Source organism: Pongo abelii, chromosome 13, assembly GCF_028885655.2.
Source record: "Pongo abelii isolate AG06213 chromosome 13, NHGRI_mPonAbe1-v2.0_pri, whole genome shotgun sequence".
Classification (NCBI taxonomy): Eukaryota; Metazoa; Chordata; class Mammalia; order Primates; family Hominidae; genus Pongo; species Pongo abelii.
The window spans coordinates 45394774-45538952 of record NC_071998.2 but is presented as its reverse complement, the minus strand read 5'-3'; the positions used below and the strand labels follow the sequence as shown (position 1 = coordinate 45538952).

General features: G+C 36.3%; 2 protein-coding genes and 1 long non-coding RNA gene across 3 annotated transcripts in view; 2 read left to right on the top strand and 1 right to left on the bottom strand.

Annotated features, from left to right (window-relative positions):
* The window catches only part of TYRP1 (tyrosinase related protein 1), an 18252-nt gene extending 16965 nt beyond the window's left edge, over positions 1 to 1287 (top strand). The window contains exon 8 of the mRNA XM_002819791.5: positions 10 to 1287. Coding sequence (XP_002819837.3) covers positions 10 to 215 — 206 coding nt within the window. The 3' untranslated portion in view covers positions 216 to 1287. The remainder of the gene's footprint in view (positions 1 to 9) is intronic.
* Positions 1288 to 80400: 79113 nt separating this feature from the next.
* LURAP1L (leucine rich adaptor protein 1 like) lies at positions 80401 to 126431 on the top strand. The gene is made up of 2 exons (XM_002819790.5): positions 80401 to 81595; positions 125690 to 126431. Exons 1-2 carry the CDS (start codon positions 81290 to 81292, stop codon positions 126062 to 126064), a joined length of 681 nt encoding a protein of 226 aa, XP_002819836.2. The 5' UTR covers positions 80401 to 81289; the 3' UTR covers positions 126065 to 126431.
* On the bottom strand, positions 84866 to 111676 carry LOC129047842 (uncharacterized). Its single transcript, XR_008509640.2, has 4 exons — positions 111415 to 111676; positions 96199 to 96291; positions 92148 to 92277; positions 84866 to 85918 (listed from the first exon to the last, which is right to left on the bottom strand). It is a non-coding gene; the product is annotated as an uncharacterized LOC129047842 (long non-coding RNA).
* Positions 126432 to 144179: the final 17748 nt, after the last annotated feature.

Here is a 144179-nt window from a genome sequence, read left to right as displayed (position 1 = left end):
TCCAAATAGGTCGGGAGTTTAGTGTACCTGAGATAATTGCCATAGCAGTAGTTGCTGCTTTGTTACTGGTTGCACTCATTTTTGGGACTGCTTTTTATCTGATTCGTGCCAGACACAGTATGGATGAAGCTAACCAGCCTCTCCTCACTGATCAATATCAATGCTATGCTGAAGAATATGAAAAACTCCGGAATCCTAATCAGTCTGTGGTCTAACAAATGCCCTACTTTCTTATGCATTAGTATCACAAAACCACCTGGTTGAATATAATAGATTTAGTAATTAACTGTATTTTCTTTCACTTTGTTACCTTCTTTCTAATACAAGCATATATTAGAATTAAAGATCCAGGCATACTTTTCAAAGCTGGGAAGATCCTTTCAGAATCTTTTCAATGGCTTTTAATTTTCAGTTCTATTTAAAATGGTGAGTGACACTAAACTCCATGATATTTAAGGATAGTGTGAAGATCTTTGGCACGATTTAAAGGTTGAGTATATGAAGATATAAGTAAACTACTATGCTTTGTTTACAAGTAAAGGAAAATAATGTTTGATAGTAAATGTCCACTTAAAATACATGAGTGGGCATTTCTAAAATGTTAAAATATAAACACATTTCCATTCCTGGATATTTGTCAACCGATTTAAAGAAAACCACAGTTATTAATTAAAGCAAATTATGTGTAGTTATAAACAAATGAAATTTTGATTAACCTTTTCAAATTAATGTTCCAATTTGAAGACCAATCAAATATATTATTTAGTCAACATATACTATTTAGCCTCAGGTTCAAGGCGACAACAAAATCACCATCTTTGTCAAACTTTGGAGAGGGAAAATCTTCACTTTCTTAAGCAACAATGGATATTGACTGTGTTTGCCACTGTGTTTCCCTGCCTCTCAATTCACTGAAAAAGCAACTACCTATCCATACATTTCACCTACTAATTTCTCTTCTAACATCTTAGAGGTCCACGGAGAAGGCATATGGAGAACATGTTTTATACTGCTCTATAAATAGTATTCCAATCACTGTGCTTAATTTAAATAGCGTTCTCTTATCATTTATCAGCCTTTTATGTATTTTCCAAGTAAAATATTAACATATTATTTCACTGGTCTTCTTTTATATCTAGTTCTATCTGAATGCTATTTTTTCCTTCTCTTCTAACATGAAATATATTTTATCTTTTTGATCTTATGCTATGAAACAATCTTCCAAAGAACTGTATAAGGTGGTCATAGGTGAACATTTTAATTAAAATTGGTAAAAATAAATAATAACAATGGAAATCATGCACTATAGAAAATGGCTAAACTGAGATTCTAAATTCTACAAACAGAAACAAGTTTAAGTTACGTATCCCTGATTGGTTACTGGGTTTTCCTATATTCAAAAATGTTAAGGCTATATATACACAAGATAAACGAACAAAATATATCAAAGAGCATGCATATAACAATAGGATGTTTTACACTAGCGTTACTCAATTTATTCTCTTGGAATACATTGCGATTTGTTAAAATACAGTATACTTACAGCTTTTCAAAGAAATTACTGTGTAATGTAAGATGCCTTTTTATATAGAACATCAATGAAAAGAAATACCTCACTTTATATTTTTGTAGATTTACTAATTACTCATTTCAGAAACATTTATTAGGCACATACTAGATATCAAAGATTTCAAGTCACTATAGATTTGGAGAGAAGAAAATAAGAATTGTAAAATTGAGAAGGTCATGTTTGACTTGTGCTTCAAGGAATGCCAATGGATTTACCAAATATAAAAGCAGAGAAGGGCATTTTATTCAAAAGTGACAGCATGGACAAGGGCACAGAAGTTTAAAAGAGCATGGAACTTTTGAAAATATAAAATAGGTCAGTGTGGTTAAAGTATAGTTTTTATGGAGGGGAGTAAAAAGATAAATTGGAAATAAAACCAGAGTGTCCTATATGCAATTCTTTTTTTTTAAAATTCTATTAATGTTTTCTTTTTTTAAAATTTTATTATTATTATACTTTAAGTTTTAGAGTACATGTGCACAACGTGCAGGTTTGTTACATATGTATACATGTGCCATGTTGGTGTGCTGCACCCATTAACTCATCATTTAGCATTAGGCATATCTCCTAATGCTATCCCTCCCCTCTCCCCCCACCCCACAACACCCTGGTGTGTGATGTTCCCCGCCCTGCGTTCATGTGTTCTCATTGCTCAATTCCCACCTATGAGTGAGAACATGTGGTGTTTGGTTTTTTGTCCTTGTGATAGTTTGCTGAGAATGATGGCTTCCAGTTTCATCCATGTCCCTACAAAGGACATGAACTCATCATTTTTTATGGCTGCATAGTATTCCGTGGTGTATATGTGCCACGTTTTCTTAATCCAGTCTATCGTTGTTGGACATTTAGGTTGGTTCCAAGTCTTTGCTATTGTGAATAGTGCCACTATAAACATACATGTGCATGTGTCTTTATAGCAGCATGATTTATAATCCTTTGGGTATATACCCAGTAATGGGATGGCTGGGTCAAATGGTATTTCTAGTTCTAGATCCCTGAGGAATCACCACACTGCCTTCTACAATGGTTGAACTAGTTTACAGTCCTACCAACAGTGTAAATTGTTCCTATTTCTCCACATCCTCTCCAGCACCTGTTGTTTCCTGACTTTTTAATGATTGCCATTCTAACTGGTGTGAGATGGTATCTCATTGTGGTTTTGATTTGCATTTCTCTGATGGCCAGTGATGATGAGCATTTTTTCATGTGTTTTTTGGCTGCATAAATGTCTTCTTTTGAGAAGTGTCTTTTCATATCCTTTGCCCACTGTTTGATAGGATTGTTTGTTTTTTTCTTGTAAATTTGTTTGAGTTCATTGTAGATTCTGGATATTAGCCCTTTGTCAGATGAGTAGGTTGCAAAAATTTTCTCCCATTCTGTAGGTAGCCTGTTCACTCTGACGGTAGTTTCTTTTGCTGTGCAGAAGCTCTTGAGTTTAATTAGATCCCATTTGTCAATTTTGGCTTTTGTTGCCATTGCTTTTGGTGTTTTAGACATGAAGTCCTTGCCCATGCCTATGTCCTGAATGGTATTGCCTAGGTTTTCTTCTAGGGATTTTATGGTTTTAGGTCTAACATTTAAGTCTTTAGTCCATCTTGAATTAATTTTTGTATAAGGTGTAAGGAAGGGATCCAGTTTTAGCTTTCTACATATGGCTAGCCAGTTTTCACAGCACCATCTATTAAATAGGGAATCCTTTCCCCATTTCTTGTTTTTGTCAGGTTTGTCAAAGATCAGATAGTTGTAGATATGCGGCATTATTTCTGAGGGCTCTGTGCTGTTCCATTGGTCTATATCTCTGTTTTGGTACCAGTACCATGCTGTTTTGGTAACTGTAGCCTTGTAGTATAGTTTGAAGTCAGGTAGTGTGATGCCTCCAGCTTTGCTCTTTTGGCTTAGGATTGACTTGGCGATGCGGGTTCTTTTTTGGTTCCATATGAACTTTAAAGTAGTTTTTTCCAATTCTATGAAGAAAGTCATTGGTAGCTTGATGGGGATGGCATTGAATCTATCAATGACCTTGGGCAGTACGGCCATTTTCATGATATTGATTATTCCTACCCATGAGCATGGAATGTTCTTCCATTTGTTTGTATCCTCTTTTATTTCATTGAGCAGTGGTTTGTAGTTCTCCTTGAAGAGGTCCTTCACATCCCTTGTAAGTTGGATTCCTAGGTATTTTATTCTCTTTGAAGCAATTGTGAATGGGAGTTCACTCATGATTTGGCTGTTTGTCTGTTATTGGTGTATAAGAATGCTTGTGATTTTTGTACATTGATTTTGTATCCCGAGACTTTGCTGAAGTTGCTTATCAGCTTGAGGAGATTTTGGGCTGAGAAGATGGGGTTTTCTAGATACACAATCATGTCATCTGCAAACAGGGACAATTTGACTTCTTCTTTTCCTAATTGAATACCCTTGATTTCCTTCTCCTGCCTGATTGCCCTGGCCAGAACTTCCAACACTATGTTGAATAGGAGTGGTGAGAGAGGGCATCCCTGTCTTGCGCCAGTTTTCAAAGGGAATGCTTCCAGTTTTTGCCCATTCTGTATGATATTGGCTGTGGGTTTGTCATAGATAGCTCTTATTATTTTGAGATACGTCCCATCAATACCTAATTTATTGAGAGTTTTTAGCAAGAAGTGTTGTTGAATTTTGTCAAAGGCCTTTTCTGCATCTATTGAGATAATCATGTGGCTTTTGTCTTTGGTTCTGTTTATATATTGGATTACATTTATTGATTTGCATATGTTGAACCAGCCTGCATCCCAGGGATGAAGCCCACTTGATCATGGTGGATAAGCTTTTTGATGTGCTGCTGGATTCAGTTTGCCAGTATTTTATTGAGGATTTTTGCATTGATGTTCATCAAGGATATTGGTCTAAAATTCTCTTTTTTTGTTGTGTCTCTGCCAGGCTTTGGTATCAGGATGATGCTGGCCTCATAAAATGAGTTAGGGAGGATTCCCTCTTTTTCTGTTGATTGGAATAGTTTCAGAAGGAATGGTACCAGCTCCTCTTTGTACCTCTGGTAGAATTCGGCTGTGAATCCATCTGGTCCTGGACTCTTTTTGGTTGGTAAGCTATTGATTATTGCCTCAATTTCAGAGCCTGTTATTGGTCTATTCAGAGATTCAACTTCTTCCTGGTTTAGTCTTGGGAGGATGTATGTGTCAAGGAATTTATCCATTTCTTCTAGATTTTCTAGTTTATTTGCATAGAGGTGTTTATAGTATTCTCTGATGGTAGTTTGTATTTCTGTGGGATTGGTGGTGATATCCCCTTTATCGTTTTTTATTGAGTCTATTTGATTCTTCTCTCTTTTCTTCTTTATTAGTCTTGCTAGCAGTCTATCAATTTTGTTGATCTTTTCAAAAAACCAGCTCCTGGATTCATTGATTTTTTGAAGGGTTTTTGTGTCTCTGTTTCCTTCAGTTCTGCTCTGATCTTAGTTATTTCTTGCCTTCTGCTAGCTTTTGAATGTGTTTGCTCTTGCTTTTCTAGTTCTTTTAATTGTGATGTTAGGGTGTCAATTTTGGATCTTTCCTGCTTTCTCTTGTGGGCATTTAGTGCTATAAATTTCCCTCTACACACTGCTTTGAACGTGTCCCAGAGATTCTGGTATGTTGTGTCTTTGTTCTTGTTGGTTTCAAAGAACATCTTTATTTCTGCCCTCATTTCATTATTTACTCTGTAGCATTCAGGAGCATTCAGGAGTTCAGTTTCCATGTAGTTGAGCGGTTTTGAGTGAGTTTCTTAATCCTGAGTTCTAGTTTGATTGCACTGTGGTCTGAGAGACAGTTTGTTATAATTTCTGTTCTCTTACATTTACTGAGGAGAGCTTTACTTCCAACTATGTGGTCAATTTTGGAGTAGCTGTGGTGTGGTGCTGAAAAGAATGTATATTCTGTTGATTTGGGGTGGAGAGTTCTGTAGATGTCTATTAAGTCCACTTGGTGCAGAGCTGAGTTCAATTCCTGGGTATCCTTGTTAACTTTCTGTCTCATTGATCTGTCTAATGTTGACAGTGGGATGTTAAAGTCTCCCGTTATTATTGTGTGGGAGTCTAAGTCTCTTTGTAGGTCACTCAGGACTTGCTTTATGAATCTGGGTGCTCCTGTATTGAGTGCATATATATTTAGGATAGTTAGCTCTTCTTGCTGAATTGATCCCTTTACCATTATGTAATGGCCTTCTTTGTCTCTTTTGATCTTTGTTGGTTTAAAGTCTGTTTTATCAGAGACTAGGATTGCAACCCCTGCCTTTTTTTGTTTTCCATTTGCTTGGTAGTTCTTCCTCCATCCCTTTATTTTGAGCCTATGTGTGTCTCTTCACGTGAGATGGGTTTCCTGAATACAGCACACTGATGGGTCTTGAGTCTTTATCCAATTTGCCAGTCTGTGTCTTTTAATTGGAGCATTTAATCCATTTACATTTAAAGTTAATATTGTTATGTGTGAATTTGATCCTGTCATTATGATGTTAGCTGGTTATTTTGCTTGTTAATTGATGCAGTTTCTTCCTAGCCTTGATGGGCTTTACAATTTGGCATGTTTTTGCAGTGGCTGGTAGCAGTTGTTCCTTTCCATGTTTAGTGCTTCCTTCAGGAGCTCTTTTAGGGCAGGCCTAGTGGTGACAAAATCTCTCAGCATTTGCTTGTCTGTGAAGTATTTTATTTCTCCTTCACTTATGAAGCTTAGTTTGGCTGGATATGAGATTCTGGGTTGAAAATTCTTTTCTTTAAGAATGTTGAATATTGTTCCCCACTCTCTTCTGGCTTGTAGAGTTTCTGCCGAGAGATCTGCTGTTAGTCTGATGGGCTTCCCTTTGTGGGTAACCCGACCTTTCTCTCTGACTGCCCTTAACATTTTTTCCTTCATTTCAACTTTGGTGAATCTGACAGTTATGTGTCTTGGAGTTGCTCTTCTTGAGGAGTATCTTTGTGGCGTTCTCTGTATTTCCTGAATGTGAATGTTGGCCTGCCTTGCTAGATTGGGGAAGTTCTCCTGGATAATATCCTGCAGAGTGTTTTCCAACTTGGTTCCATACTCCTTGTCACTTTCAGGTACACCAATCAGACATAGATTTGGTCTTTTCACATAGTCCCATATTTCTTGGAGGCTTTGTTCATTTCTTTTTATTCTTTTTTCTCTAAACTTCTCTTCTCACTTCATTTCATTCATTTCATTTTCCATCGCTGATACCCTTTTTTCCAGTTGATTGCATCGGCTACTGAGGCTTCTGCATTTGTCACGTAGCTCTCGTGCCTTGGTTTTCAGCTCCATCAAGTCCTTTAGGGACTTCTCTGCATTGGTTATTCTAGTTATTCATTTGTCTAATTTTTTTTCAAAGCTTTTATCTTCTTTGCCATTGATTCAAATTTCCTCCTGTAGCTCAGAGTAGTTTGATTGTCTGAAGCCTTCTTCTCTCAACTCATCAAAGTCATTCTCCGTCCAGCTTTGTTCCGTTGCTAGTGAGGAGCTGTGTTCCTTTGGAGGAGAGGCGCTCTGATTTTTAGAGTTTACAGTTTTTCTGCTCTGTTTTTTCCCCACTTTGTGGTTTTATCTACCTTTGGTCTTTGATGGTGGTGATGTACAGATGGGTTTTTGGTGTGGATGTCCTTTCTGTTTGTTAGTTTTCCTTCTAACAGAGAGGACCCTCAGCTGCAGGTCTGTTGGAGTTTGCTAGAGGTCCACTCCAGACCCTGTTTGCCTGGGTATCAGCAGTGGTGGCTGCAGAACAGCAGATATTGGTGAACCGCAGATGCTGCTGCCTGATTTTTCCTCTGGAAGTTTTGTCTCAGAGGAGTACCCGGCCGTGTGAGGTGTCAGTCCACCCCTACTCAGGGGTGCCTCCCAGTTAGGCTACTCAGGAGTCAGGGACCCACTTGAGGAGGCAGTGTGACCGACCTCAGATCTCAAGCTGCATGCTGGGAGAACCACTACTCTATTCAAAGCTGTCAGAGAGGGACATTTAAGTCTGCAGAGGTTACTGCTGTCTTTTTGTTTGTCTGTGCCCTGCCCCCAGAGGTGGAGCCTACAGAGGCAGGCAGGCCTCCTTGAGCTGTGGTGGGCTCCACCCAGTTCGAGCTTCCCGGTTGCTTTGTTTACCTAATCAAACAACTAACTTGGCAATGGTGGGCACACCTCTCCCAGCCTCGCTGCTGCCTTGCAGTTTGATCTCGGACTGCTGTGCTAGCAATGAGCGGCACTCCATGGGCGTAGGACCCTCCGAGCCAGGTGCGGGATATAATCTCCTGGTGTGCCGTTTTTTAAGCCCATTGGAAAAGTGCAGTATTAGGGTGGGAGTGACCCGATTTTCCAGGTGCCATCTGTCACCCCTTTCTTTGACTAGGAAAGGGAATTCCCTGACCCCTTGCACTTCCCTGGTGAGGCGATGCCTCACCCTGCTTTGGCTCGTGCACGGTGCGCTGCACCCACTGTCCTGCACCTACTGTCTGGCACTCCCCAGTGAGATGAACCTGGTACCTCAGTTGGAAATGCAGAAATCACCTGTCTTCTGCGTCGCTCACGCTGGGAGCTGTAGACCGGAGCTGTTCCTATTCCGCCATCTTGGCTCCTCCCCCACAATTGTTAATAATTGGAATTAATTCCATGGGAAATAGGAAATAGGGAGAGTCATAATCAAGCTGTATATTTATAAATATAGTAGTGATGGTGCTGTTCACAAATAATGTTGATGAGAAATAATTTGGAATGGTTAAAAGCTAAGAAACTCGTTAATATGGAATAGATTGTGGGAGAGAGGAGAAAGTCTTGTTTCAAAACATTAATTCTAAATAATCATAATTATAAGATAAAGTTATACACATTATCTATAAATATAATAAATACAGCATATATTATAAATACTATATAATATTAAAATTATAAGTATAAATATAGCTTTGAGTAAATCATTACAAAAACGTCAATAAACAATGGAAGACTGTGAGAGAGAGGATTAAAACAGGAGCAAAACAAAATTATGAACAAAATGGCAGTTAGTAAGTCCTTAGCAATCAGTGATTATTTTAATGTAAATGGCTTAATATCCCAAATAAGAATGCTTAAAGTAGCTGAATGAATCAAAAAACATGATCCAGTGATTGCTGTATATAAGAGACTCACTTTAGATTTAAAAATACATATAGGCTGGAAGCAAAGAGATGGAAAAGGATATTCTGAAAATGGTAAAAAAAAAAAAAAAGAAAGCAGGGGAGGCTATCCTATCAGACAAAATAGACAAAGTCAAAAACTGCCTCTAGAGGTGAAGTTTGTTATATAATAATAAAAGGGTCAATTTAAAAAGATATAACAATTTTAAATGTATACATATTCAATATCAGAGCACTTAAATATACAAAGCAAATGTTGATGGATCTGAAAGGAGAAATTGATATCAATAAAATACTAGTTGTAGAATCCAATATTCCACTTTCAGTAATGTATAAAACATCCAGGTAGGAGATCTATAAAGAAAGAGAGTACTTGAACAACACTGTACACCAGTTGGACTTTAGGGACATATACATTACGTACCACTCAACAGCAGCAGAATATTCTTATACTTCAGCAACATCTTCTTCTCAAACAGGTGGAACATACTCCAGGATAAATTATGTCAGACCTCAAAACAAGTCCCCCACAATTAAAAAGATGAAAGTCATTTCAAAGATCTTTTAAGATCACAATTGAGTAAAATTATAAATCAATAGTGCAAGAAAGTGGGAAATTCACAATGATGAAAAAACAATATGCTCTTAAATAACCATTGGGTCAATTAGGAAATCATAGGGGAATTTAAATTATATCTCAAGGCAAGTGAAAACAAAAATGCAACATGCCAAAACTTACGAGATCCAGCAAAAGTACTAAAAAGGAATTTTGTAGCAATAAATGCCTACATTGAAATCTAAGGATCTCAAATGAACAACCTACTTTATACCTCAAAGAACTAGAAAAAGAACAACAAACTAAACCCAAAGTTAGCAGAAAGAAATAAATAATGAAAATTAGAGTAGAAATAAGTACAGAATAATAAAACAAGAGAAAATTCAGAAAATTAAGGGGTTTTTTGAAAAAATAAAAAAATGGTCAAACCCTTAGTTAAACTAAGAAGAGGAGAGAAGATTCAAAATCAGAAATGAAAGAGGAAGCATTAAAATGTGTTCCTAAGAAACAAAAGGATCAGAAGAAACTTTTGTAAACAATTATATGCCAACAATTGGATAGCTTATAAGAAATGGATAAATTCCTAGAAACATACAACATACTAAGACTGATTTCAGAAGAAACAGAAAACCTGAACATAACAATAACAAACAAGAAAATTGTTGCATAAGCACCCATTTCTTGTTGCATAAGCACCCATTGCATGTGAGTGCTACAAATTGATCTAAGCTTTATAGTCTAAGTGGAGTCCATTAAAATATCTGACTGTCCTACACATGAAAAATAAAAAGCTATTACTTTTTTGGCCCTCAGTTTTATCTTGTCTTCATGTCCAGAAGCAGATTTCAGACATAGTGCTTACTTACAAGTCCATGTAATTTTAAAACATGAGAAGATAAGTTTGGGGCTATTAAAATACTGTTCCAAGGTTCGTTTATAAGACATTCGTTTGGAGCTCAGTCCATGAATATCCAATAATGCGATGTATTTTTCCTTTGCTATAGCCTGCTCAAAATTTTCACAACCAACTGATCAATGGAAGATCAAGTTGAGCAGAGAGCTAATATGAATGTGAAAACATAGATTTAAAAAATGTATCTATAAACCAAGAACAGAGTCTCATATGAAATAGATAAACTTTAATAAGGAAAAATGCAAAATCTGGTAGTTAAAAAGCATGATGGCAAAATTAAAGGGCAGAAGGAGGGAGGAGTTTTTGCAAAATAACCAGGGAATTTTAATTTCAAATTAAATATAAGCTAATAGTGCAATGCAAGCCATAAAGGGAAAAATCAAATACAACTGATCAAGTTGGAAAACAGTGAGCTATTGGGCTTCATTAATCCACAAAAGGAAATTTGTGGTAAAGTTTGAATCACACCTGACCTATTTATACAACTTTCAGGCCACACATTAAGGGGAACATTGGCAAATTGATCTTCTGCCTGGATGTTTTATCCATTATTAAAAGGGGAATATTGAAGTCTACCACTATTATTGTATTGCTGTCAATTTCTCCATTCAGATAGGTCAATATTTGCTTTATATATTTAGATGCTCTAATATTGAATATGTATATACTTATAATTGTTATATCTTCTTACTGAATTGATCATTTTATCATATAATAACCTTTATCTCTAGAGACAATTTTCAACTTTAAGTCTGTTTTGCCTGACATAAATATAGTCATTTCTGCTTTCTTTTTGTTACCATTTTGGAATATCTTTTTCTATCTTGTCACTTTCAGCCTATGAGTATCTTTACATCTAAAGTGAGTTTCTTGTAGATAGCAAGTCACTGGATCTTGTTTTCTTCATAATTCAGTCTTGGCATACTGTTATATTAGTTCATTTTCACAGTGCTATAAAGAAATACGCAAGACTAGGTAATTTATAAAGGATAGAAGTTTAATTGACTCACAGTTCCGCATGGCTGTGCTGGGGGAGCTCAAGTAACGTACAATCATGGCAGAAAGCAAAGGAGAAGTAAGTACCTTCTTCACAAGTCAGCAGGAAAGATAAAACGAAGGGAGAAGAGCCTCTTATAAAAATCATCAGATCTCCTGAGAACGAACTCACTATCAAGAGAAAAGCCTGGGGAAAATCACCCCTATGATCTAATCACCTCTTACCGAGTCCCTGCCTTGACAAGTATGGATTATAGTCAGAGATGAGATTTGGGTGGGGACACAGAGCCAAACCATACTGCTTGTATGTTTATAAGAATTCATCAATTTCTTCTATATTATCTAATTTTTGGCCCATAATTGTAAATAAAAGTTCCTTATGTTCCTTTATATTTCTGAGGCTTTTATTACAGTTATTTTTGCCCCTATTCATAAAGGACTGAGGCTCCTACAAATCCTCTCAATTCTCCTGCATTTAAGTGAGTGTTCTTAAAGAAACCTTTGTTCCCAAAAGATTTTTAAAAACCATATTTACTGTAGTATTATCAAGATATTACACTAGGAGCCATACTTTACCCATGTTTTCTTTGCTTTGTTGATTCCTAATTTGTAACTATGGGGTAGTAAATGTTGTACAGAATTTTAGCAAAGTAGAAATTAAGCCCAATTCATTTATCCTTCAGCACAGCATATTTCCCAAAAGTTCCCTGTTGAAACTTCCTTATAAAGATGGAATAAATCTGAGTATTGTCCAGTCTGGCTCTTTCATTATTCAGATGAATAAATTGCATTACATGGAGGTGAACAGATTCATACAAGACAATACAGCTAATAAGAACTTACTTTCATATTCCTCCATAAATCATTTCATTTGGTAAGAGGGAATATAGGATAATGCAGAAATTATAGGATATGGCAAGGGTATAACAGCACAAAACACTAAGAAGATGTGGTTGTCTCATAATCATGAAGATCAGAATAACCTAGGCTACTTAACATTGTTTCACCAATTTCTAGTGCAGTGAACAGTAAATATTTACAAGGAGGAAGAATGACAGACCCATTTTACTGAAATATTTCATACGTATACGAAATTGAAAGATAAATGAGACACAGTACAGTTATTAGAAAGATGGGAAGATTAGATTGACAAGTTCCTAGAGAAATAAATATTGTTGACTGAACCTATAGAATTAATACAGGATTAATATCGATTAGAAATTTTTGCAGAGATAACTTAAGCCTCAAAAAAGGTTGGAAATATGTAATTATGTACGTAAGGTATCACACGAAATGCTCTCAAAAAGTAAATAATTTGAATTTTGATTTGAAAAAGATACACATTAATTGTATAATTATTTTCTTAGTACATTTTTAAAGTTTTGAGAAAACAGAGCCAAATCTTTGTATAGTTCTCTATCCTTATCCTATTGGAACGTCTTGCATGTAATAAGCTTTGGATAAATACTTATTAAAAACAATAATAATGGTTTGAAGAGAAGAATGACGTCAATGCAAATAAAGGATAATAATTATGATCTCAGGGCAAAGAGGAGGATTAGAAAATCAAAATTTTTAAAAAACTGATTATCTAGAGAGCAATATTCTGGGAATGCAAATGTTTCTATTGTTGAAAAAATGTACCCTATAATCAAGAAAAGTAGGTCAATAGTTCCTATGGACTTAAAGAATTCTACAATTTTACTATTTTATTCTCTATTATTCCAGGCTTAAATAGGCAAATCTATTGATTTGTCTGCTTTTTATAACAAGAAAAAAGAAAAAAAAAACCACATTCACGAATATTCTGCAAAATAAACACACCATTATCAACTAATAAATTGTCTTTCTCTTATACCTGGGGATACCAGTAATACACACCTTTACTTTAGGACCTGTCTTGTAGCCCTGAATGATTTGTATGTAAAAATTCTAAATTTCACCACTGTTAGAGAAGAAAGATTCAAACCTGAGCTAGCTTAAATAATGTCTGCAACTCACGAAAAAAATTATTATCTATTGGAAATGACCTAACATAAAGTAAGAAATGATCGAACACAAACGACATTTTATGTCAAGTGAAGGAGACAGAAGAATGTAAAAGTCATATCTCCACAGGAGGTGTGTGGAATGTAAAATATCTTGTGTGGGGGCAGTAAATACCTTGGAGGTGTGTGGAATGTAAAATATCTTGTGTGGGGGCAGTAAATACCTTGGAGGTGTGTGGACAGTAAAATACCTTGTTGAAAGGATATATTTAGTTCTATTAGGTTAGAGGAATTCATCCAAAAAGGATTATAAAACACCAAACAAATTAAAAAGTGGGATAATTATTAATTCTAGGGAAACAGCCATTTGTGTCAGGAAAGAAAGTCATTGTAGTGTACTATGTAGTATGCTGTAAACAACAAAAATTCCATCTAAATAGTAAAAGAAATTGATTAAATAATAACAAAAATATGATATAACTAAACTGAAAATTGTTAGCAAGGATGAAGTAAAATATGTTAGTGAGCAAGGCTATGATAAAACCTGAGTCCTCATCATCCAAGGTAGAATATCAAAACTTACTGTCTCTAAATTTTTTAAAAAGATAAAAATACATTTAAAGACGGAGGCAAAACTAGAAGAAATAATTTGAAGAGCTGAAAAAGTTGTATGAAAAAGTATCATCTGTGTATAGGAAAGGCTGGGGCAGGAGACCTTGGTCATTCTTTATCAACCTTGACTTTTTTAAATAAAAATTTTTAAAAAGCAGGTGATGCTTCTGGAAACCTCAGTGAACAATGATTTATTTCAGAATGTATAACACTAAAGCAGAAGTTCATTCTTAATGTGTTCTCCTATTATATAGAAGTATTTAGACTTCTAATCTGGGGAAAAGAGAAAAAAGGACATGGCTTTCAAATAGAAACTTAGCAAAATGAGTAAGAAGAGTCATTAAAGCACTTTGATTAAATAAGTAAATTACACATGGAAATACACTCTGGCATTCTTTTTTATTTATGCTCCAAAATATAGGCTTCTGGCATGTTGTAAAATGTATTTCTCCATTGTTATTTCTTTCTGGTCTTCAGATTTACTCAGACTTTTGCTAATCTATCTGCTAAAAATTGAATAGAACATTACCACAAGATGGCACTTTTGAACATATTTCAAAATGTTGATTATGAACATCAAATGCCTCCAGCTGAAATGAACAGTGAAGACACCTGTTATTCCTTTTCTGGTTTTAAAAAATGTTCACGTCATTCTTGAAAGCAGAAGAAATGAAATTTTCATTTGAGTAGAAATGGGTTTGTGTGATTAATAATCTCCACATGGCTGAAATTTCCAACTAAATAACAATGACAAAAATGTATCTTCTTTATCGACTAAAACTGCCTTGTATACATTATCCCCCTTCATCGTGATCACTGATCATAAAGCCTTTCCGGGCCACAAAATGAAGAGTGAGTGGCATATCACCCAAATGGTTCCACGTACAATAGATGATTATGCCAGGACCAAAGACATTGATAATTTGTGACAAGGGTGAAAGGGCTAGCCAGCTCTGGGAATCAGCTGCATTCAGCTTCTGAGAATACAAATAGTGAAATCATGGTTAACTTTGTACATGTACACTTAAAGATTTCAAAACTAGCCTAAGAGAAGCCTAAAAAAAATTATTTTAACTTACCTTTAAAAAATTATAATTTATAGAAAAATTGCAAGAATAGAATAAATTCCCATGGACATTGCACCTAGATTTAACAATTGTCAATATTTTGCACATTTGCTTTTTTACTGTATCTCCATGCATGCTTACGTGCGTATCATTATTATGAACATTTTTCCTGAACAAAATTGAAAGTAAATAGCAGATATTATGACCTTTTATCCCTGTTTTAGTATGTGCCTCCTGAGAGCAATGGCATTCCCTTACATAATCACAATACAACTGTCAGGAAATTTAAAATGGATGCAATACTATGTTCTAATATATAGTCCATATTCAAATTTTCCAATTGTTTCAGTAGTATCCTTTGGAGTGATTTTTTAAAATAACAAACTCAACATTTTGAAGAAGAAAAAAAAAGGCACATAAAAATATAAACAACATAAGGGAAACTTAAAGAGTAGAAGAAAAGGCCAAGAGAGGACATTCTATCAAATTTCCTTTAGGGGAAAAAAGTCAACATCTGTTTGTGATAGGCAATATAATAAGACTAATTCTATATTCACACAGCCCTAGTTTGGCTTCCTGTCTCCTCCATTTATTAGCAATGTGTCCTTGAGCAAGCTGCATTACTTCTGTAAGCCTCAGTTTTCTTTATCTGTAAAATAAAGGCGGTTCTTACAAAATAGTGATTTTTAGAACATCAGAAGTGATAATGGTAAGTATATCTCCCAATACCTAAAATGTAGTACTTGCTTAACAAATTTTAACTTTTGTTCCTAGAATCATGAAAACTTAACTCTTTCCAGCTACCTCCTTAAAAAAATGATTTGGCAAAAAAGAATTTATCTCTTGGTTCCCAAGTTAAATCTCTTGGTCCGTGATACCATGTTACACACGGGTTTCCAAGTGAACACTCTCATCCCAGTGCCATTGAAGGGCATGTCACAGCTAATTATCTGTCATCACGCCCTGTTGCATAGGCAGTACCTTGCCTGCTGCTGCTGGGACCTCAGTGCTGTCTGTTGATTCATTTGCATTGCCTCCTGAGTGTCTCTGCTGTGTATGGATCACAGAGAATGAAGCCCAGGGGCCAACTGGCAGGCCCATCTGAATTGTGGAACATATCTAAGTCCCCTCCTCATTACTTAGTGAGTAATGTGGGGGATGTTCCCTGGTTCACACACTCTGGCAATGTAAATGGTCATCTGCTGCCTCATCTGCTTCTCCGCGTCTGGGGTGCAGGACCAGATCGGCTGAGGAACTTTGCTAGCACTTATGCAAATAGCTGTGGGAGCTCCTGGGTTTGGCAACATTCCTTTCAGTAGCCTCATTTGTGGCTGCGCCGTCTGCCTCTTTTGTGCTTTCACAGCTTTGTGAGGCAACCTCAAAATAGATCTCTCCCATACTCAAGTTGTATTTATGTCCCTTTACCATGGAAAGACTGAAACCCTTCCCAATACGTTTAGTGCTCCCTGTTCGGTGTCTGAGTGACTGTGATGTTTCAATTTAAACTCTAAAAGAACATGTATTTGAGGCAAAATCAGACTACGCATATCTAGTTCTGATTCCCCAAATTAGACTTAAAATATATAAATAAATTCTTACAGCATGTGTAGACATAGAACAAGTCCCAAACTGTTAGGCATATATGTATAATATCATAATTTTGTTCCAATACAAACTTCATTCTTTCAAATAAACTGCATAATATATACTTGCAAAAAAATAGGCCTTCAATTTATTTTAAAAAATTATCTTCAAACTACTAACTTCAGAAAGTAATTGTGGCATTCAGAACAGGGCATTACTGAGTGACAAGGATACTGTTTAATCTTGGTATGAATTCTTATTTCATTAAAGGATGAGGTTTCTTAATTTTTCCTTCTCTTTCCTTCATATTACTCTATACCTTTTACTATGAGATACTCCTATAGAAACTAAATTTAAAATCTACTTAGAAAAGAAAAAAAAAAAAAAGCATTGTAAATAAGCCCCAACCATGAGAGATTTATCTACCTACAAGCGGCTGTAAGAACCACTGGAAATAAATGATACCTAAAGCTGTTTTCCTCTAGGTGTCAGTATACTCCCAGAACTTTTAAAGCTTATATTTAATGAAAAAAACAGGAGCACAGTAAAATAAATGTTTACTGCTAGTCCATACTATTTATACATTTGAAAGATTTTTTTTGAAAACTGAACTAAATTTGCCACTATGAATGTTCATCTGCAGATGACAGAATAGATTTTGTACTAGAAAGAACAAGATATGGCTAAGATATATTTCTACAAACACGCATTGTTTTTCCATCTTTTTTTGGCATTGGAAAGCCCTGTCATTAATTACTGGCTGTCGTAAGTTACCCTGTCCTGTGGACAGACATTAATTTTCTAAAATTTCAATAAACATTGTAGATAGTTATTGATACCCATTACAACAATTGGGTTCAATTTAAAATGCTCATTGGCAGGAAGTCTTGCATTATACCTTTATCACCAACAGTGTAGATTTGTTTAATTAGACTAACACAGAATTTTTAAAGTGACACAAGATACAAATATGTTAATGAGTGTGTGACTGACATTTATCATAACATGTATTCTATTAAAACACTGTAATCCACATTCCTCCAGTCATAGAGAATCCTTCTTTATTTTCTCTCCAAATTAAGTTTCCCGAGAAGGCTGTGTATCAAATGGATGATTCCCAGTGATCAAACCAGGAAAGTAATAGTGACACTCCTGCACCGATAGTTTCAGTGTATTTAAGAAATTCATTACGCCCTATTTTGTAATTTTTCTCCAAGCTTTATTTTGAAAACTGGCAAAGCCCCAGAAATCTGAAAAAGCAAAGCAAAACAATGAAGACTTGTATAGACTATTTATTTCAACAGTTGTGAATATTTTGTGACATTATATTTCTCTAAATAAATACCTTGACATGTAATTTAAGTAAAACATCTTTCTGAGGAGATCATATAAATTATTGTTAATCAAAATCTCAAGTAATGTAAATAGCTCTGTCAGTTTTCCATGAAGTCCTCAATCTAATTCTTATATGACACACAAGGAGTGTATGGGTAGAAGTATGTGTCTAAATTCCTGCTGGTATGATTGTAGTCCCCAAAAAAGGGTGGAGATCTGGATCAGGTAGATAATCACATACAGAGCAATCAGGAAGCAATGCCAAGTTGATAGGATCTTTGAGATCCTTTTCAGAGCTCATACTTCAAAGCCAGCACAATCTCTACCCTCCGAAGACCCAACCAGTGCACTTTACGCTCATATCTCTACTATTACTCTGTTACCTGAGGAAAGTCTGAAAATCACCACTGGAAAATTCAGAAATATGATTCTAATGACTTCACAGATAAACCTCTCCAATTATGGCAAAATCAGGTACCTCTCTGATCACAGACAGGAACTTTAAAATAACTGAAAACTAAAAAAAAAAAAAAAAAAAAAAAAAAAATTACCATGATGGAAGTGACTCTGTCAACTATAATGGATGAATATTTATTCATTTCTTAGTTTGGAGGGGTGACAAATTATTAGCCTTTCTTAGGCACCAAGTCTTAGTCTACTCAAGTTTCTTCGATAACCTTATGACTAACCTAACTGATCATGTCACTCTCATAGTTCAAGATTAAATTTCATCTATCAGTGTTCTCTAGAGAATAAGGTTGGGACAGTGTCAACTTTTTTTGAGACTTTATTTTGTACTTTGTCAAAACATTAAATAATTTTAATTCTGCTTAATAAAGTTTTTTTTAAGAATATCTTTGAAGATCTCTAGTGAAATTATTTTATAAGTTCAAAGTACTGTTTTAGTTTTATATTTGCTACTGTAACAAATTAAGACAAACCTAGTGGCCTAAAACAAGACAAATTTATTTTTTTCACTTCTGAATGCTGTTTTTACAAAGTCACCGGGCTGACATCCATGCATGGTCAGGCCTGTACTGTCTTGGGAGGTCTTTTTCTTTGCCTTTTCCAGCTTCTAGAGAAAGTGTCATACCTTGCGTTCCTTGATTCATGGCCCTTTCTCTATCTCTATCTCCAAAACCAGTAGGATCACATCTTCTCTGACTCTGCTTGCATGTCCTTATGTCACATGGCCTTCTTTGCCTCTGTCAAATCTCCCTCCATCTTTACTTTATGGGAAAATTTGTGATTGCATTTAGGACCCACCCACCAAATAATCCAGGATAATCTCTCCATTTGAAAATCCCTAATTTAATCACATCTGCAAAGTCCACTTTATCACATAAGGTAACATTCACAGGTTCCAGGGATTAGGACCTGAATATCTTCGGGGGTCATTTTTCAGCTTACCATAAATACTCTCTTTGTGTGCCCATTTTGAGAAATTGGCTCAGTTATTACCAATAGATAAAAATGAGGCCAGTTCCAAATTCTTCATTTTTCTTCATTAAACTGCTGTGAAAAGTTTATTCTTAGACAGTTTTCTGGCAATGATAGAAAACACTGAATCAAGACTGTAAAACTGACTGAAGAATTCTGCTTTTACCTCATAAATCTTCCCCGAAATTTCCTGCTCTCCAATTATTGTTCCTCCTCTCTACATGGAATCTTTTTTTTATGCTATATTTCTACTTAGAATACTTCTATGATAGACATTTTGGTTTCATCAATTAGCAGAGAATTTCAAATTCCTCCTCTAAACCTAGTTTGTTTATTGGTTTGCTTTCCTTTTCTTTACATGTTCATGTAATTAAGATGGCTTTAGTAGTCACAGCTTGCACAAGAAAGGTTGACTCACCTGCCCTTGTGAAAACGTCTTTCAGATTTAAGAAAAGTCCCAAGGGAGCATCCTGAGTTTATTGCTCTTTGCAGGCTATAAGCTCTCCTTAAGAGATCTCAACCATTTTCATGCTTTTAATTACCTTCCCTAGCCTAATAATTCTTGAGTCTCTATATTTAGCCTTAGACACTGCCATGAGCTTCAATTTCACATATTTAATTGCTGGCTAGAGAAATGCATTTGACTAGCTCTCAAGACTTTCAAATTCCATATATCCAAAATGAAACTATTTCTTTTCCCTATAAAACATGCCTCATTCCTCCTTTACCTATGCCTCAGCTAAAAGTGCTACCATCTATGAGACACTTCAGCAGAAACCAGGCAGTCAATCTGGATTCCTCCTTTCTCTTTAATCTGCCAGTTGGCCATCTTTATAATGAATATACAGCATGTATGCTCATCAATCTTCAACAAATATTTTTCAAGTCTCTTCTTTCTCGAATTTTTCACCACTGCCTAGCTAGACCTCTGCAACACTTTAAAAAGGCCTACAACATTTTCATTTCCTGAAACTTTCAGTATGTTAACACACTGAAAAAAATGCTAAATTTGTTATCACTATATATATATTACATATTTAAACTGAATGAACTAATGGTTTCAATGCAAGTAAAATGGTGCTATTCATGAGAAAATTATAGGACTTATAAAAAATTCAGACTGCGTTACAGGAAATACGACTAATATTGAAATACAAGTTTAAAATTGTTTGATAATATATTCTTTCAAAACTGTCAGTGTTTATCTGAGACTGAATGCATAATTTCACTTGAGGATAACATTAGATGTCTATATTTGAGAGTCTCTGAATGTGAGTCCAATACCACACGGCCTTTCTGTAACTTCCTCTGTCCTGCCTCTCCCTCACTGATAGAACTGAAGCCTGATCCACCATAGTTTTATCCCTGCCTTCAAACTATGCTCCTCTCTTCCAAGGCTTGATCTGCTAAATATTAACTATCTCCCTGCCTCACCTAACGAGTAAAGTACTATCTCAGCATGGTATTTTATGCCTTCTGTGACCAGTCTGTGATAGCTTGGCAAGCTCATCTTCTGTCTCTTCCTCTTCCCAAATTTTAAGTTCTAAGCTATGAAATGTTTGCTTCTCTGAAAAACCCATACTTCTTCAGACTTCCAGGCTATTGTTCACGCTGTTCCCACTAGTCTACTGTTTATCTACCTAACTACTTCTCAGGAATCCACCAGGCAAGAGTCATTCACTCCACATAACCTTGCCTCATGACCTTGCTGGGTGCAGTCCTTTGCAATGCAATTTGTCCAAGGCGTATCCTTGGCAGTTTCCACACCTTCATGCTTGTGATATTATGTTCTTGGTGGGCAGAAACCATGTCTTACTTATTTTTGTGACCAGATGCCCTACAGATGATCTAAGACAGGATGGAAGCAAATTGATATTTATCAAGTTGAACAAAACTGAGTGAACTTGGAAGGCACTGACTTCACAACTTCTAACTTCCACCAGGTGGCAATATTTTATTCTCAATAGAGAGCAAATCACAAAAATAGGAACTTAATGCAAGGATGGTGTTCAGTATAGATATATAGATATGTCATTATTTTAGAATATATATATATATCGAATATATATAATAATATATTGAACTCCAGGCACGTGTATGTGCCTGTGTAGAGTGAAGCTATTCTCCCAGCTACCCATTTATACTAGTGTAAACTATCAGCGGACAAGTTGGTATTTCCTTTACAATCTTTACAAAAACATAGTTGAAAAAACATTAAATTAGTGGGCAGTGGTTAGAGTAGATCTTCCTAAATAAAAGGGACCTTGTATCCTTTTCATCCATAGTGTTATCACCCAAAGATTTTCAAAAGTAGACATGACACTGAACTTCAATTCTTGGTATTAGTTGGGTGGGGAGGTAGCAGTAGTCCCAGCTCTTGAAAGGCTGAGGTAGGAAGAACAGCCTGGGTCAGAGTGAGATGCTGTCTCTAAAAAATTTTTTTAATTAAAGAAAAATGTGAATTCTGATGGTTGGGGTAATTCAAGTATATTTCCAACTAGTGAGACAGGAGGATGGAAAAATTTGGGGGGTTTATGAGCAAGGAGTTCTTGCCAAGTACAATTTGAACCCTCTGACATTCACTGCCTAGAGTATGAAAACTTGATAATAATGCTTGTCTTTAAACTATGTTGTGAAGGATTTGACGTTATGCAACTTATAATACATTTAAAGTATCCAGCACAAAGAAGAAACTGAGAATCTGGTGACAATGATAATTATTAGCGACAGTAGGAGGTGTCAAGAAATGGGAATTTCACCTGGTCTTAAAGTTTAAATATTTTAAGTTCCTTTTTTTTTACTTCAATAGACTACTTGGGCTTGGATCTGTTTCCACCACGTTTGATGTATGTCACCTAAGCCTCAGTTTTCTCAGCTATAAAATAAACCTCTAGCAATCCATATTATGTAGCCATAGATGAAACAAGAAACCTGCATGTGTGTGTGGTGTGTATGTGTATTTGTGTGTGTGTGTGTGTATTTAAATAAAAACATGACTACGTAGAAAAGTATCCCTTTTTAATATTCCTTGGTATTCACCTTGCCCAGTTGGTTGCTTGCTAGTCTAGCTAGGAGACTGCCTATCACTTCTATGGTTGGAACACAAAAGCATAGGGAATTGAATATATGAGCAAATAAATATCTCCCCCAGTAAGTAATTAATTCCTAAAATTCCACAGTTAAAGATTCGTTCTTTTGATTTAAAACCTTTCACACCTGGTAAACACATGCTTAGGCAGGTGACTCTTGAAGTCTTATTTGCATCTAAGTATGAGTGATCTTACTAGAATCCGTCCCCTTAAACAGATTTTGAAAAGGGGAGGGTGGAGGAAGTATAAAACCTCCAAAAACCTTGAGGGGTATGGATAGGGGTTTGGGGGCACACTAATTCCATCCTTTTTTTTGAGACGGAGTCTCGCTCTGTCACCCAGGCTGGAATGCAGTGGCATGATCTCGGCTCACTGCAAGCTCCGCCTGCTGGGTTCACGCCATTCTCCTGCCTCAGCCTCCCCAGTAGCTGGGACTACAGGCGCCCACCACCATGACCGGCTAATTTTTTGTATTTTTAGTAGAGACGGGGTTTCACCGTGGTCTCGATCTCCTGACCTCATGATCCGCCCGCCTTGGCCTCCCAAAGTGCTGGGATTACAGGCGTGAGCCACTGCGCCCGGCCTCCATCACTTTATATACACCTCTCAATCATGCTGAAGTTCATTTCTAAGTACATTTATTCTAATGTTATAGATAAGATGGAGCTCAGAGAGGCCAAGTAACATCAAGTAGCAGAGATTTTATTCAGACGGAGATATGTATGCCCAAATTATATAAAGTCAGGCACTACATAAGAACGTTTTGGTCAATGACAGATGGCATATACCATGGTGGCCCCATATGATTATAATAGAACTGAAAAATTCCTATGGCCTAGTGACATCATAGACCTCTTAAGGTCTTAGTACAACACATTATTCACATGTTTGTGGTGATACTTGTGTAAACAAACCTACTGTGCTGCCAGCCATATAAAAATATAGCGCATATAATTATATACAGTATATAGTACTTGGCGATAGTAAACAACTATGTTATTGGTTTATGTATTGATTATACTATACTTTTTGTCATTATTTTAGAATGTACTCCTACTTATATAAAAAAAAAAGTTAACAGCAAAACAGCCTCAGGCATGTCCTTCAGGAGGTATTCCAGAAGAAGGCAGTGTTATCATAGGAGGTGACTAACAGCTCCATATGTGTTATTGCCCTAAAGACCTTCCAGTGGGACAAGATATGGAGGTAGAAGGCAGTGATATTGATGATCCTGACGCTGTGTGCCTGGGGTAATGTGTGTGTTTGTGTCTTAGGTTTTAACACAAAAGCTTAAAAAGTAAAAAAAAAAAAAACTTAAATATTTTAAAAATAGTAAAAGTTTTATAGAATAAGGATAAAAGGAAAAAAGATGTTTGTACGGTTATAAAAATATTTGTGTCTTAAGATAAATATTATTACAAAAGTCTAAATGATTTTTAAAAATTGAAAAATTAATTAAATAATTGAATAAAGTTACAGTAAGCTAAGGTTAATTTACTGTTGAGGAAATAATTTCTTTTAAAATTTAGTGTAGCCTAAGCATGCAATATTTAGAAAGTCTACAGTAGCATACAGTAATATACTAAGACTTCACATTCACTTCACATTCACCAGTTACTCACTCAGAGCAACTTTTAGTCCTGTGAGGCTTCATTCATGCTAAGTGCCTTTACAGGTGTATTGTTTTACAAATATTTTATACTGTATTTTTACTGTGCCTTTTCTATGTTTAAATACACAGCTGCTTACAGTATTCAGTATAGTAACGTGCAATACAGGTCTGTAGCCTAGGAGCACTTGGCTTTATCATGTAGCCTAGGTGTATAGTAGACTATACCCTCTAGATTTGTGTAAGTACAGTCTATTATATTTACTTAATGACAAAATCGCCTAAAGATGCATTTCTCAGAACATATTCTCATCATTAAATGATACATAATGTAGTTCCAAAGTTCAGACTACGAGACCAAGCTAAGACTGACTTTATCAACACAGTTCTGTGTTAGATACTCTGCCACTCCCATTTCACACTTCCACAAGGCTGCCAGGTTATGGATAGTTAAAGGAAAGAAGTTATTTAACTAGGAAATCCTTGTTAAAATGGAAACCCTGGGCTCATGCCTGTAATCCCAGCACTTTACAAGGCCGAGATGGGAGGATCACTTGAGCCCAGGAGTTGATGGCCAGCCTGGGCAACATAGTGAGACCCCATTTCAAAAAAAAATGGCAACCCCAACTTTACAGCTCTTATGCATACATCTGGATTTCTCCACTTTATCATTCCACACATATAAATAAGTTTAATTTAATGTATGTAAGAAACTTGAATGTGTTTTAAATTCTAGCCTATCTTTTGGCAGTTATGAGTGTTCATAGAACATACCACAAGTAGTAGTTACTTTCTGAAGTTTTCTTCACAATCAAAAGTTATTTCACTTGTTTTCCCAGCTGTTTTCTTTCCCCACTAACAGCAACTAAAATTTTAGGTAATGTTGTGGAGAAATCTAAAATGATACTATAGTTTCTTTCTTTACAAAATTAAATATAGAAATTGAAAATGACCTCTGTTAATAGTTTCCAAAATTTCACTGTCCCAGCTTGACATAACTACTAGCATTTTTCAAAAGCGATGGCTCTATCATGAGGTTTTCAGCATTTTTGTCATTGTCTTGACAGATGGTAAAGTGCATTTCTACTAGCAAAAGGGACAGAAGAAAAGACATCAAAATTTTTAGTAAGTAAATAATGTTTCTTAGTGCAATGCCAGGCCAGATCTCATAAATCATCTTTAAAAATCGGCCACTTTGTTGAAATTCTACAATGACGCAGGACCTGTTCAGTCATCATGATCCCTAAAACTCTTTTCCTATTTGTCTACAAATATGGTTTTCTAAAGTGCTTTCTTTAGTCAGCTAATCAAATAGACTGTGAAACCCCTTTCTTAGGTAAAGAATTTATAGAATGTGGCAAGGGTTTTATTTATTTGTTTATTGCTTCAATTCTTTCAACAAATAATATATTACAAGCTTAGTGGGCATAAGGTACTAGGAGTTTACAAATATATGTAAGGCGTGGGTCTTGGTCCCTAAAAATGTATTATATAGGAAACTTTAATATAGAAAACAACTCATGTTTAATAAACAAGTCCCCAAATAACCTTGTTGTGTTGAGCCTCACCAGGTCATATTAAGAGTCAAATGTCCACAGGGAGAAGCAGGTAATAGAAATGAATGAAATGCATCAGGAAACACCCCTTTAAAAGGGCAGCTGCCACTCAACCTAAGCTAATTGTTATTATCCAAACATTTGTATGGGAGAAAAAATATATCTTCCTTCTACCCATCTTAGTTTCATTGCCTGGCGCTCCTGTAACAAAACAAAACAAAAAGAAAAAAAAAACAGATATACAAGATAAAGGCATAATTTACTTAACATAAGTTTTACATGACACAGGAGGCTTCACAAGAAAACAAAGACCTGAAGAAATTATTCAGCCTTTGTGTTTTTATTCTAGATTTGATGAAGAGTGGACAGTTGTGGAGAGAAAGGGTAGGGTGAACGGTATGAGCTCCATTATGTGAAGGAACTGTGGGAAACTTAGCAAGGCCTGCTTATTTGGATCCTTCTAAGTGTTCCATCCTCTTGAGATAAAGATGTTTTTTTTCCCTCCAGGTGTAGGAGGGCATCTTTCACATGAGGGTCTTAAGACGTGCTTTAGGAAAGAAGGGTGTGGAGAAAATCAGAGACCTTCCCGTTTTTGCCATTTTCTCAGACTTCTTCAGGTTAAAATGTTCAATATGTCAAAGTGCCAAATTTTGGGGTAACGTGGCCTGGACCTCATCACATGCAGGTCCAAGATTGTCAGGTTTTCTTATTTTTCAAAAGAAAATTCATATTTTTATGTAGAAACCTCCCAATATTTAATTAGCATCACCTGAAGATATTTGTAAATACAATGTAAGCTTCAAAAAACATACAAAAACAAAAGAACAAGAACAAAAATATCAGCTTGCAAATCTATATAGTCTCAAAAGAGAAAGAAATCATATCTGACCAGCATGACCTAGAAAGCCTGGATGCAAAACACAATATTTTAGTTGTGTCTTAAAAAGGTGAAAAAGTTTTCAAAGGATGGTGAGAAAACTAAGGACTTTAAAAGGAGACAAAATTTGAAGAAAGAGAAGGCAGCTGGAAAATCTATTTAGAATTCAGAGAGGTGTTTTTATTAAAAAAATGCATCTCTAGAAGTCTTTATGTAGAAATACTCTAAGTGACTGTTGATGGACAAATGAATAAAGAAAATGTTTGTGTACATATACATAACGGAACACTATTCAACCATAAAAAGCAGAGCCTACTACTTGTGACAACATGGATGAACCTGGAGGATGTGAGGCTGAGTGAAGCGAGCCAGACACAGAAGGACAAATACTGTATGATCTCCCTTATATGTGGAGTCTAAAAACGTGAAACTAATGGAAGCAGAGAGCACAAGGCTGACTGTCAAGAGCCCGGAGGGAGGAAGAAATAAGGAGATATTGGTCGAAAGGCACAAACTTTCAGTTATGAGACAAATAAGCTCTGGGAATCTAATGTATAGCATAGTGACTACAGTTAATAGTGTTGTATTGTATACAAAGAGAGCAGTTCTCACCACAACACAAAAATGGTAACTATGCGAGATGAGGAATACGTTAATTAACTTCATTATAGTAATCATTTCACTATGTATACATATATCAAATATATACACCTAAATATATGCCATTGTATTTGTCAATTAAATCTCAATAAAGCTGGGGAAAAAAGAATTCTTTATGAGGTAATCATAATGATCTATTGATCCTTTAAAAATTAATGATGAAGATACAATAGTGCATTAAGACAATCATTTTGAAAGAGCTGTTTTTTCTTTTTGTTAAAAAACAAAGTGGGTTTAATTGAGAAAATAAAGCTAAGCCAAGATAAGAAAATGTTATTTATTATCCCATCACCTAAATACAACTGCTAATATTTTGTTAAATAAAAATAATAGCAAAAATGTACTGCATATTTACTATATTCCAGACACTGTACTACTACTCTTCCAGTCTTCACATAATTTTTAAGTGTAAATATATATTGTGAGTAAAAATAGATTATAGTACATATATTGTTTTTTAAATTACTTTGTACACAAAAATAGTATGAATAAAATTCTATGACATTATAGCTTCTTCTACAGTGTCACCCTTATCTCCTTCTTACTATTCCATTGTAGTTGCAATTATATAACCAATTCTCTATTGGTGGGTATCTAGAATGTTTGTAGTATTTCCCTCTATAAAATATCAACTTTGATGGATTCAACCAAAAGAAAAAGAAGAGCCAACTCAAATCACTTAAACAGCATTGAGTGGCTTGTTAAGCTTAACATAACTGATTAAAATCCAGAGGCAGGGCACTGGTTAGCCGTGATTCAGTTAGAGCTCAGGCTCCACTTCTCTGAAATTCTCTTGGCCCTACTCTTCTCAAAGGGTTTCTTAGTCCTTTGGCTGGTGAGAAAAAAAAAAATGATACCATCAGTTCTGAGCCTCACATTCAAACACAGCAACACTCAGAGGAAGAGACACTGCCTCTTTTAGTGCCCCCAGCAAATGCCCTCTTATTCCTCATATATTCATTTCTGAACCATTTCCTGTGATTGGAGAAAAGCTCTCAATGGGTAAGGGTAGGTCATTGTTTCTCAATAAATGGCTGGAAAAAGGGGAATTTCCAAAGGCCAATGAGGCTCAGCTTTAGGACTGGGAGCAGGAAAATGTTAGCCCTGAATCAATACGGGTGACACCAATAAATGAATGCAAATGAAAAATCCTTGGAAAGGAGATAATTGGATAAGCAATCAATGGTTTTCATTACAATAAATAACAATATAACAAACGCTATTAGAAAAAGAAAGATGAAGAGACCATGAGGTTGTATACAGTCATTATTACCTTAGGATTTATTCCTAGAAGAAGAATAAATTGCTGGAGTAAAGGAGATATTTTAAAATGTAAAGTTGTGTGTGTTTTGTTTTATTTTGTTTATGCAGTGCCAAATTGTCAACCAGAATTGCTTCACCGATTTATACTTTTTCCAGCAGTCTGAGTTCCAGGAAAGAAAGGTCTATTTGGCTGACACAAAAGTGTAAGTGGTGTAAGTGGTTGATACTTGATAAGACTAGAAACAATCTTGGACTGAACAGTGGATATCCTTAACTGCCATAATGAGGGATTTTGACTTTAGTAAGAATTTAACTATTTTAACTATTTTTTTACTTGAAATGCTACCTTTCCTAAAAGGGATTTTAAAGGGCTTAGAGTGAAAGAAATATATATATATATATATTTAATTAATCTTATTTTATATATATACAAAATAAGATTAATTAAATATGAATATAGGCAAATGAGAAGCCAGATTGGAAAAAAATATTTGCAAAAGACATATCTGATAAAGAACTGTTATCCAAAATATTTCAAGAACTCCTAAAACTCAACAATAAAAAATGAACAACACTATTGAAAAATAGTCAATAAACCTAAACAGAAACCTCACCAAAGAGGATGTGCAGAAGACAAGTAATCATCATTAGGGAAATGGAAATTAAAACAACAATGAGATGCCATTACACACCTATTAGAATGGCCAAATCCAAAACACTGACAACACCAAATGCTAGTGGGATGTGGAACAACAGATACAATCATTCATTGCAAAATGGTACAGCCACTTTGGAAGAGAGTCTGCTGGTTTTTTACGAAGTTAAACATAATCTTACCATACAATCCTGCATTTTACTCCTAAGTATTTACCCACTAAAATAAAACTGAGGCTCACACAAAACCTACATGTGGATGTGAATGTATATAGCAGATTTTTTCAAAATTGCCAAAACTTGGAAGAATTCCTTTAGTAGGTGAATGGATAAACTGTGGTACACCCAAACAATGGAATATTATTCAGCAATAAAAAGAAATGAGCTATCAAGCCATAAAAAGATATGGAGGATGCCAGGTACAGTGGTGCATGCTGCACTAGGTTAGCATCAATAGGGTGACCTCCCCATGGGGAGCACAGGACTATCAAGTTGTCTAAGGAGGGGTGATCTGGACAAGCTCAGAGGCAGAATGGTTCAAACCTCCTATGTTGATCAGTAGTGGGATTGCATCTATGAATGACAGCTTCACTCTAGCCTTGGCAACATAGCAAGACCCCAACTCTGAAGAAAAGATGGTGGAAATTTAAGTGCTTATTACTAAGTGAAAGAAGGCAATCTAAAACTACTATTTTCTCTATTATTCCAACTATATTACATTCAGGAGAACACAAAATTATAAGGACAGTAAAAAGATCAGTGGTTGCAAAGGATATAGGGAACAGAGAGATAAATAGACAAAGCACAGAGGATTTTTAGGCAGTTAAACTATTCTGTATGATACTATAATGGTTGATACGTGTCATTACATGTTTGTTGAAACCCATGGAATATACAATGCCAAGAGTTAACCTAACGCAAACTGTGAACTTTGGGTGATAATGTTGCTCCAGCGTAGGTTTGTTGATTGTAATACATGTACAGTCTGTGGTGGAGAATGTCAGTAGTAGGGAAGTTTGTGCATGTGTGGGGACAGGGACTATATGGAAACTCTCTACTTTTCTCTCAATGTTGCTGTAAACCTAAACCTAAAACTGCTCTAAGAAATAAAGCATATATATATGTATGTGCGTGTGTGTGTGTGTATATATATACACATATATATGAGGGTTTTTTTGAAAAAGGAGTTTACGTGCTTTAGAAAAAGATTAATCCTATATTATTGTTCAGAAATAACTGAAAGTAAATGAAACTGGCAGAAAGAAATGGGTAGAAAGCTACTGTAATTGTCTAGATAAGGATTCATAAAATTTTAAATTAGGATGTCATCAGTAGACTACAATAGGATACCCGTGGGAAATAGAAGAAACAATCAGATTTGCCTACTGACTAAATGCTTACCTGTTTGGGGCATGGTCCCATTGAATTATCATGAAACTTGAGGAAAACCGGATCCAACTCCATAATTCTCGAGTGATGAAGAGTCACTTTAAGCTCATCTTTGTTTACCTTTTCAGTTTCATCTTCTATAACTTCTCAAGCATCTGTTTTTACTCAAGCATCCCTCTAAACAACACCATATTCTTTCATGCCTCTGTACCCTTGCACAATCTTTTCCCCAAGACTGAACAATCTTGCCCTGACAGAGCAGGTTAAAATATCAGGTTGGCCATTTATTGGCTGAATAACCTTGGACAAGTTAATTGCCATTTTGAGTTTCACTTTTTTATTTATAAAATTGAGGCAACAACATAAAAATACACACCTCACAGGTTTTCCAAGGCTATTAATTGAGATAAAATGAAATACCAATCAGAGGGCCAGGAACATAGTCAATGCACAACAATATTATTTTTGCTTTTCCACTCACCTCTAGTAACCTTGTTTACTCTCTATCCAGCTCCCCTTAAATCCTGTTCTCATGAAAAGACCTGATAAAGTGATTTATACAAATGTGTAAATAAGTGATAACCCATAAAGTGGTTTTTTTGACTTATTTACCAGGTTGCATAGAATTTAAGTCCCCCAAATTCCATAACTATGGAATTTAAGCGTCAGGTGATGACTGCAGAAGGTACTCTCTCGGGCAGGAGATTTCTCTTTCTCCTTGAATTTTCTCTACCCACTGTGTCCTCGTCCTCCCAAACTGACAGAACCAGCAAGCCTCTACTTCCTTACTACCCCCAGGCATCAAACTCTTGCTCTCCTCATGATCATACCATGCATTGTGTATACCTCCTTTATAGCAGGAATCAAACTATATTTCTGTTGTATGTATCTTCTTCCCCACCAGCCTGTGAGCTACTTGAAGAAAGGACCTAGTTTTCCAAATTTGCAACCTAGGACCTTCAAAGAAACATGGAAAACCATAGATAATAAATAAACATTTATCAAATGAATGATACATAAATTAATGATGGCAAAACAGCAGGTATTTTACTAATTTAATACAAAAGAATTCTGGCCCTTTTTTCTGGAGGCCATATCTGTGAACATAAATATTTGGGGACTATATTGAGATTGCCACAGATAAGTTCTGAACTATTTAATGGTTACTTGTCAAGAGAAGGCATGGTCCTTTTTCTTTCCTCACCCATTTTAGACCTCCACTGTGACCTTGAAATGCAAGGATTAGAGGGTGGTGCAGCTTGCAAAGAACCAAGTGACACCTAACTTTCTCTTTTTTATTATTTTCACTTCTAAAGAACCACCCTGATAGTGTCAAGACTCCTTCAGAAAAATGAGCTTTGTTGCACTATGTCACATGAATAGTACAGAAGACTGACAATGGCTCCCAAAGATATGTTCCCCCTAATCCCAGGCATCCGTGAATTGTACCTTATTTGGAAAAAGATTTTCCAGAGGTAATTAAGTCAAGGACGTTGAGATGAGAAGAGTATCCTGCATTATCTGGGTAGGCTTTAAATGACATTAAAAGTGTCCTTATAAGCAAAAGGCAGCAGGAGACTAGACACATATATACAGAGGAGAAGGCAATGTGAACACAGAGGTAAAGATCTGAGTGACGTGGCCAAAAACCAAGGGATGTCTGCAGCCACCACAAGGTGAAAGGCATGGAATGAATTCTGTCCCAGAACCTCCAGAGGGAGCACACCCTGTCAACACCTTCATTTCTGTTGCTGGCCTCCTTAATTGTGAGAGAATAAATTTCTCTTGTTTTAAGCTACCAAGTTTGGGATAATTTGTTATAGCAGCCATAGGAAACTAATCCAAATAGGAAATTATCTGAGTCAGGCAAGCCGTCAATGATCTGAGTGACTTAAGAAATTACCAGCTTCCCAGTATTTCTCTTTTCCTACCCTTTCTCTGTTCAGTTATCCTTTTTCTCAATATTTTTTCTCCTCTACTCCCTATAGTTCTCTATCACATCATTTTCACTTACTCTTAGCTGGTGTTATGTCACACTTTTAGCCTGCCATTATTCCTCACGTAATTGATTCCACATCATGGAATTGCTCTTTTCATTCTTTCTGAATGAAAGCTGCCAGCTAATTTTATTATTTTCCAGTTCAGAATCCTACAGAGATGAAAATAATTGGCCCAGCATACAATAGATTACTTTGGATTTGTTTCTCTTGCATCAGATCTACAGCTCCAGTCCAATGAGCTAGAGTTTGAGACTCTTGGTAGCATTATGGCTGCCTATGTCTGGTCCTTTCATAAGAATCCCATGAATGTGTAATTCTCCTTAAATATGACTGTAGGTGTGGCCCTGCGTGACAGACTCTTTCCATGCTTTTTATGTTCAGAAAGTTACAAACAAACTGAGGGAGAATAAGCCAGCCACTGTCAGCACCATGACTTTACAATACACCGCTGCTAAAGCTAAATGTAAATTTTGTGGACTTATTCTATCATAATGAGGTTTACTTTCCCAGACTTTCGGGCAACAATTTTGCATGTGTGTCACTGCAGCAATTTTGACTGTAAAATATCATTGCTTTGGCTAATCTGTTCTTAACACATTTGAATGTTCAGGAAAAGAAAACCGACATGTCTAGTCAGTTTACAAATAGGCTTAAGTGTGTACACATGAAAGGCTCAAAGTTATTGTGAGACTGGAATGGTTAAACGTCTGTTGCTAGCTACATTCATCATGGCTTTACATTGTTATGATTGCATGAGGTCATTTTATTAGATGGAACAAGCAGCAAACCTATCTGGGTCAGGACAGGATAAGAGATACTAACGGTTTTTCCTTTCTCAAGATATTCTAGGTAAAATTGCATCCACGATGCAGGAAGGTACAAAAATACTTCTAGGGGATTTCCTAAATGTGGTTATTGAGAAAGAATTTTAATTTAAAAAGCAGCAGCATTTGGCGTAGGAGGCGGGGAACAACAGGATATAATGTTGTGCACAAAAGCACATGCACAATTAGTAGTAAATAAGGGCATGAGACAAAGGCCATTGTTCCACCTTCCCAATTCCATCTGCTTGCACTCAGAAGCTTGTATGAAAAGCTTTACATGTAATACCTGTAGGCAAGGAAACAAAGACAATGGAACAAGGATGGAAAATTTAAGATGACTTACAATTTCATTGCCCCAATATCTTGGTCATATTCCCAAACCTGCCCATTTAATCACCAGCTCTTTTGATATTTAGTCACATGTTTTCTTGCGCTGCCTTGTTACTATTTAAATTTTTAATTAAAAAATCATGTTTAAAAAGGACTGCAAGAACTACAGCAAATTATATTTTTTAATCTTTCAGTGTAAGAATGAATGACAAGAAATTACACCATATGACCAGGTTATTTTGGTGAACTATTCATAGATTGCTTTCAGAAAAGTATTAACTTTTCCCTTCTATATTTATTCTTTTAAACTAAGATAATAAATTATTCAAATTCACTTCTTTTGTTTTTCCAATGTGAGTATGATCTGCATTAGCCTTAGGTAGATGGTCTCATTCCCAGGTTGAATGTTTTACGTGCTGCAGCATAGCTGCATCTCCACGTATAGAGACAAGCTCTGTGCAGCCCTGGAACTTCAGAACTTACAGCAACTGATCTGATCTCCCAGCCTCCTTGTTAAGGGAATAAAATTATACACCCACCTCCCAAGGAGCTTTCCTCTAGACAACCTGGCACTTTCAAGGTTAAGACTAAGAATTGGAGATTCCTGTAGAACTTCCATTAAAACTCTCCATCTAACATCTGTTTTCCTGTTTTCTTTCTTTTTTTTTTTTTTTTTTTGAGGCGGGGTCTCACTCTGTCGCCTAGGCTGGAGTGCAGTGGCACAATCACAACTTACTGAAGTCTTGACGTCCCAAGGTCTAGCGATCCTCCTGCCTCAGCATCCAGAATAGCTGAGTGTATAAGTGCCACCACAGCTGGCTAATTTTTGAATTTTTTTTGTAGAGAAAGGGTTTCACCATGTTGCCCAGGCTGGTCTTGAACTCCTGGTCTCAAGTGATTCACTCACTTTGGCCACCCAAAGTGCTGGAATTTCAGACTTGAACCAGGGCACCCGGCCTCACATCTGTTTTCTTATCTAAAAAAATCGCTCCTACCTGGTGACTGGTTCAGCAACTCCCTCACTCAGGTGAGTCCTGATACTTTCATGTATCAAATTATGATTCAGTTACCTTATAATTACAGCTTAGATGAGTACACTAATGGTTTCACTCATCCGGGTGACAAGGCACCTAAAAGTCATAGATATTTTAGCAAATATCCCTGGAAGATTTATGTACGTTTAAATAACAAACACATTGCTTTATTCTAAATAAGTAGTAATCTCCCACTGGCTATGTGGTAACAGATATAAAAACTTTCAAAAAAAACTTACAGAATAAAAATTCAAAGTTAAGGAAAATCTATCCATTTAGTATGTTATTTCCCTGAGAATAAGAAAAGGCTATCATCATGGAATTTTATTTCAGGCATGGAACCCCATATATTGCATCCAAACACAGTTTGTGAGTGACTACAAGCCAATAAATATAGCATCGCACAAGGAGTAACAAGGGCAGAAAGTGTGGCGTCTGTGAGATTAACTGAGAAATTACAGAAGAGAGAGTTGTCCTTTGTCTGTAAGGATACTGACTTTAGGAATACGTGCTATCTTATAAGACAGTTGTTTCTCAGCCTCAAAGTTAGACCAATAATCTATTATCCACCAGGGAGTCTAGTTCTGTTTAGCTTTAGCAAAATGAGGCTTGCAGCCATTACACAATGGTATCAATGCAGAAAACATGTAATTTGAAGTTCACAGAGAATTTTATGTCTAAAAACACAAAGTCCCTTCAGTTAAGCTCATCTTCAGCCTTAGAGCTTGACTGGATTTTGAAGGAAACAAATCAGTTTGATAATTCTGATCATGCATTTCTAGAATTGGCTTCATATTCATGTGATGAAGTGCTTTACTCTCCATTAATGAGCTCACTTCTTAATGAGTCCAGCCTCCCTTTCCCTCAGAGCTCCTTTAGGAATCTTAGCCATGTGGTTAAGCAGTAACATCTGCTACCCATTTTTAGATCCTCTTAATGGGACTTTTTCAGCCCTTAACAATAGAATAAGATCATTTCATATGTAGCCTCAGTTTTCCAAAGATTAAGGGTATTTTTGAACTATTTATTTGTTAAAAAAAAAAAAAAGCTGTAGTTTTTCCTCAAATTTAGATATGGGATGAATGGGGAATGCTGTGAATCAAATTTGGGATAATTTTATCTTCTTGTCAGGGAACAGCTTCATGTTTTATCTTCTCACAAAATCTATAATGAGAGAGCTGTTTAGTTCAAGTCTGGTATAGGTCATTAATTATTACTATCACGGGAAGGATTTTCTCATCCAAGCCCAACTTGTTGGAAAACTGTTTTTTTCACATGTCACTGCCCTGACTCTGGCCTCCCTGGACTCATACACGCCTGGATTTGGAAAGCCTGTGCTCCACGTGATGTCTGCTACTGGGCTTGCGATGTTTCCTCCAAGTATGGTGTGCAGACGTCTGCATCAGAATCACTTGTGGGTGCCTGTTATAAAGTATTGGATTGCAACCCAAATTCTACTGAATTATAGTCTTACAGGTAAGACTGCATTTTAAAAATTCTCCAAGTAAATCTTGTAAGCATTTCTTTGGAAACAAATTGGGAAGAAGCAGAATAATGATATTACAACCCAGAGATAATATCAGTTATCTAAATGTGGTATCTACCTGTCCTTAGGAAACCAACTTGCTCTGAAAATAAATTAAAAGGGAGAAGGTTTTATATTTCTTTCTGTTGATTTAGAAACCCTCTAACTTAAGGAAAACCACTTCTTCATAGTAGATTTAACCATAGCAGATGAATAGTGGTTCATCTGGGTTTTAGGATTTTTATATTCCCACTTAAAATTGACTTCAATTTGACTTTGCAGCAAAAAATCTATGAAAGCATTTAATGTCCAACTATATCATTAAATCTGTTGTGTAACAGAATAGCCAATAGGAACATCTGGGAACCAAACTTTATTACCAGTCAAGCTTTAAGTTTGTTGCCATTGGCACCAAGGAACCAGTTTTATGCTGCTCCAGGAGGCTACAAGAAAAATGTTGAGTAGAAAGGATGCCTTAGTGGTGACATATACATCTGTGCATGTTTTATAGCTCTCAGTACAATTACTTGATTACTTGTGGGGAGTTTCACCACCTTTGCTTAACAATCATTTTTCTTGTGTGGTCATTTTCATGTTAATACGCAGCTGGTTAAATATTTCTTTAAGTACCAGTAAAAAATAAATACTTAATGCAGCCAGATTATAGCCTGGATAAATGCAGAGAGAGAGGGTGGGAGGGAGTGAGAAACAGAATGAATAAACTATACCACTCACTTGACACTAGTCTTAGGAATCTGGTCTCTGATTCCATTTTCAACAGGATAGTAACTGAGGGAAACAAAAAGTGCACTGGACTATAAGTTAATTCTGCTCTCCTACTATCTTTTTTTTTTTATTTTTTTTTATTTATTTTTTTCTTTTATTATTATTATTATACTTTAGGTTTTATGGTACATGTGCACAATGTGCAGGTAAGTTACATATGTATGCTGCACATTGTAATGTGGTGCACTGCACCCACCAACTTATCATCTAGCATTAGGTATATCTCCCAATGCTATCCCTCCCCCCTCCCCCCACCCCACAACAGTCCCCGAAGTGTGATGTTCCCCTTCCTGTGTCCATGTGTTCTCATTCTTCAATTCCCACCTATGAGTGAGAATATGCGGTGTTTGGTTTTTTGTTCTTGCGATAGTTTGCTGAGAATGATGATTTCCAATTTCATCCATGTCCCTACAAAGGACATGAACTCATCATTTTTTATGGCTGCATAGTATTCCATGGTGTATATGTGCCACATTTTCTTAATCCAGTCTATCATTGTTGGACATTTGGGTTGGTTCCAAGTCTTTGCTATTGTGAATAATGCGGCAATAAACATACGTGTGCATGGGTCTTTATAACAGCATGATTTATAGTCCTTTGGGTATATACCCAGTAATGGGATGGCTGGGTCGAATGGAATTTCTAGTTCTAGATCCCTGAGGAATCGCCACACTGACTTCCACAATGGTTGAACTAGTTTACAGTCCCACCAACAGTGTAAAAGTGTTCCTATTTCTCCACATCCTCTCCAGCACCTGTTGTTTCCTGACTTTTTAATGATTGCCATTCTAACTGGTGTGAGATGGTATCTCATTGTGGTTTTGATTTGCATTTCTCTGATGGCCAGTGATGGTGAGCATTTTTTCATGTGTTTTTTGGCTGCATAAATGTCTTCTTTTGAGAAGTGTCTGTTCATGTCCTTCGCCCACTTTTTGATGGGGTTGTTTGCTTTTTTCTTGTAAATTTGTTGGAGTTCATTGTAGATTCTGGATATTAGCCCTTTGTCAGATGAGTAGGTTGCAAAAATGTTCTCCCATTTTGTAGGTTGCCTGTTCACTCTGATGGTAGTTTCCTTTGCTGTGCAGAAGCTCTTTAGTTTAATTAGATCCCATTTGTCAATTTTGGCTTTTGTTGCCATTGCTTTTGGTGTTTTAGACATGAAGTCCTTGCCCATGCCTATGTCCTGAATGGTAATGCCTAGGTTTTCTTCTAGGGTTTTTATGGTTTTAGGTCTAACATTTAAGTCTTTAATCCATCTTGAATTGATTTTTGTATAAGGTGTAAGGAAGGGATCCAGTTTCAGCTTTCTACATATGTCTAGCCAGTTTTCCCAGCACCATTCGTTAAATAGGGAATCCTTTCCCCATTTCTTGTTTTTGTCAGGTTTGTCAAAGATCAGATACTTGTAGATATGTGGCATTATTTCTGACGGCTCTGTTCTGTTCCATTGATCTATATCTCTATTTTGGTACCAGTACCATGCTGTTTTGGTTACTGTAGCCTTGTAGTATAGTTTGAAGTCAGGTAGTGTGATGCCTCCAGCTTTGTTCTTTTGGCTTAGGATGGACTTGGCGATGCGGGCTCTTTTTTGGTTCCATATGAATTTTAAAGTAGTTTTTTCCAATTCTGTGAAGAAAGTCATTGGTAGCTTGATGGGGATGGCATTGAATCTGTAAATTACCTTGGGAAGGATGGCCATTTTCATGATATTGATTCTTCCTACCCATGAGCATGGAATGTTCTTCCATTTGTTTGTATCCTCTTTTATTTCCTTGAGCAGTGGTTTGTAGTCCTCCTTGAAGAGGTCTTTCACATCCCTTGTAAGTTGGATTCCTAGGTATTTTATTCTCTTTGAAGCAATTGTGAATGGGAGTTCACTCATGATTTGGCTCTCTGTTTGTCTGTTATTGATGTATAAGAATGCTTGTGATTTTTGCACATTGATTTTGTATCCTGAGACTTTGCTGAAGTTGCTTATCAGCTTAAGGAGATTTTGGGCTGAGACAATGGGGTTTTCTAGATATACTATCATGTCATCTGCAAACAGGGACAATTTGACTTCCTCTTTTCCTAATTGAATACCCTTGATTTCCTTCTCCTGCCTAATTGCCCTGGCCAGAACTTCCAACACTATGTTGAATAGAAGTGGCGAGAGAGGGCATCCCTGTCTTGTGCCAGTTTTCAAAGGGAATGCTTCCAGTTTTTGCCCATTCAGTATGATATTGGCTGTGGGTTTGTCATAAATAGCTCTTATTATTTTGAGATACGTCCCATCAATTCCTAATTTATTGAGAGTTTTTAGCATGAAGGGTTGTTGAATTTTGTCAAAGGCCTTTTCTGCATCTATTGAGATAATCATGTGGTTTTTGTCTTTGGTTCTGTTTATATGCGGATTACATTTATTGATTTGCGTATATTGAACCAGCCTTGCATCCCAGAGATGAAGCCCACTTGATCATGGTGGATAAGCTTTTTGATGTGCTGCTGGATTCTGTTTGCCAGTATTTTATTGAGGATTTTTGCATCAATGTTCATCAAGGATATTGGTCTAAAATTCTCTTTTTCTGTTGTGTCTCTGCCAGGCTTTGGTATCAGGATGATGCTGGCCTCATAAAATGAGTTAGGGAGGATTCCCTCTTTTTCTATTGATTGGAATAGTTTCAGAAGGAATGGTACCAGCTCCTCCTTGTACCTCTGGTAGAATTCGGCTGTGAACCCATCTGGTCCTGGACTTTTTTTGGTTGGTAAGCTATTGATTATTGCCACAATTTCAGCTCCTGTTATTGGTCTATTCAGAGATTCAACTTCTTCCTGGTTTAGTCTTGGGAGGGTGTATGTGTTGAGGAATTTATCCATTTCTTCTAGATTTTCTAGTTTATTTGCATAGAGGTGTTTGTAATATTCTCTGATGGTAGTTTGTATTTCTGTGGGATCGGTGGTGATATCCCCTTTATCATTTTTTCTTGCATCTATTTGATTCTTCTCTCTTTTTTTCTTTATTAATCTTGCTAGCGGTGTATCAATTTTGTTGATCCTTTCAAAAAACCAGCTCCTGGCTTCATTTATTTTTTGAAGGGTTTTTTGTGTCTCTATTTCCTTCAGTTCTGCTCTGATTTTAGTTATTTCTTGCCTTCTGCTAGCTTTTGAATGTGTTTGCTCTTGCTTTTCTAGTTCTTTTAATTGTGATCTTAAGGTGTCAATTTTGGATCTTTCCTGCTTTCTCTTGTGGGCATTTAGTGCTATAAATTTCCCTCTACACACTGCTTTGAATGCATCCCAGAGATTCTGGTATGTTGTGTCTTGGTTCTCGTTGGTTTCAAAGAACATCTTTATTTCTGCCTTCATTTTGTTATGTACCCAGTAGTCATTCAGGAGCAGGTTGTTCAGTTTCCACGTAGTTGAGCGGTTTTGAGTGAGATTCTTAATCCTGAGTTCTAGCTTGATTGCACTGTGATCTGAGAGACAGTTTGTTACAATTTCTGTTCTTTTACATTTATTGAGGAGAGCTTTACTTCCAAGTATATGGTCAATTTTGGAATAGGTGTGGTGTGGTGCTGAAAAAAATGTATATTCTGTTGATTTGGGGTGGAGAGTTCTGTAGATGTCTATTAGGTCCGCTTGGTGCAGAGCTGAGTTCAATTTCTGGGTATCCTTGTTGACTTTCTGTCTCGTTGATCTGTCTAATGTTGACAGTGGGGTGTTAAAGTCTCCCATTATTAATGTGTGGGAGTCTAAGTCTCTTTGTAGGTCACTCAGGACTTGCTTTATGAATCTGGGTGCTCCTGTATTGAGTGCATATATATTTAGGATAGTTAGCTCTTCTTGTTGAATTAATCCCTTTACCATTATGTAATGGCCTTCTTTGTCTCTTTTGATCTTTGTTGGTTTAAAGTCTGTTTTATCAGAGACTAGGATTGCAACCCCTGCCTTTTTTTGTTTTCCATTTGCTTGGTAGATCTTCCTCCATCCTTTTATTTTGAGCCTATGTGTGTCTCTGCACATGAGATGGGTTTCCTGAATACAGCACACTGATGGGTCTTGAGTCTTTATCCAATTTGCCAGTCTGTGTCTTTTAATTGGAGCATTTAGTCCATTTACATTTAAAGTTAATATTGTTATGTGTGAATCTGATCCTGTCATTATGATGTTAGCTGGTTATTTTGCTCGTTAGTTGATGCAGTCTCTTCTTAGTCTCGATGGTCTTTACATTTCGGTATGATTTTGCAGTGGCTGGTACCGGTTGTGCCTTTCCATGTTTAGCGCTTCCTTCAGGAGCTCTTTTAGGGCAGGCCTGGTGGTGACAAAATCTCTCAGCATTTGCTTGTCTGTAAAGTATTTTATTTCTCCTTCACTTATGAAGCTTAGTTTGGCAGGATATGAAATTCTGGGTTGAAAATTCTTTTCTTTAAGAACGTTGAATATTGGCCCCCACTCTCTTCTGGCTTGTAGGGTTTCTGCCGAGAGATCCGCTGTTAGTCTGATGGGCTTCCCTTTGATGGTAACCCGACCTTTCTCTCTGGCTGCCCTTAACATTTTTTCCTTCATTTCAACTTTGGTGAATCTGACAATTATGTGTCTTGGAGTTACTCTTCTCATCTTTGTGGCGTTCTCTGTATTTCCTGAATGTGAATGTTGGCCTGCCTTGCTAGATTGGGGAAGTTCTCCTGGATAATATCCTGCAGAGTGTTTTCCAACTTGTTTCCATTCTCCCCGTCACTTTCAGGTACACCAATCAGACGTAGATTTGGTCTTTTCACATAGTCCCATATTTCTTGGAGGCTTTGCTCGTTTCTTTTTATTCTTTTTTCTCTAAACTTCCCTTCTCGCTTCATTTCATTCATTTCATCTTCCAGGGCTGATACCCTTTCTTCCATTTGATCGCATCGGCTCCTGAGGCTTCTGCATTCTTCACGTAGTTCTCGAGCCTTGGTTTTCAGCTCCATCAGCTCCTTTAAGCACTTCTCTGTATTGGTTATTCTAGTTATACATTCTTCTAAATTTTTTTCAAAGTTTTCAACTTCTTTGCCTTTGGTTTGAATATCCTCCCGTAGCTCGGAGTAATTTCATCATCTGAAGCCTTCTTCTCTCAGCTCGTCAAAGTCATTCTCCGTCCAGCTTTGTTCCGTTGCTGGTGAGGAACTGCGTTCCTTTGGAGGAGGAGAGGTACTCTGGTTTTTAGAGTTTCCAGTTCTTCTGCTCTGTTTTTTCCCCATCTTTGTGGTTTTATCTACTTTTGGTCTTTGATGATGGTGATGTACAGATGGGTTTTTGGTGTGGATGTCCTTTCTGTTAGTTTTCCTTCTAACAGACAGAACCCTCAGCTGCAGGTCTGTTGGAGTACCTGGCCGGCCGTGTGAGGTGTCTGCCCCTGCTGGGGGGTGCCTCCCAGTTAGGCTGCTCGGGGGTCAGGGGTCAGGAACCCACTTGAGGAGGCAGTCAGCCCGTTCTCAGATCTCCAGCTGCGTGCTGGGAGAACCACTGCTCTCCTCACAGCTGTCAGACAGGGACATTTAAGTCTGCAGAGGTTACTGCTGTCTTTTTGTTTGTCTGTGCCCTGCCCCCAGAGGTGGAGCCTACAGAGGCAGGCAGGCCTCCTTGAGCTGTGGTGGGCTCCACCCAGTTCAAGCTTCCAGGCTGCTTTGTTTACCTAAGCGAGCCTGGGCAATGGCGGGCGCCCCTCCCCCAGCCTCGCTGCCGACTTGCTGTTTGATCTCAGACTGCTGTGCTAGCAATCAGCGAGACTCCGTGGGCGTAGGACCCTCTGAGCCAGGTGCGGGCTATACTCTCCTGGGGCACTGTTTCCTAAGCCCGTCGGAAAAGCACAGTATTCGGGTGGGAGTGGCCCGATTTTCCAGGTGCCGTCTGTCACCCCTGGAAGGGGAACTCCCTGACCCCTTGCGCTTCCCGAGTGAGGCAATGCCTGGCCCCTGCTTCGGCTGGCGCACGGTGCGCTCACCCACTGACCTGCGCCCACTGTCTGGCACTCCCTAGTGAGATGAACACGGTACCTCAGATGGAAATGAAGAAATCACCCGTCTTCTGCGTTGCTCGCGCTGGGAGCTGTAGACCGGAGCTGTTCCTATTCGGCCATCTTGGCTCCTCCCCCTTGCTCTCCTACTATCTATGTGATTGTGTGAATATTTTACATTTCAAACCTCTTCTTTCCTTTTCTATAATATAAAGGAATTAAACTAAAGGAGCCCCCAAATGTATTTAATTTCTTAATACTGGTTTGAAATATAGAAAATGTTATCCAACTTAATTTTAAAGTAAAATATATCATAAGTGAATTAATTTAGTTTAAATTTATTTGCTAAAATATGGAGAAGTGCTTCAGACTTTTATGGATGAGAACATATCTTATTAAATAAAACATGAATCATTTGATAATATTTTAATTTTTATTATCTATTGATTTTTCCAAAAATAAAAATTTATTAGAAATTCAGAAACAGACAAATTTTTATTTTATTAATCATAGCAGTATCTACACTATCTTGAAAAATAGCATCTATGAACATAAAATAGAACTAATTCAATGTAAAAGCAATTCTTAGTTTGTATAAAGATTCTTGGATTCTTTGCAATAACTTCAAAAACAACTCCAAAATATTTGGGAACTACCAAAAATAAAGAATGAAGAGATAAACTTGAGCATCCTCTAAGTGGAAGCTAGATCTTATTCATCTACACGAGATATAAAAAAGCGAGAAACAGCTTAAACCTGACAGTCAAGGAAGTCTTTTTGAGGATGTGATGTTTTATCCTGAGACCTAAAAGAACAGAAAGAACTTGGTATACAAACTGGGGGAAAGAACATTCCAGAGAGACAGTATGTCATGTAAGTCTCTACAAGTAGACTACGCTGTCCTTGTAGCAGCAAGAGTGAGAGGGGATGACTTTAGAGAGACAGACAAGAGCCGTAAGGCAAAGTCTTACAATTTGTCACCAAGAGTGTGGATTAAAACAAAGCACAAGGAGAAAATTGTGAACGATTTTAAACCAGCCATATAATGCAGCTACATTTTGAGAAAATTCACCTTTGCTGCTGTATAGGTAATGGATTGGGATGGGGAAAGGCAGGGTAAATAAAAAGACCAGTAAAGAGACTCCTGCAGTATTCCAAGTAAAACATGATGATGGTCTGAACTAAAGGTGAAGACAACAGAGATAAAAAAGAAATGGAAGAATGTGAGAACTTTTGGAATTAACAAGGCTTGATGATGGTTTGAATTCTTAAACAAATTGGGCAACCAGAAATTACTCTATTTTTCTGGTTTGTTTTCCTGGGTGGCTGATACCTCTTCTGAAATGTGGAAGATTGTGGATGAGGAAATAATTGGGGTGAGGGAAAATACACGAATTATACTGTAAGTTCCTATTAATGTGGGCATGTCAGTCATTTAGTGAAAACCTTATTCTCACAATTTGTCAGCGAAACCTTCAACCTTAACTATTCATACTTGTCTGACTCTTATCCTTCCACTTGCAGCTTATATTTCCAGTGGGGTCTTGTGTCAGCCCTGGCTCTTGAGGCAGTGTGCTGGAATGGGGAGTGGCAAGAGCCTGCTTATTAACTAGTCATGACAATATCCACCCACGCTGTGACTTCATTTCTGCTTCCTTGGAAGGGATGGTGAGTGGGTGGTTATGGCTCTAGGGCTGTCTGCCTAAGAAATGTAAAGCTAAATTATTATTCTAAACCTGAAAAATGCATGAGGTAGTATTTTTCATATTTTTATTATGAAAATGTTCAATATACAACAAAGTTGAATCATCTTCTTCACACCACCTAGATGCTATCACTAATATTTTAGCAAAGTTGTTTTTTCTTTATTTCTTCTTAAAAAAAGAAAACAAAAAATCGGAATACATATGCAGAACGTGCAGATTTGTTACATAGGTATACGTGTGCCATGGTGGTTTGCTGCACCTATTGATGCATCCTCTAAGTTCCTGCCCCTCATCCCCCAACCCTCAACAGGTCCTGGTGCGTGTTGCTCTCCTCTTTGTGTCCATGAGTTCTCAATGCTCAGCTCCCACTTATGAGTGAGAACAGGCAATGTTTGGTTTTCTGTTCCTGTGTTAGTTTGCTGAGGATGATGGCTTCCAGCTTCATTGATGTCCCTACAAAGAGCATGATCTTATTCCTTTTTATGGCTGCATAGTATTCCCGGGTGTATTATGTACCACATCTTCTTTATCCAGTCTATCATTGATGGGCATTTGGGTTGGTTCCATGTATATGCTATTGTAAATAATGTTGCAATAAACATACATGTATATGTGTCTTTATAGTAGAATGATTTCTATTCCTTTGGGTATATACCCAGTAATGGGATTGCTGGGCCAAATAGTATTTCCAGTTCTAGATCCTTGAGGAATTGCCACACTGTCTACCACAATGGTTGAACTAATTTACATTCCCACCAACACTGTAAAAGTGTTCCCTTTTCTCCAGAGCCTCGCCAGCATCTATTGTTTCCTGACTTTTTAATAATCACCATTCTGACTGGTGTGAGATGGTTTCTCATTGTGGTTTTGATTTGCATTTCTCTGATGATCAATGATGTTGAGCTTTTTTTCATATGTTTGTTGGCCGGTAAATGGCTTCATTTGGGAAGTGTCTGTTCATATCCTTTGCCCACTTTTGGTAGGGTTGTTTGTTTTTTTCTTGTAAATATGTTTAAGTTCCTTTTATTAGATATTAGACCTTTGTCAGATGGGTAGATTGCAAAAATTTTCTCCCATTCTGTAGGTTGCCTGTTCACTCTGATGGTAGTTTCTTTTGCTGTGCAGAATCTCCTTAGTTTAATTAGATGTCATTTATCAATTTTGGCTTTTGTTGCAATTGCTTTTGCCATTTTTGTCATGAAGTCTTTGCCCATGCCTATGTCCTGAATGGTATTGCCTAGGTTTTCTTCTAGGGTTTTTATGGTTTTGGGTTTTATATTTAAGTCTTTAATCCATCTTGAGTTAATTTTTGTATAAGATGTAAAGAAGGGATCCAGTGTCAGATTTCTGCATATGGCTAGCCAGTTTTCCCAGCATCATTTACTGAATAGGAGATCATTTCCCCATTGCTTGTTTTTGTCAGGTTTGTCAAAGATGAGATGGTTGTAGATGTGTGGTGTTATTTATGAGGTCTCTGTTCTGCTCTGTTGGTCTATATGTCTGTTTTGGTACCAGTACCATGCTGTTTTGGTTACTGTAGCCTTGTAGTGTAGTTTGAAGTCAGGTAGCATGATGCCTCCAGTTTTCTTCTTTTTGCTTAGGATTGTCTTCTTCTTTGATTCCATATGACATTTAAAATAGTTTTTTTCTAATTCTGTGAAAAATGTCAATGATAGCTTGATGGGAATAGCATTGAATCTATAAATTACTTTGGGTAGTACGGCCATTTTCATGACAATGATTCTTCCTATTCATGAGCATGGGATGTTTTTCCATTTGTTTGTGTCCTCTCTCATTTCCTTGAGAAGTGGTTTATAGTTCTCCTTAAAGACGTCCTTCACATCCCTTCTTAGCTGTATTCCTAGATATTTTATTCACTTTGTAGCAATTGTGAATGGGAGTTCACTCATGATTTGGCTCTCTGCTTGCCTATGGTCAGTGTAAAGGAATGCTTGTGATTTTTGGACATCGATTTTGTATCCCAACACTTTGCTGAAGTTGCTTATCAGTTCAAGAAGATTTTTGGCTGAAATGATGGAATTTTCTAAATATAAAATCATGTCATCTGCAAAAAGAGACAATCTTCCTATTTGAATACTGTTTATTTCTTTCTCTTGCCTGATTACTGTAGCCAGAACTTCCAATACTATGTTGAATAGAAGTGGTGAGAGAGGAGGACATCCTTGTCTTGTACTGGTTTTCAAAGGGAATGCTTCCAACTTTTTTGCCTATTCAATATGATATTGGCTGTGGATTTGTCAGAAATAGCTTATTATTTTGAGTTATGTTCTATCAACATCTAGTTTATTGAGAGTTTTTAACATGAAGAGATGTTGAATTTTATCAAAGGCCTTTTCTGCATCTATTGAGATAATCATGTGGTTTTTGTCTTTGGTTCTGTTTATGCGATTGATTACATTTATTGATTTGCATATGTTGAAACAGCCTTGCATCCCAGAGATGAATCTGATTTGATCATGGTGGATCAGTTTTTTGATGTGCTGCTGGATTCAGTTTGCCAGTATTTTATTGAGGACTTTCACATCAATGTTCATCAGGGATGTTGGCCTAAAGTTTTCTTTTTTTGTTGTGTCTCTTCCCAGTTTTTTGGTACAGGATGATGCTGGCTTCATAAAATGAGTTAGGGAGGAGTCCCTCCTTTTCAGTTGTTTGGAGTAGTTTCAGAAGGAATGGTAGCAGCTCCTCTCTGTATTTCTGGTAGAATTTGGCTGTGAATCCATCTGGTACTGGGCTGTTTTGGGTTGTTAGGCTATTAATTACTGCCTCAATTTCAGAGCTTGTTATTGGTCTATTCAGGGATTTGACTTCTGTCTGGTTTAGTCTTGGTAGGGTGTATGCATCCAGGAATTCATCCATTTCTCTTTGATTTTCTAGTTTATTTACTTAGAGGTGTTTATAGTATTCTCTGATGATAGTTTGTATCTCTGTGGGGTCAGTGGTGGTATCCCTTTTATCACTTTTTATTGTGTCTACTTGATTCTTCTCTTTCTTCTTCTTTAATAGTCTAGCTAACAGTCTATTTTGTTAAGTTTTTCAAACAAACAGCTTCTGGTTTGTTGAGTTTTTTGGAGGGCTTTTCATGTCTCTATCTCCCTCAATTCTTCTCTGATCTTGTCTGTGGATTGCATAAACAGAACCAAAGACAAAAACCACATGATTATCTCAATAGATGTAGAAAAGGCCTTTGACAAAATTCAACATGTTAAAAACTCTCAATAAACTGGTATTGATAGAACATACCTCAAAATAATAAGCTATTTCTGACAAATCTACGGCCAAGCTATTTCTTGTCTTCTGATAGCTTTTGGATTACTTTGCTCTTGCCTCTCTCTATTTTTTTTTTCTTTTTTTTGAAACAGAGTCTCTGTTGACCAGGCTGAAGTGCAGTGGCATGATCTTGGCTCACTGCAACTTCTGCCTCCCAACTTCCACACCCGACTACTTCTGTATTTTTAGTACAGATGGGGTTTCACCAGGTTGGCTATGCTGGTCTCAAACTCCTGACCTCAGGTGATCCACCTGCCTCAGCCTCCCAAAGTGCTTGGATTACAGGCATGAGCCACTGTGCCCGGCCTCTCTAGCTCTTTTAATTGTGATGTTAGGGTGTTGATTTGAGATCTTTCTAGCTTTCTAATGTGGGTATTTAGTGTTATAAATTTCCCTCTTAACACTGTTTCAGCTGTGTCCACAAAATTCTGGTATGTTGTCTGTTATTGGTTTCAAAGGATTTGTTGATTTCTGCCTTAATTTCATTATTTACCCAGGAGTCATTCAGGAGCAAGTTGTTCAATTTCCATGAAATTGTGTGGTTTTGAATGAGCTTCTTAATCTTGAGTTCTAATTTGATTGCACTGTGGTCTGAGACTGTTTGTTATGATTTCAGTTCTTTTGCATTTGCTGAGGAGTGTTTTACTTCCAATTATGTGGTTGATTTTAGAATAAGTGCCATGTAGCACTGAGAAGAATGTATATTCTGTTGATCTGAGGTTGAGAGTTCTGTAGATGTCTACTAGGTCCACTTGATCCAGAACTGAGTTCAATTCCTGAATGTCCTTGTTAATTTTCTGTCTTGTTAATCTGTCTAATACTGACTGTGGGATGCTAAAGTCTCCCACTATTATTGTGTGGGAGTCTAAGTCTCTTTTTAGTTCTCTAAGAACTTTTTTGATGAATCTGGGTGCATATATATTGAATCTGATGTATTGGGTGCATATATATTCAGAATAGTTAGCTCTTCTTGTTGAACTGTTCCTTTTACCAATGTGTAATGCCCTGCTTTGTCTTTTTTGATCTTTGTTGGTTTAAAGTCTGTTTTGTCAAAGACTAGCATTGCAACCCCTGCTTTTTTTTTTTTTTGCTTTCCATTTGCTTGGTAAGTTTTCCTCCATCCCTTTATTTTGAGCCTGTGTGTCTTTGCACGTAAGATGGGTCTCCTGTATACAGCACACAGATGGATCTTGACTCCTTATCCAATTTGCCAGTCTGTGTCTTTTAATTGAGGCATTTAACCCATTTACATATAAGGATAGTATTGTTATATGTGAATTTGATTCTGTCATCATGATGCTATTTTATTATTTTGCACACTACTTGATGAAGTTTCTTCATAGCGTCATTGGTCTTTATATTTTGGTGTGTTTTTGCAGTGGCTAGTACTGATTTTTTCTTTCCATATTTAGTGCTTCTTTCAGCAGCTCTTGTGGGATAGGCCTGGTGGTTACAAAATCCCTCAGCATTTGCTTGTCTGGAAAGGATTTTATTTATCCTTCACTTATGAAGCTTAGTTTGGCTGGATATGAAATTCTGGGTTGAAAATCCTTTTCCTTAAGACTATTGAATATTAGCCCCCTATTTGTTCTGGCTTGTAGAGTTTCTGCTGAGAGGTCTGCTGTTAGTCTGATGGACTTCCCTTTGTATGTGACCTGGCCTTTCTCTATGGCCACCCTTAACAGTTTTTCCTTCATTTCAACCTTGGAGAATCTGATGATTATGTGTCTTGAGGTTGATTTTCTCATGAAGTATCTCAATGGTATTCTCTGTATTTCCTGAATTTGCATGTTAGCCTCTCTTGCTATGTTGGGGAAGTTCTGCTGGATAATATCCTTAAGTATGTTTTCCAGTTTGTTTCCATTTTCCCCCTCTCCTTCTGGTACACCAATCATTCGTAGATTCAGTCTTTTTATGAAGTCCTATATTTCTTGGTGGCTTTGTTTATTCCTTTTCATTCTTTCATCTCTATTTTTGTCTGTATGTCTCATTTCAATAAGGTGGTCTTCAAACTCTGATATGCTTTCTTTGACTTGGTCAATTCAGCTGTCGATACTTATGTATGCTTCATGAAGTTCTTGTGCTGTGTTTTTCAGCTCCATCGGGTCATTTATATTCCTCTCTAAACTGTTTATTCTAGTTAGCAATTCTTCTAACCTTTTATCAAGTTTCTTTGCTTCTTTGCATTGGGGTAGACATGCTCCTTTAGCTCAGTGTAGTTTTTATTACCCATATTCTGAAGCCTACTTCTGTCAATTTGTCCATCTGATCCTCTGTCCAGTTCTGCACCCTTGAAGGAGAGACATTGCAATCATTTGGAGGAGACAAGGCACTCTAGGCCTTTTGGGTTTTCAGCATTTTTTTGATGATTCTTTCTCATCTTCATGAGTTTGTCTAGTTTTGGTCTTTGAGGCTGCTGACCCTTGGATGGGATTTTTGTGGGGGCCTTTTGTTGTTGTGGCTGTTGTTGTCACTTTCTGTTTGTTTTTCTTTCAATAGTCAGGTCTCTCTTTTGTAGGGCTGCTGCAATTTGCTGAGGGTTCACTTCAGGCCCTATTCATCTGATTTTTCTCCTGTGCCCAGAGATGTCACTCAAGGTGGTGCCTCCCTTGGCTGGGGGAAGGCGGTTTCTCTTCCTGGTGTGGCTCTCAGGTGGGCCTTCTCTCCATGAGTCACGCCAGCCTTCTAGTCAATTTTGATGAGAGAACCTGGATACCTTGGTTGCTGGTGAAGGATTCACATGCTTATTACGTTTTTTCGTTTTTTTTTTGTTTGTTTGTTTTGTTTTTTAATGGGAGCCTCCAAACGTCGCTGCTTCTAGTTGGCCCTCTTCGGAAGGTGTTTTATAATGTGTATATCCATTTATTTATTCCTCCGTCCATCCAGTAATTCATCTTCTTTGATGCATTTTAAAGTAAATTGTGGGCTTCAGCATACTTTCTACTAGAGACTTCAGCATGCATAACATTAAATAAAACAAATATCTGTCCATCTTTTTTCCTTTGATGAAAAAATTATTTACATAATATAAAATTCTTATGTGTACATTCACTGAATGCTGACAAATGTATACATCTGTGTAACTCAAATCTCTGTCAAAGTATAGACTATTAACATTACTGCAGAAATATTCCTCATACTCTCTCCCATTCAGTCTCTACTTTCACCTTCCCAGAGGCAACCACCATTCAGATTTTTTCGATTCTAGAACTTCATATAATTGAATTCATACAATTTGTACACTTTTGTGACTGATTTCTTTAGCTCTTTATGGTTATTGCTTTCGATGATACAAGTAATCTTTGATTACCACCAAATCAAAAAAATCCCTCCAAGTTTTCCTCTAAAAGCTCTATAATTTTAGCTATAGAATCATATATATATAGTTCATTTTAAATTAATTTTTGTGTATGAAGCAAAAGTCAAGGTTCTTTTTTGTAATATGAATATCCAGTTATGCAGTATCATTTGTTGAAAAGATTTCTTTTCAAGCGAGCAACTACCTTTCCACTATATATTGCTTACCTTGAATTGTACTACTTAAAAATACCTTTTATTCATTTGCATATTTTATATCCTTATTTATTTTTAAGAGAATTGTAAAATCAGCAGTTTTTTACTTAGTCAGTTCTATAAAACCTGCCTTATCCTCTCCAGCAGAAGCCAGTCATAATTGACCAGTTGAATCTGGCCTATGTTTGTCATTTCCCTATAATGGACAAAGGATGTTTATTACACAGAATACAACAGCATTATACACTCTGATGAGTCAGAGATCCAGGAAAATTATGATTTAGTGTTGATTCACATGATTCTTTCTTTAGTGCTGCCTACTAGCTGTAGTTTATGGCTCAATTCTTACCACTCCCTGAAAGTTACTCTGCCCTCAACAATTCTGAAGAACTTATTCCCAGAAAAGCAGGTTTCTCTCACCTCCAGATATTTGTACATGCTCTTATCTTTGCCCGTAATGCCTCTATCCTGATTTCAGAGCAATTCCTTTTACACCAAAGAAAACCTTTCTGAATCCCCCATCAGTGTTAAATATTCCCTCCTAGCTTCCCCTATGGCTCCTTGGCATTAGGTATATTTATCCATATTCCTCGAATTATTCTTCCTCTGTTTCTCTCTCCTCCCTACACATAGCCTCCTTAACATAAGCCTGAAAAGCATAAATCTATTCTATCTTTCTTTGCACTGTAAATTATGACAACCAGAACAAGAGTAGATTTTCTGGATGAAAGAATTTGAATTTTCTGAGGTAGTTTAAATTTCAAGTCTCTTCTACCTTATCAATTAGTATATTTATATTTACAAGATCACACAGCTTGATCACCTAGTCTGGGAATTTTAGGCATCTTTTTATATCATAAACTGGGGAAAAACATCTCCCTTAAAAGAATTTTAAAAAGACATTTGTAAATGTACCTAGTGCATATTCTCAAGTTTCCTTATACATGGATATCGAACTAATGATTGCAGAAACACATTTCAAGTACATATTCTCAAAGAACTGTGTTAAATGTAGCCTATTGTTTTCCAAATGTTGTTTTCTCCTGGTATGCTATTTGAGATTCTGAAGACAAAACATACAAATAAGTCGATGGAGTCCCAATTTTGCTATTTATTAGCTGTGTGAAAGTATCAGTGAGGACAGTTAGGGTGATGTTGCAATAACAGAGAAGCTGAAAAATCACAGTGGTCTCACTCCCACAACAAGACTAATCATAGGTCAGCTGCAACCCTATTTCTTGTTGCCACCACTCTGGGAATCAGGCTAGTGAAGAAGCCTGTATTTAAAATATTGCCAGTCATCAAGACAAAGGGAAAAGAGACATGGAGAACCATACTGTTACTCTTGAAGCTTTTTCCTGGGAATGCTGCATGTCACTTCTATTCAGATTTCTAATAGCCACCTCTGAGTTCATCAGGGCAGGATACATAATCCTCATGCAGAGAAGGAAGTTGAAATAGTGTGTTTCACAAAAGCAATTTAGTCTACCAAATAAATAATCTTGGGGAAAACATGTATTCTGTGTCAGTTTACTCATTGATAAAATGGCAATAATGCAATGATAATAGTAAGTACTTCGTAGGGTTATGTGGATTAGCAGAGATAATGAATACAAAACACTTAGTATAGTGCCTGGCATATAATTATTACTCAGTAAGTGTTACTTTAAAAAATAAAAGGGGAGGAATCTCAGTTTCTGTATCTGTCAGATAAGTAATAGACTAATCGATACCCATAATATCTGGGACTTCAGCCAGGTGGTTAGAACAACTAGAGATTACTAGAATGGCTCAATTGTGGACATAGGTCTTGAATCTGTATTTTTCTCCATGTGGAGTCTTTTGGGGTTGAAAATATCCAAAACGACTCCCTCACTCACAAGTTCGTTCCCTGAGCTGGGATAGCTGTAACTTCTGGGGGCTGGCCAACATGGCTCTCTAGCCACACATGGTGGGTCCAAGGTAGCCTTACTTCTTATATAGCAGCTGGCTACCCTCAGAACAGACATTTCAAGAGAGAGTATTCTAAAAGGCCCAGAAAGATGTTATAAGGCTTCTTAAGACATAGCCTGAGTTCCAGAACCTCAGTCTCACTGCATTCCATTAGTCAAGCATATCACTAAGGCCGTTAGGGTTCTTACCTCTTTACTGAAGTTGAGTGAAGAGCTTAAGTGGGTGTTGTTAGGGGAATACATATTGTAACTGTGTGGTGGTTTATTTATTTTGTATTCCTTGTGCTTACTTTTCATCTATATATCTTCTTTAGTGAAGTGTCCGTTCAGATTTCTGGCCCATTGTTGAACTGAGCTGTTTGTTTTCTTATTATTTTGAGTTTTGAGACGTTTTAAAATGTATAGTTTAAATAGACGTCCTTTGTCAAGCATATGATTTACAATTATTTTTTCCAGTCTGTAGTTATCTTTTCACTCTCTTTGCAGCACTTTTGTAGATCAAAAGTTTTTACTATTGATGAAGTCCAGTTTGCCAAGATATGTTTTCTTTTTCTGGATCATGGTTTGGCATTATATCTAAGAAAATTACTTAACTCGAGGTCACAAAGATTTTCTGCTATGTTTTCTTCTGAACGTTTTGAAGATACATTTTAAAGTTAGTTCTCTAAACCATTTTGAGTTAATTTTTGTATAAAGTGTGAGACAGAGGTTATGGTTCTTTTTTTTTTTTTTTTTTGTATAGGATGTCCAATTGTTCCAATACTATTCGCTGAGAAGATTATCCATTTTTCCATTGAATTGCCTTCACGCCTTTGTCAAAAATCAATTGCCCATATTGGGCATATTTTTGGACTCTATTCTATTCATTGATTTATATATCTATCTCTTTCCTAATATCACACTATTTTTATTACTGTAGCTTTATAGTAAGTTTTAAAATAATGTAGTTTGGATTCTCTAACTTTGTTTTTCTTTTACAAAATGGTTTTGGCCATTCTAATTCTTTTTGCCTTTCCTTATAAATTTTAGAATCAGTTATTGAAATATGCAAACAATTATGTTGGTATTTTGATTTGAATTGGAATTAATCTATAAATCTACCTGGGAAGAATTGGTAGCTTAACTGTGTTGAGTATTCCAATCCATGAGTCCTGTATATCTCTCCATCTATTCAGGTGTTTTTTGTTTCTTTTTTTAAGTCAGAATTTTATACTTTTTTGTGTACAGATCCTGTACATTCTATTAGATTTATACTTCAGTATTTCACTATTTGGTGCTACCATAAAAGATATTTTATTGCAGCTGTTCTTTGTTTATTGCAAGTAAAAAGAAATATGATTGATTTTTATATACTGACCTTGTATAACAGGAACTTTTTAGACTCACTTATTAGTTCTAGAAGTTTTTGTGTAGATTCCTTTGGATTTTCTAGGGAGACCATCTTGTCATCTGAGAATAGGAATAATTTCATTTTTCCCTTTCTTATGTGTAAATTTCTGATTTTTTCTTGCCATATTGTACTGTCCAAGACTTCTTGTTGAATAAACATGAAGAGAGTGGATATCCTTCCTTGTTCACAGTCTTAGGAGTAAAGAGTTTGGCCTTTCATCATTAAGTATAATGTTGGTTAAAGTAGATGCCATTTATCAGCTTAAGAAAGTCCTCTTCATTTTCCTGGTTTCTTCAGAGATTTTACCATAAATACATAATAAATTTTATTAAATACTATTTCTGCATGAATAGTTGTAATCATCTGGTTTACCTTTTTAATCCATTATGATGACAACTTTTATGAATAGTTTTTTAAGGCTTATTTGTTTAAGTAGAGACAAGGTCTCGCTATGTTCCCCAGGCTGGTGTTGAACTCCTGGGCTCAAGGGAGCCTCCAGCCTCAGCTTCCCAAAGTGCTGGGATTGCAGGCATGAGCCACCATGCCCAGCCTGTTTTTTAAATGCTGAACTATCTTGCATCTCAAGATAAATTTCACTTGGTTGTTATGTATTGTTCTTTTTATATGAGTCTAGATTTGATGTGCTAATATTTTGTTGAGGATTTCTGTGTCTATGTCCATGAGGGAAACTGGTCTCTAGATTTCTTTCCCTGTACTGCCTTTCTACATAAAGGTAATTCTGCCCTCATAAAATAAATTTGGAAGTACTCTTTCTTTAATTTCCTGGAAGACGTTATATAGAATTGGTGTGATTTCTTCTTTTAAAATATTCAATAGAATCCACCAGTGAAATCATTTGGGATTAGAGATCTCTGTTTTGGAAGATTTTAAACTACTAATTCAACTTCTATAATAGGCATAGATCTATAAAGTGAGAGTGAGTTTGGTATCTTGTGGCTTTCAAGAAAATGATCAAATTTATGTTGTTGAATTTATATACTTAGAGTTCTTCTTGGTTTTCCTTTATTAGCCTTTTAATGTCTGTAGTGATACATCATCTTTCACTGTTGATAGTAATAATTTTGTCTTTTCTCTTTTTTTTACCTGGTCATTCCAGCTATGTTTATCAACTTTATTAGTCTCTTCTAGAAAAAAAGCTTTTGATTTCATTGATTTTTTTCTCTATTTTGTTATTTTTTCTGTTTAATTGATTTTGGACCTTATGTTTTTGTCTGACTTTTTTGGGTTAGTGTTGCTTTTCATCTGCTAGTTTCTTAAGTAGATACTTATATTGTTGATTTAAGACTTTTCTTCTTTTCTAATGTAATCATTTAATGCTGTAAATGTCCCTCCCTCTGAATGCTGCTTTAGCTCCATTCCATACAGTTTTATATGTTATATTTACATTTTAGTTCAGGTAAAAATATTTCCTAATTTTCTTTGAGGCTCTCTCTTAGACCTCATGGATTATTTAGAAGAATATTTTAACTTACACTTATTTGAGGATTTTGCAGATATCTTTTTGTTATTGATTTCCAATTTAATTTTATTAGTGTCAGAGACTATATTTCATATGAATTCAATTTTTAAACATTTGTTAGGTTTTATTTTTTGACCCAGACCTGGCCTATCTTGGTTAGAGTTTCACGGTCATTCAACAGGAAAGTAAAATCTACAGTTATTTGGCAGAGTGTCCTATTAATGTCATTACATCCAACTGGCTGCTGGTTTTATTCAGTTCTTTATACTGGCTTTCCTTCTGTCAGCATGTTTCATCAATTACTAAGAGAAAAGTATTGAAGTCTTCACAGCCATAATTGTAGATTTGCTTATTTCTTGTTTCAGTTCTCAATTTTTGCTTCATGTGCTTTGAAGTTTTGTTGTTAAGAACATACACATTCAAAATCATTAGGTGTTTTTTGTGAATTAACTTTTATTGTTATGTAATGCCCTTTTTTATTCTTGAAAATTTTCCTTGCTCTGAAGCCTACCTTTTCTTATATGATTATACTCTTCCAGCTTTCTTTTGATTAGAGTTTGAGTTGCATATCTCTCTTCAACCATTTATTTTATTTGTTTTTTTGAGACAGCTTCTTACTCTGTTACCCAGGCTGGAGTGCAGTGACATGATCTCGGCTCATTCTAGCTTTGCTCTCTCATGTTCAGGTGATCCTGCCACCTCAGCCTCCCAAGTGGTTGGAACTACAGGCACACACCACCATGCCTGACTAATTTTTGTATTTTGTGTGGAGATGGGGTCTCGCCATGTTGCCCAGACTGGTTTCTAATTCCTAGGCTCAAGCGATCCACCCACCTTGGCCTCCCAGAGTGCTGGGATTACAGGCATGAGCTAAGGCGCTCAGCATCCTTTTATATTTTAAACCTATGTAACCTGTTTAAATCTAACAGAGATTATTGATTTGTTGTTGTTGTTTTAGCAGGCTGATTAGATTCTCCACATATTTTTGATTCATATTCTGTGGGCTATGATTCCAACGTTAGTTCACTATCCAAAGTGTTTGCAATGCAATTTACATCTTTCTTGTGTGCCTGCCACCCAGTGACCAGTCTGGGACCTAGACTGTAGTCTATCCCAAAGTTCACTTGTCAAAGCTTTTGATACGCTGTTTAGCATCAGACCCACCCTGGCTCTTGGATGAGCCCAGGAATTCATGCACATTTCATGAGATTGTTTCCTCAAGCTGCTTCTCTTCTGGATCTCTCCAGCACTCCCCAGCACTCAGCGGCCCTCTTTTCTGGCCTTCTGGCTAGACAGCCTAGGCTTTCATTGTTCTGCTCTACTGCACACTTCCCATGACTCAATTGGCCTGCAGGGCCAAATGGCAAGAAGATAAAGAGGGGAAAAAAGTAACGGATTCTCCGCGTTCTTTTTGGATCATAGGTCCTCTGGTCAGAGAGAAGAATCCCCCTCCCTTAGAGCTTTATGCATTTGCTCACAGCTGACACCATCACTGCCCCATACAACCCCAAATGGTGCAAAAATCAGAGCTCAGCAACTGGGGCTTGTTTGGAGGCAGGGGTGGGATAAAAAGAAAAGAACAAAATGAAATGAAACCAAAAACACAATGTTTTATTCCCCAGTCTCTCTGTCCTTAGGAGCTCTTTTTTGCATTTCTTAGACAATAAAAAGAGGTTTCTTTGGAACATTTAGAGCTTTTACCTAGTACACAGTTCCCGATTTGGGCTCTGTTTAAAGTTCAAACAAGAAATATTGAAAAACAAAATTAAGCAAAACAAGACAAAATAAGGAACTAACCATGAGATCATTTACACAGTGTATTATTTTCTTTCCTAATCTGCCTATTACCACCTGGGTCTGAGTTCTCAGAGGCGTTCTGTTTAGGTTTTCAGTTGTATGCAGTGGGAAAGATGAAGTTAAATATGCTTGCTCTATCTTGTCTTGAGCTGCAGAATATCATATCAAAAGCAATTTGAAAGTGTAAAGTTTTGTTGCTCCTTGCAGGTTTTCATTTATTTTGTTTTGACATGACATTAATTCCAAATATGAAACTGCTCGAGTTGCATAAATACAAAATAAATATATATTTTTTATTATTTTGATAAAATTTATCTCAACATTTATTTAACAAATAGGATTCCTAACTCTACTTATTTGAATCTATGTTTAACTATTTGGATTTAACATACATATTTGTATTGGAAGGAGGGGAGAAGACTGAGCTCATTATCAAGATTATGATTACTTTGTGTATTTTAGAGACTAGATTTATGTTTCTGAAAATCATATTCACCTAAATTTTAATAGCATTTAAAGTCAACTCATGTACCTAATATGGATTAGAATACACATATTTACTCAGCTGGATGAGTATAATATCAGCACTGGCAGTTTAGGATTGGGGATAACAGATTAACTTTAGTCTGATTATCACAAAGCACAAGGGTTGTGTATCTAGAGAGTATTCTCTCTTTGTAACAGCTACTTATACACAAGCAAAGACATAATTAATGAATTATGTAGATCATATGAAGCTCAATTCATGATGCTTGAAGTAAAACATTATATACAATTCAGAGTTTATAAAAGAATCTCAAATTTGTTCCAAAAACAGGAGAAAATAGTCAACAAACCCCATAGCAGAATTTTGGGAGAAGTGTTAAACCTCTCTCCCTGTAGGCTCAAATGACTTTTTCAGATTTTGTGGAAACATTTTATTGAATGTTTTTATAGGAAAGTTAAACGTATTACATACAGTCTTTATTGTGTGTCTGAAAGAATACTAGCTAAGCACTCTTCAACAATTAGAAATGAAATCAACAAATTACATTTTCCACGGCATTTGTCTATTCTGAACCTCTTTTTTTTAGCCTGGGTCCTTAAAAAACTAGAGTAGTCACTGATAAGCTTTGGCAGTTATAAATCTTTGAAAATTTTAGGCCCATTTTTGTACAATTTTAAAAAGTTTGATAATGGGTTGATAGGTGCAGCAAATCACCATGGCACGCATATATCTATGTAACAAACCTGCATGTTCTGCACATGTATTCTGGAACTTAAAATTAATTTTTAAAAAAATGTTCATGTTGTACCATTTTTAATTTTTTCGTTAATGAGTGTTTCCTAGAATTATCAAGTTCATATAACAGACATCCAAAGAATATTAAGAACTTCCTGTCCAGAGACAACATAGAATGGAAGCATGAACACAAACAAGGAGTCTTCATTTATTTTCCTGCTTCCATCTATTCATGTAGCTTTGGACAAGTTACTTTCCTAGGTTTTCATTTTTTTTTTTTTGGAATCCCTGAAAATCTCATAATATGGGTTCTGTAACTTTAACTATATTCAGTGTCCTTTTTCCAAACTGGGACCTATAGCCTAGCCTTTCAACCTAACTTTTGGCAATACTTCCAATTTCTTTGTTTATTTTTCTTTTGAATCCTACCAAAGTAGCAAAACGTCAACCTAACCATCCTTGCTCTTCACTTCAACTTCAGTTCTACTGAGGCTGTTAGGAAGTCACCAAACTTTTATATCTGTGCTTCATGATTTCCCACTAAATTCCACTATGGTGGTTAATACCAAGTGTCAACTTGATTGGATTGAAGGATGCAAAGTACTGATCCTGGGTGTGTCTGCCAGGGTGTTGCCAAAGGAGATTAACATTTGAGTCAGTGGGCTGAGAAAGCAAGACCCACCCTCAATCTGGATGGGCACCATCTAATCAGCTGCAGGCGTAGCCAAGATATAAAGCAGGCAGAAAATTGTGAAAAGCCTAGACTGGCATAGCCTCCCAGCTTACATCTTTCTCCCGAGCTGGATGCTTCCTGCCCTTGAACACTGGATTCCAAGTTGTTCACCTTTGGACTCAGACTGGCTTCCTTGGTCCTCAGCTTGCAGACGGCCTGTTGTGGGGCCTTGTGATCACGTGAGTTAATACTTAGTAAACTCCTATATGTATATATATATATATATATATATATATATACCCGCTAATACATCTACCCTCAATGCCTCTTAGGGATGTGTTGAGTGCTTCGCTAGTCAGCTCCCTTTTCCTTTCCTCATGATGAAACTCTCCAACATCTCCAAGAGAACAGACTGGAGACTTCTAGTGACTTTTGCCTGACAATGCCTTATTCTCACTTTCCGAAATCCAGTTCATCAGAGGAAACGTAAGTGGACATCCCATTGGCTAATCTCTTACCTTTTTCATAGCCATGAACTATGTTATTTTTCATGCACACTATACCTAAAAACCCATCATCTGAATATCAGAACTGGTCCTAAATCAGATGCTTCAGTGGGAGATTTGTCTTCAGTTGCCTGCTATACTCACATTCCACTTGCAGTACCTTTTTCTGTCCTCTCAGCACTTTGCTCAAACTATTTAACAAGCCAGAATCCCTAGGCTTTCCAGTTCTCTTTTATAAGACAAGAAATTAATTTAGGACAAATGAAAGCATACTCAACTGCTAAAGTCATCCTCTTCAGGGAGCATTTGCATTTTGAAATAAGCTTGCCAAAACAGGTTTCTTCTTTGTTAGAGAATGAGTCCTCTATTTGGATTTTCTAGTAAACTGACTTACAAAAAGAGGGATAAGTATGAGGCAGAGGCACCCCTAAAATGAAAAAGCACCTCTTCTGCTAATGTAAAGGATCGAAAGTGAGAATATATTGTTTCGTTTGATTTTGTGGGGGGTTAGATTTTGTGTGATAGTATGAGAAAGATAATTTGTATGTTTTGTTGTCCACCATATTCTAAGATTTAAAATACTTATAAAATCAGATGGAGAAATGAGTAATAGGAAATTATTATATTATCTAAATGCATCTCTGATTTACTTACTAAACTGCATAAAAACTCATCATATGCTGTGCACAGTAATAATACAGTATAATAATGATCTATAGTGATTCATCAAACACTTTCTATTCCTTAGTCATGAATAGTCTTACAAGTACAGAGAAAAATCCATTTCATCCCCATTAGCTATTATAACTAATTATATATTAGTGTTATGTGTTTTTACTTAAACTGTAGAAAATTATTACACAACATATTTTATATAGAACAATAACTTCACAAAAATTTCTAAGAAAAAGGGATTTCGTGGCTATATAAGTTTAGGAAGAGCTGTAAACTATATATCCTCTTGGAGATTTAAAATGCACTTGACCCTACAAAAGGCTCTGAGTTGCTCGACAGTAAATAAATCTAACTTTTTTGGTAAAACTTTCCCCAAATTGATTAGACCGCTGAACTCTCCATTTCACATAATGCCCATTAACATTCTGAGCCAGTATACTTCATAACATATTTTGGGAAACATTCTGGTAGACTCTTGTCCATTGGGAGGAATATATTCTGGAGCTCTCATAAATCCCCAAATTCATGAATATCACTGTAGCATATAATTTCTGTCATAAAATACACAAATGTTGATCCTTATTGCAACAGTCACTGAAACATTTTGCAGAATTGTTTTCCCTGTCTCTGTGAGCAGTACATGGTAGATTCATTCATGTCATAAAGTCCAAATACCTTCACTGAATTAGGCACTAAACTCTTCATTTACCCCAAGCTTCATTGGTTAAAACCTGCTATTTCCTTGACTTCTTTATTTTTCCTTCACTTGTACTACAAGGATTAGCAACGGAGAGTTCTGAGGACAATTTCTCTCTCTTCCTCTCTCTCTCATAAACACAGGCATGCACACACTACACACACACATGCAAACACACACACACACACACAGAGTTTTGTTTTATTGTTTTTGTTTTGCATTGTATTCTTTGGGGCAAGAGGGTAAATTGTGATGCAAGCTCTCAAGGCACTACACGTATGTAAGTGGAAGTAATATATAAACGTGTATATTGTGTACATATATGCACACACATATATAACATATATACACATATATATGAAATCAAACTTTCTGTTTAACCCATAATGATATACCAATGAAACAGGAATTTTGGGAAATGCTGGTGTCATATTGGAAAAGATTTTAGAGTCAAAAGAACTGGGTGTACTCTAGGCAACTTAAGCAAGTTACTTTATCTCTTTAGGATGTATTGTCCTCATCTGCTAAACAGGATTACAATAGTGTGACAACTAGCCAAGATAAGGTATGTAAAGTGTCTGGCACCTAGGAAATTATGAAAAGGTAGTAATAATTATATAAGGAACAGTATCATATCTGAAATGAAGTCTATAAAGATTTCATGCATGCCCACCTATATAGACATCAAGGCTAATAGCATGTTTGATTTTATCAACAGCTTTTGCAAACTAGTTCAGATTTAAGTAATATGAAAAATTCAGTAAACATCTCTTCCAGCCCTAAATAAAGAGGATGATACTCCCTAACCCAAATTCTGAAAGTAAGTAGAGAATAACATCTTAGAACCAGTGCTCTTCTCAGCGTAGAGGCCAACAGCACACTAATTTTACATGCTTCTCCGTATCGTGTGTCATCTTCTGGAATTAGCAATCTTTTTCTTTGAAAACATAGCTGGATGCCAACTTTCTACTTATTCCTATTTAGGCCAATGCTTGGTAAGTATTTTTTTAGTAAAGAAATTAACATTAGATGAAATTATTGATAGTCCAAAGAGCAGAGATTTATAGCACTGACAACAGACAAAAGAAATGATAATCATCTGCTTATTTTTCCACATAGAAGTTATTCTTTTTTTCTTCTCATATCCTCTATTTGACCGCTCAAATACTCTCCATCTTGCCTGAAACAAAAAAAGATGTGAATATAACATAATAGTAGAAAACTTTCATGTTCGATCCTCCTTTGTTCTACTTTCCTGTGTCGTGGCAGTGAAATGGACAGAATATCTATGAGGCAATGTGTCACAAATGGCAGGAATACAATACTTAATACACCATCATCTCTCTCTGACTTATAGACACAAACACACACACACACAAAAAGAAACCCATAGTACAGTTGATAGTGTTTCATGTGACTGATATCAAACAAAACACAAACAATGGCTGGATTATTGCGACAACAGAGTCCATGCCATGGTTTCTGGGAACCTTTGGCAGCTATCTGCAATTTTAAGTGCTTGTTTTGCTAACTTTATGTTAGCAGGACTGTGAACTTCAGGATGTGTGCCTTATCCATTTAAAGAAGTTCCACTCGTTTTGTGTGCTTCTCACCATATGAAAATAAAGCCAGAGCAAACAAATAATGCTCAGGGCCGAGTCACTTCACAAACCTCACTCGAAAAGAGTCTAGAAGGTCTTCTCATTTTCCCTGTATAGTATGGTAAAACCATAATATTAAACTTGTGCAGGTCACCTTTTTTAAGATTAATTATTGTAGAAATCCTAATTTTGGAGGGGTATAGGGTAGGTTTTTTTGCTGTCATCTTGTCTTTTATAGATAAAACATTGATATGAAAGAAGAGGTCATCTTTCTTAAACAAGGTTAGGTAAAATTAGTTCGACCCTCCAAACAATCCTGTGATATAGATAGTATTAGCTTTCTAACATAGAAAATGAAAATTTGATCCAGCAGTTAAGCAACATGTGCCAAACCCTCAGGAGAAACTAGATTGTAGAGCAGGTACTCTAAAACCCAACTTAAATCTTCCTAATTTACACCTTTGTATGCCTTTTACTGCATTCATGAGCATGGTTCAGAAAATGTTTAGGAAACACCTTTGCCTAAGAAATATTTAATGAGGGCAAACAGTACAACTAAGAATAGTGTTATTGTTGGCAGCTTCCACTAAATCTATGCGTATAGTGTAAGAAGGTAAAAAAAATCAGTGAACACTTTTGAAGGATGATAGTTGTATTTAAAAAGCAAATAATAATCTCTCACAAACAGCTCCAAAGGTGCTTAATGAAAAATAAGAAGGTGTGAATGTTATGATCTCAGCTCACACTGAGGATTCTTGTAACTATAATGAAAAATCCTTGATAGATTATTTAATCTATTTATGTATTGGTTTTCTAATACAAAATCAGAATTGTACAACTTGGGTGAGTGGTAAAAAGAATGAGTAACTCGAAGGTGATACACTTAAGTTCACAATATTATTGCCTGTAAATTTCCTGTGAATACACAATCAACTGACAATCCTTTATTGCCCATATTGGTTTTAGATGTGGTAAGAGATCAAAACAAACATATGACACACGTCATCCTGGAGGAGCCTACAGGAATTTGGTGAGACAGAATTTACAGACATAAAGAATTAAAATGCACCAGAAGATAATATAGAGTCAAATTTTATGAAACATCTTGCTCTATCTAACCACTATCGTTATCCACATTTTTCCCCAAAAAACAACCAAAGTTTACCCTGTGAAGCCTTTTTCTTGAATTTTCTAGCTTATAGATTCCTCTCTTAGGCACTTTCTATTTAAATCACATCTTTATCAATTAGCATATATCTTTGCCTTTTTAATTTAAAAAAATATACAACCTACTTCTCCGATTAGATTATAAGTCTCTTGCTCAAGGTCCATATATTATTCCTTCTCATATCTTCAAAGCCAGATGCTTTGTTTTTCACAATGAAGGTACTACTCATTTTTTCCAGATTATCATAAAAATGATGACAATTGTTAATGAAATATGAATTCACAGAACAAAGCAGAACAAAGCAACCACAGACAACAGCAGGTACCACTGAATTCACTTTACTGTGAGATCCAGCAGCATGATAATTATGTCATTTTCATGTTTTATCTCTTGTTTTTGTCATGATGCCTGACAATATTATATATGTCAATTTTTGACAAAGGAAGAAGAGTAGAAAGGGAGAGAGAATTGAAGGAAGGGAGAAATGAATCTGGGTATTAACAAATGGACTGGAATATAAGACAAGGTGCGAATTCTAGGCAAGAGGAACATTATCAACAAAGGACAGGTGGTTGAAACTGACAGTATGTGAGTATGTATGTGTTTGTGATGTTATGTGGAGGCCATTCCAACTAGAACAAAAAATTAATTTTATTATGGACATTATGTTGAACAGGTGAGACATGCTTTATGCTGTGGAAGCCATACTGTGAAAATTAGAATAAATAATTCAAAATTGGAGCTAGAGGCAATTATAGACTCTTAAGATGATGAAAAGTATTTGTTTTAAATTACTTAGAAAGAGCATCTTGCAAGTTAGGTGAGAAAAATACATTCAGATCAAAATGTGATCATGGAGTGATAAACTAGAACTACAGCAGGATGGCCAAAATAGAAAAAAAAATTACAGAAAGAAAATCAGTGGGGTTTGATGATTAACTGAATGTAATAGTAAAAGAGATAGAGACATCCTAAATATTAGCAAACCTCTAGATGGTGGGAGAGGTGGAACTCACAAATTGTGGTACCCATACGTTAAAATAAGGAAGTATGAAAAATAGTTGGTTTGAGGAAAGTTATAAGTTTAATTTTGGATGTGGTGATTTTATAGAGTGGTGCATAATTCAAAGGGATATACTGTGGATTTTAAAAATAAAGGGATAGACAGAATGAAAAGCCAGGGAATTGGGAGTCGCATGAGGTAGTAGAAAGGACCTCATATTAGAGATAAAATTAGCAAAGCCACAAGTTCTGTTCGGAGCAATGGAGAAGGTATTTAGGGCTTGAATTATTATTTTCTTTAAGTAACTTAACATCTATGAGTATTTATGTTTCTTTTTTTTTTAATTTTTTTTTTTTTTGAGACGGAATCTTGCTCTGTTGCCCAGGCTGGAGTACGGTGGCGTGATCTCCGCTCACTGCCACCTCTGCCTCCTGGGTTCACGCCATTCTTCTACCTCAGCCTCTTGAGTAGCTGGGACCACAGGCACATGCCACCACACTCGGCTAATTTTTTTGTATTTTTAGTAGAGACAGGGTTTCACCATGTTAGCCAGGATGGTCTTGATCTCCTGACCTCATGATCCACCTGCCTCGGCCTCCCAAAGTCCTGGGATTACAGGCGTGAGCCACCGTGCCCGGCCTGAGTATTTATGTTTCTTAAAATATTAAAAGGTCACATTAGTTTCTGCTATAATTATCACATTATGAGGATAAAATAAAATGGCGATTGTTAGAATTCTTGGAAATTGTCAAATCTTATGTAAGTCAAATTTAGAGATCAGAGGCAGAGGTATGATCTATATAGAGGTGGATTATCTGCTTTTCCTAGGATCTTACAGAGGAATATTACTCTCCCACATCTACTTTGAAAGCAATAGAAGACAAAATTCAACAACCCTTCATGCTAAAAACTCTCAATAAATTAGGAATTGATGGGACATATCTCAAAATAATAAGAGCTATTTATGACAAACCCACAGCCAATATCATACTCAATGGGCAAAAACTGGAAGCATTCCCTTTGAAAACTGGCACAAGACAGGGATGCCCTCTCTCACCACTCCTATTCAACATAGTGTTGGAAGTTCTGGCCAGGGCAATTAGGCAGGAGAAGGAAATCAAGGGTATTCAATTAGGAAAAGAGGAAGTCAAATTGTCCCTGTTTGCAGATGACATGATAGTATATCTAGAAAACCCCATTGTCTCAGCCCAAAATCTCCTTAAGCTGATAAGCAACTTCAGCAAAGTCTCAGGATACAAAATCAATGTACAAAAATCACAAGCATTCTTATACATCAATAACAGACAAACAGAGAGCCAAATCATGAGTGAACTCCCATTCACAATTGCTTCAAAGAGAATAAAATACCTAGGAATCCAACTTACAAGGGATGTGAAAGACCTCTTCAAGGAGAACTACAAACCACTGCTCAAGGAAATAAAAGAGGATACAAACAAATGGAAGAACATTCCATGCTCATGGGTAGGAAGAATCAATATCATGAAAATGGCCATCCTTCCCAAGGTAATTTACAGATTCAATGCCATCCCCATCAAGCTACCAATGACTTTCTTCACAGAATTGGAAAAAACTACTTTAAAGTTCATATGGAACCAAAAACGAGCCCGCATCGCCAAGTCAATCCTAAGCCAAAAGAACAAAGCTGGAGGCATCACACTACCTGACTTCAAACTATACTACAAGGCTACAGTAACCAAAATAGCATGGTACTGGTACCAAAACAGAGATATAGATCAATGGAACAGAACAGAGCCGTCAGAAATAATGCCACATATCTACAAGTATCTGATCTTTGACAAACCTGACAAAAACAAGAAATGGGGAAAGGATTCCCTATTTAATAAATGGTGCTGGGAAAACTGGCTAGCCATATGTAGAAAGCTGAAACTGGATCCCTTCCTTACACGTTATACAAAAATCAATTCAAGATGGATTAAAGACTTAAATGTTAGACCTAAAACCATAAAAACCCTAGAAGAAAACCTAGGCATTACCATTCAGGACATAGGCATGGGCAAGGACTTCATGTCTAAAACACCAAAAGCAATGGCAACAAAAGCCAAAATTGACAAATGGGATCTAATTAAACTCAAGAGCTTCTGCACAGCAAAAGAAACTACCATCAGAGTGAACAGGCAACCTACAAAATGGGAGAAAATTTTCGCAACCTACTCATCTGACAAAGGGCTAATATCCAGAATCTACAATGAACTCCAACAAATTTACAAGAAAAAAACAAACAACCCCATCAAAAAGTGGGCGAAGGACATGAACAGACACTTCTCAAAAGAAGACATTTATGCAGCCAAAAAACACATGAAAAAATGCTCACCATCACTGGCCATTAGAGAAATGCAAATCAAAACCACAATGAGATACCATCTCACACCAGTTAGAATGGCAATCATTAAAAAGTCAGGAAACAACAGGTGCTGGAGAGGATGTGGAGAAACAGGAACACTTTTACACTGTTGGTGGGACTGTAAACTAGTTCAACCCTTGTGGAAGTCAGTGTGGCGATTCCTCAGGGATCTAGAACTAGAAATTCCATTCGACCCAGCCATCCCATTACTGGGTATATACCCAAAGGACTATAAATCATGCTGCTATAAAGACACACGCACACGTATGTTTATTGCCGCATTATTCACAATAGCAAAGACTTGGAACCAACCCAAATGTCCAACAATGATAGACTGGATTAAGAAAATGTGGCACATATACACCATGGAATACTATGCAGCCATAAAAAATGATGAGTTCATGTCCTTTGTAGGGACATGGATGAAATTGGAAATCATCATTCTCAGTAAACTATCGCAAGAACAAAAAACCAAACACCACATATTCTCACTCATAGGTGGGAATTGAACAATGAGAACACATGGACACAGGAAGGGGAACATCACACTTCGGGGACTGTTGTGGGGTGGGGGGAGGGGGGGAGCGATAGCATTGGGAGATATACCTAACGCTTGATGACGAGTTGGTGGGTGCAGCGCACCAGCATGGCACATGTATACATATGTAACTTACCTGCACATTGCGCACATGTACCATAAAACCTAAAGTATAATAATAATAATAAAAGAAAAGAAAGAAAAAAAAAGAAAGCAATAGAAGATAGCAAAACTATGGAAAACAAAGAAATTATTTTCTGAAAAAACAAATCCTAGGACTGGTTGAGTTTTCTTCTGTCAAGCAAACACTTTTATTTTCTTTTTTTTTTTTTCTTTTTTTTTCTTTTATTGTAATTATTATTTTCTTAATTATAAAATAAAAACAAGACACTCCTACCCACTTATAGAATTTGTTTTACAGGCTTCAGCAAAGGGACCTGAACAGGTACAAAAACAGAGACCCTGAGTAAGTAGAAGAGAGAGGCAGTGGTGCTGGTGACAAGGCTATATGGCCCTCTGACAGCACCGATCTACAAAGAACTAGACCACGTAGAGACTTGATCACTGGGGATTTTGACTAAGAAAGGTGAGAAAGCATTTAATAATTCTTAAGCACATGAACTCTGGATTCAGACAGAGGGGTGTTTATCCTCAGATAAACCACAACTTCTAGCTGTGTAGCAATGGGATATTTACTGGTGAGCTAAGCCACTAATTATAATGTGGAGACATAAGACAACCTACCTCCTGCTGGTGTTGTGAAGATATGAGATACAGAATTAAGTACTCAATATCCACTAGTTGACATTATTATAAGGAAATAGAATTAAATCTGCATTGACCAGCGTGATGAGGACATCACTCTTTTCTACTTGAAGTTGTTAAATATAAAAATAAAGAAACGGAGAAGAGAGAAAATGGCAAGAAAAGAAGAAAGGAAGAGAGAGAATGCAGCAAGGATGGGTAAATAAAGAAGGGGAAATGGGATAAAAATGAGAAAGAATGAAGAGGCAAATAATGGAAAAGTTTGAAAAGAGCAATGGTAAAAGAAAACAGGGAAATAATGATTTAAATTAATACTTATAGTTTCAGATTTCTATATATTTTTCCTTGGCCATTATAATAGAAGCAGGACAAAATAAAATATAACTGGGAAAGAAATTGGATACAAATTTTACTGGAAAATTCATGGGAAGCAGAAGGAAAAGGGAGAAAAGAGCCTTGTGTTGGACCTATGAGAATTGATTGAAAGTGTAAAATATGACTTCATCTAGTTCTTTTCAGGGTCTTCTTTTTCATATCTCTATCACTATTTAAAAATATTTCTTAAATAATGTACAATGCAAGCCTTCTTAGTCAAATATGACTTGGCCTTTATACACTACTTTAAACAAAGTACACTTATATAATTAGGAATGGTGCTATAATACAAAGCAAAGGTGTTATATTACACCAGGAAACTTCAGTTCTATAAAACAGAGGTTATATTTTAGCAAACTAGTAAATATTTTTTAAATCCCTATTCATACACAATTCAGAATGATGTAATGCCAAGTTATATATCAACTAAACTATTCTTTTAAGGAATCTCTGACCCATATGTCTGTGGAATCTGTCTGGAGTTGATAGCATGCTGAAGAAATGAATAAACTCTGTGCTCGATCTTCTATAGATTACCACAGTTCTCATACAAGAACCAAAAATAACTCAATATAAGATGCTCACATTATGCTTAGAAAATGAATATTAGTAAATGATGCAAGCTCATTGAGTTAGGACTTAATGCAGTTTTCTTGTGAATTGAGGTATCCTTCATACAGTCTGAAATTTACAGATTTGGTAACCAAGAGCCTTTTTTTTTTTTTTTTTTTTCAGAGACAAGAGCTCGCTATGTTGCCTATGCTGAAGTGTCCTGCTATTCACAGGAGGCGTGATCTCACAACCTTATCAGCACAGGAGGTTCGACCTCTTCCATTTCCCACCTGGTCCAGTGTATCATCCTTTGGGCAACCTAGTGGTCTTCTGCTCCTAGAAGGTCACATTATTGATGCCAAACTTAGGGCAGACACCAGATCAGCATAGCACACTACAGCTCAGAACTCCTGGACTCAAACAATCCTCCTACCTCAGCCTCCCCAGTAGTTTGGACTATAGGCAGACACCTGCCTTTGCAAACTTTCAATGTGTAAGATGTGTACATTTAAGCTTGGCCACAGACAAAATTGTATAGTACCTGCAGTTGTATTTCATGACTCATTACATCTCAAGCTCCTCTCCTACTCACACACCCAGACATACATACACATGAACTCTATCTCCTTCTACACAGGACTCCCAATCAAGTCCCTACTCTATAGTTTTGGTTTTGGCCCTTCCCATGATACTATCTTCTATCTCATTCTCCCACCAGCCAGTGATTTGCTAACTAAGATGGCATGACACAAACCAGGCAAAGAGTTTCTGAATATTCATGAATTGAATTTATTTCTAGTTATCATATTTGCAATTGAAGGGGAAAGTTAACAAAAACAAAGTGCAATGGTAGTACTGTGGGGGAGATAATATTGCTAGATCATTTATTAAAAACACAGAGTTTTCATTATTTAATAAAAGTAACATGTATTCTACTTTTGAGTATTTTAGTCCACATAGTTATACTATGCATTTGGCAATCATCTTGCACAATTCCTAGAGTTACCCTTTGTTCTCTATTTAAGTTATTCTGAAATCAAATAATGTGCCAGAACAGGTAGCTCAATTAACTATGGGAGAGATATAAAGCAAATTTGTCTTGAAGTACCCAGAGAATGACCATATTATGGGTACTTTATAGAGTTAGGTATTTTATATTTAGTACACATTTAATATTAACAAAGGGTATATAGAAAACTCTTTATAATTATGATACAGAGTTGTTGGGTAATGATATTTTTACTTGTTAAACACTCAGGATTCCCCTTCAAAAATACACTACTTAATTTCTTTCAAGGTTAGAAAAAAAAAACACACCTGTTAAAAAGTCACATATAAGCATTAAACAATAAAGACTTTCCTTTATCGCAAAGGAGTTATAACAATCTATTTACAAATAATACACATTTGTCTTTCCAGCATTCTACTATTCTCCTAAATCATCTCTAGCACAAAACCAAAACTTAGAGAGAGAGAGACAGAGTGTGTGGAGAAGAGTGTGTTTCTTCTCCAATTTATACACAGCTGTCAAATGAGATGGGTTACTATTGTAACAGAGTGACCATTTCTGTATGCATAAAACTGACAGATGTTTACCTCTATCAGAAAGTCTCTCTCTCTCTTTCTCTCTCTCTCTCTGTCAGCCCCCCACCGTCTCTTCCCCACTCCCTCCCCTTTTATTCCCTCTCTCTTTCTTTTTCAGACCATATCTTTTGCTACAGCACCTTAGATACTTATTGCCATATCTTCTCAACTGACCCTTTAAGATCCAGTCTTGACTTATAAACTCAAAACAAATATGAAGTGCTTTCTACTAGAGCATAATGAAATTTAAATAGAACTTAGCATGTTCTTGAAACAAGCTTTGAAGTATTTGAACAACCAAAGCCAAAGTTTATTATAGAACTGAGGGTCAGCCACTGCAAAATCAGCCACAGCACATGGTTGAGTAAAGGAAAATCACCAAAAACAGAAGGAGTTGAGCAATTGCACTTTCAGCTGCCTTTTGTCTTCTGGAATGGCAGGGTGTCTGGAACTCCAGCCCTCCCCTGTGAATTTGCCATGCCCTTGGCATTTGCCACATGAGACTGACAAGGAGCAGTCTCTGTGATCAAAAGGTCATAAGCCCCTCTTTCCAGCTGCTTTTTGCACAAACTTTCATACAGCACCCTTTCATGCATGTGTTGCCTTCCCATCTTCACCTTTCTTTTGGAGCCATGACCTTGTGAACCAGAGAACGAATTCCCACATCTTTTCAGTCCGGGCTCCACCAAATGGCAGAATCAGTCTCAAATATAGGTCCTGTTTTAGAGGAAGGTGTGATAGTTCATACAAAATCAAAGGCGGAGAATGGGAATAGCCCTCTAGAACATACTAATGTCCTCTAATGAGTAACTGTAAATGAATTTTCCAAGAAAACATGTATCTCCTTTTTTTCTTTTTTTCATTTTTTTCATCTATCTTTGACCCCTACCACACTTGGAATATGAATTATCCAAAATCATCATCAGTAGTAACACGATTTTGGCCTCTCAACAACGCAGTCATGTGCTGCATAACATTTCATTCAAGAACAAACGATATATAATATGGTGGGCCCATAAAATTATAACGGAAGGGGTGGGCACGGTGGCTCATGCCTGTAATCCCAGCACTTTCGGAGGCCGAGGCAGGCAGATCACCCAAGGTCGGGAGTTTCAGACCATCCTGATCAACACAGAGAAGCCCCATCTCTACTAAAAATACAAAATTAGCCAGGCTTTATGGTGCATACCTGTAATCCCAGCTACTCGGGAGGCTGAGGCAGGAGAATCGCTTGAGCCCGGGAGGCAGAGGTTGTGGTGAGCCGAGATTGCACCATTGCACTCCGGCCTGGGCAACAAGAGCAAAACTCTGTCTCAAAAAAAAAAAAAAAATTATAATGGAAGGTGAAAAATTTCTATCACTTAGTGACATTGTAGCTATCCTAATGAGGTGGCACAATGCATTACTTTTTCTATATTTAGATATGTTTAGATACAAACATATCTTTATGTTGTATGTATCTGTATGTTGTGTGTTGTAATTGTATGTAGTGATGTAAAGTAGCCTGTCATTTTTAATTCTTTTTTTGTGATTAAGTAAGTTTGTATCTATTCTTTGCAGTGACTTTAAGTGTTCTTGGCTGTTCTTGGCTGTAAATATACAAACATATATTTAGATATGTTTAGATACATTGTTTTACAGTTGCTGACAGTATTCAATATAGGAACATGCTGTACAGTTTTGTAGCCTAGGAGCAATAGGCCATCTCATATACGCTAAGTGTGCAGTAGGCTATCCAACCTATGTATGCGTAAGTACACTCTATGATGTTTGCACAGCAACTAAATCACCTGATGATGCATTTGTCAGAATACATTCCTGCCGTTAAGCGAAATGTGACTATCTATGTTCAGAAGTAAAACTCTTAATGGTTTTGAAAGAGGACTAATGCCGATTTGTGGGTAATAGAAAAAACGTGGGTCTGCAAATAAAATATATTTATTTTATTTTATTTTGTAGAGATGAGGGTTCTCACTATGTTGCCTAAGCTGGTCTCAAACTCGTGGGCTCAAATGATTCTTTGGCCTCAGCCTCCCAAAATGCTGGGATTACAGGTGTGAGCCAGCATGCCCAGCAGAAAATAAAATATAATTTAGAACAAATCTCAGCTTTCTCACTTGACGCCAGCGGAACATTGTATGAGTGATTTCACCTCTTCGAACTTCAGAGGCGTCTTATTAGAGGAGAATTTCATCACATTAATTTTCCTGGGTTGTTATGAGAATTAAGCAGTACAAAATAGTGCCCCATACAACCTTTCATAAAATTGTGCTCAATACATAGCAGCTTCCCTTGTAGCCAGTACTTTTTCAGTTTCTCCAACATTATTTTATCATAGTGATTTATGCTACTCTGATGTGAAAGTGTTTTCTGATTTAAAAAAGGTCCTTGTTGATTTATCAAGTGAATATGACCAGTAGCTATCTTTCTTAATATTTTCAGGACCTAATTACAGTATTTATCTTTTATATAAGATGCATATACTCAATATGTCTCATGATCACAAAGTATTCTCATTGAATCATGCATACTTCTGAAAGAAAATCACATACATACACACACGCAGAGAATGAGGCTAGTTAATAGCTTAAGAAGGCTAATTTTCAAATGTAGAGTAATGCTCTTAAGCTGTAAGACTAGGATCTACAGTTCTAATATGGAGGGTTCTTGCGTTTTAACTACCAAATAATGTCAGCTAATTCATGTATGTCTTTGCATAGAATTTTTGTGTTCTTTTTAAAATGGAAAAATGCATAAAAATTTTTATTCCTCGTTCTCATTCTTCCAGGGCTTCTGAAAGGAAGTTCTACCCATCCTTCCAAGCCTATAGAACCAAGGCTAAGGAGAAGTTAGGAGCCTAAAATATAGAAAAGAAATGATATATTCATAAGACACTGTCAGAAAAGCATACTGATCACAAAATCATGACATTCGAGAGGGAATTTTATAGCATGTGCCGAATCCTGAGGTCAAAACCATAGTGGAATAACATAGCTCCCTCTAAACCTCTTAGACACCATCCTCTGTGTGAGTAGTCATCATTGCTTTTTTTCTACATTCAATAGGGTTACAGTTTCAATTGCATAGCCTCTGTGTTACATTTATGATAACAATACTTCAAAAAAATCTGTCAAATCCTTTTGAAATCAAAGTTCAGAGGATTGCTTCTAAGCTAGGACATAGAAATGGAGTATTTCTTTAGGCCTTTTTATCTTTATTTTACTGATTATACTATAATTGTGGGGGCCATCTCAAATACAATTTTAAACATCATCAATGTATTTGGTGAAAGATATCAAAGGTGGGTTGTATGAATTATGTCTATGATTATGCCACTGGATGGCAAAATACGGATGATCTGTCATTAGTTTTCTAGCCCATAAAAGCACACTTTTTAAAAAAGGCTAACAGCGGTTATTACCTAATTTATAAGTAATTGTATGTAGTGATGTAAAGTAGCCTGTCGTTTTTAATACTTTTTTTTGTGATTAAGTAAGTTTGTATCTATTCTTTGCAGTGTTCTTGGCTGGTTTTTTTTTTTGTTGTTGTTGTTGTTGTTTTTTAATGGAGTCTTGCTCTGTCACCAGGCTGGAGTGCAGTGGCACAATCTTGGCTCACTGCAAGCTCCACCTCCCGGGTTCAAGCAATTCTCCTGCCTCAGCCTCCTGAGTAGCTGGGTCTACAGGTGTGTGCCATCACGCCCAGCTAATTTTTGTATTTTTAGTAGAGACGGGGTTTCACCATGTTGGTCAGGATGGTCTCGATCTCTTGACTTTGTGATTGGCCTGCCTCGGCCTCCTAAAGTGCTGAGATTACAGGCGTGAGTCATCGCGCCTGGTCCTTGGCCGCCTTTATACCTCTGCCAAATAAAAAGAAAAGTATGAAACAAAAAGATTCTAGTTATCTCATATTATTCACAGCTTCATGTCTAAACTACACCTCCAAGACCCCACATCACTCTACAGTGTTATGATTTGAAGTCTGTCTCCCACAAAAGATATCCTGAAATCCTGACCCTATGGTACCTCAGAATGTAACCTTACATGGGGAATGGGGTTGTTGCAGTTATAATTTGCTAAATTAATTCAATATGGTGGTGTGCATGTAAGAAGACAGAAATTTAGACACAGGCACAGAGGTAAAATAGCCATGTAAAGACAGAGGCAGCGATTGGAGATATGCAAGCACAAGCCAAGGAATGCTGGGCCTCCCAGAAGCTGGAAGAGGCAAGGAGGAATCCTTCCCTAGATGCTTTGGAGGGAGCATGGACCTGCCCACATCTTGATTTTGGACTTCTAACCTACAGAACTATAAGACACTAAATTGCTGTTGCATGGTACTTTGTTATGGCAACCCTAGGAAACTAACATGCACGTTTCACAAGTTCACTAATCTTCCTGCTTTCTGACCTTGGGACTCATATTCCCAATTATGGCTTTGCCTAACCCTTAGACTTAAAACTGCACTGTGTTTTCTGGCTTTGTGTTTTTATTTTCTTTCTTAACCATAATTAATGATCGCCCTCCAATGATTTTATGAAACACAGGTGTCCTGGTGCCAACCAATCCCAGTTTGCAGGAGACAATTGTTAAATTTTTGAGAATTTTGCAAGCTGATTGCTAAACACAGCCATTATTTTAAAAATTACATTGTATAAGTTTTAATATAGGAAAATAAAAACAAAGGTAATAAATGATTAAAACTCATCACTTCCTAATTACTTGAATACATTTTACTACTCTCTGTGCTTACTACTCTTGATGCTTTTGAGGTTATTTACATGTGTTTTACCTGTATAGTGGAGATACTATGTAATGATGAACTACTTCCCATCCTTTCCCAACTCACATCTCACATTGGTAGCTTGATATCAGCCATAATGAGAGTATTTACACCATGAATGTTGCTAAAAGCTACAAATCAGTTATTTTTATATTTTCAGAGAGTTAGTTATAAACATAAACCAGCACAGCATTGAAATAACCTATAAAGTCCTTTCTATAGGCCAAATTGGGATGGCTGTAGAGGAACAGACAAAAGTTAGCTGAAGAGATCTCTTTTCTTGGCCCTGCATTGTACCTTTCAGCAGGAAGTTAGAGCTCAGGATAGCAAGAAAAAGCAAATAAAGGATGCCATTACAAATAATGAAGGCAGAGAGATTTGACCGGAATTGTGAAGAGGGGATAAGGAAGACTTAGATGCTGGTGACCTACTTTTAGTATTGTCTGCTAAATCCTCAGGGAAGTGTTTAGCTCTGATTATAAATATTAATTAGATTTCAATCAGAGACTATTTAAAGGGTCTGTACACCTTAGAGAGAGACATTTCAGGTAGATTGATTGTTAGAAAGATACAGAGATATAGTAATATATATAGCATTCTCAGGTACAAGTGGTTCAAGTTGGTAATAAGTAGATGATTTCACATAGTAAAACATACCCAAGCCAGCTACAAAATTATAGGTAAATCAAATGACTCTATAAATAAGCAGAATAAAACCTTAGTAACTTTAACAGATATATAATTCCACTGTATATGGATAGGGTCAACATTCTTTAGCTTTGCTATAACATCTTCTTTGTTATGCATATAAACTGAACAAAAATATTTGTAGAAGCAGCAGCTCTACACATTTAAAAACAAACAATGAAAGAACCTGATACTTATTAAATAGTGACTTCCTAAAATTCTTAGGTGTAATTTGAGGCTGCTGGCTGCTTGATATTATTCTGCACTGTGGGGAGTGGAGTCTCAGGTAAGAGACCCTGTCCTAGCCCTTGAACTCTGTGACAGCAAGAGCTGGGAATGCTGCAAACTTGCAATCAGTGCCAGAAAGAAGGTGGAAGGTGTTTCTTCTTTTAACCACAATGCCAGCAACAGATTAAGGAGTGGTGTTACCCACACTACATAAAGCGTTGTTGAGTCTACTCTTGCTGTGAGTATTGTGTCTCAAATCAGGAAATGTTCTAAGTGTGGAATGTGTGAAGCATGCATCACATCAGTCTGTTGTGACTGAGGCATTCTTTCAAAACCTGTCATCTGAGTCCAACAATGTTCCTATTTAATTAGCCACTAGTTTTTCTTTCTTTTTAATGATAAATAAGAGGCTCCCTTTCCTTCTCCGTGTACACAACATAACTAGGGAAGAAACTCAGTCTCTTAAAGTCCTGCATAGTTTAACATTCATTCTTAGATTCTTTATGCATTTTGAATAGAAAAAAAAAGGCAAATCCAACTCATACATATGGTGGTCTTAAAAGGAAGCATATAATAAAGCATAAAAAATTACATCACAAATAAAAACAATACAATAACCATTTTTACAATTTTACTCTGCAATGTATTATTAGACTTGGAGAAACACTGTGAGTTTAGGTGGTTGTTTGGCATGGCAAATGGTACTAATCAAAGAAACAGAGGTAGTTGGAGATGGACCAGAAAAGTAGGAGCAGTGGGGGAGGGCTACTAAGAGTGATATGACTCAAGAATTTTTCCCTCTGGCTTTCTTAGTTCTCCCTATGTTCCCTCTCCCACTTGTTGCTGAACTCACTCCTACCCCCAGCCCCCATCCTGGACTCATTACTGCAAAGTCTTCTCAACTGATTCCCCAAATCAAGATGTGGGGAACTTCTCAGGCTAAGAGCAATTGGTAAAACATCTCACACATTTTTGTCCTTGTTGTTTGTGGGCATTTTTGTATATTTATTGTTTTTATTTTTGCTTTTGTTTTTTGAGGCAGTTTCTCACTCTGTCTCAAAGACTAAAGGGCAGTGGCTTGATAATAGCTTACTGCAACCCTGAATCCCTGGACTCAAGCAATCTTCTGGCCTTACTCCCCCTCCCCTAACCCCTTAGCTAAGACTACAAGTGCATGCCACCATGCTTGGCTAATTTTTAAATTTTTTGAAGAGGTGGGGTCTCGCTATATTGCCCAGGCTGACTCAGTTTCTTGAGAATCTTGAAAATAAACAAACAAAAAACATGCTCAAGAACCAAAGTAAAAAAAAAAAAAAGTTTTTAAATAGTTTGAGTAAGAAATGTCCTCAGATTAAACCACATAAAGCAGTTATGGTAGCATTAATAACAATCTATTATAGATCCATAAACATTCAATGATTTTAATATATTCTGAAAACTAGCTAAAGTGTCATTCAAAATGTCTTCATTTTAAACCAAAATGTCAATAGGCATTTAACCGAAAAAAAATTTAAAGCTTGACATACTAAGCTTTCCTTCAAAAGTTTACATTTTTTTATATTTCACTGGAACAAAGTTACTTTGCACATACATCGCACTTTTACTCTCAGAGGAGTTTCTCCTGCAGACTTTTTTAAAAAACTATATACATATATATATGTGTATATATATATATATATATGTGTGTATATATATGTGTATATATATATGTGTATATATGTATGTGTATATATATATATGTGTGTGTGTATATATATATATATATATATATATTTAAGTTATCCTCAGCCTGAAATACTGATTTTGCAGTCTGTGATTCATAGCAAAGGAGGTGTCCCATTTTTCTATATTGACACATGATAATTTGACATTTGTTTTTTACTGACCAATTTCTAGCTAGATATTGCATCTATAAACTGCACTTAGCCAGCCCTATGCTGAACTTTGTAAGGGTTTTGTAATAATAAACTGTTCTTGACTGAAACACAAGCCTTTCATAATTACATGCCACAGTGCAATTCTTATGCAATGAGCTTGTGTTTTTCCAAATTTAGGACGAAGCATGTAGTTTTATCAGTTAGCTAAGATTTGTTCTTGTTTTCCCTTGATTCTATAAGTGGTAGTTCTAACTTTGAAATGGGTCATCTAACTTATAACTATTTTCTTCATTTCTTTTTAAAAGGGAGAAATAGCATGCAAATTTCTGGCATGTTGATAAGAAAGTTCAGCATTTTTTCCCTGACATGAAATATTTAATTTAGAATGCCTATGTTTCCTCTAGGTATAAGGTTTCCTAGAGTCAGATATGATAAAAACAAACTCTGAGATGTGTATACCTATGTTCTTACAAGTGTAAAACCTAAATGATGTCTCTGGAAATGGAGCCTCGGAGTGACCAGGAACACAAATACTTATATGTCTCAGAAATAGAGTGGCACATACTTTGAAATATTTCAATGGAAATCAAAAATTGTAGTTTACTGGATTGAAATTAGTATCCTCTACTTAAACATTTTTGACACAAACTTAATGCTGATTCAAATCTGTAATCCATGTAGCTCATAATAACTTACTTGGTAGAAGTAGTTCAGATTAATGAATTGTACAATTGTACAAATTAATAAATTGTACAATTTTTCAACTATACAATTAATTGTACAATTTGTATAGTTAAAAAAATCTATAAATTAATATATAGATAAATTATCAAAGACGACAACATTTTAAATAGTTATTCCCAATATTTTTTCTTCCATAATTAAAGTAAAAGTAAGTATCTCAGCTCTTAAAATTGCTCGCTCTTAAAATTTCACTGCTGTCTCAGCAGTCATGTAAGTTATTCTGGCTATTTAATTTTTCACTTTTGTTTGCATACTGTAACAGTTGGTAGGATAATTAATTTTGATTGTACATTTCCATTGAACTTTTGATAAAATTGTTTCACTCTTTTTATTAGTATAAAATTATTAGGAAAGTCTTCTAAAGAGAGGTTTTCTGTTTGTTTTTCCTTTGAGGAAGGTAGAGAGATAGGAAACGAAGACACCAAATATAAAGTCATTCCTCTATCTCTCATTTTAAAACCTGTTTTAAAGGTTGTAGCTAGTCAGGAAAACTGAAAAATCAACTGGTATTCGTAACTAAAGCAGGACTTTGACACTCTGCGACTAGCGACAGGGTTGGGAAAATTCCTGTTGCTCTTCTTGTCTGTGATATACGGTAGAAGGGTTGGTCCTGGTTTGGTCCACCTGCCAGCGGAGTTTAAAGTTTCCGAGGCTCAGAGGAACACAATGACTTGGATCAAACAGCCTAAATGGGAAGAAGGACATTTTTGCTGCATCAAGGAAGCCGTTAAACTCCTGCTAAGCTAACTAGCTCTTTTTTATGCGTCCATGCACACGACCGAACTCCTCTTTCACTGACCAGAGATTACTTCTGACAATCCAGGATATCCCGAAAGCTTGGAGACATATGGCTGGAAAATGAAACGACCCAGGACATCGTTTCTGGCTGCATCATTATTTTGTGTCGCGTAGTACCAGATGGGCAGTCAGTGAGCAGCGCAGGGATGTGAACGGACGGTTTTATAATGTGAAAATTTTCCCTTGGTAAAGCTAAAACAGATTTAATTTCCCTCTCTTTTCTTTCACTTCTTCCCCCTCTTTATTCCCCCTCTCTCTGCAATATCAGTGAACTCAACTTTGCAGTGAGGTGGCCAAAAAGAGAGAGAATGAGGCGATCTTGATCATCTTAGTGTCGGAGGAGTCGCAGCGGACGGGGAACTGCAGCTGCGACCCCCCGCGTCCTGTGCGGATTTCAGGGCTGATACCGCGTAGGCGGTTATGGTAAGGACGGTACACCGGCATCGCGGAGGATAGAGACCCTGGCGCCCGGAGAGGTCGGCTGATTTCGCAGCAGCCTTCGAAGCCGTGGCTGGCTCTCATCTGCTGCGTTTTATTACTATTATCGCCGTTCCGGAAAAGTCATGGAAGACAGCCCGCTGCCAGACCTCAGAGACATCGAGCTGAAGCTGGGGCGCAAAGTACCCGAGAGTCTAGTGCGCTCTCTCCGTGGGGAGGAGCCGGTTCCCAGGGAAAGGGACAGGGACCCCTGCGGGGGGAGCGGTGGTGGCGGCGGCGGCGGCTGCAGTAGCAGCAGCAGCTACTGCAGTTTCCCTCCCTCCTTGTCGTCCTCCTCTTCGTCCTCCCCAACCTCTGGCTCCCCACGAGGTAGCCACTCTAGCGCCCTGGAGAGGCTAGAAACCAAGCTTCACCTCCTCAGGCAAGAGATGGTGAGTGTGGTGCGCCAGCCGCGGGGGCTGGGACCTGGGCTGGGCCCAAAGATGGGGCGATCTGAGAATGGGGCTGGGAGAGAGGACGGCAGAGGCTGCAGAGCGGAGCGCTGGGCGCGTGGGAAATGCTGGGTGGAGGAATGAGCAGGGGGCGCTCATCCGGAGGCAGCTGCTGCGAGGCTTGTTTACCATGGACTTTGCTCGGTCACGGTTTGCAAAGACAGCACAGTCGGCTGGCTCCACTCTGTGTACTTTCGGACAGCGCCGACTCACTGCGCCGGGCTCTACTTAGCTGCCAGCCCGTAGCCTCTTAGGCACCAGCCCGTTGAGAGTTTGCAGTTATTGCTCCCATCTAAGGCCTGCTGTGTGCTGTTAACACTTCGGGTAGGTTCAAAAGGTGGCTCAGTCCAATGCACTTACTGCAAAAATACTTCCTGGTTTGCCGGGAGGTGGCGTGGCAGGGTCCTTGCAGCCCTCCCTCCTAGCTCACCCTTCCACCAGTACCGCTCCGCCCTCCTGCCCTCCCTTCTTGGTGCAGCAGCCGCAGCTGTTCCAAGGCCACTGTTGAGCAGATTCTCCACAGCTGGTTCTGAAAACAATGGCCCACTCGTCCTTGATGTACTTATGAATAGCTTGTTTCACTGTTTTGATCCCAGCGAGCAGGTGATCCCCAGGCCCAGGGATCTGCTAAGGACCATCTCCCACCCTTCTCTCCCTCAAGTCTCAATCTGCAGTTGTTTTCCCTGCTGTTCGCAAACGTTTGCCTGAGCATAGGACAATGAGATAAGTACAAGGTCTAAGAATACTTATTCTGGATGTATTTAGACTAAGACACTATTTACTTGCCGTGAGCTCTTGGGCACGTCACTTCACTTCTGTAGACCTCTGTGAATTTGATGAGCTGGTTAGAGAAAATGATCCCTCCCTAAGTCCTTTGAAGAAAACGACCACAAAGCAACAGCATTTTCTACTAGCTTGGAGATAAGGAAAGTTGCAACAGTGGGCCTCAAAAAGAGAGAATAATTTCATTAAATTAACTTCACAGTTGCTTTTGATTTGCTTCAAAGTAGGCTAGGAGATTTCTATCACTCCGACAGGAATGCTGGAAATCATTTATATCATTCTATCTTTTAGTTATTATAGAGTTCTATCATTTAGTGATTGTTATTTTTTAGGTTGGACAAAAATTTAAGGAAAACCCTTAGGTACATAATGGAGAAGCTGGAAAGTGGAAGGCATCTTGATGAGTTTGCAAAATAGATGAAAAGATAAAATGGAAAAGATGACAAACCAACAGGTCAGGGGATGCCTGATACTGTATCACGAAGATCAGACATACGTGTGGAGACAAACAGGTAAAACTGTTTTCCACAGGAAAATTTCTTGTACAAGGAATTAAGAATGTTGCTAACTCTGCAAATTAAGGACTTAATCTGAGGGACGAAGTCATCAAGGAGATAAGGAAATTTTATTCCTAACCATGTCTTCTGTAATTTTGCCCATGGAATGTTAATATATTCACTTAATCTAATAAATGAATCTTGTTGAAACATATTTTCTTTCTCAGTAGCTCACTGATAGCACATCAAAGATAATACTTCATTTTGCTGGACACTCAGACACAATTTAGGGTATTTATATATAACTTGAAAACAGTAACATTTCCAAAAACCGATGAACCCCACCCTGTCCCAAGGAATGATTGGTATGTATGCGAAGATCATTTTCTGACAAAAATAATTACGTTGCACTTAGGATGCACAACCATGCTGTCCTGTAGAGAAGTCACAAGTTTTGTGAGAATTTTTAAACTGATGATGTTTATTTCCATGGTAACATGAGTATACATTTTACCTTCTATTATAGTGATGAATCAGTCTTTTTTTATAGGTTGGTGGAAAAGTAATTGCTGTTTTGCCATTGCTTTTAATGGCAACCACAACTACTTTTGCACCAACCTAATATTTATTAAGACTTTACTTTTTTGAGACACAATTTCTGAAACTGGAATTCATGTTGAGAGTCTCTAAGGTCCCTGATAATTTGTCGCATTTGTTGTTTTTTGGAGAAGATTTCATCACTACTCAAATGATGGTCCTCTGGTCTGGTGGAAGCTTCATAAGCTTTGAAGCCAGATAAGCCAGGGTTTCAGACAAGTCTAGAGCAAGTCAGGATATCAATAAGACCCAATAGGATGTCAGGGCTGCCTGTCTAGGGAGACATTTAGCTTGTCTTCCCTGGCAAAAAGGCTTGTCCCGCTCTCTGTGGCCCTCATTCTAGTCATGGCTTTTTCACTCACTAGTGTGTGACATTGAACAAGTTATAGAACCATTCTGAGACTCAGCTTTCTTGTTAACATAGGAATAAGAGCATCTCCATTAAGGCATTTTAAGAATTCAGTGAAATAATATAAGAAAAACAACTATTACATAGATATTCAAAAACAGTAAGGATGCTGGCAGTAATGAGCATTACATCAATGACATGGGTTCTGTTGATCTTACAAAAGCAGCCCTACATGGATAATGTGGATTTGGGACTGATGAAGGTCTAGATATCTTCTCCACCAGACTGACTCTATCATGGCATCTCCCATGTCATCAGATACTCCCTGTAGAGACGATGTTTCCAAACAAACTAACACACAAAATATGTGTAGGCTTCCCTAGCTTCAGTTCAACTGGAAATCTTGATTTTTATTTTAGATTTAACTTTTATTAAACACATGCTATGTGCTAAGCATGCTGCTGATTGAAGTAGCATGTATGAAAGAATTGTAGAGCCTAATGTCAGGTAGTCCAGGAAATCTGAGGAACTTAAACCAATACAGTAGCCCACCTTATCCATGGGAGATATTCCAAGACCTCCAATGGATGCTTGAAACTGTGGATAGTACCAAAACCTATATAGACTGTTCAGTCCTATGCATACGTACCTATTATACAGTTTAATTTATAAATCAGTCACAGTAAGAGATTAACAATAATAACTAATAATAAAATAAAACAGTGTATTGCTATGTGAATGTCTCTCTCTTTCTCTCTCATTTTCTCTCTCTCTCTCTCAAAATACTGTAATATTTTCAGACTGCGGTTGACTGTAGGTAACTAAAACCACTAAAGCAAAGCCATAGGTAAGGGTGTACTACTATATTTGGTTACTTTGGTGAGACTTTACTATGTGTAAGACACTGTGCTAGTTAAACATTTTATATGTATTATCCCGTTGAAATCTTATAATCTTTTTTTTTTTTTTTTTTTTTTTGAGACGGAGTCTAGCCCTATCGCCCAGGCTGGAATGCAGTGGCGCGATCTCGGCTCACTGCAAGCTCCGCCTCCCGGGTTCAGGCCATTCTCCTGCCTCAGCCTCCCAAGTAGCTGGGACTACAGGCACCTGCAACCACGCCCGGCTAATTTTTTGTATTTTTAGTAGAGACGGGGTTTCACCGTGTTAGCCAGGATGGTCTCTATCTCTTGACCTCGTGATCTGCCCGCCACGGCCTCCCAAAGTGCTGGGATTACAGGCGTGAGCCACCGCGTCCGGCCGAAACTTTATAATCTTTTAACTAAATGTAATTGTCACCACAATTTTATAGACAAAGCATTGAGGTTTATTGAGCTAATGCTCAAGATAGTAAGGGGAGGAGCCAGCTTGAGGTCAGAATCTGAGATTTTAACCATGCCTATGCTGTCACTTCTTACACTTTAGAATACCTCCATGCTCATGTGGACACCCAGGAACAAATGAATATTTCTATTCTTCTTCCAGAATTTCAAAACATTAAACATGTTAAACTGTATTTTTGTTTACCATAAGCCTTCCCAGGAGGAACAAGCACTAAACACAGTCTCTGGCTTAGGATTTGGATGAACATATTCAGAAGCCATCTGCTTCCCAGCAATCATAATCATACCCTTTCCTTTTGGCCACTATCACCAAGATCTCCAGTAGTACTTCCTCCCAGTCCACAAGAACTGCCATGAGCAGTTCAAGGTTCTCCTGACACGACCAGTTCAAGTTTTAGAGCTCAATAATATTCATGATATAGGAGTATCAAGAGCTTTTCATTGGTAGCATTTTAGTTCCCCAAGAGATTCTGTTCAGGATAAAACTTAGACCTTAGGTAACTCCCTAGAAAGAACCAGAAACTTGGAATCCTGACACCATCTTGTGTTCATTTAAGCAGTACTTTCAAATTGCTGTTCTTCCAACAGGAACTCAGTTATCCTCTTCTTCTCAAATGATATCAGTTGCACAGCGCTGTGTGGTGACTTGCCAGGTGTGTGGTTGAAAACACATCCATCCAAATTGTGCTCATGTAAACTGCACTCATAGAATTCACAAGGAAAAAAAAAAGGTTATATTTTCAAGTGTACATTTAAAAAGTCTCGATCTTAGACCTCTAAATTAAACATGAATTATTCATTTTCTTAAAAAGGGGCTAAACACTGTGGTGGATGTTGAGATATAACTAGGACAGTATTATTTCATTTTACAGATAAGGAAACTATGGCTTACAGAGATTAACTATGATTCCCAGCCTGTCATTCAAACAAGAACCACTGTGAGCCTGGCTATCTGCTTGATCCAAAGTAATCCCAAACTATATTATATCGATGCACTATGAAATGTGCCCATTTACTGTGAATGAACATTTTTATAGTAATTTCATCACATATCTACCAATGGATCTTTTGGCATTCCTTTAAAAATATTGTTTCTTTTTTTTTTAAATATATGTTTCTCATTGTAAAACTTCCAATAATACAGTAATAAATTGTATAAATAAGAAAAAAAGTTCACTTAATCTTACTCCTCCCCATTTTACTCTATACTCCAGAGGAAATACTTCTGACATTTTGTTTGTTTGTTTAATCCATGAGCTCAGCCATTTATCATATCTGTGTTACAAACATTCCAATTATACTCTTTTAGTTATTATTATTATTATTAGTTTTATTATTTGAGACTGAGTTTCGCTCTTGTTGCCCAGGCTGGAGTGCAATGGCGCAATCTCAGCTCACCGTAACCTCTGCCTCCTAGGTTCAAGCGATTCTCCTGCCTCAGCCTCCTGAGTAGCTGAGATTACAGGCATGTGCCACTACACCCGGCTAATTTTGTATTTTTAGTAGAGACGGGATTTCTCCATGTTGGTCAGGCTGGTCTGGAACTCCTGACCTCAGGTGATCTGCCTGCCTCTGCCTCAGCCTCCTAAAGTGCTGGGATTACAGGCGTGAGCCACTGTGCCCGGCCCCTTTTAGTTATTTTTAAATGTACAATAAATTATTGTTGACTGTAGTCACCCTGTTGTACTATCAAACGTTAGCTCTTAGTCTTTCTAACTATATTAATGTATCCATTAACCATTCCACTTCCCCCTAGCTCACTACCCCTTCACAGCCTCTGGTAACCATCATTCTACTTCCTAGCTCCATGAGTTCAATTGTTTTCATTTTTAGCTCCCACAAATAAGTGAGACCATGCCAAGTTTGTCTTTCTGTGCCTGACTTATTTCACTTGTCATGAAATCCTCCACTTCCATCCATGTTGTTGCAAATGACAGATTCTAATTCTTTTTTTCTGGCTGATTAGTACTCTATTGTGCGTACATACAACATTTTATTTATCCGTTTGTCTGTTGATGGACACAGGTTGCTTGTAAATCTTAGCTATTGTGAATAGTGCCGCAATAGACACAGGAGTGAAGATATCTATTTGATATATTGATTTCCTTTCTCTTCAGTATATACCTAGTAGTGGGATTGCTGGATTATATATTCATTCTAATTTTATTTTTTTGAGGAATCTCGAAACTGTTCTCCATAGTGGCTACGCTAATGTACATTCCCACCAACACTGTACAAAGGTTCCCTTTTGTCCATATCCTCACCGGCGTTAATTATTGTTTGTTGTTTGGATAAAAGCCATTTTAACTGGGGTGAGATAATATTTCATTGTAGTTTTGATTTGCATTTCTCTGGTGATCAATTATGTTGAGCACTTTTGAATATACCTGATTGTCATTTGGATGTCTTTTGAGAAATGTCTATTCAGATCTTTTGTCCATTTTTTAATCAGATTATTAGACATTTTTCCTACTGAGTTGTTTGAGCTACTTATATATTCTGCCAATTAATTCCTTGTCAGATGGGTAGTTTGCAAATATTTTCTCCCATTTCATGGGTTGTCTCTCCACTTTGTTGGTTGTTTCCTCTGCTGTGCAGAAGTTTTTAACTTGATGTGATCCCATTTTTCCATTTTTGCTTTGGTTGCCTATGCTTATGGGATATTCCTCAAGAAGTCCTTGTCCAGAGCAATGTTATAGAGAGTTTCCCCAAGGTCTTCTTTTGGTACTTTTATGTTTTAAATGTAAGTCTTTGATTAGATTTTGTATATGGCAAGAAATAGGGGTCTAGTTTCATTCTTCTGCATATGGATATGTAGTTTTGCCAGTACCATTTATTGAAGAAACTATCTTTTCTCCAGTGTATGTTCTTGGCATCTTTGTGAAAAATGAGTTCACTGTAGGTATGTGAATTTGTTTGTCGGTTCTCCATTTTGTTCCATTGCTCAGTGTACCTGTTTTTATGCCAGTATCATGCTGTTTTGGTTACTAAACTCTGTAGTATAATTTGAAGTCAGTTTTGTTCTTTTTGCTCCAGATGACTTTGGCTATTCAGGTTCTTTTCTGATCCCATATAAATTTTAGGATTTTTTTTCTATTTCTGTGAAGAATGTTACTGGTATTTTGGTAAGGATTACATTGAATCCGTAGATTGCTTTGAGTAGTATGAACATTTAAAAAATGTTGATCTTCCAATCCATGAACATGGAATATCTTTTCATCTTTTTGTGTCTTATTTAATTTCTTGCATCAGTATTTTATAGTATTCATTGTAGAGATCTTTTACTTCTTTAGTTAAATCCTAGGTATTTAATTTTATTTGCAGTTATTTTAAATGGGATTACTTCTTGATTGCTTTTTCAGATTGTTTGCTGTTGGCATATAGAAATGCTACTGATTTTTATGTTAATTTTGTATTCTACAACTTTACTTAACTTATCAGTTCTAATAATTTCTTGGTGGAGTCTTTAGGTTTTTCCATATGTAAGATTATATCATTTGCAAATAAGAATAATTTGACTTTTTTCTTCCCAATTTGGTTGCCCTTTATTTCTTTTTCTTGTCTGATTGCTCTATCCAGGACTTCCAGTACTATGCTGATAATCAGTGATGAAGTGGGCATCCTCATCATTTCCAGACCTTAGAGGAAAGGCTTTCAGTTTTTCCTCTTTCAGTATGATACTAGCTGTAGGTCTGTCTTATACGGATTTTATTGTGTAGTGGTACATTCTTTCTATACCCAGTTTTTTGAGTTTTTATCATAAAGAGATGCCAATTTTATCAAATGCTTTTCCAGTATCAACTGAAATTATCATATGGTTTATTGCTTCATTCTATTGATATGATGTATCACATTGGTGGATTTGCATATGTTGAACAGTCCTTGCATCCCTGGGATAAATTCTACTTGGTCAGGATGAATGATTATCTTAATGTGTTGTTGAATTAGGTTCACTATTATTTTGTTGTGGATTTTTGCATCAATGTTTATCAGTGATATTGGCCTATACTTTCTCTTTTTTTTTGATATGTCTTTGTTTGATTTTGATATCAGGGTAATACTGGCCTAATAGAATGAGTTTAGAAGTATTCCCTCCTCTGTTTTTTGGAATAGTTTGAGTAGGATTGTTCTTCTTTAAATGTTTGGTAAAATTCAGCAATGAGGTCCTGGGCTTTTTTTTTTTTAATAATTTTGCATGCTTCATTCTTTTTTATTCTTTTATTTTGTCTCCCTCACTGTATATTTTCAATTAGCATGTCTTCAAGCTCACTAATTCTTTCTTCTTCTTGATCAATTCTGCTGCTGAGAGACTCGAATGCATTCTTCAGTATGTCAATTCAATTGTTTAGCTCCAGAATTTCAGCTTGATTTTTTAAAATTATTTCAATCTAACTTACATTTCATTTTACATTTTCATTATGGATAGGATTCTGAATTCTTTCTCTCTGTTATCTTGATTTGTTTAGCTTCCCAAACCCGCTATTTTGAGTTACCTGTCTGAAAGGTCACATATCTCTGTCACTCTGGGATTGGTTACTGGCGCCCTTATTTAGTTTATTTGGTGAGGTCATGTTTTCCTAAATGATCTTGATGCTTGTGAGTGTTCATCAATGTCTGGGCGTTGACAAGTGAAGTATTTATTGTAGTCTTTATAGTCTGGGCTTGCTTGTACCTGTCCTTCTTGGGAAGGCTTTAAAGAAGTATTTAAAGAAAATTGAGTGTTCAGATCTAAGTATTTGCCTATTGCAGCCATATCTGCCCAAGCCCAACAATAGTATGACTCTTGCAGACTAACAGAGGTAGCACTTTGGTGGTTTGGGTACTATATGACAGAATTCCCTGGATTACCAAGTAGAGACTCTTGTTCTCTTACTTTACCCCAAACAAACAAGTTTCTCTCTGTGCTGAGCTTCCTAGAGTTGGAGGAGGGGTGACACGAGCACCTCTGTGGCCACCAATACTGCAACTGTGCTGAGTCAGACCTAAAGCCACCACAGTACTTGGTCTCACCCAAAGCCTGTGGCAACTATTGCCTGGTCACCACTGATGTTTATTTAAGGCCCAAGGGCTCTTTAGTCAGCAGGTGGTGAATCATTCTAAACTTGTATTTTTCCCTTCAAGGTGGTGAGTTCCCTTCTGGCCCAGGGTGGGTGTAGAAATGCTGTCCAGGAGGGAGGGTCTGGAGTAGGGAACTTTAGGAATCTAGAATCTACTTGGTGCTTTATTTTACTGTAGCTGAGCTGATACCCAAATTCTGAGACAAAGTCTTTTTTACTCTTCTCTCTTATTTCCTCAAGCAGAAGGAGTTTCTCCTCATGGCCACCACTGCCCTAGGCCCATGGCAAGTACTGCCTGGCTACCACTGATGTTTACTCAAGGCCCAAAGGCTCTTTTTCAGCTTATGGTGAATCTTGCCAGGCCTGGTTATCTCCCTTCAGGGCAGCAGGTTCCCTTCTGGCCCAGGATGTGTCTAGAAATGTCTGTTGTCTGGGAGCTAGGGCCTGGCATGGGGGCTTCAGGACTCTGCTTGGTGTTTTATTTTACTATGGCTGAGCTAGTATTTAAGTTACAAGACAAAGTCCTCTTTACTCTCCCCTCTTTTCAAACAGAAGATGTCTCTGCCAAAACTGCGAGCTGCACTGTCTGGGGCTGGGAGAGGGGGTAACACAAGCACTCCCTCGGCTGGCCCAGCTGATGTCTCACTAGGTCCTGTATACCCTAAGTCTACTGGCTCTGAGCCCAGCACAGCACCAGAACTTGCCTGGGAACTTTCCTCCTTGAAAGGCCTAGGCTACCTTTCAAGTTTATTTATGACCCCAGAGCACTTTAGCCTGCAGTGTTGATGCTAGTCGGAACTCAAATTCTGACTGCTGGCATAGAAAATTCCCCTCTAGCTAGGTCCAATCTGAATGCTTCCAGTGTGGGAGCTAGCTGAATTCTGCCCTGTATTGCTTTGCACTGTGACAGTTAGCACTGAGTTCCAATGCAAAGTCCCGTAATCACTGTATTCTCCCTCCCTCAAGCACACAGATATTCTCTCTCTGCAGTGCTGCACTGCTAGGAGATGAGGGAGGGGCTGTGTAAGCAATACAAGAGTCTTTTCTGCCATCTTCAGTGCCTTCTTCCTTGATATGATGTTAAAACCGGGTACTGTGATCGTTCACCTGATACTTGGTTCTTATGAAGGTACTTTCTTGTTTAGATAGTTGTTCAACTTGATGTTTCTGTGGGAGTGACAATTGCTGGAGGGTTCTATTCAGCCATCTTGCTCCACTTCTCTCAGATCTTTTTTCATGTCTTTGCCTGCATATATTTGCATTTTATATACAGACATAATGTTGATATGTTTGGATATCATTTTTCTTATTTTACGTAATATTTTTTATATTACCTGGCATTTATTAGATGATTACAATACAACAGATAGCATTTCAAACACCTTTCAAGTATTATGTCATTTCATTCTCATGCCTCACCCACTCATGAGGTAGACAGTATGGAGTGTTAGATAATATAAACAAATTACTGACAGAGTTTAAGAAATTCTTATCTAGTCAAATTTTATCTTATTCTGTCACTTCTCCTATACAAACCCCAACTAGTTACTAATTATATAGAAAAGGTAATTACTTCATTTTTTATAAGTGATTATTTGAACACTTAATAGTTCTTTTCCAAAGCGGATTCTGTTTACAGAGATCTGACTTAATGAGAACATTACATTCTTCAATATAAAAAAATTTAAAGCCTTCAAACTGGACTGAACTTCAATTACACATCATTTTTAATGTAATTCAGTGATTCTTTTTCTGAGAATAATATTGATGAACCCTCTAAAATTAGATTAAATGGCTAACATGTATATATATATATAAAACCTTGTGCCTTACATCTTTATGGCTCAAAATCATCTTAGATTTACTTACGATAAAAATCTTCTTAGATTTGCTCATCTGGGATGCTCATGATAACAGAACAGATTCTGCTCTTAGAGATCAAACATCATCAGAATATTTGATTCCTCAATTGAAGACATAGTATCTCTCAAATAGGCTCCTGTGAAAGAGTGATGTGTAAAACTAGAACTGTAATATATAACTAACTAATGTGACCTCTCTCTGCTGGCCCACACCATGGAAAGTTAAACGATTGGGAAAGCATAGAATCAGGGCAAGAGTGAGACAAGAATTTACTTGTCTCCTGATACAATTGGACCCACCATTTCATTTGGCAGGTTCAGATTTTTCTCTATTTTTGGTGAGCAGAATAAAATTGTTATGTTTATGCCCACCTTAGTAGATTCATAAAAAGATTTTGACACAAGCATCTGTAACAGTGAACTGTTACAGCTCATTATTAAAATGATACATACTATTGCTAAAACATGCAAAGAGTACAAAAGTATTTAAAGTACAGGATAAAAGTTCTTCACATTCCTCTTTCCAATTCCCACTCCCTAGAGATGATTCTATGATGTCTTGTGTACCCTCCTGGAAATGTTCTAAATGCATACAACCGTATCTAGTTTTATCTATACCTTAGCTGTAAAATTATAGACATATAATTGTGTATGTTTAAATTTTAAAATTGAAATTCTGAGAAATTAATGATGCGCCATTTTTATAGGTATATATATGTATATGTATATGTATATGTATATGTATATGTATATGTATATGTATATATATGCACTTGGCTTCAAAGCACAACTTTGAAGTTGCTGTGACTTTGAATAGATTGTTGGCAAAGGACACCATTCAGAGAGAGTTAGTCTATTAGTATAATAAAATTGCAGCTGATGAGGCAAAAAGACAGAGTCAGTAATCTCCAGAAACAGGCAAGAGCATCATAGGACCATAGCATGGAAAGAAACTTGAGAGGTTATCCAGACAAATTCTCTACTCTCATCTTAGCCAGTTGATCATCAACCTTTGGTTGAACTTCTTCAGCAATGAGCACTTCTCTGGCTCCCAAGGCACATCATTTCATTTTCAGATACTTCTATTCAGTATATTTGTTAATTGGCATTCCAGTTGTTCCTCAAAAGACAATTCCATAATCATTCACCATGGGACAAAAAATACTTCAGTGTGTGTGCCTGAAAGTCATACGTTCATAATTTATGATGGAAGCTTTGTTGAGTATTAAAAACATAGAAAGCTCAGCCAGATGCAGTGGTTCACGCCTGTAATCCCAGCACTTTGGGGGTTGAGGCAGGTAGATCACTAGAAGTCAGGAATTTGAGACCAGCCTGGCCAACATGGTGAAACCCCATCTCTGCTAAAAATACAAAAATTAGCCAGGTGTGGTGGTGGGTGCTTGTAATCTCAGCTACTCAGGAGGCTGAAGCAGGAGAATCACATGAACCCAGGAGGCAGAGGTTGCAATGAACCAACGTGGCACCAATGCTTTCCAGCAATGGTGACAGAGCGAAACAGAAAAGAAAGAAGGAAGGAAGGAAAGAAGGAAGGAAGGAAGGAAGGAAGGAAGGAAAGAAAGAAAGAAAGAAAGAAAGAAAGAAAGAAAGAAAGAAAGAAAGAAAGAAAGAAAGAAAGAAAGGAAGGAAAAGAAAGAAAGGCTCAATGTGTTTCTCATAGGTTTGTATGTATATGACTAAAATAAAAGACTTTCATGTGTTTGTTGCAAAATGAGAAAAGAATGATGATGCCTTGCCTTGGCAAGGATGGAGATGAATGAGCACTCTTCTGCACTACTGCTAGAAGTATACATTCAAAAACACCTTTAAAGTTAAACTGACACTACATTTTTAAAAAAAGAAAAATAAAAAATATACTCCTTAATTTGGCAATTCTGGTGCCAGTAACAAGGTAGAAATTTATCCTATAGAAATAATAATAAATTGGTACAAAAATGTAGCTAGTGTATACATTCGGTATAATGTATAATTAAGAAAACCGCAATGACCTAAATGGCCAATAGTGGCAAATGTGTTATTTATGTGAATATGATGGAAATTTATGTAGCTATTAAAATTATGTTGTAAATTTATTTATGGAACAGAGAGAATGGTTATGGATGTATAAAGCATAGAACAAAAAGCTCGAATGAAATACCCTATAATGTTAGCAGTGATATCACTGAATGATAAGGTTAGGGTTATAGGTTACTTTCTTTTTCTTAAGCTCCTTTATTTTGTCCAGTTTCTCTACACTAATTATATATTATAGTTTGGTAAGAAAAACTATTTTGAGGTCAGAAGTTCAAGACCAGCCTGGGCAACAAAGCAAGACCCTATATCTATATATGTATATATTTTTTTTAATAAGCTGGGTGCAGTGGCATTTGCCTTAGTCCCAGCTTCTCAGGAGGCAGGGGCAGGAGGATCTCTGGAGCCCAGTAGTCCAAGATCACAGTGAGCCATGATTGCACCACTGCATTCCAGGCTAGATGACGACAGAGTGAGAGTGAGATCCTGCCTCCCCCAGCCCCCCTCAAAAAAAAGAAAAGAAAAGAAAAAATATTGATAGATAAATAGATACAATAAAAATAAAAAATTTGGGCTTTGGAATAAGGTAGAGTATAATTCAAGGAATCACAGCTCTGTGTTTTTCTGGAGATGGCTTTTAAGCACTTAATTTAAATAATGAGATGATATATGTAAAGTAGCTGAGATTCTGTCTGCTAAATAGTAACTTATTAAGCATTAGTGTTTTTGCTCTTCCCATTTGATTAGTGGTTTATCTCTTTGGCTCAGGAAAAGATGAGACCAGAATTTTTTCTACCCTTTCTCTTTCTTCCTTTTATCTTATTTCATAGAAGGGTGAATGACAATATACAAATAACTTGTTTTCCTGAACATGCTACATCGGAGTCCCTAAATTTGGTATTGAGCGCCCCTGCACAGATGCAGCACCTGGAGTGATTAGTGCCCAAGTAAGAATTAGCCATTTAAGGTTCAGAATGTCCTCTCTTTATAGAATCAGGTGAATTAATAACCAACTGACTCTTTATGATTTTAGTCATGTTGGCTAATGCTATATGGACAGGTCTATCATAGGAAGGCAAGGGAGTTGACAACTACTTTAAGAAATATTTACAAACCCTTCTACAGTTTCTTCATAGGGCATATGGGAGCCTGATGCTTCTTACCAGAAATAGGTGAATAAAATAGGACTCAGATAGACGTTCATATAGGTTTTTAGAAAAGAAATAGTCTTTGCCCAGAGAGCAGAAAAGATGACAAATAAATTAAGACTACAGATAAAGCCCTTTTTAGGATTATGCAGGAACCATGGACAAGAATCTGAGACCATACTTTAGTCTTATACAATTTTTTAATGTGATGATAAAACTGTATTGCAAATAAATAATAATACACAAGAAGCCACCAAGTATAACTTAATTTTATCACTTAGATTGGTGATTTTAGTCACACTGTAAAACTTAATGACTTATGGTAAAGTAAATTTTATGCATTGACAAAAATCTTTCTGCAGTTAAGTCATGTTATTTTTAAAAAATATTTATAAGTCTCTGGGTCTGAAGATTTCCAAAGAGTGAAAGTCTGTGGACAAAATTCTCTATAATTGACTTCATCTGTCACTTTTCTATTGTACCAAATTTTAGGCTCTCTCTCTCATCGTGGTTAATAATATTGCTCACTATCTTTTTCTCCTGCACCATAATCACCTTAGGACAGAGCTGTGACTAATCAATGCTTGTATGTCCTTAATGCCTGGCCAGTTATTTAGGGACTAAGCATTTATTTAATTACTGAATTAAAGTATTCCTTAATCCTGCTTCTATTTTTTTGTGTTTGGACTACACTAGCAACATTTGCTTTTTTTGCAGTGGATCATAGAAACCCAATGCCTCCTCTGCATCTCACCAGCCAAACTCAGTCATCTGGAACTTAGGTTCCTGGTTAAAGAAAGACTAAAATATATTTCCCCTGTCTATTACTGTAGCGATTCACTAAAAAGAAAACAACAAAGAAAAGAAAAGGAGATTTACTACCTGCTTTGAAATGCTGCAGGAGAATTTCTCGTTGGTTGCAGGACCTGCTCTTTCCTCAGATATTGTCACTCTCAGGAACCATTGTTCTCGGAGCTGTTGGAAGAGTAGAGAAATGAAAGGCAGTAGGTTTTTTTTTTTTATCCCTAAGGGCACAAAGAATATGTACATGTTAGTTTTTGGCATCTTCTTTTACTATTCTAAATGAAGTTTTGAAGTTTTAGGATTAGAAGAAAGAACTTACAAGAAAAAAACATTATTTGTAGCATTGTATATTACACATATCGACAAATGGTAAAGTCTGCGTGGTTTTAACTGAAAATAAATAGACATTTAATTTGGTAGCCTAATTTATTACCTAAGTAGCATTAATCACTAGGGCATTAATTCCCTGACTATCCTTGGCACAGCCCTCAGTATAGATTTGGCAACTTCTGATTGAAATGTGACTTGGGTACATTGTACCTGAGGTGTCTGAAGCAGTTGTTAGCAGGCTTATAGTAAGCATCATATCAGCAGTGTTCACATAAGTAAGATGGATGAATGGAATGAGGAAGATTAGGTTTCTTGAGTGTTCATTATAGGATTCTAGAATTATAATGAATTTTAAGGAAACGACCTGTTATTCCTCTTTGTGATTTGAAAACAGATCCAAAATATGAAAAATGGCTACCACATATTATAGTGTTGCAACAAAACCAGCAGCTGTGTGGGTTTCCCCCTAAAATTTTTTGTCTCTACGTGAACTTTTTAAATACCCATTTTCCCAAAGGCATCCGTTTTACCACCTTGCAAGAAGCTACAGTACATACAATATTGCTGGTTTAATCTCAGTATTTTTTATTTATATCATCCAGAGGAGGATTTCCTACTAAGTGGCAGGCATTTTAAAATTTTTGTTTTGAAATAATTCCAGACTTTACGTAAAAATTGCAAAAGAGTACCAAAAATCACTATATATCCCTTATCCAGATTCCCCCAAATGTAAACATTTTACATTGACCTTTCTCATTCTCCCCCTCCCTCCTCTCTCTCTCCTTCTCTCTCTTTCCTGCCCTCCTCCCTTCTTTTTACACACACAGACACACGCACACACACACACACACACACTTTTTCTTAAACATTTTTCAACTTTCTTAAGAAATTTGCACATGATATCACTGTTCCTCAAAATACTTCAGTGATCATTCTCCCCTCCAAAAGAACAGTTGTGGGTCATAAATGTTGTCCTTCGTCCATCCTGTGTACCCTGTTGTCACACAATTAATGCCACAATTAATGACTTATGTCACTTTATTTCTGCTGACTTCAGACCTGTCCTAGGAATATTTTTCAACAGAGCTCTGCAAGTGGTCACCTCCCTTAAATCAGAAACATACCTGAGGCCAGCATTCAGGTAGATAATACAAGTGGGTCTGCCTGAAGCATAGGAGGGTTGATTAGAAGAACTTGCCTTTAATTTCTCACCTTTCTATTGGATTAATGCCAGAAATTCAGTTCTCACAAAGTCATCTTTTCAGCCAGAGCTTCTGACCCATATGAAAATATAAAATAGTAGCTGGGAGGTTTGGGACTATACACGGTATTTAGTAAATATATTTTGAATGTTAGATGAAGTAACAAAACAACTGCTTTGCAATAGCTGTATGGAAGCAAGAATTCTGAGAACCAGTTTTGTTAGAAGAGGAAAGTGAGAATGAAAGACAAGGGAAAAAGAAATAATTTCTTAGCACTTTTGTCTAAAAAAGAAGATTTCTCCTGTGAGACATTATTTTGCATTGTACATATTTTGTATAGTGTACAAAGCACTTTGATGTGTGCCACGTCTTCTTTCCTTAGTCCTGAAGTTATGAGGGTACAATGATTAAATAATGAATGTAACATTTGCAGCATATATTTAAATACAATATTTGCAGCATATATTTGCTAGGTTAGACTATTTGTCCAATAAATGTGTCTATTAATAATGGTCTTCTCCCTGATGTTATAGTTGCTTGGTCAAGGAAGTGAAGAATCAAACTATGCTATCACTATTACCATAAACTACATTAGATTTACTTTTTTAAAATTCATACAAACTCTTTTTGGGGATTATATTTAGTAGTGAAATCCACATATTAAATTGACTCTTGAAAAGTATCCACTTGTTTTTTCTTGAATCTGGCTATGATTCATGTTTTTCAGGAATCCTGACCCTGACAACCCTGAGAAATGAAACAGAATACCATTTATATTTGTGCTTCTTTTTAAATTTGCTTTTGTGTTTACTTTGTAATGTAGTACTAGTTCCAATTATTCCTTATTTGGAAGTTTCTAAAAATTAGCTTGAAGATGCCAGAATAATTATGCGAGAAGAAACTTAGAATAACTAAGAGATTTATGGTCTTCTCTATATATGTGTTTTTGTCAGTCGGGAAAACTGAACTAGAATATAAGAAGGACAATTTTGGTAGTCACTGGGCCCATGCTGATTAACCCAGACTGCATGTTACCTTAGTAGGGGTCAAACTTATAATGATTTAGAAGTAGATCTTGAAATTTCCCCTACTCTGTCTCATCCCCCTCCCTCCAATTATCATCCTTCAGTAGCCGGAGAAATTATTATAAAATAAAGTTACCACCCCGTCTACCGAAGTGCATTCTGCTTCAGGGCAATCTTATACCACAGAGAAATGAAATCTAGATTTTCTATACCAATATGTTTAATATAAAACAACGATTTTCTTAGATGTCTGTTTTGATATGATTTAGGTTATCACTTAATGAAGTTGATACTTATCAGTGTACTTATATTTGTTGTCCGTGACTTAACCTTATAGAATTAGACCGATGCATGTCCTGTCTTTCCTGCTAGGCATTTTTTGGACTTGTTTGGTTACTCAACAGCCGTGTTTCTTTTATTGCCCTCCTTTCCAACAATGTTACAATTTACATATACAAGTGGGATTATAAAAGACTAATTTTGTAAAAGGTGGAACACATATTCAGTGAAGCAATTGACTATTTCAACTCGAAGTTGAAATCTTACGGGGATTCATACATGATATGATGAAAAATTTTGAGAAGATCTTAATGACCATTGTGCATTATGCTAAAGACAGTGAAAAGCTGCTTCAAATGGCATCCCATCTAGTCATAGTACAAAGAAATCTCTTTAGTGAACGATAGCTTTACTTGGTACCAAAGATGGAAAACCACCATGCTTTGAAGAGTGGTGCCTGCACAAAATGGAACTGCTCAAACATTTTGATTTAATTAATAAATAAAACGAACTCAAAATATGGTCATTAGTAGTCAATAAATAAATAACAAGGCTGGCTTAATTCAAAAAATGGATGCTGCTTTCTGTGTTAGAGGCTTTTAAATAATTATAGCACAAACTTGTTATTGGCATTAATAAACAAGTCTGTTGAAATGATTATTGTTAGAGTCAAAACTATTAACCATTAGTTAAGCCTCCTAGGAGTAATATCAGATGTCCACATTGTTGAGTTTAAAATGGAGATACAGAGACTGAGTCATTCACAGTGGACAAAAACAAAGCCAGCTTTCCCCCTTCCTAAACTGGTTGTTCCGAGTGCCATGCAGCAGCCAATATAAATAGAGAAAATGTATTTTCATGTATACTTTAATTCCAAAAGTCCAAACATCATTACTGAGAATGCTCAGTAATTTCATAACATTAAATATTGGGTCATTTTTGTTTGCTTTCAGTCTGAAGACAAATGGATTCTATTTGGATTGCACCCAATTCTGTTACTTTTTTTTAATATCATTAAGTTGATTTTGTGTCAACAAGATCAAATAACTTGAAAAACCCTCTACATGAACATACTCCAATGTCCTTTTGTAAACAAAACTTGGAGTTACTCAAGTGTATTAACTCTTCCGAGAACAAATATAATGAGTTAAGTATATGCTGAGAATGTCAGATTGGTTCATAGACTTGGAAATGAATTTAGCAAGAATCATTTGCCATCTCTATGACCATATGCATGAAATTAATTTTGCCTCAGCCAAAAATCTTGTTTGCTACAATTAAACACTGATGATGCAAATCTATAGTAAATATACATATTTCCAAATCCTCACTCCTTGTTGAGCAACTGAGACAGATGGAAACTCTCAGCTGCACACCATTTAACTACGTAAATGTCCACACTTTGGACATTACTCCCCATCTCTGCTTGTAGAAGTGTTTGTGTGATAGGCGTCAAGTGACTAAAGGTATATTTTTAGGCATCAACTATATTCAATTCTTGTGATAAGCCCCAGAAGTAATACAGATGATGTGGAAGATATGTGTTTCACATTACTTACTAATCATCAGGTAAGTAAAGTATGAGGTTGCTACTAAAAGAGTTTAACCTCCATGGTATAGAAAACTCTTGTTTAATCTCAGAGGTCCCATGGTCTGTAACAAAATATAATTTTGATATGAAAGAAATTATATCATAGTCATTTAACGCTATGCTGGGGAAGCTGGTCAATTGCTTATCAATTTACAACCCAAGCCCCATCTCAGTTTCTCAGACTTGCCCTGTGCATTCTTTCCCCTTAACATTTGTAGATGATGTTGCTTTTGCCTGGGTCTTTCTTCCTGTCCCACCCCTATTTCCTACACTTTTTGTAGTTAACTCTAACTTGTTATCCTTCAGGTCACACCACTGATTATTGTACATATCTTACTAGACTATCAGTTCTTTCATGGCTAGAACCAGGTCCAGTTCATTCCATTTTTAATGTTTAGCCTAGTGTAAGAGGTCAGTATTGGAGGAATAAATTAATAATGTATTAATAATAAATTAATTAATTATCTAGAAATTTCTTTCTTCAAGAAATTCCTTCTAGAAAAATCTTTCTTCAAGGAAGTGATTAGAGAAATAGGATAGCTGTAGGTGGTGGTAATAAGGTAGTGATAAGCATGGATTGCCTAGGAAACCACAGTGAGATTGATTGAGACAGTTGTGATGGTTATGTTGGAGTTAATGAAAACAAGACTGAAAAGGTAAAATAAGCCTAATTAATAAAGAATACTGAATGCCAAGCTAAGAAGTTTGAACATGGTTTGAAAGGCAACATGACCACTTGTAGTTGTTATGTTAGGGAAGTGATACAATGAAAGTTGTCTTGTATTTTGGCACACTTACTCAATTTTTTTCTTACAATTCTCTTCTTGAGTACCAAACGGTCTCCATGTGTTTTTTATATTATGGGATCATTAAAGGATGTTGTACTTTTGGAATAAAGTACATAAAGGGATGTTGTACTATAGTCATATTAAAATATTGTACTATATATTTTAATATGACGCGTTGTACTATAGTCATAAACAAGAAAACACACTGTCGATTACTGAGGAATGAACATACTCAGTAAAATTAGAAATGACAAAAATATTTTTGGAACAAGAATAGGAAGAAAGGGAGAAGATTCTTCTAGTATAAGATAAATAAATATTTTTAAAAGTTTGTTTTCTTCCTATCAGGTATAATTCTACAATTACACAGATTTTTATGGTTTCATATTATCCTCTCAGTAAATTAATCATGAATGCTTGTGACCTTTATTACTGTATTGATGTTTCCTAAACAAAGATTTAAATGTTTTAATCATCCAAGTAACATTTATCTATGATTTCCCATTTATATAATTCTGTATGTTCATAATGGTTTCATTTTATAATTAAAGATCTTTTCTGTTGAAACGTAATCTACACTCCTGATAAATATTTTAAAGTACATAAAATATAAAGAAGAATGACAAAAAACACCATTGCATTATCCAGAGGCCATTTTTGTTACCATTTTTAAAAAATTTTATTCAAGCATTTATCTTCTGTAGTTTTTTGCATTGTTGAAATTATAATTTATAACTTGTATCTTTTTTGTAGTGCCTCCTTCTTTGCTTAACATTGTGTTATAAACCCTTTCCTGTGTTACTTTTCTAAACTTCATTTGTATTTCCTGGAAAATATTCTATTTTATGTGCATTTCTCTAATATTGGATATTTAACTTGTTTCTTATACTTTTGTTGTGATATGCTTTTCCACATTTCAGGTTATTTCTGTGATAATTTATAAGCTGGAGGAATATACCTCATTCCTTTTACGATAAAATTTTGCAATTATTGATTTATTTTTCTTTTGTCAACTGAATATTCTAATAGTTTTTTTTAAAAGAGTGCATAAATGCTGTATTTACTGAGCTCTCACATAGAGGCGAAGAAGCAGGTTAGGCATGTGAACTTCAGAGCCAAGTAAATCTAGGCCTGAATCCCAGCCCCTTCACTTTCTGGTTGTATGACTTGAGTAAGTTACTTGAGTAACTTGCTTGGGTAAGTTATCTTCAAATTGTAGTTTGAAGATAATCATTTCTACCATTTAAGGTTTGAGTAAGATTAGGTGGGGGTGGGGGGAAGCATTTAAAGTACCTGTCATTGTACCCGGCACTTGTGCTTTATTAAAGGCTAGAAGTTATTGTTTATGCTATTATTATCATTGGGGTTCTTTCTTGTCACTATGAAAGTCAACACGGTTTAAAAATTTCTGCATGGGATTACCAAATAAAAGCAATAAGAAAAACAACATACACATTACCAACAACCAGAACCCCCACTACCTCTGAAATGCATTGCTACCAGGACTCTTCCTATTTCTGTGATCCACCAAGAGCTTTACTTATGGAAACTATACTTATTTCCTAGAATGCAATATATCACCACCCACTGCTCCTTACCCTACTTCCTGAGCAGGGAACTCTCATAACTACAAAACCAGCCTAGAAAGATACTACTGCTATGGTTGAAGAGTGACAATCGGAATCACACTGCGATTACTTTATACAAGCAGCACATACAAAATGTTAGGAGGTACCAATGCCAAGTTTTAGCTGTCTAAAAACTTATATTTCTGAATCAGATGATAGACACTGGAGAAGAAAAAACAGACCTTTTTACAACTTTGGGTGTGGGATAGGTATTATACAATATGGATTGTATTTTTTAACCTGTATCCACCAGGATTTTCATTATTAGCAGAAAATTATCTCAAATTCTAGTAATAGTTAGAGCGAAAGTTTGAGCTTTTATTATTGTAACTTTGTTTTTTTATCTGTATTATAACTTAGGAAAAGCTTTTAGATTTTATTTTAACTTCAGAAAGTTCTCTAAGGATTTTATTTAAGAATTACATATTTGCTTAAATAGAGAAATATCAAATAAACCCAACAGAGCTTTTTTAACAAATTCATACCCAAGGGAAAACATATAATTTGACATTATCTTTGCTAATCATAGGGCAGTTATATCTAATAAAATCCAGCTATTATTTAGTTTCACGTGTATTTGAACATAAGTTCTTTTTGTTTGTTTTCTTTTTTATCTTCTGAGTTTATGAATTATATTTATGGAACCAACTTCAAATAGATAATGAATTATTCCCTAAAAATGAACAGTAATTTAGATGCTAGTTCATGGGGCAAGCATTTGATCTTAAGATAGCTCTGCAGTGTTTTATGGGTATTGGATCAAAGTTTTAACATAAGCATCATTTTTATTTCTAGTTTACAATAAAAGCATGTATAATTTAGTATAAAATTGTAAATGCTTCACAGGTAAAATTTTAAGTGTAATATTAGGATAGGGCAGCATCTGAGCAAGAGTAATAAAACTTGGTATTATAAAGCTGGGCATCTGGACATGTCCTGATGAGCTCATCATGTGCCATCTGCTTCAATAATTCTGGCCACCAGCAAACATATTTTGCCAGTGAGTATTGTACAATCCTACCTATAGTTGGTTGACTCCTTTTTTATGAATATTTCTACCTGGCTATGGACAACACTATGACATGAAACATACTAGCAAACTACAAGTTGTATATTTTAATAGGACATTTTAAAACTGAAGGACAATTAGGAGTCAATTAAGTCTGCATTACCTAGATTGTTTCCTTCTCCACTCTTTTCACCTTTTGTAGTAAGAACTGAGAAAAGTAAACCAAGCTATTCCCAGTAGCTTTTCTTAAATGTGGTGACCCATCTGTTGCCATATGCTAGGCATCTGCTTTTATCACCCTCATTTGTGGTCCTTCAAAGCTAGAAGTGATGAATTAACATCAAATTTATGCTAATTTGTGGTAGGAGAGAACAGCTATTTGCAAACTATTTAATCTGGCCATAGTCATTATCAGATATAAGGAATACAGGACAATAGGAATAGAAATCAGAAATATTTTTTTGAATTAGTGCATGACTTTTAGGTAATTGTAGCACCTCTATGGTTGTATTTCTGTATCAGCAAGATGTGCGAGTGACCCTTGCTTGCAAATATTTGTTGACTTTACATCCAAGTGACTACGATATCAAATATAATAGGGCAGAATCACTCATGAATGCTCATGCAGGTCAGTGCCTGTTTAACTTCAGTTGTAGAATTGCTTCTTTCCTGAAAAAGATTATTCTTTTTTTAATCCAGTCCTAAACTGTCATCAGAAAATGTTCACAGAATATGAAAGGCCAATAGTACACTGACCAGACCATAATAAAAATACTTTTCCATTTTTTAGTATTGTGGAAAAAAGGGAATTAGAATCAGAAGATCAAGATATTTGTCCCATTTCTAGCACCAAGTGGTGATACAATTTTGGCCAAGTCATCAAGCTTGTGTCCACATATGTATCATAGAACACGGTACTCTGACTCCAAAATTAACTATGGTTTCTTTTAGCACTAGAAATCTCTGATTCCTCTATCTATCTTTAGGGTATATTTTCACTGTGGCTTGGAAATCATAACTTATGCATTTATCAACCCAGTTTTCAATGCACACGTGTAACTTTTCAGAGTAATACTTATAATATCAGTGATATTTAGATTTAAATAACTTTTTTAAAATAAAAATTAGGTAATGTGTATTGGGCAGGTTTTGTATGCTAAAACCATATATAAATAATCATTTTGAACAAGAGAACAACCAGATCATTACTGAAAACAAATTGTCAGTTTAATTAACCTACTTAATTACATTATATTTCAACATCCTTGAATGTGGAAGACATTTTAAAAAATTAGGCCGGGTGTGGTGGCTCACGCCTGTCATCCCAGCACTTTGGGAGGCCGAGGTGGATGGATCATGAGGTCAGGAGATTGAGACCATTGTGGCTAACATGGTGAAACCTCATCTCTACTAAAAATACAAAAATTAGCCAGGCGTGGTGGCGGGCGTCTGTAGCCCCAGCTACTTGGGAGGCTGAGGCAGGAGCATGGCGTGAACCCGGGAGGCGGAGCTTGCAATGAGCTGAGATCATGCCACTGCACTCCAGCCTGAGCGACAGAGCAAGACTCCGTCTCAAAAAAAAAAAAAAAAAAAAAAAAAAGTGCCATTTTATTTTATGGTATATATTCTATGTATTTATTTACACAGCATAATGTTTTGATATACATAGGGAAATGGTTACTGGTTACTACAGTCAAATGAATTAACATATATATTATCTCACATAGTTAACTTTTACATTCTCTTTTTGGGGTAGTAGCACCTAAAACCTACTCTCAGTAAATTTTCAGAATGCAATACAATATTATTAACTATAGTCCTCATGCTGTGCATTAGATTCCTAGAACTATTCATCCAACAGAGCTGCAACTTTGTACCCTTTGACCCATTTATGTCAACTTAAAAGTAGAGGAGATAACTAAATTTTATTAAGCACTGTCTAGTGAGGCTTTATGCTACATGCATATGTTATCTTATTCAGTTTTCCCATCTGCATTGCCTTGTCATGTACATAATATATACCACTTTTTGGATTAGAAAATTGGTATAAAGAAAATGTTAAGTAACATATCCAAATGACAAAAGTCCAAGAGCTAATTAATAGAAGAATAACATATCAACCCCAGTCATCTGAGATCCAAAATCCAAATCATGTCTTTTTATAGGGTGTCCAACTGACTGGGATACCATTTACTACACTGTCTTCATTATATCGGGAACTTCATAGGGGTTTAGCAAAACAACAAAACAAAACAAAACAAAACAAAAAACATATTGAATCAAAAAGAAAACATTTCTTACTCATTTGTTGAATTTAAATTTCTGAGTAAGTGTCATTCAAGAATATCTGAATATTTGAAAATCTAGTAATTTCCACAACAGAAAAGAAATAATGTCTGTATGATAGTATCTCTTAATGAGCTCAAATCATCACCTTCTGCCATGATTCTAAGTTTCCTGAGGCCTCCCCAGAAGCTGAGCAGATGCCAGCATCATGCTTCCTATATAGCCTTCAGAACCATGAGCTGAACAAAACTCTTTTAAATAAATTACCCCGTCTCAGGTATTTCTTTATAGCAATGTGAGAACAGACTAATACACTTAGTAACCTGCAGCACAGCAGTGAGTTAAAGCTCCTGTCAAGTGCTTCTGTTTAGGATAATGTGGCGAGTTTTTTATGGAATGAACTGTCACAGTATTTCTCAGGGTTATACTTGCTCAACTGAAAGATCTATTTAATTTTGACTAGGCATAATGTTATTTATGATACCTAGGTATAAAAGCAACTGAAAATATTTAGGGCTTTGACATAAGAATAAAGATAAAAATTATTACCTTTGGTGCAAAAATAATTTCCCAGTGAGTTGTATAAGCAGAGAATGTGGCCTCTTAATTGTAGCAATTATATTGCAATTTCACATGGCACCATTCATCCAAGAACATCCAACCACTCCACAAGCTATAACTAATGGAGCCTAGCCGCATCTCTCCAAAGAAGCCTAGCATTAGGATATTATGTTAAATGTGGTTAAGTATATTAAAGATGGCTAAAGCTGTTAAGAAACTTGCTCATGGTGAAGTTGTGAATGAGGAATTAGAGAAGTACATCTTAGGAATCCATACTCCAGTTCCTTATTATGGAGCTCCAGGCTATGTATATATGTAGTATGTACATATATGCATGTATGTGTGTATTTTCTAAAGGGAAACATGATTCTCAAACCATCTGTTACTTTAATAAGTTTTTATTAGATAAATTTCATTAAACTGCTGTAAGACTACAATTTAAAAAGAAAATATTGCTTTAAAAACATTTTTAAATGGACAAATGGATAAATTTAAAACAGTATGTTTGGGAATTAAACTTGGGAATGAGTTTTATTGCATCTGAAAGTCACGTGACAAACTTCTTTTATGTTCATTCTTTTTAAAGGGCATAAACACAGACTTCAGGGAAATTTAAGAATGGTCCAAAAAGGGAGAATAACTCAAAACACAAGAGGAAGAACATATTTGTCATGGGAATTTTAACAACTGTAATACTGGGTTTATAGGGAGGAAATAGGAGATCAAGCCCTCTGAGTTTTTCTGGGTCATATATTTGAAAAGCACTTCATTTCCTCTGATTGAAAAATGGAAAGCATCCATGATTCACGTATACAAATTAACTCTTTCTGGATTCCCAGCCCATTTCCTTCTGAGAGTGAATCTGTCACTCTGGATTCAGGAGAATGAAATGGTAGTTTGAGTACTGGAAGAGTTAGCCTCCATTCCAGAAAGAGATATACATAATAAAGTTGGCCTGGTGTCAGTCTAAGCTGTAGTTTTATCTAATTTCCCTACACAGCCCAAATTAATTTTTCTGTAACTTCCTTTGTTGTTATTAGTACATTTTACCCACACTGAAGAATAGGCCTGAGATGCTAATAAAGCCTCTAAGCTATTTTGAGGGCAGCTCAAAGTCAGTGATATGGTTTGGATCTGTGTCCCCACCCAAGTCTCATGTTCTGTATTAATCCCCAGTGGTGGAGGTTGGGCCTGGTGGGAGGTGATAGAATCATGGTGGTGGTTCTTCATGGTTTAACATCACTCTCCTTGATGCTGTCATTGGATTAGTGAGTTCTCCTGAGATCTGGTCATTCAAAAGTGTGTGACACATCCCCCACCCTCTTCTTTCTGTTCTGGCCACGTGAAATGCTAGCTCTCCTTTTGCCTTCCTCCATGACAGAAAGTTTCCTGAGGCCTCTCCCGAAGCTGAGCAGATACCAGCATCAGCTTCCTATGCAGCCTTCAGAACCATGATCCAATTAAACCACTTTTCTTTACAAATTACCCAGTCCCCGGGATTTCTTTATAGCAACATGAGAGCAGACTAATGCACTCAGTAACCTGCAGCACAGAAGGGGGTTAAAACTCCTGTCAAGTGCCTCTGTTTAGGATAATGTGTTGAGCTTTTCTGTGGAATGAACTGTCACAGCATCTCTCAGGGTTATCTTTGCTCAATATTCCAGATCCTCCATGAATGCCTCCAAATTACCTTTCCACTTTTCCTCTACCACCACATGCTCACCTGGTTGTCTTGTCACTTTATTAGCACAAAATGAACATTTTCATCTCTGAGCCTTTGCTTATTTCTCTCATTCCAGATTCAAACTGAAATGTCCTTCTTGGCATGGATCCACCGACACCCATCTGACTGACAGATGTCTTCTTTTCCTAACAAAAATGAATCCATACTTACTCTCTGCTGCACTACCACATACTGTCTGTACCTGTTCTTCCTCTCTCATCCATTTCTTCATTCAGCATATGTTTTTGCTTTTCCATGTGCCACTTTAGAAACTAGGATTATTGGGTAGGATAGAACCACTGCACTGGAAGTGTTCATGCTTACCACCTCTTTGTCACTTGTCTTTATATTTCATTGTCACTAATGTGTTTGTTTTTCCTATATGTTGAAAAATTTCCTGTCACTTCTAACATGCTATATCAGAGAACCAAGACATTTTCAGGCTGAAAGGAATTTTGAAGATGATCCTCAATATTCTTATCTAACAGACAGGAGAATGGGGACATGGGAAGATTAGATACTTGTTATAGTACAGGATAAGTTACTGGTGGAACCAAGACTAAAACCAAAGTTTTAGCTTTCTTTGCTATTCCCACTAAATGATACTGCCAATGGATAGTTAAGTCACAGGACATCATAGGTGTAAATAAATGCGAAACACCTGTTATCTCTGTTTTAAATTTCTTTGTAAGTTATTTCTGCTGGAAAAGGATCAGTGTACATATAAGCATGATAAATTACATCACATTCAAAGGACAGCAAACTCTCACATGTCCAGGCAAAATTGTCTACATTAGTTAGAGTAAAATTCTAGGAGAATACTAAATTAGAAAAGGAAATTGATATTTCAGGCAAGTTTGTTTTAATAAATGTAATATCATTTAAACTAGATCAAACGCTTTAATTGTTCAAAACAGTAGCATGCCAAAGGACAACTTAAACACTTTAATTTCTAAAGACTAGAGATAAAGCATAAAAATTTAGTCACTGATATCCTGTGGTGCCAGAGATATCATTAAGGGTATTTGTGGAAAATAAAATGTAAACAGCTACATGAAATTATTAGCACTGCATCATCACAATATTCAATACTTGGTATATGCTGAATCGCATATCATCTGAGACAGAAACCTATTAAAAATAAAGAGCAAATCTATTATTTCCTCATAGAATTCATTGTGATTCACACTGAAAAGACAAAGCTTATTTAATCATATTTGCATTAAATTTTGTATTTAATAAATTCAGTGTATGATATTTTTCCTGTGCAATAGGGTGGCTTTTATTCTAATAAATCAATGACAAGAAGTAGATAAATAATGACTAAAAAGGAGTTGAAGGCTTAGGGACAGATATTTGATGGAAACTTTTGTCACAGCAGAATCATAGTTTTAAGTTCTTTTGTATCATCTGCATAGTCTATACCGTATTGGCCCCATCTACATTTGCATCAGTTCTAATAAGATTTTTGTCTGTGGCTCTGTTATTTTGTTATCTGAATTTTTTTTTTTTTTTTTTTGAGACAAAGTCTCGCTGTGTCACCCAGGCTGGAGTGTCTCCCAGGTTCGTGATTCTCTTACCTAAGCCTTCCCAGTAGGTGGGATTACAGGTATGCACCACCACACCTGGCTAATTTTTGTATTTTTAGTCGAAACGGAGTTTCACTATGTTGGTCAGGCTGGTCTCGAATTCCTGACCTGAGGTGATCCGCTTGCCTCGGCCTCCAAAAGTATTGGGATTACAGGCGTGAGCCACCATGCCTGGTCCTCTGTTATTTGATTCTATCAAAATTGTTTTTTTTTAAATAGTAAAAACATAGAAATATAAAACAAGCATATGCTTAATGTTTATTTGGCTCAATGAAGGAAATCATCAGGATGGAAAGATGGTTAAAGGAAGAAACAGAAGTCAAATAATTCATTAGGAAAGGTATTCCGAGTTAAATTAACCAGGAAGTACCTTTTTTTCTTTTTTAATACTTGTCAGGTTGGGACTCTGGCAACCCACTACCTAAATCCAGCCCACCTGTTTTTGTAAATACTTTTATTGGAACACAAACATGCTCATTCATTTACCGTGACCACCCATATAAGCCATAAGTTGTAACCAAATTTAAGATTAACTAATGTCTTCATTAGAAAATAAATATAAATTATAAAAATTAAGTTAAATGATGTTTATTTTTCATAATGACAAAACAAGGAAAATTTTATAAACTAAAATTACCAAACCAATATATATCTAAAGATTCATCTTGATTGTTACCTACTAACAATGCTTCTGAGGTAGCATTTTTATGAGGAAATTTATTTTTCCTTAAAAGACTAGAACATTCATTATATTAGAGTTCAGTTTCTTTATTTTCTGAGAATTCTGGGACTATTAAATTTGTATAAGTGTTTAATAGCCTCTAATATTAGAAAAAGCTGTTTTTACTGAAGACACATTGTAATTTAATTTATTGGTATATCCTAGAAGAAAAGACTTCATATTCTTATTACGATAAATAGTTATATGCATATATAAATACTAAATATGGTAAATAGTGGTGAAAGGTTTTTTCTCAGTTAAATACACAACCACCTACAGGACTTGAAATTCAGTTCCACAACCTCAAGCAAAAGACACAGTCTCAATGGTTATTCTCCATTTCAGTGAAAAATGAATGTTTTCTTTATGGATTTAAGCAGACAAATAGACACACAAAAAATATAGAACAACTAACCATATTCTCTGTCTTCTACCACTCAACGAAGAATATATTCTCATCATCCTAATATAGGTTACCAAGTGATCTTGTCATAAAACCAGATTGCTAATTATTGTCATCCCAAAGGGGGAACATTTTATAGATTATGTGACCTCTACTCACCTAGTTATTCAGTATCTACTAGTCTCTGGAATTGGCTGTTTTATACACATGTTTTATACATGAGGGTTCTCTTGATTACATAATTAAGCCCAACCTTGTGGTCCAGTAGCAGTTGTGAAAATGGACGTAATCCTAGATAATAAGTTAAACAAATGTGGAACTTCCTGGCCAAGATCAGGAGCAACAATGAAACAAACCAGAAAAAAAGAAAAGAAAAGAAAAACAGAATCAGAAGACAAATCTGACAGTCCGAAAGGGAAAGTTCTATTGCTGTTTGTGATTCACTCCAGGAGTTTCTTAGGCAACTCTGCTTAACTAGCTCTAGCAGGTGAACACACTATGCACCTTTAGGGCAACCTTCAAATCTGTCAAAATATAATTTTTTTAAAAGTTGAAAACATGACTCTCATACAAATTTAGAGGGAACATTTGTCAAAGATCGATTTAGCTCATTTAATGAGAGAACCAGCAAGATGATACAGCTGGTTCAAGAGAATTAGATGAGTAGGCTGTGTAGGTTGTATAGGTTGTATATTTTCTCGGGAAAATCACATGAATTCGTTTTCTAGTATACATATTAAATTATCAAACACCCAGTAGGAAAATAAAACTATAACCTTTGAGATTATCTTTTTTTTTTTTCTGGATAGAAGCAATTTGCATTCCTTCAAGAAACAAATCTACAAGTTAATTTACAGCTTCATAATGCTGGGTCAATTCAGTAGTAAATAGTAGGTCACCCAAAACTATAACTGCATAGATAATTAAATAACGCTTTGATGGCCTGTTGGGCTATGCTCCATTTTATCATGGAAGAGACATTCAAACTTTGCTTTATTTTCAAATGTTGGATAATTGTCTAAAACAATTTTATGTTTTACTTTTAGAAGTCTATAGATATTCTCAAGGAATTTTGAAAATTTTGAAAATTTTTGGTAAAAGTGGATTATACTAATTTATTTATTTTTTTTTTCTAGCAGACCTAGAAAAAAAGGTGACAGTGTCGTCTCTATGCTCTACCAGGTTCTAGGAGAGTGTCATGTACATACAGTCTCTCAATAAGGGTTTTTTGCCCCTCAATTAGTTCTTTTGCCACTATTCAACTATATCACTCTACTCTTCTGAACAACTAAAGTCTTTTAAAAATGAGACTAAACCATCTTGGCTAACACGGTGAAACCCTGTCTCTACTAAAAAAAATAAATAAATATATGTATATATATATTAGCCGGCCGTGGTGGCAGGTGCCCGTAGTCCCAGCTACTCCGGAGCTGAAGTAGGAGAATGGCGTCAACCCGGGAGGCGGAGCTTGCAGTGAGCCGAGATCGTGCCACTGCACTCCAGCCTGGGCGACAGAGCGAGACTCCATCTCAAAAACTAACTAACTAACTAACTAACTAACTAACTAACTAAATAAATAAATAAATAAATAAAATGAGACTGAAAAAGAGAATTGGCCAGGGTAATCTGATGTATTACGAGTAAGCTTTGGAAGAGATCATCTGTTTCTCACAGCATGGAATATAAAGACCCTTTCCAGGCAGCACAGTTTGAAGGAGAGACTAGAGACTATGTAGTTAACTAAACTTCAGTCTGATTCTGGCTCTGCCACTTAAAATCTGCAAGAATATGATGCCTTAGTCCTCTGAGTCTCATTTTCCTTCACCTGCATAATGAAATTAATCTCTCTGTGACTTTATATTTAAGGTGGGTTTCTAGTAGACAAGATATAATTGGGTCTTGTTTGTTTATCCACTTTGACAGTCTTTGTCTTTTAATTGATGTATTTAGGCTATTCACATTTAAAGCGATTGATATAGTTGGATTAATAGCGATCATATTTGTACATATTTTCTATGTACTTCTGGTTAGGTCCTCAGGAAGCTTACAATCATGGCAGAAGGAAAGGGCAGCTAGCATATCACATGCTGAGAGAGGGAAAGTGACAAGATGCCACATTCTTTTAAACAACCAGGACTCACATGAACGTAGAATGATAACTCATTCATTATCATGAGGAGGGTACTAAGCCAACCCTGATGCATCTGCCCCCTGACCCAAACACCTCCCGCCAGGCCCCACCTCTAGCATTGGGGATCACATTTCAACATGAAATTTGGAGGGGGCAGAACATCTAAACTGTATCATATACCTTTTCTAATAGCCCACAATTCCTAGATATTCTGTTCTGACTTTTTATTTCTTTTTTCTTTTTGCATTTCAGTTTGGGGAGTTTCTATGGACACATCTTTAAGCTCACTGATTCCTTCCTCAACTATGTCCAATCTACTTATGAACCCATCAAAGGCATTATTTATGTTACAGTGTTTTTGATTTCTTGCATTTTCTTTTGTTTCCTTCTTTGCACTTTCATCTCTCTGCTTTTATTACTCACTTGTTCTTGCACTGTCCACTTTTTCCATTAGAACCATTAGCATATTAATCATAGTTGTTTTAAATTCCTTGTCTGATAGTTCCCAAATCGGTGCCACACTTGAGTCTGGTTCTGATGCTTGCTTTGTCTCTTCAGACTTTGTTTTTGCCTTTTAGAGCGGCTTGTAATTCTTTGTTGAAGGCTGGATATGATATAAAAAGAACTGTGATAGATAGGCCTTTAGTGCAAGGTTTTATATTTATGTGACCAGGAGTTAGATTCTGCTTACTATTTGCTGTAGCTATAGTGTCAGAGACTAAAATTTCCTCTAGTATCCTTGCTTTCATCTACTCTATTGTCTTTGCGTTTCCTTTGACACCTTTAAATACGGACAGAGGCCTGCAGTTCTTTTTGCTGTAATCGCCTGTTATTATACAGTAGCCTTATTGATGTGGTCGCAAGGTGTGGGAGAAGAGGAAGTGTTCTGCTGTCCATAATTAGGTCTCAGTCTTTTAGTGAGCCTGAGTTGGATATTTTGTTGATCAGGCTTTGGTAAAACTCCAGTCTGTTAGGTTCTGGTAAAATAGGTTCCCTTAGGGACAAGCTTTTTTAAGGAGATCAGAGAGATCTGGATGTATTTCAGAGCTTTCCTCTCCCTGCCAGAAGCACAGGGGATATTGAGAATCTGGTAGGGTTCCTGGAGGTAAAACTCATGAAAGTGCGGGGTGCCCCTGAGACTGGGCCCCTTTGGATTTTTTAACTCACAAGCTAGTCCACACTAACCTTCCAGCAATTCACCAATTACAGTTAGTGTTCCTATAGAAAGCTAAGGCCTTCTGCTTCCAGTTTTCTGTTCCTGTTAAGCTATGATTCTCTGTATCCATGTGTTGGTCTTCCAGGGCTGCAATTTAGCCAATGACCTCAATTTTCTGATGAACCTAAGAATAGTTGTTGATTTCCAGTTTGTTCAGCTGTTTTTCTTGTTATGAAGATGGGAGTGATGACTTCTTAGCCCTTCACATATCAGACTGGAACCATAATGAGAATAATAATCAGCTTATTCATCGATTTGTTTTAAGAATGGCACTGTATTTATTAGATAAATTAATATTTAAGGCATCTAGCTAAGTACACAGTACATAGGAAGCATTTGCTAAATGGCAGATACTATTATTAATATTCCTAAAGCCATTTTAAAAAGCTGAGAATGAATAAATCACTAGATTGGAAAGTTAATGTATTATCAGTGAATGTTGGAATATGTCAGGTGTCTCTTATTGGATGCTCTTCAGATCACCACTTAGAGCTAGTGAAACTCTCCCATCTGGAGAGTCCCACCCAAAAGTTTCCGAATGAAAATATTTAGTCAGTGTTTAGACACCACATGAAAAACAAAACAAAACAAAATTGATCTTAAGCATCATAAAGTATTTCAAATATTACCAAATTATCATTAGCAGGTGGAAATAAATATTTGCAGTAAAATATCTGAGCCTTCATTATATTTCCTATGCAAAGGGCCATTGTACAGGTCTTTTATAAAAAAAATGTTAACCTATGAAAAAGAATTAACTCCTAGAAGGAAACTCAATTAACGTAAGTGACTTTTATTATCATCCTAATCACCTCCTCTTTTTCTCCTACTGAGGCCAACTCAAAGCACATTTTGAAATTAAATGAGGAATTCTGAAAAGCAAGACTGCAACTTAATAAAGTTGTCAATATTGAAAATTTAGTAGTTTCAGTTTAGTTAATCTCACTGCATTTTAAACTCTTTAAATTATATCTGAATGTTATTATCTAAGTTTAGTCTATTATCTTATCAATGTATACCCTACTTTCATGACCCTCAGATTATAGGGGATATAATTTATAAGTGAAATATGTTGAAAGCATCATTTTTGTCATTAATTATCAAACATAAATCATCTGTCATTTCTCCTTCAGGGTAAGAAATCAATTTCTCTTAGGGGAAAGAAAAGCTGTCCTCCGGTAGATGCGAATGGCTCTTTCAATAATGACCTTCAGTTTCCTTGAACATTTTTTGTTTTAGTTAACAAATATTTAACTACTTACTCTATTTGTTCCTTTTATTCAAACTACAAAGCAATGTACTGGTAAAGTATCATTCCACAGACAGTGATTCAGCATCTAGCAACAAAATTATCCACAAATGGAAAGATCTCTAGGACCTTGCTAAAGTGTGGTCTATATACCAACAGCATTGGTGTATTAGTTATTCAAGCTGCATAACAAATATTCCAAATCTTAACAACTTAAAACAGCAAACATGTATTATCTCACAGTTCTGTATCAGGGAGTCTGGGCACAGATTAAGTGAAGGCCCCTGGATCGGGGTCTCTCACGAATCTGCCATCAAGGTGCCTTGATGAGGCTGCAGTCATCTCAAGGCTCGATCCAGGGAGGGTCCACTTCCCAGCTCAATCACATGGCCAGTAGCAGTCGACAGGTCTATGTCCTTGCTAGCTGTTGTCCAGAGATCTCAATTCCTTACTTTATGCATCTCACAAGGGGCAGTTCACAGCATGGTAGATGGCTTCATTCAGAGCAAGCATGTGAGAGAGTGTGCCCAAGGCAGAAGCCACAATCTTTTTGTAACCTTTTCTCAGAAATGACATCCCATCATTTTTGCCATAGTCTATTATTTAGAAATAAGTCAATAGGCCCATCCGATACCAGGATAGGGAACTACATAAGGATGTAGATACCAGAAGTGAGTGGTTATTGGGAGATATCTTTGGGACTGCCTACCACAATTGGTAAAAACTGGGAACTTGTTAGAAGTACAGAATCATAAAACTGGTGAGCAAAATTTAAATTTTAACAAGATTTGATCCATAGGTACATTCAAGGTTGAAGATCTCTGCTCTAGGAGCAGGGCCCATCCATTTTATTCTGTTGCAGAGATTGCTTCCTCACTTATTTTTACTCATTCTCTATTGCCTTTGTAAGAAATACAGAGATCACTTTTCTTTTCAAGTCAGTTCTCCCCTACAAAAAATTTTACAAAGTAAGTTTACTAAAGCACTACTGGGCTGCACATAGCAGATAGGAAATAGAATTGGGAGAATGAAGAAGAAATATGGGGCATAAGATCCATGGCAAATAGATTTAATTATAGTATCAAGAAATTACTAAAAGAGAAGATAAAGCATTTGAGTAGAAAAAATGTCAGGAATCATGTAAAAATAGAGATTACAGTACTATCTCCTCAACAATCTTTAAATGCATTGCTGAACAACTCTGCATTATAAAGCCTACTGTTTATAACAGTGGCCTCTTATTTTAGAAATATAGCCATCAAAAATTATTTTAATACAAAAGCATAAATGTTCAACTGAGTTTAGATACCTGGCTTATTCCCTTTTTCAGTATACTTCATGTCTCAACAATGCTGAGTCATTTATATTCAGTATTTGAAATCTTTCCACAAAAGACACTAAAAACTTTGGTATAAATATTTTACATCTATCTCAAATTTTATTCAATGGAAAAGATAAGATTACATTCAGATTTTAATTATGCCTAGAAAAATAAAATCCCTAAGGGGTAAAATGCAAGTCTCTAATCTGCTTATTACAAAATGCAATCAATTAAGTAAAGCCTTCATTCCGTACCTTCTCAATGGTATACTGAAGCCAATATCTACTGAGATGTGTGAGCTTTTTGTTAAATTTTCAGGAGTTTTGTGAACTAGTTGCCAATCACAGACATTATTAAAATCTAAAGTATTTATATAAACCTACAAGTATTTATATAAACCTATAATTTAAAACAAAGGTAATAAATACTCAAAATTCATGGCATCCTAATTATTTTACTACATTTTACTTTCATGATTTTTTGAGGTTATTTAAAACATCTGTTGTATTCTTGGGGTGAAAATACTGTATATGCTGCAGTCCCGGGTATCTCTTATCAATCCCATGTTTATGTTTAAGGCCATTCTATTGATAGATTCAAATTGGCCATATAGGAGTATTTATGCTACAGAAATTTAAAAACACTATAAAGCAGAACTTGATTTTTATTTTATTGATTGTCTAGACTTAAGAAAGTGATAGAGAAAATGTTAATACTGCAGATTCAAATTGAAATGTGTGGCATGTCTCTAGTTATTACATTTCCAATAGTGCCAAAAAAAGGAAATATTCTCCATGTATTTGAAAACCGTTATTCAATTCAGTGAAGAAATTGCTCACATCATTGATGAACCAGTAAAATTCCAACATAACCCATGCTGAGGCTGACACAAGTTTCAGTTTAATTAATGTATTTTTCACTAAGTGAAAAATAATTTAACAATGGATCACATATCAGGTGTAACAATAACAATTATTGAGGAATGAATTCTCAATTGAGATTAACTGTATTTGTGACATTTTGTTCCAACTGCGTCCATAGTTTGCTATACATACAAGAGTTCAGCAAGAATGAATAAAACATTCTCTGAAATCAGTTGGTTATATGGAATTGACAATAAAAAGTGCTGTATATTTTATTAGTATCTGTCAAGTGTGTGTTATACATCTTCTATATCAGCACAATTTGTATTATATTTTGTAGTATATATGCATGCATGTGTGTGTGTGCATGTTTATTTTTCCCAGGAAGCTGCTTGTTAAACATTTACTGGCACACTACCCTGTGTGCTTCCCTCACAAGGTAATTGTGGTCACTACAGATCACAGAGGAGCACATTAACATGCCCTGGTCTACCATGTGAAAATAATATTTTAAGTTCTAAACTGAAAAGACACACATGCACAATACTTACTATAAATTAGTGGAAACACTTCTCTGGTCTGTGTTCAATGTGAAAAACTTCTCTGCTGTGAATATGGGAGTCCATGTTTTCATTAGATCATTCTAAATTAATCTCGGCTCAGGTGATTTATAGCTGATTGCATCAGCCTAAATTACACTTTGCACATTCATGTTGAAAATATTCAGGGAAACAGTTTTCACTCTATTGGTTTATGGAAAAGGAATTGACATCACAGGCATCTAAGTATCATTTGGACCTAGAATCTGATGAAATTGTGCTGAAAAGCTGCATGCATTACTTTGGCAATCAGATGACTCACCAGCAGGAACTGTACAGATCTCACAAGCAGGACTGGTGGCCAGAATTTATGCTTATGATTCACGGGAGTCACATGTGCTCCTTTCAAATACACCAGATACAGCTTTCTACTTTATCAAAACAACATCAATCAGTCCACTGTGCTGATGACAGTATTTTTATGTATGTAATTTAGTCCTTGGGGAAATTACTCTTCTACAAGGTTCTGGGAAAAGAGTGAACTGTTTTAGTTATTGTTCAGTTCCATAGATAAACAACAAAAATGGAGGAAGACAAAGCTGACTGATATAAAAAGGGAATCCTCTGTTGCCCAATTAGAAACAAATTTTGTTGTAAATTTTGAACCGACTGAGAAAGTGAAGGAAAGCTTTGGCGGAAGGAACAGCACTGACTTTTGCATAATTGTAGGCTTTTCACCTGAAGCATTCCAAACTAAAAACAGTGAGTGGAAATGTTGTACAGTGTCTTCTCAGACTGCAAAAAGATGATAATATTTGTATGGATCTTCTGAGAAAACAGAGGAGTGATTTATAAGTATAGATATTGAAAACACTGCTGGAAATTTTAAGGATGGGTAGGCAGAAAATCTTCTGTGATCATCAAATTGAGGATGTCCTGAATTTGGAGAGAGGGCAAATTTGGACACAAGGAGCTTATGCAAAAGGAACAAGCAAACAAACTGGAATAAATTGCTGGAAAAACAATACTCCAAGTGCTTTTACAACAGCTCTTCAGTTTATATAGACTTTTAAACATATATTACAAAATAAATGTGGATAGAAAAGAGGACTTGACAGAACTAAACTCTCTTCCACCAACTACAAATCAGAGAGAATGATGATTAGTTTCTCCTAATGAGAAAGTAGGGTTAGAGCAACACATTAAAAAGCAAGTCTAATCTTTCTTCCTTCAATGTATGTGACTATGGACTTGCAAAGAAGTCCTTCTTCCTTCTAATTCATATTACAGCTTGCAGGATGGTTGGGATTTACATCTTGAATATTGTGGATTTTACCATACAAATGCATAACTGGGAGGTGGCCTGCTTTTATCTGACTAGCTGACATTCATAAATAAAAGGGTAACAATAATGGAGGAGGGCTTTATGAGAAACCTGAGTATATGATGCTATCCGAGGCTCTAGAAAGGCAAAAAATGTCCCTATTTGGAAGATACATTCAGCAGCTCATGTGCACATTTCAGTTAATATATAGACATATTAAAGATCATATGCACGTTTGTCTTGGAGTGGAATACAAAAATGATTTTTATTCAAACCCAAATGGTGAGAGCAAAAATTATTATGACAAAATTTCTGATTAAAGTACCTAAAATTAACATCAAGCCGAAACTTCTAGCCTTAGCCATGAGTTTTTACCAGCTACATCTTTTGCTGGAGTTATTGAGCAGCAGAATTGATTCTTCTGTCTCCTCTATAGCCTGCATAATTTTCTCATAACGTAAACAATTTTGTAATCAAATGGCCACAGGAATGGCAAAATATCAGAGAATATGTCAAAATGGAAGGAAATCCTGAGATTATCTGATCTGTAGACTCTTCCTATTAAATTAAACATTAAATGCCTGAAACATTATAAGACGTTATTAAATATCTGAAACGAAATCTCGGTATGAAAAGCAGATATGTTAGGTGGATGCCTCAGTTGAATTCAGTCTTCTTATTGGGTAAGATTAAGTCTTTGTTCACAGAACTACTTTACCACCTTCACTGAGTCCCATGGTTCACTGCAGCTCGGAATGAAATCTCCTGATTTTTCTTCATGTATAAGGAAACTGAGGTCCTGTATGCCAAGCCACTTTCCCCAAAGGTCAAATAGTTCCCCAAAGGTACCATATTCCTCATACAACACCACCAAGAAGTCAACTTGGTTAGCAACCAAAAATCCGACTGCATTTTTTTCTTAGATTCCATTGTGCCAATGCATAACCTTTGTATTCTTTCAGTATTAAAATGGCACTCTAGAAGAAAAAAAGATATCTGGGAAAGTTTGCTGTTAAGAATATTTTCTCCTTCAAGATTCCTCATTTCAAGTTCTACCATAGACTCAGTTCATCACCTGTCAAAAAAATGACATGAAATCTCAGCATTCTCCCTAAAATACAGAGACCTGTGACATCATAATCCTGAAGCCTGAGAGACTAAGTAGGAAGCTGAACCATATGACATAAACTGTAAGGACCAGAGTAGAGGAGGGGAAGTGAAGAGGAAAAGAGAAAAGGACATCCACATCTCTTTGGACCTTTGGACCGATCAGTCTAAACCTTATTTTTGTTGTTGTTGTTGTTTTTTGGTACATGTCCTGGTTGTTTGTTCCCTTTGTTCAGTTCATTTTGCCAAGTGTTTACAGAACACCCATGCTGTGCTAGTACCGGTTATCACCTCTGAACAAATAGAATAATGTTTGGAGTGTGACTCACACCTTGAAGTCCACTTCCTTTTAGAGATACTATCTCATATTCTGTAAATTCAAGCTAGGAATAACCTCACACCAGTTACTCAGTGTTTGAATCTGGAGAAGGAATAGAAGGGATTATCTGCTGGGAATGCTTCAATATTGAAATATTCTTTCCTGAAGCTACTTTTTTTCCCCTCTCAAGTCACATATTACTGACCCACAGCAAAACCCAAGATTGCAACAGATAATCCAATCTGAAGCAAAGTTTCTTATTCAGGTGTTGGACAGGTACTAATTTAGCACCTACTTGTGTGAGATACTCTTTCAGGTTTTGGCATAGAGTGGTGACCAGGAAAGATCAAGACCCAAGCACTCTGTGGTGCTTCCATGCTCATGGGCGGAAGAGAAAATAATAAGTAAATCCATTATAAAGATTATGATTTCAACTAGTCATAAATATTATGAAGGAAACATACATGGAAATGTAATATTAATCTAGGCATGGGTATTGCATATTATGATTGATCAGGAATCAGGTTCTCCTAGGAGGTGACATTTAAACTCAGACCCTTAGGAGATCTCAACTCTCAGTATCCTCAGAGTCAAGTTGAGGGACCTTATAAGACTCCAGTAGAAGGAACCACACAGTTTCATGCTGCAAGGGCAAGGCTACTCTGTTTTTAATTGATGGCTAGACTTCATTAAGACTGAAATGAATAACAGTGAGGAAAGGCGGGGCAGCTACTAGAGACAGAAGAGTCATTGTGATTTAGTTCTTTGGTGGATTGCTCATACTTTCAAGGGTCATCGGTAGCATAACCGCACCTTGGTGCTTGGAGAAAGCAGAATGTAGCAGCTGGGCCAGCCCAGGACTCTCTGTGCCTGGAGTTCCTGGTAATGGACCTGCCAGCGTGTGAACTGACGTGCCCAGCGCTCCCACGGTGGGAAGCTGTTTACTCTCTCCAGGGAGGACACAGGGTTAGACACAGTTAAATCTATAATCATTATCAACCAGATCAACACGTTCTAACTGACTTGCTTTTGTCGTTTTTTTCCCCAACAGTGGTTCAATGGCCTGTGAATGTTTTGCTTTCAGTAAAAAAAAAAAAAAAAAAAAAAAAAAAAAAAAAAAAAAAAAAGATTTTCTTATTTAAATAAGTCATTTCATGGTCAAAGGAAGCTTTTGTTACTTCATAGTCCACTCCTCTTTTCTTCTTATTCTTAATAAAACTGAAAAACTTGTACTTGATGCAGCCACTGTGTAAGTCAGACAAAAATTGCTGACAAAAAATGTATTCTAAGTATGTTTTAACCCCTGGTGGCATAGTTGTTAGGAAAGTGTATTACTACTGTCTTAAGAGCTAAACTTTCACAGTTCCTAAAATTATGGCTATTTCCCAAAATCAACCAATTATAACTATTTCCAAAAATCAAGCAATGCTTAGGACAGACCTTAAGATATGGAAGAAATGTGAGACATGGCTTCTTTCTTTAAGGAGGTCACAGCCTAGATGAAATTGCTAAAAGACAATCATTGGCAGTATATGACAGTACAAAGTTAAGCTATGTTGGGAGATAAGCTAACAGGATGGTGGTGGTGAAGCAGGCCAGCAGAGGAGGCTGGAGCCCTCAAGTAGTGCTTGATGAGAGAAGTATGACTTGAAGAACGGGGAGTATTTGGAGAGGAAGAGAGTGAAGTTTTTCAAGAATGGGGAATGACGGAGGAGCATGCCCAGAGCTGGGAATGGGCTGGAACATTTTCATGGGAGAGGGTGGAGATATGAATAAATGCAGCCGTGATTTATCTGGGTGGCTACTGGGAAATGGTCAGATTGATATTCTGCCATGGCTTATAAGGGGCCAGCATGTTTTATCAGCTACAGATGCCTGCTGAATGATTTTGCAAAAATTTGACTCATATTGATTTTTCTGGGCTGCTCAGTGGACCTAGGCAAATTGTTGGTGATTTATAAATATTTGTTGTATTACTTGTAACTTGGCCATTGTCTTCCTGGCTCATAGGGTGTGCGGAGGAATTTAAACATAAAGACTGTCAGAAAGCCTCCTTCCTCAACATAAAGTCATTGCAAGGTTATTGAGACACCCCAACAAACAGAGGGACATCTCAAGGCTAAGTTCACATCCTTCTGTTCATGAACGTCTCAGTGAAAAGTAATTTTCTTTGTTACTTCCTGTGCAATTTATTTTTAGTGCTTTGTTCAGAGAAGATGAAGTGACTCAAGTCACTTCAATATTCCAGCAAAATTAAGGGATTTTAATTGTACTTTATGTTTTTTGTATTCATAGATATATTTTTATTCTTTCGAAACCTGTACAATCTTGCATCTCTTGGAGTTATTAATGGAAATTCCATCTCTCCTAATGTTTGTTCATCATGTTCCCTCAATCCAAAGTTCCTCTTCAGTTATGGATTAACTCCTCATACAGAAATATTTTTACAATACTAATGAATACTTTTGAGGACAATTCGCTCTTTTCTTCCTTACAGTTTGAGTCATCCAAGAATGAATGTCTGATAATTCCAGAAACTGACATAAATCTGAATTAGCTCTGGATCCTAAAGAAAGAATTAGCATGACCCTGACTTTTGGGTTAATAACCCAACTGGAGGGACAGAAATCGGTTTTTAAACCATAGAGAAGGCCGGGCGTGGTGGCTCACGCTTGTAATCTCAGCACTTTGGGAGGCTGAGGAGGGCAGATCACAAGGTCAGGAGTTCAAGACCAGCCTGGCCAGCATGGTGAAACCCCGTCTCCACTAAAAATACTAAAAATTGGCTGGGCATGGTGTTGCGTGCCTGTAATCCCAGCTACTCAGGAGGCTGAGGCAGGGGAATCATTTGAACCCAGGAGGCGGAGGTTGCAGTGAGCCAAGATTGAGCCACTGCATTCCAGCCTGGGCAATAGAGTGAGACTCTGTCTCAAAAAACAAACAAGCAAACAAACCATAGAGAATGTGACTAGGACCTCTAGTGGCCAAACATGGCCCTGCCAGGCTCTGTACTCAAGAGCCATGTCTCTTCTGTTCCAACAGAACAATCATGGGAGTTCTTACAGCACCACCTCCCCAAACACCACCTCTTGATATTAGCAAATGTTTACAGTAAACTGTGGGACCTGCAAAGAGACCCTGCTTTGTGGCTGTGGAGATAGATATCCCTGAAGTAACTTAGAGCTATCAGAAGGACCACACACCTGCCGGGAGCAGTGGCTCACGCCTGTAATCCTGGCACTTTGGGAGGCGGAGGCAGGCAGATCACGAGATCAAGAGTTTGAGACCATCCTGGCCAACATGGTGAAAGCCCGTCTCTATTAAAAACACAAAAATTAGCCGGGCGTGGTGGCGGGCGCCTGTAGTCCCAGCTACTCGGAAGGCTGAGGCAGGAGAATGGCGTGAACTCAGGAGGCGGAGCTTGCAGTGAGCCGAGATTCCACCACTGCACTCCAGCCTGGGCGACAGAGCGAGACTCCGTCCCAAAAAAAAAAAAAAAAAAAAAAAGGACCACACACCTAGAAGGCACATAAGGGAATTCTCAGACCTTCCCAACATCTGGTATCCCACTTTTGATTGGGGTACCCCTGATATATCTGAAACAAATAGTCAGATCTACAGAAATATTTGTACACTTCATCTCATAAATTGGATCAGCCTCGTGTATCACCCATCCTTTGGATTCAGGGAATATTAGAGCAATTTGGTTCTTAAAAGCAAAAGCATTATTCAGCACTGTCTATGTTGATATAGTCCTAAAGAATACAGGCCTTTTTTGTACTCTTAAGTCTTTTCTATAGAGTTATCTTTCTTCATGTGTAAAATGAAGACAAAAATAATAATACCTGTCATACAGTGTTATTAGATTTTGCTAATGAATGCTGAACTTTTATGATGGTGCTTGGCACATTATCACTCTATAATCAGAGGCTTTTAGAGGCTTCTATGATGCTGAGGATGACTCCTTAATTTCTCCACCTTCCTTTTCTCCCCACCCCTCAGGACCCACATATATACTCCAACGTAAACATTAATAAACTTAATCTGGCCAAAGAGAAAATAAATCTTGTAGTAGAGAACCTGCCATTCAGTATGATATGTTTAGGCCACTTGGTTAGGGTCAGGGATGCAGCAGGGGTCTTACTGTGTCTTTTGGAGCCTGAAGCATCTGGCAGGAAGTGAGTTTTTTTATTATAACTCCTACCATCCGTCAGCAATTATCAAAAAGTTCCTGAGAACCAGTCCACTTATATTTTATTCTGTGAATTTAAAATTCTGAAGTGCAGCAGACAGTCCCCAAATGAATTTGAGGCCTTTCGAGAATGTAAAATGACTGGAATATCTTTCTTCTCTCTTTGTCCGTAGGTTAACCTCAGAGCCACAGACGTCAGGCTCATGCGCCAGTTGCTTGTAATCAATGAGAGCATCGAGTCCATCAAGTGGATGATCGAAGAAAAGGCCACCATTACCAGCAGAGGCAGCAGCCTCAGTGGCAGCCTGTGCAGTTTGTTGGAGAGTCAGAGCACCTCCTTACGTGGCAGCTACAACAGCTTACACGATGGCAGTGATGGGCTGGATGGTATTTCCGTGGGAAGTTATCTGGACACGTTGGCAGATGATGTCCCAGGCCATCAGACCCCTTCAGACTTGGACCAATTCAGTGACAGCTCCCTAATAGAGGACTCACAGGCACTACACAAGCGTCCTAAATTGGATTCTGAATACTACTGCTTTGGCTAGTGACACAGTTTTTTGCATGGGACTGGTGTGCAATTAACTTGTATTTATCCTTCTTCTCCGCTGCTATATTTTTGGTGTGATTTTTATTTTAATAAGATGACCTTTGTAAAAGAAGCGATTTTGAAACTGCTTAATGGTATTTCTGTTGCTCCTAATACTTCTCATCTGAACTGATTTATTTTTCTCTGTTACATCTCTATTTTTTATTTATTACATTGATTTTCTCCCTTCTTTTACAGTAGCACAAACAAAGTAGGGGGAAAAGAATAAGCAATAATTATGTTTTTGCTTTTGTTTTCAGAGCAATGGGTCAGGGATTACAAGAAAAACTTTGCTAAATTTTACAATAAACCAAAGTCTGATAACAGTTAATGTTGCTGCTTGTGTTCTTAAATGACTTAAGGTTTCATCTTCCAGAAGATATTGAGATATATTACTGTTTGCATATCAGGTTGAACAAAATGCTTGGAACAAAATTAAGCATTATTTCTAGGCCACAACATTCTAGTGTATAATCAACCATACTCTTAGTCACACACGCCCACATGACAGTCATCTGAAAGTCCCCAACTATGCACATTCTGTTCAACCAACTCTCCCTTGTGTTGGTACTTTGGATTAACATTTTGTCATCAGTGATTCTAACTCAAATCTTATGTTTATTTGTGTAATAAAATGTATTATTCTCCCAAATTTCAAAGAATAATTGAGATTAAGTATGGAGGCAGCCATTCAAGGCAAAAGTGTCCTAAATTTAATTGCATTTTGAGATTTTGTTGGCATTTACTTGTATGTATTTTGTGATTCTGATAGGATGTATAAATACTTAGATGCATACAAGCAGATGGATAGAAAGATAGATAAATATCCCGATAGCCTACTATCAGCAGCCTACTACTGCTTCCCTAAAGCAGAATTGTTATTCACTTAAGAAATCTAATATGATATACATTCATCCTAGTATAAATAAATAATCTGTAAGTTTTCTGAAATGGAATATTTAACTCACATGGACAGTGGACATTTAGTTTAAATATAATGTTATTAATCCTCTGTATTTCTTTTATATTGATAACTCCTAGTGAGGGAATCTAATTAAGATTTCATGCTGTTCTCTGTAATGATAAATGTTTCTGGACTAAACACTCTATAATACAAATCAAAAAATCTTCTTTCTTATAACTGAGAAATGTTTCACCCAAATTTCCTTTGTTATTATATATTTACTACACATGTTGAATTTATTATTGTTTATTTCCAAGGCATGTATTATTCAATTTCTAATTAAAATATATCAGGGCTTATATTTTGCACTGATCTTTTCCAATAAGTTGCTTGATATAATCCTCATCGCAACAATCTCATAATGTGAGGATTGTCACCATCCTATGTTTGAGGAAATTGAGGCACATAGATGGTAGGCCACTGAGAGAAGTCTCCCAGTAAGTGTCAAAGCTAGGATTTAAACTTGCATCTGTCTTATTCCTAACAGTAACACTCAATAACCTCTTTGGTAATTATTGATGTTAAATAATAAAATGGGAATGAGAAAGCAAATGTAAGCTCATAACAAAAATTAAAAATATAACCAACCAATTTCAAACAGAAGATAATGAAATATGTAACCATATGTCCACAACCTTGCAAGGAGAATATCCTCAACTACAAAGAAGTGGCAGGCTGCAAGAGCATGAGGCATCAAGGGCAAATTCTAACTTCTTTAAAACCTACCCTTTGCCTTGAACAAGCCATGCACATGAAAGGCTATTTCTGTTCTCAGATCAGTTTCAGATCATGAATACAATCTGGTAAATTCCTGTTACACTCTTCTCATGCAACCCGCTTCCCCTGCTATATGGCCACCCCATGCCCTCTATAAATTTTCCCTCTGGAGGAAGGAAATGAAAAAAGCACAAGAGTATAATGTGAGAGAAGTGTCTGGAATAGTTTTCATTTATATATTGTATTTTAAGGAAACTATAATGAACATTGGCAGAACACTCGAGAATGTTTCTGGCTTTATGAGTTTCAATATTTTATATGCTTTACATTAATTCCAATATTTTTTGCGAGATAGCAAATAAAGATTCCACCATTTAGATGTATGGAATCACATGTAAGCCAACAATTTTTTAATAATTGATTTTACCAAAAGGAAGGCAATAAACATTTAAGCAACACTAACTATTAACATATTCATTGGTCTCAAGAGAGTGAGTGCATAGGAGTGCCTCATTTTTAACTGAAGAATCCCCGTAACTAATCTCTGACCTGGACCATTTGATATTTGATCTCTGTCAGCACCAGAAGGAAAAGGGGTAAAAAGTTATAGTATCTTTTAAACTATTCTGCCTACACTGAGTTGTGTTTTCCCAGAGAAGATGGAATTTTCCTGAGTTACATTAATCTCTCAATTTTTATGGACTTGTTAGTTTTTTAATGGATGGAAAATAATTAGATGTAAGGAATTTAGACAAGTTATAACTAGTACATTTTTGGAGTTTTGCAAATAAAGGAACTCTGGAAGACCAACCTAGGAGTCTCAACTAAACTTCAAGGAAACAATGTTTATACTACCAGCCAGCCCCAAAGTACATAGTGTAAAGTTTTAAGTATTCATCAATGTTTGGAAATGTAAAAAAACATTATTTACTGTGGGTGGACTATAAAGGTACTTGGAGCCCACAAATAATTGCATTCAGGCATTTGTTTCCCCAACTTCATAAAAACACAATCCACTTTGGGAGGCCGAGGTGGGCGGATCACAAGGTCAGGAGATCGAGACCATCCTGGCTAACATGGTGAAACCCCGTCTCTACTAAAAATACAAAAAAATTAGCCGGGCGTAGTGGCAGGCTCCTGTAGTCCCAGCTACTCAGGAGGCTGACGCAGGAGAACGGTGTGAACCCAGGAGGTGGAGCTTGCAGTGAGCCGAGATCAGGCCACTGCACTCCAGCCTGGGCAACAGAGCGAGACTCCGCCTCAAAAAAAAAAAAAGGAAAGAAACACAATCACCTCCATGATGACAAAATAAATATTTTTTTATTTTGTTTTGTTTTGTTGAGACAAGGTATCGCTGTGTCACCAGGAAGAATACAGTGGCACCATCATGGCTCATTACAGCCTCCAACTCCCGGGTTCAAGCAATCCTTCTGCCTCAGCCTCTAGAGTAGCTGGGACCACAAGCATGCACCAACATTCCTGGTTAATTTTTTATTTTTTGTAAAGATGGGGTTTCACTACATTGCTGAGGCTGGTCTCGAACTCCTGGACTCAAGTAATCCTTCCACCTCTGCCTCCCAAACTGCTGGGATTACAGGCATGAGCCATCCTGACAACCAACAAATGATTATTAAGCCTAGCATAGTGACACATGCCTGTTGTCTCAGCTACTCAGGAAGCTGAGATGGAAGGATTGCTTGGGCCCAGGAGTCTGAGTCCACCCTGAGCAACAAAGCAAGACCCTATCTCTAATAAAAATAAATACAGATTAAATAAAGGAAAACAAAATAAATGGTTATTTCAAGCTCCTCATCTTACTGATCTCACAGCAGTTGATATATTTGATCACTCCTTTTTGAAAGAACGTCTTCATTTTTCTTCCAAGACAAGACTTTCCCTTCATTCTCCAATGCCTGCATGTTTGCAGACTCCACTGCTGGTTTCTCTTAATTTTTTTCTGACCTCCAAAGGCAAGAGTGTACTTGGGCTCAATTCTCTTCCAAAATTTCTCCCCTGGGGAATCTATTCGGTTTCACAGTTTTGAATGTCATCTATGTGCTGAGATTTCTAAATGTATGTGTCTAGCCCCAATCTCTCCCCTGCACTCTAACCTCCCATGTCCACCTGCCCCTGCAGCATCTCTATTTGATGTCTAATAAGCATCTCAATCCTAACATATCCAAAATGGAAATTTTGCTCATTTTGAAATCCCTGCCAGTGTAGTAAATGGTGCCTCCACTCATCATTTTTTCAGTTCAAAACCTTGAAGTCATTCTTAACTATTCTCTTTCCATTCTTTCCATTACACAACATCCGTATCATACGAGTTAAATGTTAGAAATATATCCAGAATGCTACAGATTCTCACCATCATCACCAATGCTATCACTCTAATTCAAGCACCATCACTTCTCCCTGAAACTACTGCAATAGCCTTGTCTTGTTTCCTTCCTCCCATCCCTACCTTCCTACCGTCCATATTCAACACAGCAGAGTAATCTTCTAAGATACAAGTCAGATTTTAACAGCCCCTATTCAACCCCGTAATGAATTTCCATCCTCTTCAGAGTCTAATCCAAATCTTTACTGTGGACTACCAAACCCTGTGCAATCTGTCATCCTTCTGCCTGACCTCATCTAGTACAACTCCCCTCCTTTCTCACTATGAAACCTCATTTGCCGGCTTGTTAGTTCTACAAATCTCAAAATCCAAGCATGTTCCTACCTCAGAATCTTTGCATTTCTCATTTCCTGTTTCTGAAATATTCTCCTAAATACGTGTAAGTCTTGATTCCCTAGTTCTTTGTGTTCTCCAATCAAGTGGCCGCTTGTCTGAGAGGACTTCTCTCAGAGTCTCCTGGCACTGTTTATCTTCCTTACTCTGGCTTATTTTTCTTCCTAACCCTTATGAGCACCTAACATTTTGGGGTGCACTCTCTGCCTTCCCACACTAGAATGAAAGGTCTGTGAGAGAAATAACTTTATTTTGTTCACCGCCATATCCCTCAGAACCCAGAAGAGTATCTGTCACATAGTAGACACCAAGTAAATCTCTTTTGACTAAAGCAATTATTACACATATTAAAGCAATTATTACACATTTGCCGAGTGCCTTTTAGATGCCAGGCAATAACTGTGCTAGGCCCTGGTGTTAGGAAGATGAGGAAGGTATGAAACCTGTCCTCTGAGAGTTCATCTCTTTAGTATGCTTCTCTGATTGGAAGAATAATGGTCTCCACTCTCACCCCAAATATGTCCACTTCCTAATCTCTTGAACCTGTTAAATGGCAAAAGGGACACTGCAGATGTGATTGAGTTAAGGATCTTGAGATGGAAAGATGACCCTGGATTATCTGGGTGGGCCTTATGAGAGAGAAGTAGGAGAGTCAGAGTAAAAAAGTGAGAGAGAATGGAAGAGAAGTGAAGAAGTGCAAGATGATATATTGCTGGCTATGAGGGTAGAAGAAGAGGCCAGAGCCAAGGACTGCAAGCAGGGTACAGTTTCTATTTCTCAGCATGAACTGCTGTATCAGTCTTATGCTATTTCTATGTAATCACTGTTATCATTGTTCAAATATTTAACAGAGAATTCCTATTAAACACTAAAACTCAAATATTCTCACCTATCATTGAGGATTATTTTTATGTAACCCAAGGCCTGGTTGGGTCAAATCAGAGCTCTGGGATTGTTTCACATCTACCTGTATTTGTTTGCTAGTTACATTCCAAATATTGTCCAAGTTTGCATTCTTTCAAGTCGTTAACACTGTCTGCAGGGTCTGTTTTCCAATATGGGAGGAAAAACTGTCAGAGGCTGTATTATTTCATTCTTTATTAATGAAGGATCCTGTACCAATAGGGAAATGTATGCTTCCTTGAAGTTTTAGATTATTCTCAGAGTAATTTACTACAATTATTTTGACATCAGCCAAATCCACCTATAAATCAAATATACTTCTAGCTAGCAACTCCACATTTTTTCGCTCTCATGCAAAGGAAGATTCCTCACTCTTTTATTGCTGATGCATTCCAGCTTCTTGTCACTTGGCCTTCTGCTGAAAGCAATTTTTTTGTGATTTTTATGCAAAAGTATTAGTGAAGACTCCCTCAATCAATCCCTGAAAATTTTGTTCATCACAAAATAATGGACTGAGATGATTATATATGTATATTCTGCTAAACCCTCAAAAATCCAGTTTTTTTTTAAATTCAAAGATTACATGCTGTTAGGCGTGGAAGGGCTGCTAGAGGACATGTGGAATAGTACAAATAAGGAAATTGAGGCATTCTTGGGCAACTTGTACCTTTGATAGACAATATGGCCACATTATGTGTCTAAATTAAGCTTCAGTAGATTAAGCTTCAGAAAATCATCAGATCCACACTTGCATTATAGAATGAGTGGCTCAAGATGTTTTCATGCAAAGCAAAAATAATTTATTTTATTTAAAATACAAGTGATGTAATATAAAAGGGAAAAGAACAACATTTAAGAAGTAAAATGGCATAATCAGTAACTTGCAATTAAGGGATAATATAAACTATCAAGACTTAGGGTTCAGGGTATCTCTGTCTTACCACTCATGACTGTGTTTGAGTTAAGTAACTTTGGAATAAGTAACTTTGCTTCTTTGTGCCTCAGTTTTCTCATTTGTAAAATGGACATAATGAAATCTGCCTCATAAAATTGATGGAGAATTAATTAATATTTAGAAAGTGCTTGAAATATAACCTAGCACACAGAAACACTTAATACATTATGTTGTTATCATTATAATAAATAATCAAGTAATCTGTCTTATATCTAAGAAGGAAGAAATTAAGACTAGCTCATCATAGTGCATATAATTTAAGTATATATACTATTGTGTGACCAATCCAATAACTTGTCAATCTCCCTGGAAAATATCTTCATTAAAGGCTGCAGAAATAAAATAGTTACATTTGTAGCCCCCTAGTTGCTAGCCATGGCCATAGGACAAAGTTTTGCCCGATAAACTGTAAGCAGAAATCTGAGAGAGGTTTCTGGAAAACCTCTGCTGACTTTGAGCTGTCTATATAAACCATTCTTAAACTAACAATATTTTGAGATTTTCACATCCTTATTTCCAATGGCAGTTGTAAACTCTTGCAGGAAAAAAATGTTTAAAGTGCAACTTGCATTTTAGTACTGTTAACACACAGTGGCTAGCAGTGAATTAAACAAACAAAATAAAGTTGTTTTTATTCCATCCTCAGTGTTACCTTAATACAGCTAATTGATATGGAGACATTTTTTAAAAAGCAAAACAAGTTTTCACCTTTACAGTACATGCTTTAGAATAATAGGTCTTCAGAAGGACGACATGATGCTAAATTCAGCTTGTTTTCTTTAATTTACTTTCTGGATACCTACGAAGGTGCATAGAGAATTCTTTAGACATGGAGACTTTGTAAAGCATTGTTAATTTGCCCTCTCAAATTTCGCTTGGAGCTATGTTTTAAAAAGAGGAAATAAATATTTATGTAATGTGTCACTTTCTTGTTTTAGATCACTTACAAGTATAACAGCTGTTAAATGATGTCTTACTTTGATAGATTTATTATAGATAAAAAAACAAAGCCAATATTATCAGGAATAGAGTTTAAAATGGAGCTGTACCTGACCTACTTTTTCCTACTAGGTTTGTCAAATCAATCAGTGAGAAAATAATAGGTGACAAAATGATGGCTGGAGATACTATTTATAGTACACGTATCATTTATCATAGAGATTATTTTGATTGAATAGATGTTCAAAATAATTTATCAAAATCTGTCATGATTCTATCTTATTCCAAATTTGTACTACTGATAGAACTTTAAAATACTAAAATCCTTGCAGATTTTATTGGCATGGTTCTAGGCAAAAATATCTGCCAGCATTCAGAGTGAAAGTCCTCATCAAATTGAGGGCTAAGTCTCCACTTGAGTTCATGACAGGCACAATGTGAATACTCCCAAATCCCAAGACCAGTAGATATATGAAAGTGGCTGAAATCTCATGTAGTGTGTTCCAAGATGGCTGACTAATTAGAAAAAGTGAAAACCTTGAGCCTTTCAGAGAATTTGCAAAGTTACACAAGTTGGGTCCATTAAACACTATTTTGAAAAAATGAAAATATTACAGTAAAAATGTTATTCTTTTTCTATTGGAGTTTTCTATTTTGTTGAGGAACATATGTGAACTCGCAGGTCTTGAAGGTCTTAAGAATTCAAGTTTGAGGTTTTGCTCTGGAACGGGGACAAGAAAAACAAATGACATGCAGTTTTCACCACAAGATTTTTATAATTTTTATCATTACATCTGATATGTGATCCATTGTTATCTTAGGAGTGCTACGAAGAAATCCAAATTGCCAATTTCTGGTGTTGTCATTATTTGATAGCTTGGAATTATTTGGTTTCATTTTAAGTTGAACAATTCAATTTTATATTAACACTGTAATCCATTCTTTCTTTTAGTGATGCAAATATTTCCACATTCTTCCATTCCAGCTTTGTGTTTCCAATTATGAAAGTCTACTCTACTTCATATTTCACATATTGGGTTAGTGCAAAAGTAATTGTGTTTTCGGGACGTGAATTTGAAATCATTATTATAACTAGGCTCAAATACATATTTATTAATCAAAATAGGAACCATTACAATCAACAGATTTTTGCCAATGAGAAATAAGTTTGTTTATTCCTGTAGCATAAAAATCCATGCTTTGGGATTCAACGAACTCTTGGAAAACATTTTCTGCATCCTGCTGGTTGTGGAAGCATTTTCCCTGCAAAAAGTTGTCGAGATGTTTGAGAAGTGGTAGTCGGTTGGTGAGAGGCCGGGTATGTGTGGCGGATGAGGCAAAATTCATAGCTCAATTCGTTCCAGTTTTGAAGGGTTTGTTGTGTGACTTGTGATCGGGTGTTGTCATTAAGAAGAATCAGGACCCTTTCTGTTGACCAATGCCAGCTGCAGGTGTTGCAGTTGTTGGTGAATCTCATTGATTTGCTGAGCATACATCTCAGATGGAATGGTTTCACCAGGATTCAGAAAACTGTAGTGGATCAGACTGGCAGCAGACCACCAAACAGTGACCATGACCTTTTTTGGGTGCAAATTTGGCTTTGGGAAGTGCTTTGGAGCTTCTTTTCAGTCCAACCGCTGAGCTGGTCATTGCTGGTTGTTGTATAAAATCTATTAAAATCATTGCATGTCACAATCAGATCAAGAAATGATTTGTCCTTGTTGCATAGAATAAGAGAAGGCATTTCAAAACAATGATTTTTTGGATTTTCACTTAGCTCATGAAGCACCCACTTATCGAGTTTTTTCACCTTTCCAATTCACTTCAAATGCCACGTGACCATAGAATGGTCGACCTTGAGTTCTTTGGCAACTTCTCATGTAGTTGTCAGAGGATCAGCTTCGATGAATGCTTTCAACGGGTCATTGTCAATTTCCAATGGCCGGCCACCATGCTCCTCATCTTCAAGGCCCTCGTCTCCTTTGCGAAACTTCTTGAACCACCACTGCACTGTATATTCGTTAGCAGTTTCTGGGCCAAATGCGTGTTGATGTTGCAAGTTGTCTCTGCTGCTTTATGACCCATTCTGAACTCAAATAAGAAAATCGCTCTAATTTGCTTTTTGTCTAACATAATTTCCATAGTTTAAAATAAACAGCAAGTAATAAGTAATTAGCAAAACAAACATAAACTGAGAAATGCCCATTAAAATTATGTGACATAATCACATTTATTTAAGAATGTATTCCAATATCAAACAGCAAATTCCAACAATGTAAAAACAGCAATTACTTTTGCACTCACCTAATAGATTCATTTGGAAGCAAGGACTACAAAATATTTTTAATGTAAAATGTTTATTTAGTCACACTTATTCTGTAGTTCTATACTCTAACATAATCCCTTTAAGGACTTTCTATTGCAGAATCACCTTCTTACCTTAGAGGTCAAGCCTACAACTTTATCTGCCCAGTATCAGCTTTTTGCAATGTAAGATCACTCTTCCTTCTCAATGAGAGGGGCAAAAAGACTAGAAATGTCATAAAGATTTAAGAAATGAACCAGATAACCAAATCTTTACTAAAGATTTTATTAGTAACAAACATCAATAATAAAGGCAATGGTACAAAAAGTTATGCAAAACCACAAATCATGCTCAACAGCCAGTAACCAGAGGCCAGAAAGATCATCAGAAAAAGGTCATATTGGTGAGGACATGAGGATACAAAGATAAAAGTGTGTAACCTTGATAAAGGAACACAGGGAAAGAAGTCTAAGTTCAAATGGAGAAAAAGAGTAAACTCTTATCTACTAACGACAGGCAATTCTAAAGACCAGCAGAGGTACGGCACATGAGCAGGTCAAGCTAGATTAATGAGCCAGGGAAAGGCAAATACCCACTGTTGCCACCATGAACGTTAATCTCCCTATTTTCTGAGTATGCTCTGAGAATACTATATTGATGTGATCACTTTTTCTTCTCCATGCTCAAGAATGTCTTTCTCTCAGTTCTCTATCATCCAAATCCATTTATCTTTGAAGATGTATCTTCTCCAGGTAGCAGTCAGCTTTTCTCTAAACCTATAATATTCATTGATTGTACTATGTGCTTTTGTGCTTAAGAATTTGCTCTAATATGATGTGAGGATGTGTGTGTGAGTTTACTCTCAAATGGCTTATAAATAAATTTTAGTTTCTCATTGTCTGTAATATGATATATCTCATAATATTCAGTCAGTATATGCCCAACAGATATTTCTAGAATTAAATTAATTGAATTTATGTTTTAAGACCTACCAAAAAATAAAAGTAACTTCCCTGCCTCAAAAACAATAGAAAAAAGTATTCATACCATATTATTATTGTTATTATTTATTTATTACTATTTTTAAATTGTATTATAATATATATAACCATTATTTAAAATGTTTAAATTAGCATAAAAACTATTATTTAAATTGCTTTTGCTATATGGTAAAAAATATGAGAGCAAAAATAAAAGGTAGCAAAGAAAAACATTAGTAAGTTATATAATATTTTGACTAGAAAAGCCAACTACCAAATTAAAATGTTTAGATTAATAAAAGCATTAATAAAATGAATAAATAGATGAATATTTTTGAAAATCTGTAGTTTCATTATATGCCGTCGTCATTTGAGAGACGTGACAGGATCCCATTCACAATAAGAAAAAAATACATAAAATATTTAAGAGTAATTGCAACAATAAATGAATTTTACCTACCTGAAAAAAACAATAGACCTTTCAGAAATATATAATATAGAATTTGGAAAAAATCAAATATATTGTAAGAAGTTAAATTTTTCTCATTAATTTATATTTAATGAAAGTAAATAAGAAAGTAAAATAGACTGTTGTAGAAGAAAAAAGGAATAAATAAATCAATTTTGAATTTCATCTGGTTAGAAGACCAAGCAAAAATATGACAGTATCTATTCAGCAAAGGAAGAATAAAGAAAAATTTCCTATCTGATAATAAACCCTTTTAGAGCTATAATAATTAAAACTATGTGTTGCTGGAACAAAAATAGATCTCTTAGAATAGAATAGATTATATTTTTTATATATTATATATAAAGGTTATATATAAATATATAAATATTTAATGTTTAATAAGTATCTGAAAACAATAAGGAAAATAGTTTATTCAACAGTATTGAGATAATGTGTTAGAAATTTAAAGACAAAATCTATTTTTGTTGTTGTTGTTGTTGTTGTTTGTTTGTTTTGAGATGGAATCTCTCTCTGTCGCCAGGCTGGAGTGCAGTGGTGCAATCTCAGCTCACTGCCACCTCCGCCTCCCAGGTTCAAGCAGTTCTCCTGCCTCAGCCTCCTGAGTAGCTGGGACTACAGGCACGCGCCACCATACCCAGATAATTTTTGTATTTTTAGTAGAGATGGGGTTTCACCATGTTGGCCAGGATGATCTCAATCTCTTGACCTTGTGATTTGCCCACCTTGGCATCCCTAAGTGTTGGGATTACAGGCGTGAGCCACCAAGCCCAGCCAAAAATCTGTTTTAGACTCACAATTTACATGATAAACCAAAATAAATCCCATGTATATTAAATTGTTAGTTTTTTAAATAACTAAAGAAAACTAGAGAAGACATTTAGTTTTAAACATACTGAGATAAAAATCAGTTATTAATACAATGAAAATTTTTATATGTAAAAAAGTTAAAACTATGAAATTTAGTAAAAAAGACAAGTATTTTGAGGAAAATAATTGCAGCAAATAGAATAATATAATGAAAGTAATTGGTAAAAAATAATCAAAGTGCTGGGATTACAGGGATGAGCCACTGTGCCTGGCTAACAAAGTCTGTTTTACAATCAAGTATTGAGTATCTCATGTAACTTATCAAATACTGTACTGAAAGTGCAAGACAGAATGGTTATATGGGTACTAGATATTTGCTTTCAACTGAATATGCATCATTTCACATCATCACAAACTCAAAATTAATGTCAAACTATTGTAAGTTGGGTACTGTCTGTACATTATTTAATTTTATTTTTATGGATTGGATTTGATGGATTAAGTTTTAGATTGTTTAGTATTGGAAATATCAGGGATTTCCCTTATTGTAAGTGTGAAGTTCATATGCTCTATTGAGAATTTCTTTAGACTCATAGTCTACTATACTGGTTTAAATCTGAAGATTCCAATTATGAGCTATATGATTATCTGCCAACATGTTTTCTCATACATCACACTGAAAATTTATCTTTCAAGGCTGTGTGAGCGGTACATCAGACAACATTACTATAAAACGTTCCACAAATATTAGGGAACAGATCTCCTGCCTTACTTATGAAATGGTTCTGCAGTCTTCCCCAGAAGGCAGCTTTACAGGGAAGTGCTTATCAATTACGTATTATTGTTTTGTGATTGTGATTTTTTTCATGATTCATCTGAAAGACTTGCAAATGAAATATTCCATAAAGCAAGACAACCCTGAAAATGCCATAGTTTCAGAAAAGCTGGATAAGATAATTAGCTGTTATTTAAACTAAGCTTGATGTGATTTGGTATCATGCTCTGGGCTTGTCACTAAGAATATCTGATCTCTACTCATAAACAAACTGCTTAAAAACTAGTTAAAAGCTATCAGCACTAAGAATGATTGAATTTATTTAACTTAGTGCTGAATATACTGTAGACACTAAACAAGTACGTGCTATACGACCAATACCAGAAAAATATTCCACTAACTAGTCATTTTCTAGAAAACCTTTCAATGTTGTTTGACTAGTTTTAAATCAAATTCATAATTTGATTTTGTATAACTTGATTTTGGAATAATGCTTTTTGCTTCTCAGACTTGCCCAATTGCTTTTTGATTTGCGCATTATGCATGTGTGGCTCTGCTTATTTTTATAAATAAACTCTGAGTAAAATGGCTCTCACTGAAATTGCCCTCATTTGAGAATGCGTATGTCCATGTGTTTATGGATACTGGCTTTCTTCTCTTAGCTTGACTTACCAAATTAACTGCCACTTGTTATTTATGTTTGAATTTAATCTGAATTAAATTCTCACAAAAGAAATAAAAACCTCATTTTAACTTGAAGAGTTTGGTAGAATCCCTTGAATAAGGAAGAGAAAAATATGTTTATATACAGATAAATGAGGCTGTAGGTGGTTTTATGAAATGGTGTGGTTTTATGAATTAAAATGTTACCCTATTTTAATATTTCTGACAAAACATGGGATCTATAATTATTCACTCAACAAACATATTTATGATGAGCTCTAACAGAGGTGGGTGCTTTGTTGGAGTTAAAGTTTTAAAAAGAAAAACGGCAGAATCTGATTTAAAAATTTTCATAGTTGCACAAACAAGCAAAGTAAGTGCAATAGTGACTGTGTCAGAAATCACAATAATTTTTTTAAAACCAGATATTTGACTTTCCCCCAATCTTCTAAGAAGTATCATTTGTAAGCAAAGTCTGATTAAGTGGTTACTGTTTTTCTAAGAAGAGTCATGACTGGCTATTCACAATCAGTAAACCCAAAGAGGCATTGACTAGCTTTAAGGTTAAGATACAAGTACCTTATCTTACCTCTGAAATAGGTAAGAATTGGCAAGAAGGTTGGAGGACTTAGGGCAATGATGGAAGGGAAGAGTTAGAAAAGAAAAACAAAATTACAATACAATAGGGAAATGTGGAGAAAGACTGAGAGATGAAGAAGCTGTTATGAACAGTGCATCATTAGTTGGTAAAGCAAAGAGAAAATTTAAGTCAGACTACTCGGAAATATGGTAGGGTTATATACATATGGTGCAGTACCTCCACTGGGATATTACAAATCTTTCAGTAAAGATGAAGATTGCTCTTCAATGCTTCTTTAGAATGATTTGTGTGTTTTTCCATATGCATCTGCATTTGAGATTGAACTTAAGGTTAGCTGAGTGGATCAAGGTGGCCCACATTTGTTTGGAAGTTATGTTTGAAGTGTTACGAGAAAAGAGAGGAAAGAGTTGCTTATTCAGTAAGTGGATAAGTGGAATGAAGAAAAGACTTCAAATGCAGTCTTTCGGCTGGGTGTAGTGGCTCACACCCATAATCCTAGCACTTAGGGAGGTCAAGTCAGGCAGATCACTTGAGGTCAGGAGTTTGAGATCAGCCTGGCCAACATGATGAAAATTCTTCTCTACTAAAAATACAGAAATTAGCCAGGCGTGGTGGTACATGGCCTGTAGTCCCAGCTACTTAGGAGGCTGAAGCACGAGAATCGCTTGAACCAAGGAGGTGGATGTTACAGTGAGGCAAGATTGTGCTACTGCACTTCAGGCTGGGCTACGGAGCAAGACCCAGTGTGTGTGTGTGTGTGTGTGTGTGTGTGTGTGTGTGTGTGTGTGTGTGTGTGTGTATACAGAGAGTCTTTCAACAAAACTTAAAGATATAAAAAAAAAAAAGGGATGAATATGTGTAAAGGCAAGAGTTTCCTGTTTAAAGCTACTAAATAAAATTGGGGACATCAGACATTATGAGTCTAACTGTGAGATGCAATAGGAAGTGAACGATAGCACCTAAATTTTGGTACCTACAGAAGCAGGAACCATTGTATTCTTATCAAACATCTGAGCTAACTACTGTGTTTTTATAAATACATGAGGGATAAAAGGGCAAGTTAGGATACAAGAAAATGCGAACACTCAAAACCAAGATAAATACATTCCATAGGACAAATGTGCAGGTTTTCCAAATAAGGGAAGAAGAGAGAACTGTCAAATGAAAAAAAAAAAAGTTAAGACACCATAGCTAAATACAATATGTAGACCTTGTTGGAGCTAAATTGAAGCAAATCAACAGGAAAATAGCTTTCTTTGAGAAAATTTAAAAATTTGAATATACAGATATATTCTGGGTATCAGATATTATTAAGGTATTAATTCAGTTAGGTGTAAACATAGAATTTTGAAATTTTTTATCAGAAATACATACTGTAGTACTAATGCATGAAATAACATGACTACAATTTACTTTAAAATACCATAGTTAAAAATGTAGGAGGTGGAAAATAAAAATAAAATTAGTCAATGTTGATCTTTTTTGAAACTGGGTAATGAATAGGTTTATGGGTGCTTACTGTACACTTTTTCCCTTTTGTATAGTTCTTAAATTTTTGATAATAAAAAGTGAAAACAAAAGAAAATGAAGAAAAAGTTTCCCTGCTCCTTTTTACTTCTCTGGAATCACAGTTCTAGAACTTCCATTTGGTTCTTCTTCATGTGTTCCATTTCTCTGCTAATATTTTCTATCTTTTCATTTACAATGAACATATTATCTTTCACATTTTTGAACACCAAATGAGTAACTGCTTTAAAATTCTTTGACAATTCCAACATCTGGGTTATCTCAGAGTTGGTTTCCGTTATTTGATCTTTTTTCTAGAAAATAGTTTACATTTTCTGATTCTTTATATGCCAAGTAATTTTGAATTTAATGCTGGATTTTGTCAATGTTACATTGTAAAGATTCTAGATTCTGTTATATTCCTCTGAAGAATGCTGATTTCATAGTTTTACCAGACAATTAATATAGTTGGGGTCCAAAAGTAAACTTTGCCTTTGGGCTGCTCAAATGTCATTTTATTTAGTCTGTTATTCTTAGCTGGATTTTATCCTGTGTCTGGTACAGACAAAGTCATGGGCAAAATTTTAGGTAGTATTTGGAAGTCCTCCTCTCTGATTCTCCCTCCTTCTTAGAATCCCACCTCATTTTCAGTAACTATGGTTGCCTTAAACTCTGTTCTCTGGCTCTTCAGTCCTGAAAGTCTGCAGGTAGAGTTACAGCTGACTCAAGGAATCAACTTCAGTGGGCTTTCAGACTAAATGTTATAAAAACAGCAAAATCACCATATGCCATTTCCTTCTCCCTAATGTCAACTTACCTCTAAAATCTACCTGTTTTTATTTACTCTCCAGTTCTTCACATCATTTTAAATGTTTTTATCCAAGAGCTACTGTTGTGATTCTTGGGAAGGTTGGGTTTGGTCGGAACATTACTTGGCATACTACACACAAAAATCAAATAGTAGAAGCATAAGGATATTCAAAAATATGAGTATAAACAAACACTAGAAGAATAAGAAAACAAAATAAATTGAAAGATCATGGTAATGGCAAAAAAAAAGAATGTGAAAAGAAAGGTAAATGTACAAAAGTTCCCATTTGTTATAGATATTACATTAGTGCTAAAAATAATACAGTCAATATTTTAGGGGTGCTAATAAATACATGAATTAGTGGATGGGAATGCTGTAGAGTAGTTGACGATAAATTTGATAAAATGGGTTAGTATTGAATTTTGATGAGCTTCATGTGATATGCTGGTATCTGAATTTTTTTCTTATAGAAAGATAAGGAGCCCAATAGGCAATGAAGAAAAAACTATTCATATAATTACAGTTCCTTGGGAGAAGATTTGCAGAGGCCTCAAAAATTATGTAATTTTAAATTATGAAATGTAAATAGAAACGGAAAGTGAAATTTATATCCAAAAGCAAATTAATAAAATTTTGCAGACAATTCAAAAGTTATTGCTTCATGTTCCATGTTTATTTTTTTAAGCAAACAAAGAAAAAAAAAATGCATCGCTAACACATTGGTCCTATCTATCAAGAGTAAGCCTGATAATAAATTGCCATTTTTGTAAGAAACTTTGCTCATTTTAAAAATAAAACTAAATGTTACTTAGATATTACAAGTATGACTTTCTTAAGATATTAATAGTTTTGGAATTGCTATAGCAACAGTGGGCTGCAAACATCCTCCCACAGAACAAGTAGGCATTCCACAAATGGCTAGGAAAGAAAAAAGTGACCAATTTTATATTGGTCATTTTACTTAGTGGATTATTAATTTAATTTATTCTTTCAACAAACCAACATTTGGTTTCATTGATTTTCTCTATTATTTATACATTTTCTATTCCACTGATTTCTTCCTTACATTTATTATTCATTTTTTCTACTTAGTTTCAATTTAATTTGCTCTTTTTAAAATAGTGTTCTAACAAGAAAGTTTAGATCATTAATATCATATATTTCTTCTTTAGCTTTAGCTGCATCACACACATTTTGATACATTATACTTTTATTGTAATTCAGTTACTTATAGTTTCTCATTTATCTTATGATTTCTTTTTGACTCATTAGTTATCTAGAAGTACGCTATTAAATTTCCAAATATTTAGGCTTTTTCTAGTTTTTTAGTACTGTTAATTTCTAATTTAATTCAGCTATGGTCAGAGAACTATGAAGACTTCTTTTATGGCCCAGAGGTGGTTTCTTTTGGTGACTTTTTCATATGTCCTTTAAAATAATGAGAATCCTATGGTGGTTGGATGCAGTGTTCTCTACATAAAAATTGGGTTACAGTTTGATAGTGTTATTCAGATCTTCTCTATCTTTTCAAATTTTTCTCTAGGCTTTGTATTGATTATAGATAGAGTTAAAAAAAATTTCCAGCTAAAGTTGTGGAGTTGTCTATGTGTTCCTTAAGTTCTATTAGCTTTTGCTTCATGTAATTTGAAGCACTCTTATTAGGTGTCTGTGTTTGTAACTGTCTTATGTTCCTAAAGTATTAACCCTTTTACCACTACAAAATGTCATTCTTTGTCACTGTCACTGCTCCTTTTTCTCAGTTTCTATGTTTTCTGATATGAATAGAACCCTTTAGCTTTATTATGTCCAGTACTTGTAAGGTATATCTTTGCCCATCCTTTTAGTTTCAAGTGATTTGGGTATACGTGTTTAAAGTGCCTCTTGTAGGTAGCATACAATTGCTTCTTGCTATATTTTATAAAGTTTTAAAATTTCTGCCTTA

What these genes read in the sequence shown, in the direction of transcription:
- LURAP1L (XM_002819790.5), top strand. Translation starts at nt 81,290, where the DNA reads ATGGAAGACAGCCCGCTGCCAGACCTCAGAGACATCGAGCTGAAGCTG. An exon ending in ACCTCCTCAGGCAAGAGATG is followed by an intron (nt 81,596 to 125,689) that starts GTGAGTGTGGTG and finishes CTTTGTCCGTAG; the next exon opens with GTTAACCTCAGAGCCACAGA.